The 107,472-nt window shown below is 44.2% G+C and overlaps 1 protein-coding gene across 2 annotated transcripts; it reads left to right on the top strand.

The window, feature by feature from the left end:
* The first annotated feature begins 15,589 nt into the window (after positions 1-15,589).
* Positions 15,590-85,621, top strand: LOC141134741 (uncharacterized). 2 transcript variants are annotated; one of them, XM_073624177.1, is made up of 11 exons: positions 15,590-15,694; positions 30,240-30,611; positions 48,015-48,341; positions 58,609-58,977; positions 65,821-65,976; positions 68,879-68,906; positions 69,924-69,958; positions 71,637-71,680; positions 72,623-72,691; positions 73,258-73,326; positions 84,000-85,621. In XM_073624177.1, exons 1-11 carry the CDS (start codon positions 15,658-15,660, stop codon positions 84,117-84,119), a joined length of 1,626 nt encoding a protein of 541 aa, XP_073480278.1. In that variant the 5' UTR covers positions 15,590-15,657; the 3' UTR covers positions 84,120-85,621. The 2 variants fall into 2 exon arrangements, with proteins under 2 accessions (XP_073480278.1, XP_073480279.1); XM_073624178.1 differs by lacking the exon at positions 73,258-73,326.
* Positions 85,622-107,472: the final 21,851 nt, after the last annotated feature.

Raw genomic sequence — 107,472 nt, 5'->3', positions numbered from 1 at the left:
AAACAGATGCTCCCTTAAATGAGAATGAATGAATTGGGAAGGAGTACCCATCTAGGAGTCAGCTCATAGATGTCTCAATGAGCCGTAATATCTGAGGAGAGCAAACAACAGGTAGGGTAACATGCCATATCCCAGCGTGTCTTTACAATAACAAGCTGAGAGATGTGGTGATATAGCATGGGTTGCATTTAGGCAGCATATCAATATTTACATGTCGGTCATTTATTCTGCCGCTCTTCCAGAGGGTCCGTGGCACTCCAGCCAGGTAATGACTTCCTCAGGATCTTCAAAGAAGAGCACCCGGTTGTCTCCTTCTACTCTGAGACGTGCAGGGAATAACATGGAATATTTAAGATGTTGGATTTGCAGTTGTCATTTACCCTCATGAAGCTCTGGCGAGGACACTGGACCTCTGCAGAAAAATACAGAAAGATGGCCACCTTGATATTTCCAAGAGGAATATTGCCTTTCTCCCTGACAAGTCTCAGGGCCGCATCCCGGTCTGTATAGTTAAAAAACTTGGCTATCAATGTGCGGGGCGGGGCCCCCTGAGGAGGGGGGCCTAGCAGGCATGTGGTGGGCTCTTTTTACTGCCAGGGTGGGAGAGAATGCCTCTCAGCCATAAGTGGTAATAAGAAGCTGCTCAAGGAACGTGGTCAGGTCCTTAACCTTCAGCACCTTCAGGGAGCCTGATAAAGGGGAGGTTACATCTCCTGAGCCTGTTCTCCATTTCGTCTTGTTTTTTCAGCAGCTGGTTAACTTGTAGTTGGATGGGATCAGACCCCGTCTGTAATGGCATCCTCCACATCACTCAGCCGAGTCTCAGCAGTTTTGACCCAAAAAAGGTGCAGCAGCAAACAGCAGTAAATCCACGTACCCCTTCAATGGGGTTGAACTGTGCAAGAAAAGCTCACTGGGAGCCAAGAGTATAGCTGCCCTGCAGATCCAGCTTTATTCTACAGGCACACACAGCTCAATAGCAAATTGATGCAGAATAAAGCTGGGTCTGCTGGACAGCTATACTCTTGGGTCCTGGTGAGATTTGTTTTACACAGTCCCCCCATTGATTTACTGCTGTTTGCTGCTGCACCTTCATTGATGCAAGACCCAGCTGAGATCTACCTCTGTCCACGTGTTTTATAACACAAGGCACATCTTTATTCATCTTCTGGTGAGTGCATTATATACTGGTGGAGAACCTACAGACCATATTTTGCTGGAATGTCCTTTGCATTAGATGCTATCTTCCAGCTGATGTCTAATACACACTGTGACTTTTTGTAGCTCTTTTTAATAGAGATACGCCAACAGACTTATTGATGTGTCATCACCATGCACTTTCACTAGTAATTGATGTTTTATGATTCACATGTTTTTTTATTTTTAGTTAAGCATTCACTTTGTATAGTTTTAATGCTGCACTTATTTTATTGTATATTGTTTGAGGATCGTATATTTACCTTTTCGTGCTAGCGGCTTTTTCATTGGTACACTGACTGCTCACTTTTTTCTGAATGTATTTACAAGGTATTTGTATGCTGTTCAACAACTGCTGTCAAGTTGTTCCTCCATGAGAAAAAAGTTATACTGGTTATAGTATAGATCTGTGAAGTCATCGTTTCTCCACGTCCATCTGAGTTTTATTCTGTGTTGAGCACTGATGAAGGGGTCTTGTCTCCCCCGAAATGTGTTGGCTGTTTTTATATGACTTTTTTGTATTAACAATTAAAATGATCTTGGATTCTTTCATCCAGTTTTGGTCTGGCGCTACTTTCTGTGTTTCTATAATTTGAGCTACAGTTGGGTGCCCATCGAGAGAAGCCTTATGCCCCGTACACACGGTCGGATTTTCCGGTGGACATTGTCCGATCGGAGCGTGTTGTCGGAAATTCCGACCGTGTGTGGGCGCCATCGGACATTTTCCATCGGATTTTCCGACACACAAAGTTGGACAGCAGGAGATAAAATTTTCCGACAACAAAATCCGATCGCGTCAATTCCGACCGTGTGTGGCCTGTTCCGACGCACAAAGTGCCACGCATGCGCAGAAGAAATTCCGACACGGGACAGCTCGTTCTGGTAAACTTAGCGTTCGCAATGGATACAGCACTTTCGTCACGCTGCAATGTTCAAAATGGTTTAATACAGCGCACTCTCTTCTTCTTTATAATGTGACAAGAATTAAGTAGTTTTGCTGCTCATATTCACACAGACTTCTCACAAACTTATTTCATTACTATTTATCGGGATTCCCTCAATATATTTAGATTTCTCACATCTGACAACAACATTTTTTGTTATTTTTGGACTTTAATGTAGATTCTTTTTTTGTGTTTCTCTTTTTTTTTTTTTTTGGTGATTTTGATTTGTACTCCCGAAAATGTTTGTGTGTGTTTTTGGTGACAAGTTCCCACAACTCCACTAATATGTTGTTCTATTTAATCTGTAGGAGATTATTTGGTGTTGTTGTCCCTTGCTAATTTCACATTGTACTTTAGAAATGTACCTGAATCGTCACCAACAAACTGTCCTTTTTGGATGAAAACACACACAGGAGAGTAGAATTTCCCTAAAAAAATTTTATTAAGGGGTCACAACTATAAATAAAGAGGGAGGCAACGCTGGAGAAACTGCAGAAATGGGTGAAGCCTTGGACCCCCAGGGCAGACATCAACTATTTAAAAGCAAAATTGGTGGCCTAAGGAGTCCTTATCTAAGGGAGTGCAGTCTGGTCCAGAAGTCCCAGAGATCCGGAAAGCAGCAGATGACATCTGTGTCCCCAGGCTGTGGTCATACAAGAGACTGCATCTTCTGTCAGACCAGACTGAACCCAGGGTCATCACTCTTTGGTCTTCTTTCCACGCCTCCTTCCAGCCTTTGGCTGTGGTGGTGTAGTTGTGGCAGCAGGAGGAGGAGTAGGAGGAGGATCGTCCCTCTCCATGACATCCGTCTTGTGTGTCAGTTCCCCACTCAACCCCTTACGTAGGACTTTATAAATCAGGTCCTCAGAGATCTTGCGTTGGCCCTCCTGCATGCCCTGCAATTTTGTGGCAGCCATGCAGGCAAAGGCCTCTTCAGGACTGGGGAAGGCTCGGAGGGACGCCGAAGCCTCCTGGATCAGCCTGTACGCTGAATCCTGCACGGGACTCGGAGTGGCCTTCCTGGCCCTTTTGTATGGAAGGCGGAGGGGAGGAACCTGAGACTCAGTCAGGCTGCGACTTGTCCCAGGCTTCTCTTGGCTGACACTTAGCCCCGCCTCCTCCTGACTGCCACTAATCCCCGCCTCCTCCTGACTGCCACATTCCACAGCCTCCTCCTGGCTGAGGTCTTCCTGTGTATGAAAAAGGGACATAGTTTTAGTTTTTTATTCATCAATCACACACAATTTTCACCTCCTGACTGCTGCAAATTGAATGTTAACAAATATAACAGACTATCCTTCTGAGCCCAGCAGTTTTCATTCTTGTCCCAATTTTGGGTGTCCACTACTGTCTATTGATATGTAAATCACTTTTTTTAATCAGCAATTAGTGATCAATAATAACATCTAATAAACATCATTTATTTATTGCCCAGAAATCTGTAGAGGAATGCTATACCTGACTCCACCTGGGCTCCTCCTGGCTGGAAGGCCCAGGTTGGACATCAGAAGCCTCAGTTGGTATGGAAGGAAGAGTGGAAGGAAGAGTAGAGAGGGATTCCCTGACTTCAGTGTGGTCTGACAGAAATCGCAGTCTCTCATAGTACCACAGCCTGGGGACATAAATGTCATCTGCTGCAGCTCCGGACCTCTGGGAATCTGTGACCTTCTTGCGCTCCCTAAGATACGTGCTCCTCAGGCCACCAATTTTAGCTTTTAAATAAGGGATGGTTGCTGTGGGGACCACCGGCTTCACCAACTCCAGCAGTTTCTCCAGCGCTGCCTGCCTCTTCTGTTTGTGGTTATAGTGGGGGTGTCTCACTTGCCACAGACAGGGCAGCTCCCTGTACTTGTCTATGAACAGGGGCAGGAAATTGTGGTCGTTGAACCCATCCATTTTCTCTGCAAGACACAAGACAAACCCTAATGTCAGGCCAAACTCCCCTAATCTTGTTACAATATAGGCTTCCATTTCGAAGCAGTATAGGCCCAAGTTTAGATCCTACCTTCGTTAGCACGATCGGCGTCTCCGATGCTCCTTCCTCCGCTCACAGATCGTACGTAAGACGCGCGCGTTACGATTTATACACACTGCGCATGCGTATAACTCCGCCCGCCCCTGACGTTCTTTCTAGTCTAGTCCCCGCCCCTTTTCGTTCGGCACAGTGGAGGAAGAGCACATGGCGGATAGACAGCAGGATCGTGCTAATTACAGCAACGAGGAGGAGGAGGAGGAAAGGCCGGAGCCTGAAACGTCCCGATCCAGAAGGAGATTAAAGGACTCAAATATGTCCTTTGGGGAGATGTTGGAGATGGTGGACATCCTGAAGAAGGCCGACTATGATGGAAAGTATGGGCCTTACCCCAACCCCATTGTCAGAAAGGCCAAGATCATGGCGAAAGTGGTCAGGAGTCTGCACCGGAAATTCGGGGTACGACGATCGAAAGATCAGCTCAGGAAGCGGTGGTCGGACCTGAAATTACGAGAACATGAGCAGTACAGAAAGATCTGGAGAGTGCTGCAAAAAAGTAAGTAGTTGTGCTGTGTTCCTATTCTTTTTGTGTTTATTACGTTCGTGCTGCTCCATGTGCTTTTAGGAACTGTTGTACAGTTTAAAATGGCAACTTTCATGTTCATGGGCACATTATTCGTTCGGATCACACATTGTTATTTCGGACGATAAAATACCATTGTTTAGGCCATATGCATTTGGCCACCATTTTGACGCCCTATACTTGGCTTCAAAGAATTGGGTTGTGAAGATGGCTTTGTTACTAGAATGAAATGCAAACTAGATTGTGTGTAAGGAGAGGACACTCAGCAGCTGTTTTCACATCTGGACACTGGAGCACTAGTGTGGGACCCCAGAACACCATTTTTATTAGGGGGGCCACACAGGTGCTCCAGTGTATACTATAGGGGGGTCTCCATCTGTGAAGCTTGTACAAAACAGGTAAAGTATTGCAGCTTGACAAAGGACACTAAAAAAGCTACATCTTGGAACTCGGCTAAAATAGACAATTGTACCCCACTTCCAAGCAATGTTTCCTATTTCTAGTTCTGCCATCAAATATCTGTGTGCTAAGTATACCATTTTTGTTTTACATAGGGGAGAAAAGACTCGGAGGACACCCCTCATCCGAGGAGACCAGAGCCCCTCCCCCTCTGGAAGAAGGGGAAATCCCCCCAACACAAGCTGAGCAGGAGGAAGAAGACGTGGTGGAAGTAGTCACCACAACAGGTGAGTGTCTGCAACCACAGGCTCAGATAAGAGATGGATGGCGGCATTTTTTTGCAAACCTAATTTATTTTGGGTTTCCTCTCTTTTTAGGTGATCGTGAGGTTGTGGATCCAGATCCTTTTACATCCGAAAGTGCCCAGATCCTGATCGGGGAAATCATGGGGTGTAATGTAGAATTGCAAAACATCCAGAAAAAAATAAATGATGTGATTCAAAAAAATAATAACATCATTGATGTTTTGGGGCGAGTTTAAACCCCTCCAAATCACTTTCTTCTTTTGTCTGCTACAATGTGCGAAATGTTTTTGTGATTTTTCCCAAAGCCAAATTTGGAGGATGCACACAGTGTGTCAACATGTGCTATCTACCATCACGGGAGATCAATGGACGTGTTTTGGGGGTGCAACCCCTTCCTCAATAATAAAGTAGCGTTGAGGAAGGGCTTTCTCCCCCAAAACACATCCCTTGATCCCCCCTGATGGCAGATAGCACATGTTGACATTGTGAAATTTGTGTGCATCTTCTAAATTTGGCTTTTCCAGGGGTGATTTCACCCCATCTGAACGCAATATCAAACACAGTTCCTAAATACTCATGTCTGATATTGCCTTCACGTTCTAACAAATGTGAACTTTGTAAGATCAAGATTTGTGTCTTTCTTGTGGGTTTTACACAGGCCTGTTTTCTATAAAATGCACATTTTGATTTTGGATAATGACACCACAAAAATTGTTATACAACAAACATGTTGGTTTGTCAGAAAAACCTTTGGTAAATGCACATGTGATTGTGCAGGTATTAAAAAGATTGTTCATCAAGAATGTGTGGATTATTGTCTCAATGCTACTACACTTTTGGGGTGATGTAATTGTTGTTTTATGAGAAAATGGGGGTAATTTCCTAAGTGCAAATCCACTTTCCACTACGAGTGCAGTTTCAGTGCAGTTGCAAGTGCACTTGTAGTGAAAAGTGTCTTTGCATTTAGTAAATAACAGCCAACAGTGTTTTGTATAAGGTTACACAATCACGCCATTTTCTGGACTCCACACATTTCTGTCAGGGTCAGCTCAAACAAACACAAGCAGTAAATGTCCACAAAGAAGAGCCAGGGGGGAGATGCCTGTCGAGAACTTGAGGTCCTGCAGGCTTCTCCCTGTGGCCAAATACCGCAAGGTAGCGACCAACCTCTGCTCCGGAGTGATGGCTTGCCTCATGCAGGTATCCTGCCTGCTAATATAGGGGGTCAGCGAAGCCAACAAATGGTGAAACACGGGGTCCGTCATCCTGAGAAAGTTCGTGAAATCATCAGGATTATTCTCACGGATCTCACGGAGCAAAAGCATATGAGAGAACTGGTCACACTGAAGCAACCAATTCTTTGTCCATGAACTCCTCCCACCCTGTTCATGGACTGGACTTGTGTCAAGGTCAGGACCCCAACACCAAGCCCCCGCAAAGCACGAACTGTACGAGGAGTACGCATATGAAACATGGCTAGAAAACGGTCGGCTGCTCAGAACGAAGTAACAGAACGCACTGAAGAACAGCAAGGCCTGTGAAGAGCGACCTGAAAAACAGCAACGAGCAGGCAAGATCACACAGAAAACTCCGATACGAACTGACTGCACGCACTGAAGAGCAGATACAAACCCACAAGCACAAACTGAACGTCAGAAAACGATCTGAAAGCCACGAGTCTGAAAAAGCGCAAATCGTCTCTCACCAAACTTTTACTAACACGAGATTAGCAAAAGGAGCCCAAAGGGTGCCGCGCTTGGTTCTGAACCGGCCTTTTCTAGTCTCGTCGTACGTGGTGTACGTCACCGCGTTGTTGGCGATCGGAAATTCCGACAACTTTGTGCGACCGTGTGTAGGCAAAACAAGTTTGAGCCAACATCCGTCGGAAAAAATCCTAGGATTTTGTTGTCGGAATGTCCGAACAAAGTCCGACCGTGTGTACGGGGCATTACTGTGTGAGAGCCTCCTTGCCAGAACTTTTGAGCTTGTTTGAAATTTTCCTTCATCTGACTAGGCATGCAAATCTAAAATTTCCCAGCATGTCTTTGAGTATGTTGTGCTGAAGTTCAAGTTATGTGTATGACATATAAAGAGGTCCAGCACACGTTTTTCACCAGGACTCTGGGTTAAAAGAATATCTAAACCCAATAACATGAATGTAATATATTGCAGTTTATCAGTCCATAGATATGGTGGCTGAAAACATTTTCAGTGTTCATGTCCTTGTAGTGTCCTGTGCACTAAACTGAAACCTCCATGTTTTTAACTTTTTTTTTGTGCTGCCATTCCGGCTTTAGAGAAGCTATCATTTTTACACAATACAGCAGCAAGCAGGACCAGATTTTTGCACAATTATATTTCATTCCAATAGTTTTTATTGACAAATTTTAACATTACAGAGGAAATGGCAATCTGTTATATAGATTAAAGTTACGTTCAATTATTACATTACAAAAGCATACATTGAATTGAGCAGCAGTAAAGAAAAATCTCCAAATCCAAAAAGAAAAGGAAAAATAACAGTCAACCTCCACAATGAAATTTACGTTAGCATCAGGGTCATGTACCTGAGATAAGATAGTAGCCTCAATAACCCATTACCCTAGTGAAAAGATTTCCCACTTATATGTGTGTTTCACCTGTCTGATAAGAGGACCAGCGCTGCTTATCACAGAGAAAATACCATCATTATATATAAAACCAAATAAAGAAACCTCAAATTCTTCCATTAATAAGGTTGAAACCCTTATCTTCAAAGTCTTTACCATGTGGAATATAGCTTATAAATGAGTAGCCAAGCATTCCGTTTTAGATAAAATGCTGGTAAAGACTAATTATGGTCCGCTAGATACTTCTCATAGGTGCACTGTACATGGACTCTTTGAGCAACTTCAGATACAGTAAATTTGGAGCCAACTGTTTCCATTTACTAGTTATAGTCAATCACGCTGCAATTAGTATATGTGATACAAAAGTAAATTATTGGATGAATAACTCAAAACTTTTAACATAAGATCTGTAAGGACAACTTTTCACCCTCAGTCTGTTGGTCTTTGACGGCACCCCGAAATTCACACTTCTTCCACCACTGCACTTCGGGACCTTTTCCATGGTAGGCCTCCCACCTTACCGCAGTGCAATCATTTCCGTATTCCAGCTAACCATCTACTGGAATACAGTAGATGGTTAGCTGGAATACGGAAATGATCATGGCTCATTGGTAGTATGTGCCCCGCAACACTTTCACTCATATGTTTCCTGACACCATCAAAGACCAATTAACACCGCCACAGCCCAAAAGGATAACACCTTAACCTTAAGGGTCCCTCCACACCCGCAGGGCCCACTGAATCCCGTCTTGGAGACCCAAGGCCCACAGGTTAATCCCAATAGCTGAGAGGTGAACCCCATCTCTCCTTAAATACATGCCAACATTGGATTCCAACTCGATCTGTTGGATAACCATGCCCGCATTCCTAGCAACAAATTGCCCCACCACTTTATTCACTGTAATCAGAGCCTTGTTGAGCCTTGCCATCGATCGTGCCATGCGCCAGGTCGTCTGAGTGAAACACAATGGGAAGATCGCATAACCATTTTTAGTACTTTATTCCATGTGTGGATTGAGAACTCCTCTTGTAGATCTTTTTCCCAAATGTGTAATTGTGAAGGTTTCAGTAAGGGCTTGCTACAGATTATATATCATTCATATATATATCTCATGAAAAAAGTATCCCTATTGCTTCTACATTTTCTGGACCCAAAGGACAGTCCAATGCTTCAGTGTACTAACACTTCTATCCCCGATCTAGGGAGTATAGGAATTCAAAAAGACTGATCAAAACTCCTTCCCGCCAAATATATCCCCATGAAAAAGGGATCATGCACCAAAAAACCTATCCTTATGAAACCAAAATATCCAACATGTTTTGCTCAACAATAGAGCTTCGTCTGGGGTGCAACAAATAAATCATATGAGCTCAAAGCATAAAGTGCTGTAACCACCTCATAACAAATACTTTTTCATGAGTGCCTTTGAATAGGGTTTTTTTTTCAGTGATTGCACAATTATGATACCCCCTCATATACTCCCTCTAAATTGCTGCAGTGCAGATAAAGACAAACGGACTGAGAGGATTTTTTTGAATGCACACCTCCCTATAAGTGAAAACACACATGTCCAACAAATCAACCTTATAAAGTCCTGACATTCTTTAGGCGTCGTCCCTAGGTTTTTTTTGGTGTGTGGGCATGCACACCTTGTTTGAATTTATTACTATTACCAATAGGAGGGACAAATAATTTAGATATAAGAGGCCATTGTTTAATTGACAGACTTAGCGTTATACAGATGGGATATAGACTGTTTCATTTGTTTAGCTTTTAGCTGATTCGCTAGTAGCTTCCCCACCTTATTACCCTGGGAATAGTAGGAGGCTTTTAGCCTATGCAGAATTTTTTTGTGTGCCTTAAGCATACGTAACCTTAGTTCCTGTCTGCACTTCGTCAACTTACTTTTGCCAAGTAAGGAATCGTTCAGCATATCTTGTGTTGGGTTTAAAGGGACTAAATCTGTGTCAGTAGAGTTGTGATAGCTTGCTGTTTGAAATTTTAATCCCATGCAGCCAATTGGAATAAGCCCGGGACACACATTTTGTGGGTGCACCATACTGTAGATACTTCTATATCCAATTTACAATTGTTAACAAAGAACTCCTTAAGCTGACTTAGTAGTCGTTCTCTGTGAGTGTTATGTAGGTGTTATTACGCCAAAGGCGAGTTGGGATGGACTTATGGTCCTACATTAAAAGTTACTGAGATGGGAGCATGGTCTGATCATGTAATGGACATTATTTCTGCAGATATGGCTTTGTGGATGAGGAGGGAATCAGTAAGTATAAAGTCTATTCTTGAGTATGAATTATGAAGCGCCAGATACTACGAGCCAAGTCCCAAGAACAAAATGACACGCACTCGATGTTCTGGGAAATGTCTGTATTTGATGAGCATCCTAGCGTCTTTATAGCAAATTACAAGTCACACAGAATATTCATAATAAGACATGTGCAGTAGATATTAATTTCATATGCAATTACAACTGGTTAAAACAAGTAGCCTTTATTCTTTGTTCTCTGGCTGTTGAATATGAGGGAATTTAAAGAATTTAGATAAGAAGCGTGTGAAACAGTTCATTTACAAGAATTCATCCTGATAAAGGCTTCTGGAAAGCTAAAGAGATACTCAAACTGTACATACTGTGTAAAATGGAAACTTATGAATATTAAGAGGGCTGACAGAACAAGATGGATGCTTAGCATAACCAGTAGGACCTCTACGTGAAGACCTGGTGGGGGAGTCTAAATGTGGGTTCACCACCAGATTAAAGTCTCCGGCTACTAACCATTGGCCTACGCACCTTCTCTATCTTTTGAGTAATTTGCGTAGAAATCTGGTTTGGCCTGAGTTTGGAGCATACAAGTTCACAATGGTATATTTTATATTGTTGATCTCACAGACTAGTATAATAAAAAGCCCCTTAGGGCCTGAAATAGGCTCACTCACAGAGAATACTACAGATGAATTGATAGCAATTAATACACAGTTTTTCTTTACCGGGCCTTTTGCAGTTTTGAGCTTTTTTGAGTGAAATTGAGTCTCCTGAATGCACAGCACCTTGGCATGAAGCTTGCTGGCCTCGTGCCACATCACCCTTATTTATGTGGACTGTTAAGCCCGTGGGCGTTAAGGGAAACAATCTTAATGGGCATGTGGAGCCATTAGCATATGATAATGAGAGGCATCTAATGTGCACATAAATACCGTACTTATCAGTAATGCTAGAGTCTATAAACTAACAATCAGGTACAGAAACAGTCATTTCTTAAGTGGTTCTCCAGGAAGGGTAATGGCAAGTAACGCTGTCCAATTTGTGGAGTAGAGTCTGTAATGTGAAGGAAGAAAAAAGATAAACAGAAAACAGCCAAAAACTGTTAAAAATAAATCAGTGTTCATGCAAATGATATAAGATTAGACTCACTGTTTCGCTCAATCCTGCTTTAAAGCGGATCCCGGGGGGAGTCCCCCTTCAGACAGGGATCCGCACACGAAAACATCCTTACTCCGGAGACCCGGTGGAGACTGGGGAGGAGTTGCCCCTATCCCCTACCTCCCACTCCTACCCCTACCCTCTATCTCATCCCTTTACCCCCTTCTTGCCTATGTCTACTCCCCCCTCCCTATCCATACCCCAACTGAACTGACAATGACAACCAACTACCCACTCCCATGACTACCCGAACTTTGATGTTTAATCCGCCACCCACTTGTCACATTTTAAAAACCGACGAGACTAACCTACCTCACAGACTGACCCTAAGTAACAAGACAGATACATTGTCACGTGTTCAGGGACAAACCTACGGACCCATAGATGATTACACTCGTACACCCCACATTTAACCCAAAACTCCTGACACCTTACTCTAGGTGATGCTCCTACCTAATACGGTTCCTGATCTCAGTTGATGTGGTAAACCTTGAGTTCGAGGCTTTCTTACTCTGTTATACGTCTGTATGACCTACAGTTGAATACATAAATGACTCATTATATAGTTGTGACATATGTCATGTTAATATGATTCATGTTGTCTACCCATCTACTGGTTGTAAAAACTGTGTAACTTCTTTTGTTCACAATAAAAACTTTAATGGAAAAAAAAAAAAAAGATTAGAAAGATTCCTTTAAAGGGAAGTAACAGTAGCTTCCGCTACGTTCTGGAATAGAGGGGATAACTAAAGATCCCTGGAAAAAGCCAGCCAGCAACCTTACTTCTCTCCAGCCGATTCACAGCTCCTAAACGTGGAGTGAGAAAACAAAAAGACTTGCAAACCAAGAACTTCATGGAGATGCGTGACTACAGACAGACTATGGGTAAACATCTTCAATGATCAGAGTGGTTGCATTCTCCTCTTGGATTTTTTGTTGTAGCTGGCGGATCAAATCTTTAGTATCACTATGGACATCCACTAATTCATTATGTGCCACAGCAAACTCTCCCATCTTTGATTCAACAGCATTGATTCTGTCCCCGAATTACTGACCTCAGCCTGCACTTTATGGACAAAGGAAAGCGTGTCTCTATGCAATGTTGGCCTGTAGTGGGGAATTGCTCAATGGGGTCAACATGGTCACTGATGTCTTCACCTGCACAGTAATTTTCCTCCTCTTCTGTCGCCCCAGACACTATAGTGTCTAGCCGAGTGCAAGACTTTTATGGGCTGGTGAAGGGACGAAGGAGGAGGACTAGTCTGACCTGTTCCTCACCTTTCTGCATCAGACGATGAGCCCGCACCCCGGCCAGAAGAGGTCCAAGCCGCAATGAAGAAGTCTGTGAGCTTCAGCTGACCTTCCTGGTCTTTGGGCTTCCCCATGACTGCCCTGTAGTTGGACTGCAGTGCTCACATCGTGGCCATCTCCCCCCCTGCACATATATTTATTTAGATTTCTTCATCACAGCCTCAAATGTTTTTACACCAGGCCCATGGAACGTGACTCAATTTTTCTCTGTAGAATATAATCTGTTCTGCAGCCTCACCTTTTTCTCCAAATAAAAGCATTACAATGAGAAGGATTTATTAAGGAGGAAAGTGTTCACTGTGCCAGGAGAGGCTGCTGTCCTAAACGTGTGGAGGGGAATTTTACAAAATTAGAATTCTTTTGTACATGATTAGATGATTAATGTGAAAGCAGGGGGGGGGATATCTGAATGATGCCTGTAGCTACAGGCATCATTTAAACATCATTCTTTTCTGATTCTGTGCACGATAAGCAGTGGCATCTCCAGCTTTCATATTTAGGGGGGGCACATGGGGGGACAGGGACAAAAGTAGGGGGGCATCTATAAAATGCAAATATATATATATATATATATATCTCCTGGGGCCCTTTACTACGACCCCACAATGGCCCTTTCACATGTTTTGCAGGCAGTAAGTTCCCTTCCTACTGTATTGGGGACCCCCAGGGTGGCAGAAAAGAAGAGATATATGTTACCAGCATACCAAGAAAATATAAGGATCCAAAGCAGTGGGAGAACTATCAGGGTTGCAAAGGTTGTCTTGCCACCGGGCCCTGGTGTTCTGCCACTGTGGGGTTCCTCAGCCTCCTCTTGCTGTCCTGCCCCTGCTATTGACAGCGCTGGTCTGAGAAATCAGTCTGTTTTTTCAGTAACTGAGAGTCCTGGTGGAGTCCTTCCTGCAAATCGCTCTTCTCCCTGCCAATGAGGATGCAAGGGAAGGAGCAGATCGGGCGGCCGTGGTTGTGTGAGCGCTCGCATTATGCAGTGTCAGCGAGCAGAGGGAGGGGGGAAGAATCACCCGCAGGAGCTGACTGGGGACTCTCTCCCTCTTAGACATTGATTTTTTGTAAAAAAAAATAAATTTTTTTTTTTTTTAAATTGGGGGGGGCACATGGTGGGGCACAGCACAATGTTGGGAGGGCCAGAGCCCCCTTTGGCCCCCCCTAGGGACGCCATTGACGATAAGAATGATCATAGTGGCAGTTCCGTCGCTTAATCATTCTTATAGGCGACGGGAGGGGACGCGCCCCCCTCTCGCCGCCATCCGGTGCTTCTCCGGGCTCTCCCTTGCCATCAGGGGGGGTCCGGAGAAAGAATCAGCCGGTGCCGGATGACTACGATATAGCTGACTGGTGACCAGATGGTCACCAGTCATCTCTATGACCGTCGGAGGCCCGGGCGTGATGTCATCGGATCCCGGATGTCAACAAAGCCACGATCGCGGCTGTCAGCATGAAGATCGGTGATTTTTTTTTTTCAAGATCTCATGCTTTCCAGCCTGGAGGAGAGATGTGGGGTCTTATTGACCCCGCATCTCTCCATAAAGAGGACCTGTCAAATAGATTCTTATAGATTAAGGGATGTTTACATTCCTTGTAATAGAAATAAAAGTGATCAAAAAAATAAAAATGTAAAAAATAAAAAAAAAAGAGTAAAAGTAAAAAAATTACGTAAAATAAAAAAAAAAAATTTAAAACGCCCCTGTCCCCGGTAGCTCGCGCTTAGATGCGAACGCACACGCAAGTCCCGCCCACATATGTAAACACCGTTCAAACCACACATGTGAGGTATCGCCGCGTGCATTAGAGCATGTGCAACAATTCTAGCACTAGACCTCCTCTGTAACTCTAAACTGGTAACCTGTAAAAATTTTCAAGCAAGAAAGAATAACCCCCTAAATGGGACTTTAACAGACCACCACCTCAATGATAAAAAATATATCTTTTAATAATATATAATATAAAAAACAAGCATCATTAACACATAACAATACATACAATGCATCACATGGAAGACATGAAAAAGTATGCAAAAATACAAATCATCCTAAGTACTCTCCAAGGGGTTGTGTGCCTTAAAGTCTGACGCATTTTCAGTATTTAACATTCAGATACCTTCATCAGGGACTGAGAGTTGGATGTATTTACAAAAATATTGATTCCACTGGAATGATTCCATGTTAAAGAAGCACTAGAGGTGAACAGATCCAATCAGGTATTGCGAGGGCGCCAAATTAGGTTGATGAAAGAATTTTTAAAGTGCAATGCATACACGGCATCTGTATAACGGAAAAAGGTATCTTGAGTGGCAAGAGAGGCAGCTCAGGATACCGAAAATGGAGGACAAGGAATATGGGACAAGCTGTCGTTGGAGCCTGGAAAAATTTTCAAAGCGTCACCTATGGAGATTTTTAAGTACCAAAGTTTGGCGCTATTCCATGAGTGTGCGCAATTTTAAAGCGTGACATGTTAGGTGTCCATTTACTCAGCGTAACATCATCTTTCACATTATACAAAAAAATTGGGCTAAGTTTACTGTTTTGTTATTTTTTAATTCATTAAACTGTTTTTTTTTTCCAAAATAAAATGCGTTTGAAAAATTATTGCGCAAATATCGTGCGAGATAAAAATTTGCAATGACTGCCATTTTATTCCCTAGGGTGTCTGCTAAAAAAAAAAAAAACATATATAATGTTTGGGGGTTCTGAGTAATTTTCTAGCAAAAAAAAGATGATTTTTACATGTAAGAGAGAAGTGCCAGAATAGGCCCGGTATTGAAGTTGTTAAAACAACTTCTGCTATTTCTTTATTTCCTCTTCCTATAAACTAAAATGCATTCAGACAATACATCAGTGACCGCGCATCCTCTGCCGTCCAGCTATCACGGCAGGCAAAAAGCAATGAGACTCTTCATCTTGATCAGTCTATCCTTTCTAGGTAAGTGCTAAAACTGGCTACATTTTACTATGGAAGCTATTCTCACTAGAAAATGATTGATCAGTCTGCACACCGGGGGGGGGGGGGGGGGGGGGGGGGGCGATTGGCAGAATGTTTGTAAAAAATAAACAGAAGCTGTAAACGGCACTTGTAATCTTCTCATCTTGCTCTGAGCATAAGCTGCGAAAAGTGCAATACAGACTCAAAACCGTCTTTTATCAAAGATAAATATTGCATATGTATAGTTTTAGTATTTTCTTTTTTAAAATAAATATTTCACTATAAAAAAGGAAATTATAAAGGTATAAATCACTCCTGCATGATCAAAGCACAGATTCACAAGGAAGCACAACTAGATTCACAGAAGATTACACTGAGAGAGAATACGTTTTTCTAGAGTACTGTATGTAAGATAGGAGTGGATTCATTTAACCAGTTCCCAACAGCCCTATAGCAGTTTTATTGCTACAGGGCGGCGGCCGCTGTGTACAGGATCACATACAGGGCTGGTGCAAGGATTTTTGACACCCTTGGCTTCACCCCTGACTCCACCCCCTTTTCCCTGCCCATGTAAACCCAATCTTTTTTAATGCAGCCCAGCAGCACCCATTAAAGGCAGCCTTACCAGCATCCTTCAAATGCAGCCTCACCAGCGCCCTTCAAATGCATCCTCACCAGCGCCCTTCAAATGCAGCCTCACCAGCGCCCTTCAAATGCAGCCTCACCAGCGCCCTTCAAATGCAGCCTCACCAGCGCCCTTCAAATGCAGCCTCATCAGCGCCCTTCAAATGCAGCCTCATCAGCGCCCATCAAATGCAGCCTCATCAGCGCCCATCAATGCAGCCAACCAGCGCCCATCAATGCGGCTTCACCAGCGCCCATCAAATGCAGCCTACCAGTGCCCATCAATGAATGTTTGCTTGCTTCCATTTATTCGAGAGTCAGGACACAGACAGTCCTTCCCCGCCGCTGCACCTCCGAAACTATGTGCGAATGGAGCGGCGGCTGCCTGTTGATACTGAGACTTAGTGGATTGCTGCAGAGAGAAGAAAGTAGGAACCCCAGTGGCCGGGCGCCCTAGTTTGCCTAGTGGTAGCACTGGCCCTGATCACATATATATACACGTGATCCTGCACTTCCAGGTCTGGGGCACGCATGTGCGATGCCGGCAACCCTCTATCGCTGTTTCATTTTACATAGTGGGAGTTAATCTGCGAGTACCACTGACTCGATGTCCACCGGCACCCGCCGATTCTTCAGTATACAGGCAGAACGACAATCTGCCTATGTAAACAAGGCTGATTGTCATTCTGTCAGTACAGAAGGCATGGATCCTGTGTTCCTGCAAGGCCCATGGAACCATGCCTTCCCCATGTAAAAGCATCTCTCACACTACACAAAATCACTAGCTAGGCACACATTTAACCCTTTATTGGGCCCTAATGATTAACCCCTTCCCAGCCAGTGTCATTAGTACAGTGACAGTGTATGTTTTAGCACTGATCACTGTATTAGTGTCACTGGTGCCCAAAAAGTTGTCAAAAGTGTCACGCTATAAGTCACTGATCATCACCATTACTAATAAAATATAAATAAAATCTATCCTGTAGTTTGTAGACGCTATGACTTTTGTGCAAACCAGTCAATATACGCCTTTTGGGATTTTTATTTTACCAAAAATATGTAGCAGAATGCATATTGGCCTAACCTAATGAAGAAATTTGATTTTTTTAAATTTTTTTATTGTATATGTTTTATAGCAGAAAGTAAAAAAGCGCAAAAAATAAAAACCGCAGACATGATCAAATGCCACCAAAAGCAAGCTCTATTTGTGTGGGGGGGGGGGGGGGGAGGACATACATTTTATTTGTGTACAGTGTTGCACGACTGCGCAATTGTCAGTTAAAGTAACGCAGTGTCGTATCGCAAAAAATGACCTGGTCATGAAGAAAGGTAAGTGTTTCGGAGCTGAAGAGGTTAAACACAGTTTCCATTTTTTTTTGCTCATGCTCTTATCCTATAAACTCTTTGGACTTTACATAGACATGAGTAAGATCACAGTTTTACTGCAGTGACTACAGCTAAACATGCCACTACGCGGTGCTTTAGCATAACTGCTTGTAGTCCAGCTCAGGAGGGAGCAAGAAAGGGTGACATTGTCACAGCTAAATATGGTAAGTCTGGTCTCCATGGAAAAGTAAGAACCTGGTAAGATGATAATGATGTCTGGTGAACCTCAAAAAGAAAATAGGGAGTCATACTGAACACAGTGCCACCTTAGTTCTTAAAAATTCACAAGTCAGAAATAAAGTCATCAGATTGAACATTCAACTTCAGAAACAAAGCAGGCCATCATAAATCACATTACAACATTCCAGTCACAGTATCTTTGGCAGGACAGGGGTTCAGGTCATTAAACTCATTAGTAGTGCAGCACCCTTTCTAGGTAGGTGCTAGAAGAGAGTATAGTTTTTGGTCTTTTTGCTTACCGGGTTGATGGTCAGGTAAAACTTAGAGAGTGTGCTCTGTCTACCAGAGAGCAGGATCTATTGGTTAGGTCTGCTCATTGTGCTCAGGTGCAGCTCAGCTTGTTCTGACTGTCCCCCATTGCTCCAATAGAGAGGCATATTGGACAGTGGGAAAGGGACCTGACAAGTGAGTGCATAGGCTTTGTTACATTCCTGGCAATTGGCAGAGGAAAAGTGCTGTGTTGCATGTTGAGATACTGTATAAAAGCCCAGGGCTCAGAGTTAGTTAAGCCAGGGTCCAGGATGGAGGAGGCGGTTGCACTGTCCTCCGCGGAGGAGGTCGTGCGGCCCTGGGTGGTCGACCCAGCGGCCTAGAGAGAGAGAAGCTGAACCCAGAGGTCCTGCAGAGCTGACTAGAAGGGAGACACCAGGAAGGATCTGATTTTGCCTATTGTGAGTACAGACCTGTGTCTTTGGGGCCTGTCGAGTGAGGGCCACCCCCTTCAGCTAGAAGAGTCAGTGGGTGGATGTCAGTAAAGGCATTACTCCCAACTGTCCCAGATTTCGAGGGACTGTCCCTGATTTGGAGCAATGTCCCTCTGTCCTTCTTTCCTCCTCATTTGTCCCTCATCTTGGTCTGATCTGTACAGTTGTATATAAAATGCACTTTTTATCTTTCAAAAAGTGTTTCCCAGTGCTAAACCTTTCATCCAAATTCTAAAATTGCTGCATTTGTCAATTTTAAAAGCCAATATAAAGGAATAGTAGTGGTAAAAAAAAGTCCTTATGGATTTAAATAAACTTTTTTGGTTAATTCTCCTTTAAGGGGGTGTGCCAGGGGGCATGTCTTATGCCTACATACGTTTGCAAGTAGGCATCCCTCTATCCCATCTCAAAATGTTGGGAGGTATGGTAAAGGGGATGCTAGAGAGCGTCCTGAAGATAATGTAGTGTATCAAGTCTGCTGCTAGTGAGAGCAAGAAGTTTTAATTCCTCCCTACATGTGGCTGTATGGTCAGTGTGACTGCTTCCACAAATAATCCTGTGAGGTCAAGTGAAAGTTGTCATTACACATTGTGAATAGTTACAGCTGGAGTATCCCACTAATCCCTTCTCCCATCCAAGTTCCAAAATAAAATACAAAAAAACACAAATACCCTGGACTGATCATTGAGTAACAACCAAGTGGGAGAAAGGTGGAAGGGTGAGACAAGTGGAAACCCCTAGGAACCAAGTGGGAACCCTCCGCAACCAAGTGCGAACTATTAGTACCCTGCTGCTGGTAACCAGAGAGAGGCCTAAGAAGTCAACAATCATGCAGTGGCGTAGCGTGGGGGGTGTGGAGGGGGCCGTGGCCCCGGGCGCAACATTTAGGGGGGCGCAATTCCGCGCCAGTGTGTGACTACTGGCTGCCTCCTCCTAAATTCACTGCCCTGTGTCCCCACGCTCTGGCCGCCATGTTCAGTCTCCGGCGCCCTGTGATTGGCCGTATGGGGTCATGTGCGGCGGCGCGGCTGGCCTGTCCATGATCACGGTACATCCTGGAGTCCCGCCTCTGCAAATGTTCAGTCTCCGGCACCCTGTGATTGGGTAAATGGGGTCATGTGCGGAGGCAGGACTCCAGGAGCAAGCGCGAGTGTTAACAGGCCAGCCCCGCCACCGCACATGACCCCATACACCCAATCACAAGGCGCCGGAGACTGAACATGGTGGAGCGCGGGGACACAAAAATTCAAGATTGTGAGCCGCCGCTGTCTCCTCCTCCTGCTCCCCTCCGGACCGATGGAAAACAAAGAAGAAAAGGTGAGACTCCCTCGTTATGAGAGTCGTGTTGGGGGGGACACAGTCTGGGAAGAGGGAGTGGCCAACCAGAGAGAGAGAGAGTGAGTAGAAGAGCAGCTAGAGTCATGCAGTGTAGTGGTCAGTATAGGAATACTGTAGGTAGGATAGTGTAGTGGACAGTAAAGTAGTCAGTGCAGTATAGTGGACAGTATAGTGTAGTGGTCAGTATAGTGTAGTGGACAGTATAGTGGATAGTAGAGTGTAGTGGACAGTATAGTGTAGTGGACAGTATAGCGGTCAGTGTAGTGGGCAGTATAGTGGACAGTATAGTGTAGTGGACAGTATAGTATAGTGGAAAATATAGTGGTCAGTATAGTGGATAGTATAGTGTAGTGGACAGTATAGAGGTCAGTATAGTGTAGTGGGCAGTATAGTGGACAGTATAGTGTAGTGGGCAGTATAGTGGTCAGTGTAGTGGACAGTATAGTGTAGTGGGCAGTATAGTGTAGTGGACAGTATAGTGGGCAGTATAGTGTAGTGGACAGTATAGTGGTCAGTATAGTGTAGTGGACAGTATAGTGTAGTGGTAAGTATAGCGGACAGTATAGTATAGTGGACAGTATAGTATAGTGGACAGTATAGTATAGTGGACAATATAGTGGTCAGTGCAGTGGACAGTGTAGTGGTCAGTATAGTGGATAGTGTAGTGGACAGTATAGAGGTCAGTATAGTGGACAGTATAGTGTAGTGGGTAGTGTAGTGGGCAGTATAGAGTAGTGGACAGTATAGTGGTCAGTGTAGTGGACAGTATAGTGTAGTGGTCAGTGTAGTGGACAGTATAGCGGTCAGTGTAGTGGACAGTATAGTGGTCAGTATAGTGTAGTGGACAGTATAGCGGTCAGTGTAGTATAGTGGTCAGTGTAGTGGACAATATAGTGGTCAGTATAGTGTAGTGGACAGTATAGCGGTCAGTGTAGTATAGCGATCAGTGTAGTATAGTGGTCAGTGTAGTGGACAGTATAGTGGTCAGTATAGTGTAGTGGACAGTATAGCGGTCAGTGTAGTATAGCGGTCAGTGTAGTGGACAGTATAGTGGTCAGTATAGTGTAGTGGACAGTATAGCGGTCAGTGTAGTATAGTGGTCAGTGTAGTGGACAGTATAGTAGTCAGTGTAGTATAGTGGTCAGTGTAGTGGACAGTAGAGTGTAGTGGTCAGTATAGGAATCAGGTTGGTTAGTACTATTGTGGGAAGGGACAGGACTCGGGGGTGCTAAAAGTCCACAGGTTAGGGGGCGCAAATTACTTGCCTTGCCCCGGGCGCTGACAACCCACGCTACGCCACTGCAATCATGACAGACTTTGCTGTCAAAGGAAGACCTCCAGTGCTACGGTCTTCTTTCTGGGCCTGCTCCATTCATCTGCTTGAATGGCCAGTATGCAGTGATGTCACTTACACGCATGTACACAGGAGTCACATTACCACGGCACAGAGCAGGGGCTGTAATGTACTCAGAGCTGTGTTTGCGTGGCTCAGTGTACATTACCACCGACAGGCAGGAGGGAGCATTTATGGCAGGAGATGCCTTCAGGATCTCTTCTGCCATAAAAACCCTGCCTGTAATGTTAAGTTTATTACCACTTTAAGTCGGGGTCGGTAAGCTGCCGATCGCAATCTACCAGTTGACCGTAGGCAGCTGACAGGTAGATCAGGAACACAGCCCTGCATTGCCTGTCCTTTCCGGTCCTTCTGTTCCTTCAGCCTCCTCACTGCAGAGTGGAGAACAGGACATATTATAGTATGGGAGCAGCAATAGTTAACTGTTCACATTAACCAGCAGGCGATTGGTTGCTAGGAAGCTGGACAGTACTAGCAACCAATCACCAGCTTCTTATTGTGAAAAGTTAGCTCTGGCAGCTCCTGCTCCCGCCTCCATCCAGTACTGTGACACCTCTCGCTCTGTCTGCTGCACAGTGTACACCAGTGTAAGGTAGGAGACTGCTACCTACACTGTGTGTGTGTGGGGGGGGGTGAAGGGGGCAGAGGGCACATGACACTGCTATGGGGGGCAAAGGACACTACAAAGAGGGGTGATGTGAAGGGAGAGAGGGCACAGGACACTGCTATGGGGGGGGGGGGGCAAAGGACACTACAAGGAGGGGGTGATGTGAAGGGGGGCAGAAGGCACAGGACACTACAGTGGGGGGGAATGTGATGTAAATGAGACAGAGGGGAAGAGGACACTACAGTTGAGGGGGTAATGGGGTGATATGAAGGAGGGCACAGGACACTGCTTTGGGGAAGCGCAGGACACTGCTATTGGGAGGGGGGGCAGATGACACTACATAAGGAATTGTAAAGGGGGGCAGAGGATCTGTCACGTACCTGGTAGGAGTCTGAAATTACGAGGTCAGCCTCTCTTGTATCTCCAATCCAAGCCCCACTGGAGATGGAACAGATGGTGGCAAGGATCAGGAGGAACACGAGTGCCTGTGAATGATGCGTGCAGAACTTGCCGGAAGTGTTGCAGACTGGGAAGTGCAGGCAGGGTTTCTGGTGAAGAGCTGGAACCAGCAAAGCTGAGAGGATGGACGGCCAGCAAAGGTACTCGGAAACAGCGTGGAGCCAAACAGGAGACAGGAGCGAGGTCATCAGGTAAGCCGGGTTCAGTAACGGGCGGGCAGCGAGGTACCAAGGTATAAACAGGAGCAAGGTCAAACAGGAGTAATCAGAGTCCAGAAACAGGGTCAGGAAGGCCAGGGTTTCAGCAACAGGAAGTCAAGTCAAACAAACAGGGTTTCAGAATCTCAGGACACAGCTGAAGATCAAGCAGCACCTGTCAGAAATCAGAGCAACCCTTAAATAGGCTGTCAGGTGCCAATTGTGGTCAGATGTGTGTACCTGCGCAAGGAAATCTGCCGATGCCCGTGAATGCGCGCATGCGCACGTGTGCATGCCGGGCGCATCCTGACAGTTCTCTTACAGGATCCTACGGGGGGTGATGGGCTTTGGGAGGGCACATGTCACTGTTATGGGGGCGGAGAGGACACTACAGTGGGGGTGATGTGAAGGGAGGCAGAGGACACTGCTATGGGGGCACAGGACACTACAGTGGGGGGAAGGGGATGTGAAGCGGGCAGAAGACAGTGCTTTAGGTTGAGCAGAAGACAATAGAGTGGGGTTTATGTGAAGGGGCAGGACACTGGGGGGGCAGGAGGCAGAGGACACTACTGTGGGGAGGATGATGTGAAGGGGAGCAGAGGAAGACACTACTGTGGGGAGGATGATGTGAAGGGGAGCAGAGGAGGACACTACTGTGGGTGGGAGGGGGGGAAACTATGCTGTGTTCATATTACGGACTTGAAAGTTTATTTTAAAAGCCCAGTGTGTGCTGGAAGTGAGTACAGGTAAACCATAGTTTAGCTCAGGGCTAAGCCTGAGCTATGGAATCTGGGTCAGTGGTTTACTAGAGTTCAGGGCTGGACGACTCATCCTGGCAGCTCTCTGGTGCCTCCCCCTGGCCTAGAAGGTTGTAGAATCTTCTAGAACTAGAGGGTGGAGTTTAGAAGAAGCTTGAATATTTATGGAGCCTCAGCCAATCCTCAGAGATAGGCTGGCAGGGGGCTGAGGCCACTTCACAAAGAGCCATGGGCCATGCCAGCAGGGACAATCAGGTGGAAGATGGAGAAGCAGTGGTAAGGAGGCTGTCGGTGGCCCTTAGGGGTGCCCCCTACTCCAGGAGGACTAGGGGGCTTATGTACTGAAAGGATCCTGCTTAAACACACAGGAGTAGTATTTCCTGGAGGCAAGAGAGACAGTGAGTAGAGCAACACTGTGGGGACTAACACCTGCCACGTGTAGCTAGTCTTTTCTAGTCTTTCTTGAAGATAGCAGTGTGCTTAAATCATCAGGCTTTCCCTGGACATCTCCTGAGAGTCAGCTATGTGGGCTGGTGAAGAGTCAGTTGGGAGGACTGGTGTGATTGTTAGCCTTGAGGGCTAGTGAAAGGGGCAGCTGCAGCCCAGTGGGTTAGCAGTGCCTGAAGAGGTGGTGCTGGGATCAGGGACCACAGAGGAAGTGGTTTCACTACATTTTTGCTACACAAGGAGCTACAAGCTTCTGCCTGAAAAGGGCTATTGCTAAAATCTGACCAGGAGCCTGTCAGATTATTCTACACTGATTCAACTGGAGCAAGCAAGTGTGTGCAGGAGGCAACTGGAGGAGACTGTATGTAGACTGTATATAGGGAAGATGTCCCTGAGGTTGTTGCTGAAGTTTTGCTAAAGTCAAGTAGGCATTCCATAACCTCCCATCCCTATTCAAGTTGCTAACCCACAATAAACAACAAAAACGAAGCCAGGGACAGTTCTGTCTCTGGGTGCTTGTGGAGATTTGGTGTGCTTAGATGTGCAAGAGTGAGGGATCCAAGTTCATCAGCAGTCCCTACGGGGGTGTGCTACATACCTTAATGCATTTTTTTAAAAATTAAGGTAAAAATGACTCCACTGCCTGCTTCCCCTCATCCCTAAACACTGATATGTCTCCTCCACCGATACAGCACTGTCCAGTCTGCAACATCACTGCTCTCTTTTCTTCGTCTCACTGGAGACACTGAGGGCAGTTATAAGTCATTGTCCCCTGCTGCTGTCAATCAAATCCTGTTAGGGGAGAGTGGGGGGCATGGCCGAGCAGTGCTATGTGTGTCTATGAATGCATACAGCTTGGCTCAGGTGCACACGCGTGCAGGTGTTGTCATAGCACACAGCTTGCTTTGGGGGCACTCGGAAGAAGGAGCGGAGAGTGCCAACCGGGACTCTAGAAGAGGAGGTAAGAGACCTCTCTCTGTGTAATAGCATTATTGGTATTGCATACTGTTAGCATCCCGTTGCACTGTCTGTTCTGCATATGACTCCCTCTAGCCCAGGAACAGTTCTTCCTTTTCCTGTCCACAGAGTCTTGGAAATTGCAGAATATGTCGTTCCAGTGCCAATCTGAAATACAGGCTCAGCCTGTCTGAGTACTGCATCCCCCACAAGCCCCGATTCCTTACATCAGTCTCTTGTCACTCCCAGGACTCACAGCAGTTCAGTTTCCTCTTTATGTGTGTTCCCCAGTTGGTGGACAAGCTTTCCTGTGGTTGCACACAGCCCTGCAGCATCTGCATTCTCTGTTTTTCTCTTCTCCCCTCACATAGCCGAGGAGAGGGAGAACAGCTGCAGCACAGGCTATGTGTGTGCAGCCGAAAAACAAAAAGAAAAACAAAAAACAAAAAAGAGAGGGCGCACCGGCCTTGTGCATTATCTTTAAAAAGGTATGTGTGTGCAGCTGCAGCACATGTGACACTGACACTGTGAGTGACAGCCTGGTCCATGCAGTTGTAGCCCAGAGAGTGCCTTGGGCTGGGGCTACCCAGAATAATAGAACCAGTCATAGGATTTTAGAAGTGCTCTGAATGGGCTGGAAACCATTTTATGAATCTGTGTGGACACACCAATCATCATAGCTCACAACTGTTCCTGATTTTGACATTTTGTAAATAAGTAATTTTTCTCCTTGATGGGCACTGATGGGCACTGATGAGGCGGCACTGATGAGGCAGCACTAATACAGCACTGATGGACACCGATATGCGGCACTGATGGGCACACTGATAGGTGGCACTGTTGAGAAGGCACTGATGGGCACTGACAGGCAGCACTGATGGGCAGTGAAAGGCAGCACTGATGGGTACTGGTTAGCATCAATGGGCACTGATTGGCATCACTGATGGGCACTGACAGGCATCACTGATGAGGCTGCACTGATAATCAATGCAGATGTCCCCACTGAGGAAAGCCGCTTATCGGCTCTCCTCTCTTCATGCAATGTCAGCGTGAGGAGAGGAATGCAGATAACTGTCATTTCCTATTTACCCTGTGATCAGCTGTGATTGGACACCGCTAATCACAGGGTAAAGCCCCTACGGCATAGGCTCTTTCCTGTGATCGGTCAATCGCTGCGCTGCACATCCCCGGGGGCGCACACAAGTGGCCCGCTCTGAAGGACGTCATATGACGTCCAGTCAGAATGGTAAAGCCCCCGCCCTTATGGCAGCACTCATGGGCACTAATAGACAGCATGATAGGCACTTGTAGGCAGCACTGATGTGCACTGATAGGCAGCACTGATTGGCACTGATAAGTGGCATGATAGGCACTGATAGGCAGCACTGATGAGGAGGCACTAATGGGCACTGACAAGCATCACTGATTGGCACTGATAGGCAGCACTGATGATGAGACACTGATGGGCACTGACAGGCATCACTGATGGGCACCGAAAGGCAGCACTAATGGGCACTGATTGGCATCACTAATGGGCACTGGTGGGTATCACTGGTGAGCACTGACAGGCATCACTGGTGGACACTGACAGGCATCACTGATGAGGCTGCATTGATAATCGGTGCAGATGTCCCCACTTAGGAAAGCTGCTTATCAGCTCTCCTTTCCTCGTGTGCTGCCAGCGTGAGAAGAGGAATGCTCTGTAATCAGCTGTGATTGGACACAGCTGATCACATGGTAAAGACATAGGCTCCTTACCATGGTTGCATGAGGAGGGACACACCACCAATCGCCCCCCAGGGGCACGCACGAGTGGCCCATTCTGAAGGAAGTCATATGATATCCAGTCAGAACAGTAAAGCTCCCGACTTCAAAATTACTAATTAAACGTACAAACTGGTGCTACCTTTTTAGCCATGTTTCATATCATTCATTTACCATCTTGTCTAGTCTCTAACTCAGTATTAGCGGGAGGTGTTGAAGCATGCACTACCATCTGTAAGGTGGGAAGTGAATCATTTACTTACAGGAAGTTCTCTGTACTCAATTTTTATTGTTTAATGAGAAATGGGTTGGGGACACTCTGATCTCCCTCCCCTCTACCCTGTGGCACCCACCATGCCAGTCCACCGATGGGTACATGAAGCCTGGGACATGTGGTGACCTGGGACTCGCGTGCGGGGGGGGGGGGGGAGCAATCCAGCAACTGCACAATCACCGAATTAAAAAACAAATAAAGTAGGCGCTATTTCTCCTCAATACTTCCCAGTGATCTGTATAACCAATAATATCTAGTTGGCGTGATTTACATGTGTTTCAACACCATACCATAAATCATAAATATCCATATTTGTGAAAAAATATATGATGGAAAAAACATACGATTCAATACCATGCATTAAATAATAAATCAATATCCATATTTGTGTAACAAAAAAACAAAAAAAATAAAAAAAACAGTCTTTGAAAATGTTCACACACAAACGACATGTTTTGCTTTTTGCTATAATAAATAATAAATATAATAAATATCCCCAAATATGTTTTTAAAAAACAATTTTTTTCATCAGTTTAGGCTGATATATATTCTTAGTAAAAAAAAAAAATCGCAATAAGCTTATATTGATTGGTTTGCGCAAAAGTTATCGCGTCTACAAACTATGGGATAGATTTATGGCATTTTTATGGCATTTCTTTTTATACTAGTAATCTGCAACATTGGGGTGGACAGATCGGACACTTTTGACAAATTTTTGGGACCATTGACATTTATACAGCTATCAGAGCTTTAAAAATGCACTGATTACTGTGTAAATGTCACTGGCAGGGAAGAGGTTAACACTAGAGGGCGATCAAGGGTTTAAGTGTGTGTTTCCTGCATGTGTTCTAATTGTATGGGGATTGGACTGACTGGGGGAGGAGACATATCATTGTTCCTACTTAGTAGGAACAAACAATGTGTCTCCTCCCCCCTGACAGAACAGGGACTGTGTGTTTACACACACAAATCCCCGTGCTGTCTCTCGTGCACGTGATCGCGGGTGGCCGGTGGGGATCGCACCCGCCGGCCACGTGCAATGGGTCCCCCCGCAGTGCAGTGGCTCTTAAAGTGAACAACGTCCCCTATACGTTGTTTTGCCCAGCCGTGCCATTGTGCCGATGTATATCGGCGTGAGCCGGTCGGCAAGCGGTTAACTTCGATACAAAAAGTGCTCCACCACCAGTGATGCTAATATTGCACTCACCAGAACCCTAAGGCCCTCTGGACCAGTCACGCGTTATTGTATACCCAAAGACAGCCTGATGACGCAAATCAGCTAAATGCATAGAGGTCGGATTGCTGCTGACTAACCGTGGACCGCGTATGACGTCACATCCGATTGCCAGTGGAACGCACGCAGAGGCTTGGTAAGAGGAACGGCGGTGCTGGTTGTACTACTTGGCGGATCTTGAGGATTTTAATCACATATACTAATCGAGCTGGTGTCGATCTGGGCACTCGAATGTGTAAGCATATAGATTGTGGTATGATTTTTAAAGGTTTTTTTTTAATAAAACTGTGTTGCACGATTACCTTGTCAGTTCCTTTTTGGGTGATTGATGCATATCCATTGAGAGGAGAACATACCTTTTGTATTAACCACTTGCTTACTGGGCACCTAAACCCCCCTCCTGTCCAGACCAAATTTCAGCTTTCAGCGCTGATGCACTTTGAATGACAATTGCGCGGTCATACAACACTGTACCCAAATGAAATTTTTAGCATTTTTTCCCCACAAATAGAGCTTTCTTTTGGTGATATTTGATCACCTCTGCTGTTTTTATTTGTTAAATTTTTTTCTAAAGACCGCATTTAAAAAAAAAAAAATTATATTTTTTTATATTTTGTTATAAAATTTTGCAAACAGGTAATTTTTCTCCTTCATTGATGTACGCTGATGAGGCTGCACTGATGGGCACCGATAGGTGGCAGTGATGGGCACTGATGGGCTGCACTGGTAGGCACCAATGCGCTGCATTGATGGGCACCAATAAGGCAGCACTGGTGGATACTGATAGGCGGCACTGGTGGATACTGATAGGCGGCACTGGTGGACACTGAGAGGTGGCACTGATGGGTGGCATTGAAGGGCATTGATAGGTGGCAATGGTGGGCACTAAGAAGTGGCACTAATAGGTGGCACTGATAGCTGGCAGTGATGGGCACTGATAGGTGGCAGTGATGGGCACTGATGGGTGGCAATAATGGGCACTGATCGGCACTTGTAGGTTACACTGATAGGCAGCACTGCTAGGTGGCACTGATTGGCACCACTGGTGGGCATTGATTAGTGGCACTTGTGGCAATGATAGATGGCACTCATGGGCATTGATATGTGGCACTGGTGGGCACTGTGGCACTGGCAGGTGGCACTGGCAGGCGGTAATTGTGGGCACAGATTAGGTAGATGTGCCTCCCTCTTCAGGACCGATGTCCCTTGCACATAAGCCAGTGACCGGCTTTTTTTTCTCCTCATGCTGTTAGCGTGAGGAGAAAAAAACGATTACTGAGCTTTTGTTTACATCATGTGATCAGCTGTCATTGGCTGACAGCTTATCATGTGGTAAGTGGTCGGGATTGGCCCCTTACTCAGATCTGTGATCACCCGAGTCTCAGGGACTCGGTGATCAAAGCACGCGCTCTGCAGGGGGCGCACGGGGAGGCCGTCATATGACGGCCTCCCGGAAATTCAGGTCCGCGCTGTGGCCATCATTTGGCTATAGCGCGGACGCCAAGTGGTTAAGAAACGCTGATTTGGAGTCTTCATCAGGCTGTCTTTGGGTATACAATAACGCGTGACTGGTCCAGAGGGCCTTAGGGCTCCGGTGAGTGCAATCGCTTTTTTGTTTCACAAATATGGATATTGATTCATTATTTAATGCATGGTATTGAATCGTATGTTTTTTTTCTTGAGATATTTTTTCACAAATGTGGATATTTATGATTTATGGTATGGTGTTGAAACAAATGTAAATCAGGCCAACTAGATATTGTTGGTAATACAGATCACTAGGGAGTATTGAGGAGGAATAGCATCTATTTTATTTAGTTTTTTATTGTTTAGTGTGTTTCACATTTAAAGGGGCAGCTGTCACATATCGAATTAATTTTAAACACAAATTATTTTAAGGGTGGCGCCATTTGTACTAGGATACAACAATCACCAGATTGCTTCCATCTGACAGCCAACTGTCGGCTTGTCTGATTTACACAGATTTACACCTCAGTTTTCCATAGACGTATGGCATTTGGCAGTTGCGATAGAAGGGTTAAAATAATAAATCAGCCACACAAGAAGTGCATTGTTTTAAGTGAGTTGGCCAGCCCATAGACTTGCATTGTTACTGTATATCCAAAAAAAAAAATCATTGACAGCAGCACAGTGTCCTTTTAACACATTGCTATTACATTTTGCCTTATCTGCCCTGTTCAGGGATCACAAGATGTTCAAGTTGTGTTTATCAGGTGAGAACCCGTACAGTACAAGCTGGAGGTTCTGTTACCATCCTGTGTTCATACTCCGTCCCTGAGAAACAGGGTGAAGATGTACAGATTGTTTGGGAGGAGACAGATGGAGAATTCTGCTCATCTAATAGGAAGATCTTTACCCCTTCTGGAAATGTTACAGAGAAATATAAGGGAAGACTTTACAGAGAGAAGGATCCGAACAGAAACTGGACAGAATATATCAAAATTACAGGACTGGAACCAACAGATGGACCTCGATTTTGCTGCCAACTATACGATAGTAAACATAATTCTCCAATCAGTTGGAATACATATGGGACCCTTCTGCGATTTCCAGGTAAATATTTATTAATTCATTTTTAATTTTTTCCTATTACCTTACTTTTTATTACTATTTTATAGACTGCCTGCCCCTGCCGGCATCATTAACCACTTCAGCCCCGGAAGATTTTACCCCCTTCCTGACCAGAGCACTTTTTGCGATTCGGCACTGCGTTGCTTTAACTGACAATTGCACGGTCGTGCGACGTTGTACCCAAACAAAATTGACGTCCTTATTTCCCCACAAATAGAGTTTTCTTTTGGTGGTATTTGATCACCTCTGCGGATTTTATATTTTGCGCTATAAACAAAAAAAGAGCAACAATTTTGAAAAAAAAAACACGTTTTACTTTTTGCTATTATAAATATCCCCCACAAATATATATAAAAACAATTTTTTCCTCAGTTTTGGCCGATACGTATTTTTCTACATATTTTTGGTTTAAAAAAAAAAATCGCAATAAGCATATATGGATTGGTTTGCGCAAAAGTTATAGCGTCTACAAAATAGGGGATAGTTTTAAGGCATTTTTATTAATATTTTTTTTTTTAATTAAAATGTATTAATTTTAGTAATGGCGGCGATCTTTTTATCGGGACTGCGACATTATGGCGGACAGATCGGACACTTTTGACACTATTTTGGGACCATTGTCATTTATACAGCGATCGGTGCTATAACAATGCACTGATTACTGTATAAATGACACTGGCATGGAAGGGGTTAAACACTAGGGGGCGATCAAGGGGTTACGTGTGTCCTAGGGAGTTATTCTAACTGTGGGGGGGATGGGCTGCCACTGACATGACAGCGATCACTGATCCCGATGACAGGGAGCGGTGATCTCTGTCATATCACTAGGCAGAACGGGGAAATGCCTTGTTTACGAAGGCATCTCCCCATTCTTCCGCTCCTTGACACATTTGCGGGCACCCGGTGGACATCGGTTCCGTGGGACTCGCGGTCACAGAGCACGCAGCGGGTGGGAAGGGGTTAACAACCACTGACAACAAGAAGCTATCAAGTGTAATAGCGGAAGTAATACCGCAATTATGCATGATATTCAGCTCCCACCAAATGGGTAAATCTTCAGGAGTTCCTCCGAATAGCCAAAGTTCACCCTAATAACTACATTTAAAGGGTATGTAAACCCTAACAACTGCTTCTCTTATTTACTCTCTTTTTGTATGTTAAATATATCAGGACCTAGGATGGTAACACTGCTTCACAGATACAGTCCAGCGAGTGAGCTTTGTCATCCTTGGACATGAAGTATATGAGTAGTATTTCTGACAGAATCACCAGGTGATAATAAAGAGAAAGAATTAAAAACAGAAAACAAATGCAGTCACCACATCTAAAGATTGTTAAACTGCAGGATATTTTTTTTTGTTTTTGCCTTTAGATCCATTATAACCATTTTATGACTAAGCCTATTTCTGACATTCGGTGTTTTACAAGTTAAAATCCATATTTTTTGCTAGAAAATTACTTAACCCCCAAACATTATATATTATTTTTTTTAGCAGAGAATCTAGAGAATAAAATGGCGATTCTTGCAATATTTTATGTCACATGGTATTTGTGCAGTGGTCTTTTAAATGCAACTTTTTGGGGAAAAAGACACTTATGAATTTTAAGAAAACTTAACAGTAAACTTAGCCCAATTTTTTTTGTATAATGTGAAAGATGATGTTACGCCGAGTAAATAGATACCAAACATTTCACACTTTAAAATTGCGCACATTTATTGAATGGCGACAAACTACGGTACCTAAAAATCTCCATAGGCAACGCTTTAAAAAAAAGAAAAACGTTACCAGTAGGGATGAGCTTCGAGTTCGAGTCGAACTTATGTTCGACTCGAACATCAGCTGTAAATCCGAAGACAAAAATCAGCAGAAAATCTAATAGTGTTTATGGGGTCTAAGGCCTTGTACACACAGTATGAAAATCAGAAGGGAAAAGTCTGAAAACGAGCTGTCTGTGGATTTTCGGATCGTTAGTACAGTGTGATATAAACAAGACCAAGGATAAATCCAAGGAAAGATCCATGCTTTACTCATGCCAGCCCAATGACAACCGAATCAACCTATCTAACAGTATGCGTTAAAACAGGAGTTTAGTCTGCACACATTTGCAAATACATGCGTAAGCCAGAGCCTCTTCACGGCACCCTGGTATTCAACAGACGACTTGACTTTTACATCAGACAAAAGCTGGATGTGCAGACTATAACATTTTTATCGGATGTGAACTCAACGTCTGATTTTCGGATGGTCAGTACAGAAATCCGTCACACAAGAGTTGAAATTACAAACACGCATGCTCGGAATCAAGGAACGACTGGGAAGGGTTTGGTCTTGTAAACTACTGTGCGCAATCTAGAATTAAGATTCTAGCATATAGGAAAGATATTTATGGGACTTTTAAAGGTGCAATAATACAAAAAAGTAGAAAAATATAAATTGAATAGATTAAAATTATGAATACAGAAGGTACAAAAATGATCTGATAATTCAAACAGAACGTGCAAACTGATTATATCTCTACATGTTTCGCCATTTTGATGGCTTCCTCAGGAGAATTTTATATCAGGCTCCTGCATATATTATCACTACAATAAAAGATAAAGAATTTTAGAAAATAACACACAAAAAATATTTTTCAAACAAATACATATTAATTTCAATTTCTCATATTGTCAGAAAATACACAGCAAAAAGGATTGTTTTTTTTCAGACCTGTATATTCAGTAGATAAATTCAAGATTTTCTTATATATGGCTCCAAAATATGGATGGATCAAGTTGGATCAACTGGTAATACCATAGAGAGGGATATTAAGGTAGAAAAAGATGCCCACTAATGGTCTATCTATTGGAAGGTCAAAATATATATATATATATATATATATATATATATATATATATATATATATATATATATATAATATATATATATATATATATCGTAAATTCAAAACATCTTAGGGATTATAGCATTGAAAAGCATCATAAGGCAGGGCTGACATGGAGCAATCGCCTACCTCAAGTGAACAATATTGATCCCAAATGACTCCAAAGAATATCACTACAGTCAAAACATAGACCGCCAAAGGAAGAGGGTAGAAGTGAGAGAAGATCTCCTCAGTTGGGACCCAGCTCCTAGATCACCACCCTTAAATCAGACAGATAATAAATTAGGCAAAAAAAGTCAGGGAATCCATCAGGAATAGCCCATTAATGGTTTCCAAAAGCCCTATTACCTGTTAGCGGGGAATCATCCTTGCAAACCTCTCCCAAATTGGACCATACTGCAATGAGTGGTATTGGCAATCTTTTATATCCCCCTCCACCTCGCTTGGCACCAAAATTGTGGCGCCAAAATGAGGTGAGGATGCCCAAGAATGCCAGTGCACAGCCGTAGTCGCGCTGGAAGTAACGTATGACAATAAAGAAACGCACTGGAAATGACGCACCGGCATCATTCGTGACACGGCAATTAATGAAATGTCAAAATTCTCATGTTCTTTAATGGGCTAATAATGAAGCTGCTTTGCTGGTGATACTGATGTAGCTATGCCAAACATATTTTAAAAGGCATTTGTTTTGTACGATCTGAAAATCGCAAATCAACGCTCACCAAACTTCTACTAACACAAAATTAGCAGAAGGGGCAAAAAGGGTCAAAACGACAAAATCCTGCACATGCCCTTTTGACAAAAATCAGATGCTTGGTCATCCAACAATCAAACCCTGTGTACGAGGCTTTAGACTTTCCAGTCCTATTTCAGGGTCCTGCAAAGGGGTAACCCCACTCTAGGTGCAATGCTACATCTCCACATGTATGGTCTTTCCAACTCCCTTGACCATCAACCTCCACCTGGTCCAGCCTCCTATCCTATATAAATATCCCCACTAAGGAAACTACCACAGGGCAAAAAGGGCAGATACACCACAGCACATTAAACCATTCATTACCAGACACTAACCCACAGGCACATGAAATTAACATTGCAGGTACCTGCCTACATTCCCCACCTCCTAAACTTGGTATGTCCCTGTACCATGAATTACAAGATCAGCACTAGTAATGGTTATTCTCAGAGTTCAATGGAACAGAAAATTAAAGTTACGCTTACCGGTAACGTCTTTTCCTGTAGTCTTTCAGGACAGCCACTATGAAAGATAGTCTCCTCCTCTTCCTCTAGGAAACACTCCGCCAGCCCATAAATGCTTAATTCCCCTGCCAGACCTCAGTTTTTTCAAGATCACCTCCGGCCAGCTGGGGAGACACAAGAACACATTAATAACATACTATCCAATATCATTATCCTGCTGCGTTCTGATCTTTTATAAGACCCCCCAAAGCTTCGGGTGGGTAACTAGGGCTGTCCTGAAAGACTACAGGAAAAGACGTTACCGGTAATCGTAACTTTAATTTTCCCTTTTCGTCTTTCAGGACAGCCACTATGAGTGGATAAGCGAGCACTTGCCAATTAGGGTCGGACTGCAGCTTGCAAAACCTTTCGCCCAAAGGCCTGCTCACCTGCCGACACCAGGTCCACTCTGTAATGCTTTATGAAAGTGGAGTAGCTGGACCATGTTGCTGCCCTGCATATTTGTTCTGGCTTTGCTCCAGCCTTCTCTGCGTGGGAAGTTGCCATGGCTCTGGTGGAGTGTGCCTTTATACCCATAGGAATCTCTTTCCCTGCTAATGCATATGCTTGGCCAATGGTTAATCTAAGCCATCTGGCAATTGTGCGTCGAGATGCTCTGAATCCCTTTCTGGCCCCAGAAAACAAAACAAATAAAGAGTCTGACTTTTTTACTGTTGGTCAGCTCTAGGTACTGTAGGATAGATCTCCTTACATCCAAAAAATGAAATTTCAATTCCTTCTCCTGAGGGGTTGGGACAAAATGAAAGTAAGACTACTTCCTGGCTTCTGTGAAATCCTTAGGCAAAAATGCTGGATCAGTCTTGAGAACTATCCTGTCTGGAAAAATAACGCAAAAAGGAGGTCTAATAATAATAAAGCCTCAATTTCGCTGACCCTCCTGGCAGTTGTCACTGCAACTAAAAATACTGTCTTCAAAGTCAGTTCTTTTATCAAACATGTGTCCAAAGGCTCAAAGGGGGTTCCTGTCAGGCTCTGCAAGACTAAAGATAGGTCCCACCTGGGAAAGGGTAGACCTCGGACTGGTCTCTGTCTAGACAGGGCTCTAAAGAATCTGACCACCCACGGGTTGGTGGCCAGAGACTTTTCTAAATAAGCACTAAGAGCTGACACCTGACTTTTAAGGGTACCTATGGATAAACCCTTGTCTGTCCCACAGTGCAGAAATTCCAATACCGCTAAGGAGCTTTCAACGCACCATTCATTGAAATGGAGCCAGACCTTTTTATAAATCCAGCGCGTCTCCTTTTTCCTACTATTGAGGAGGGTGGAGATTAATCTCTCTGAAAATCCCTTAGATTTTAATATACCCTCCTCAGTAGCCAGGCCGCTAATTTCCACTGGTGTACCTGTGGACAGAGGACTGGGCCCTGTGAGAGGAGATCCTCCTGAGGTGGAAGGAATAGGGGAGGCTCTGCTGCCAGTTGCTTAAGAACCCGAAAACCATGCCCTTTTTGGCCAATGTGGGGCCACTAGAATCAAAGGTGTTCTCTAGTTGAAACTTTCTCAGAACTGCCATTAATAATACCGCAGTAGGGAAGGCATAACATGTTTTGAAATTCCAGTTCTGGGTTAACGCATCCACCCCCATTGCTACTTCTCCTCCGTTTAAGGAGAAAAAACAGGGGGTTTTCGCGTTCTCTTGACGCAAAAAGGTCCACTTCTGGGGGTCCCCATTTTTCAGATATGAGATTGAAGACCTCCTGGTTGAGGACCCAATCTCCCTCTCAGTCACCTTCGGCTGAGAAAGACTGCTATCACGTTCCTCTCCCCTCAGCTTAGAATGTCTGTTGCTAGGGCCAGAAGGACTCCACTTCTCGTGCCACCCTGCTTGTTTATATAGGCCACGGCAGACAAGTTGTCCGACCTCACCTGGATGTGGTGGCCCTGGGTTTTTTTTTTTTGAAAAATCCGAGGGCTAGCACAACTGCTTTTAGCTCTTTCCAATTGGACAATCTTTTTAGTTTGTCGTTCTTCCAGGTGCCCTGTGCTAGAAGGGATCCCAGATGTGCCCCCCCTGTGCTAGAAGGGATCCCAGCAGGGGACGAAAGTGTAGTCCTGCCCACTGCATTGCTGGGAGGGTAGAGGTTAGAAGGCCTAGCGTTGACATTAGAAACCTTTTGGAAACCTGTTGATTGCACTGGAGAGAGGCTACTGCTCTGTCCAGTTTCAGAATTTTCTCAGTCGGGAGAATAACTTTCAACAGCGAGTCCAGTAGGTATCCTAGGTACGCAATACGCTGTGAAGGAATCAGGCTGGACTTATTCTAAGTTCCGCAGCCACCCCAGGCCTGATAAGACCCTCTTTGTTAGATCAAGATCTTTGACTAGTTGTTCTGGGGATACTGACAACTTAAGCAGGTCGTTCAGATACGCTATAACTGACACTCCCTGGAGTCACAGGAAAGCCATGGCCTCTGCCAAGACCTTGGTAAATATGCGGGGCGAGGAGGATAGCCCGAAAAGGAAGTGCTTGAAATTGTAGATGCACTATTACCCCGTCCAGGGCTATTGCTAATCGGAGAAACCTCTGAGAGGTTTCTGCGATAGGGACATGTAAATACACGTCCCTGAGGTCCAGAGAAACCATGAAGCAATTGTGTGGTAGAAGGGCTCTGATTGTGAAGATTCATGCGGAATCTCTTGTAGGCAATTGACCTGTTTAGGGGTTTTAAATTCAGAATCAATCTGAATTTCCCTGAAGGTTTTTTCACCACAAATGTGGGAATAAAACCCTTCTCCTTCCTTCCTTCCCTCTTTGTACTCCGTGAACTACCTTCTGATTTTCTAGTTCCCTTAGGGCCTCTAACAAGGCCTTGGCCTTTGCCCTGCAATTGGAAAAGATGCGCAACAAGGAACCTTTGTGGGGGGAGGTCTTGTGAACTCTAGGAGGTACCCCCTTCTTATGACCCCCAGGATGAACCGGTTGGGGGAGATTGTCTCCCACTGCGGAAGGAAGGCCCCCAGTCTTCCTCCCACTGTACCTGAAGAGTCATTGATCTTTACGGGCTTTTTCAGGAGGGTGAAAAAAAAAAAAAATCGCCCCTCCTCTGCCCTTGCTTCTTTGGCCCCAAGTTTTCTTTTTCCCCTCCAGCTTTGGAGCCTCCCTACGTTTTTGCAGACAAAACCCCTTCTTTGTTTGAGCTGGGGCTTTCTGTTTGAGTAGGAATGACTTCTTTTTGGCTGCCGTATGGTCTAAGACTGTATCTAACCCAGGACCGAAAAGAAGATCACCTGTCAAGGGTATCCCACACAACTTGACCTAGAGGCGCTGTCACCAGGCCACGTCTTCAGCCAGAGGGCTCTTACATTGGGGCACATGACATTAAGGCACAGCACATCGGGGCACAGAGGACATCAGGGCACAGAGGACATCAGGGCAAAGAGGACATCAGGGCACAGATCCCAGCACATCAGGGCATGGAGCACATCAGGGCACAGCACATCAGGGTACAGGGCACATCAGGGTACAGGGCACATAGCACATCAGGGCACGGGGCACATCAGGGCACGGGGGGCATATGGAACATTAGGGCACATAGCACATGATGGGGCACATCAGGGCACATTATGGGGCACATCAGGGCACATTATGGGGCACATCAGGGCACGTTATGAGGCACATGTCACGCTGCTCCTCGGCGGTCCCTCCTCTCTTATCGTCCATCTCAGATGATGTCACAAGCAAATAGGGATGGAAGAGAAGAGAGGATGGGCCACCGGGGAGTAGCGTGACATGAGAGCGAACCTATCACAGATGCTTCCTGCACCTCGATCTACCCGTCAGGCGCCAGCTGTCGGCAATTGACGGGTAGATCACCACGGACCTCCAATGCAGGACAGAAACTCCGCCTGATAGGGAATTGAGAGGCGGGGCAGATCTGGTCTCAGGCTTGTGCCAGGTGCAGGAGCGCACTCGGCACGTGTTGTCAATTATCTATTTAGCGCGGCCGGTTCACTGGCGCTTCTATTGCGCCCCTCTGCCTCCAGTAAATGGTCCCGCCCAGGGCATCTGCCCCTTCCACCCCCACCTTGTACCCGCCCTGCCACCATATCCTCAAATGCCAGGTCTATGTGTCTAGAGACCTCTGAGAAGGCTGCATCCAATCTGGGATTTTTGTTCCAAATGGACGCTGGATCCTCCGAAAATGGGAACCTTCTCTTTAGGGATCTAGAAAAAAAATGGTTTCCTATCGGGATCCTGCCACTCTTTTTTAACCAGTACTTAATGTACTGGAAAAACTTTTTTCTTTTGTTCCCCCAAGCCTTTGTACATTAGATCATGGAGTGACAGGGGTTTTTTATCTTCCTGTATACCGAGGGTTGTGTAAATTGCCCCTAGGAGGTCCTCTACCTCATCTAAGGATAATTTATATCTAGAGGTTTTCCTGGACTCGCCGTCCTGGTCCTCTCCCTCTGATCCCTCCTGTGAGTCAGAGGTACCACTGTCTGGTTGCCTTTGCTCCACCTCGGAAGGGCCTGAAGCTTCCTCTGCCATAACTGTAGTAGCAGGTTTGGCAGGTGCAGAGCCCTGAGCCTGTGGCGGGGTTGTATCCTGTGGAGTGGGATTAGAGGGAAGCTGAAACTTTTCAAAAAGTTTTAAAAGATGAAAAGGTGGATGAGAGCTCCTTTACAGAGGCTGCTAATCCAGACTGCTGTTCAGATTCCCTTTCCTAACCAGGGAGTCTATGCAGTCCTTACACAACACTTTTGTCCATGATTCCCCCAAATTGTCTCTACATGAGGCACACTTCCTTTTAGAGCTATGTGTTGATTTTGCCTTTTCTGTAGCTTTCTGAAATGCATGTACCAAAAATGCAGAAAAAAAATATTACTTTTAAACAAACAGTAAATAGTAAACAACCCTGGGAGTGCACTAGACCCACTTGCCCTAGGGATCTGAGCCTCCCTCCCCCCTGAACACCCAGGGGGTCTGCCATCCAAGATAGGAACTATGCATGGAGGGACATCCTGGATAGAGAGGACCCTTCCCCAGGGTGCTCTTACCTTAGGAAGGCTGGAGGTAGTGTCAGTGTAAGTCGTAGCGTCTGCCTCCGACATGACTGCAGGTGATTGCCTTTAGTGAGTCTCACGCTGCCTGTGCGTGTTCCTGACTGTCTCCAGCCTGTGCCTGGCCCCCTATCAGCTCCGCGACCCAGAACCGGAAGTCGCGGGTCAAAGGAGAACGTCCGCCCTCCGCCGGAAATGACGTCACCTGTCGTCCGACCCGCTGGTTCTACAAAATTGCAGCCTATACGCATAGTTGCCAACATTTAAAAAAAAATGTGGGACACTTTTTTGGCTGTAGGTGGAGCTGTACAATAATTAGGGGGCGGGGCATTCGTTTGTAGGCGTGGCTTAGCAAACAAATACATAAGTGCGGCGCGCTTTGCAGCGAAAAATGGGCGTGGCTCACGTGAAAGTGGGCGTGGCTCGAGTCTGAGATGAATGAGGGATGGAGAGGGAAAGGGGGAGAGGGAAAGGGGGAGAGGGAAAGGGGGGACAGCAGCCCCAGATCCTACACAATAGAAATATGTGTATTCTAGAAAGTTTAACAATCAGCAGATAAAGATACTCCAAACAACTGGTGTTAACGCTTCAATCATCCCGGCACCATGGTTGTTATGGTGTCAGGATGATTGAAGCGCATTATTCCTATCATTACATTGTAATATAAAATTAAATCATTCAACTCACCATAATGCCGAATCAGTGGGATCCCTGAGCGTGTCACTAGCCACGTCGCCTGCCACCAGCAGAGTCTGTCCTTGCATCAATGCCCCCGCCAGAGTCTGTCCTTGCATCAGGTGCCCCCGCCAGAGTCTGTCCTTGCATCAGGTGCCCCCGCCAGAGTCGGTCCTTGCATCAGGTGCCCCCGCCAGAGTCGATCCTTGCATCAGGTGCCCCCGCCAGAGTCGGTCCTTGCATCAGGTGCCCCCGCCAGAGTCGGTCCTTGCATCAGGTGCCCCCGCCAGAGTCGGTCCTTGCATCAGGTGCCCCCGCCAGAGTCGGTCCTTGCATCAGGTGCCCCCGCCAGAGTCGGTCCTTGCATCAGGTGCCCCCGCCAGAGTCTGTCCTTGCATCAGATGCCCCCGCCAGAGTCTGTCCTTGCATCAGGTGCCCCCGCCAGAGTCTGTCCTTGCATCAGGTGCCCCCGCCAGAGTCTGTATAGATCCCCTCCATCAGTGTAGACCCCCTCCATCAGTGCAGACCCCCCCTCTATTATTGCAGACCCCCCCTCTATTATTGCAGACCCCCCCTCTATTATTGCAGCCCCCCTCAGTGCAGCCCCCCCCCAGTTAATGCAGCCCCCCTCAGTGCAGCCCCCCTCAGTTAGTGCAGCCCCCCCTCGCTCAGTGCAGGAGCGGCCGGTGTTCTGCCGAGAAAGTTCCCCTCAGCAATGGAGGACCCCCTGTACTGCGCAGGCGCAGCGCTTGCGCAGTACAGGGCTGGGGAACTTTCAGCAAGACACGGCGCCGGCGCCGTGTCTTCTGCTTGTATCAGTGGAGAGGGGAGGGGCCATGCAGCTAAAGAAGCCGCTTCATTGGCTGCACGGATCGAGCCCCCTTCCCCTCTCCACTCAACACTAGAGGAAGATAGAGCGGCGGCGCCGGCCGCCATTTTGCTTGAGCCCGCTGCTCCAAAAAAAAAAAAACATTCCCGACTTTCCTTATGGAAAATCCCAATTCGGGACAGCCTCCAATCGGGACGAGGGTCCCAAAATCGGGATTGTCCCAGGAAAATCGGGACTGTTGGCAACTATGCTATACGTGTACAGGGGGAGTGGACTGTTTCCTTGCTGTGGCCCTGTGGACGTGATAGGGGTCCCCCGCAACCTGATGCTGCGCTCGACAAGGAAGGGGCAGCTTCTGCTGCTGGTATGTACCGCTCTTTTCTTTCCTGGAAGCCCCTGCTTTCCTAGGGTTTTTTTAAAACGGCCACAATCTCCCTGACTGCTTAAGCCAGATCCCATGCACAGTGTCTCCCCACTGGAGGAAACACTAATAACTGAGGTCCGGCAGGGGAAGTAAGAATTTATGGGCTGGCGCAGTGTTTCCTAGAGGAAGAGGAGGAGACTCTCTCTCATAGTGGCTGTCCTGAATGACGAAAAGGGAAATATCAGTAAGGTGCATTAAAAGCATGCCAAACATTAACAGGTGCAAAACATTAATATGTACATAACAGGTCATAACAGCAAAATCAGCCAGTAGGACATACATAAGGCAATAATATGCAATGAAACAGTACACAAATTAAATTGTATATGTTGCGTCGGGAAAACGTACCAAGTCCCCAGTGTCCAGATGCTTTCTCCTGATCTGAAGAATAATGGGGCTTACATTGGGGAGCACCAGCTCTACGCGGTCCATATAAATGTGCCGCCCCAGGCTCAGTTTTTGGTAGACCCTTGTCTCTGATGTTGTAGTGTCCCCTTTGAGGGTCCTGAAAGGCCGTCGGATGGCCACATGGTCCAGTTAAAGAAGTCCTGCCATTTCACTTCAAGTGCCTGAAAAAGGGATTCTGGCCCATATGGGAACTCGTACCCATCCTATGACTTAACCTGGTTCAAGTACTGCTGTTGCCAGGCAAGGTGGGCTAACTTTTTACCCCTGACCTCTTCTTGGGGCCAGATACTAGTCCAGAGCCCTTTGGAAATTATCCACGCTGGCATGGAGGGGCAGACACATTACAGCATATTAACCCATACATTATCAGACACTAACCCATGAGCACAAGTAATTAACAATGCAGGCACCTGCCTACAAGCGAGCAGTACCACTGACAAATGCAACCAATTCGAGTAAAATGGGGCCGTGCCCCACAACTAATGCCCCATTTAAATTCCGCCAGCAAAAGTCCAATGAGAGCTTTTGGTCGGAAATTGCGACCGTGTGTATGCTCCATCAGACTTTTGCTGGCAGAATTCCAGCCAGCAAAAGATTGCGAGCAGGTTCTCTATTTTTCGGTCAGAAAAAGTTCCTGTAAAAAGTTTGTCTGTATGCAATTTAGACGCGCAAAAAATCACGCATGCTCGGAAACAATTTGACGCATGCTCGGAAGCACTGAACATTTTCACTGATCGTCGTAGTGTTGTACGTCACCGCGTTCTTGACAGTCGAAAGTTCAGAGAACTTGTGTGACCATGTGTATGCAAGCCAAGCTTGAGCAGAATTCGGCGGAAAAACCATCCAAGATTTTTCAGACGGAAATTCCGCTCGTGTGTATGGGGCATAAGTGTAATACACACTGCTGGAGCTTGTTGGGGAACTTGTTGGTTCAGCATTATCTGCGTTAAAACAGGCAGTGAGGGGGTGACATATCTCCCTTTCATTGCCTGCCAAACACCTCTGAAAAGCAATTCACCATGGAATGCTTTTCAGAAATTAGGCAAGGGCTACCGCACGTATGAACAAGTCTTAAGAAGCCTTTTTTTTTTAACAATCTGGCCAGTAGAGTTTTACTTGGCCTTCAGTGCTTCTGTTACAGTCCACGTGACTTAAAATGAACCCTGTATGTCTAATGCAATCATAAATCCCAGTGGGTCTCCTCAGCTAAAACATAAGACAACAGTGGTTTGTTATGTCTAGAGGAAAGATGAAGAGGCTCTATCATTTACCATATATCTTAGTCTAGCCAGTTTCGACACTCTCCTCCTCCACCTGAAGCTCCGGTTTGTGGGCGGCATTGGCATCATCACATACAATACAGGGACAACCCTGTATAATAACCTGAGGAGGCTAGGGTGCAACTGGAACCAGTCACAACTTAAAAGGAAGACTGTGGAAGATTGGTAGGAGTGCTTGAGGAAGTAGGCTGGAGAGAAGAGCAAGGTAAGCATGTACTTTGCCCCTAGATTAAACCAGCATTAATACCTTCCACTCTGGGGGGGCCCCACTTTCACGGGTGGATTTTCTCATACATCTGGAGTTGGGTTGTACGTTGTAATTTCCAGACGCATTCACCTCTCGGGGCTAAGTTTATTTGGATTTTCTACTTTTATTGCTTAAAACATATGGGAGAGAGGGTAAAAGAGAAACAGGGAAACCCAAACGCAACTTCACAGCTTCTCAACGGCAACCTATCTGTACTACAGCCTCTGTGCCTTCCTAAATGTAATAATATCTTGGTAGCAGGCCCTATACCAACATGAGGCACCGTGATGTTTAGGCAGGGTTGCTCTTAAATTTATCTGATAGTTTAGTGATAGTTGCCTTGGCCAATTGCTAGGAGGTCAATTGATTTCACCCTAACTCTGGACTTGCTGCACTTTTCTCTTTTGTCGCTAGGTGGCATTAGATAAGACAAGGGCCTTGCAAGGACAGATTAGGAATGAATGGGGTGTCTCAGCCAATGAGCAGGGATTTTCCTGGGTCCCTTGGCCTGCTGGAAGAACCCATTTATTTGGGTCGAGTCTGGTGATCGGGGGTTCTGTGCCACCTAGACAGCTGTCTGGGTGGATGTGTGTCATGTTGCCCCGGGCTGCTAGGCCAGAGACCTGAGGCCTATCCTGGGGGCATCTGGATGCAAGGCTATCTGAGGGCCTATCCAGAAGAAAGAGAGCAGCGTAGGGTTGGGACTGCGGCTTGCAGTCCAACCAGAAGTGACGGTTCTGCTGGCCGGAAAACCTGTCGTGGTCGGAGGTAGAGGGGAAGCTGTTGCCACTAAGGGATCATCCACCTTGTTACCAGGGACCACTGTGAGTAGCTGAAGCAAGTACCTGAGCAGTATTCTCACCAACCGGGGACGGTGAAGAATTGGGAAACTTCAGCAGATGTCAAGCCAGGGACCCAGCCAATGGAGGTGACGCTTGCAGAGCATTATTGTGTGCCAAGCCAGGGACCGAGCAGGCCAGTGGGGTGAAGCTTGAAGAGTGTCTGAGTGCCAATCTAGGGACCCAGCAGGGGCGTGGGGGTGATGCTTGAGGAAGATACTCAGTGAGAAGATTGGAAGAGCTCAAGGGATCCAGTGGCAGTGGATCAGCGGCTTTAAGTGATAGACTGGGAACTTCGTTGAGTGAAGGTCTAAAAAGGAGATTGTGGAGAAAGTGAAAGAGTTCATTACAACTCTTGTTAGAAACTGTTCCATAGGAGACAGCGTTTCTACACATGCAGATGTCGTGTCTGGCTGGATGCCTTTCCCTGCATGGCTGTTTACCTATAGTCTAAAATCTCAGCGTCTGCAAATTAACTTTGCAACTACTAGGGTGTCCTGGAACCAGCCCTCTCTCCCACAGTTCTGTTTAAGAGAAAATAAATCTCTTTGCATTCAAGTAGTGTCTGGCACCTATTAATCTACTTTACATTGCACCCACCATGCCTCGTAACCCACTCTACACAGAAGGATGTCAGCTGTCTCTAACCCTGGAGGTCACCATTAGGCCTGAAGAGGCCTGGAACTTGGCTGCAAACACATAGGGGTCTATAAAAATGTGTTGTCTGAATGTCTCAGCATTCACAAAAAGTCACAAATTATTGTAATATGTATGAAATGTCAGTTTCCATTTGTTGCCCTCAGTGAATATAATATCACCTAGCTTTCGATCCTAAGTGAAAAAAGCCTAAAGACCAATTCGACCAATAGAGAAAATTGCCTAATATTATAGGCCAAGAATATCTGTCCAGAAGGAGAAACAATACGGGGAGGATCTCCGTTAAGTGTATGGAGATTCCTGAGCTCACCACCGACAGTGTAATGAATCAGCTGCTGTGGAGAGGGAACTGTTATACAGAAATTATACATGCAGAGGGACACCTGTGGACAGCATCGCTTCCCATCTACAGTGGACCGGTGGCTGTTCTGGATCCTCCAGCGACGCCTGCACTTCAGATTTGGGTAAGCCGTGGCGGAGTGTGACGGAGGTCAGACGCCATTCCCAGAGCCAGGATCCAGAGGGAGTTTCTGAAAGAGCCTTCATCATCACTAACATCACTGCCAGCAGCTTCTGTAACCTGGGTGGGCATTTGCCCATTTAGTTCTTTATGACACTGCGATTAGACATCACTTATTCCGCCCAGCTTTATGGTGCTACTGGAAGCCAGTTTATTCACTCCATTGAACACTATGTGCAGACATCTGTGCTTTATTTACATCCTTATCATTTGTAATCTTACTGCATACAAGCCATATAGGAAGAGTTTGAAGTAAGCAAAGATAAACCACAGATCAACTCAATTTGCTCTACCTTACCATTAAGGAACACATTATTCATAATACTTCAAAGCTAGCTGAAGATTTACTGGATTCCAAGGAGTAACACTCAAATCCCTTTTTATTCTCTCTTTTTTTGCTCAAGTAACTAAAGTTGTTTTATCACAAAGGATCTGCTCTCACTTGCTCTGGAACTCTATTTAAAGAAGCCAGCCACTATAAACATAATAGTTTGAATAGTGTTTGTCATGTTGTATTGATGTTAATGGCCTGTGGGTTGAGGAAACAGAGGGGAGTGAATCGGACATAGGAATTAGAGTGAATTGAATTTGGATCACTGTATACTTTGTATTTCTCCTTACTACTGAAGGGTCCTAAATGACCAAATAGCAAATCATAAAGTGTGTTATAGTGTTCAGATAAGAATACCTCTATGATTTACAGTGTTATGTTATGCATCTTTATGTGCTTTTTTGCAAACTTGAACTGTTTCACTGGTATTGTGCAAGTTTCTCGTTATTGGTGACAGTAAAATTACTGAACCCAGGGTGTCAGAGGACTTGCAGAGTCGAGGCAACCAGTGGGGCAAAGATTCTATCAGCGGCCCTCACGAGGGTAGCACTACATGAAATCTTGTTAAATTGCATTCCTTTTTTTGCATCTGGAGCTGTGATTTATAATACAAAATTATGGCTCTATTCCGATACCTAGATAAGCCACTACAGGAGAAAGGAATTGGGTATTATCTCATAGAATTGTGGAATGCAAGAGTTCAAACACTGAAGGGTTACCAAAAGGCAGTGCAATATCTATGTTGGGACCAAGCTTGCCAACTATTCCAGAATTGCTCACATTTGCCAGTTTTCACGGCAAACAAACCAAATATTTCCTTCTTCAGGGCAACTACAGGTAGATTCCTCTTGCTTCAGTAGACCTATTTCAATCCTCAATAGCTCAGCTACATCTGGGCAAAGCCCAGGGCAGCGTTGCACTAAATATTTATCATTTTCCCCAGCTTACACAACTGAGCCAACACCTCAATGATCGGCTATAGAGAATACATATTCATAACTCAGTCATCTAGACTAGTGGCAGAAGCAATTAAATCTGAGTTTAGGAATTATTTCAGCCCACAAATAGATAAGAGAAGTGCCCCAGCTGGCTACAGACTGGTTGTATCCAACAAACACAAAGCAAACTAGGGACACCGCTGCCTAAAGAGACCCTGTCACCAAAGTAAAATTGCAGGCAAAAGCTCAAAAAAAGTAAATATTTTAAAATTTTTATTTGCATTGTTTCTCTTTTTAGATATGATTTTTTTTATTGCATAGTGCCTCTATACTTGCTTGAAAATGGTTCTTTAAAATGAATAGCCTACCTTTAAGGTAGGGTCATAACCTTCTCTTTAAAAGTAAACATTTAAAGTGACATTAAAGACTTTTTTTCTTTTTTTGTAACAAACATGTCAAACTTACCTGCTCTGTGCAGTGGTTTTGCAGAGCATTCCCAATCCTCCTCTTCTTGGGTCCCCTGCCGGTGCTCCTGGCTTTTCCTCTTCAGCCAGTGTCCCCAATAGCAAGCCGCTTGCTCTAGGGGCACTGGTGTGCTTACTCGCTCCCTAGCCCCTCTCTATGCATCCATAAGACACATAGAGCCCCAGCTCAGCCCCGCTTCCCACTCTCTACTCATTGACTCACTGGCTGTGATTGACAGTAGCAGGAGCCAATGGCTCCCACTGCTGTCTCAGCCACTGAGGAATGAAAGTTCCAGAAGAAGCTCAAATCTCATGCACTTCGCTGAATTGAGAGGGAACCCGGGTGAGTAGGGTTCAAAAACAGAAGGGTTTTTTTTACCTTCAGGCATAGAATTCTTTTAAATCCACTTTAACACAGAGTAAATCCATGTTTCAGTATTCAGCTTTTCTGATGCAAGAAACCACCAACAAACTGTTTATTATTATTACAGCTAAACAGTGCAGATGGGAGTGGTTCTTGTTCATTTGTGTGTGTACATTTTAGAATGAGCTATTGAGCTCTGTCAACGTTATTTCTTTCTTTCTCCCCTTTAATCAGTTTTCTTTGTTTACATACAGAATACGTTACTCAGCTGGATGAAGTGATGGCTGTTTCAGGTGAAGAGGTCACTATCCCGTGTTATTACACCAAGGACACCTCAACGCTTCGATACGTCAGCTGGAATACTGTAGACAGTGCAGATAATGAATGTCCTTATTCACATCCCATACTTGTATTAAATCAAGCACGTCAACAGAGCCGGTACTCTCTGGTCAATTTCACTCAAGACATCTCACTGCGTATTCATCATATTGATATAAATGATCACCGAAGCTATTGCTGTGTTGTCTCTACAGCACTTACAACGCTGACAAGCAAACAATTTACAAGGCTGATTGTTGCAGGTAAACATAAAACACCTATGCTAGGAAACAGAAATGTAGAGAATGCTTCACTGACCACTCCATCACTCAGAAATTTCTAGTGGTCTTGCTGTTATGCTGAACCATTGGCTTCAGTATTTTCTGAGTGGAATTGATAATAAAGTTGGCAGTGCCTCCACCCAAGACAGAGCCTCTGAGAAGTGAAAGGGCTCCCTTCCTGGGAAATTATTCAGCATTTTAATCAAAGTAATTGGAAACAGAAGAACTATTGGTCTGTCAGCATGGACCAAAGGGTGAGTAAGCATTTGACACAGTTCCCCATAAACGTTTACTGTACAAAATAAGGTCCGTTGGCATGGACCATAGGGTGAGGAGTACATGGATTGAAAAATGGCTACAAGGGCGAGTTCAGAGGGTGGTGATAAATAGGGAGTACTCGGAATGGTCAGGGGTGGGTAGTGGGGTCCCCCAGGGTTCTGTGCTGGGACCAATCCTATTTAATTTGTTCATAAACGACCTGGAGGATGGGATAAACAGTTCAATCTCTGTATTTACGGACAATACTAAGCTAAGCAGGGCAATAACTTCTCTGCAGGATGTGGAAACCTTGCAAGAAGATCTAAACAAATGAATGGCGTGGGCACCTACATGGCAAATGAGGTTTAATGTTGAAAAATGTAAAATAATGCATTTGGGTGCAAAAAATATGAATGCAGTCTACTCACTAGGGGGAGAACCTCTGGGAGAATCTAGGATGGAAAAGGACCTGGGGGTCCTAGTAGATGATAGGCTCAGCAATGGCATGCAATGCCAAGCTGCTGCTAACAAAGCAAACAGAATACTGGCATACATTAAAAAGGGGATTAACTCCAGGGATAAAACAATAGTTCTACCACTCTACAAGACTCTGGTCCGGCCGCACCTGGAGTATGCTGTCCAGTTCTGGACACCAGTTCTCAGGAAGGATGTACTGGAACTGGAGAGAAGAGTCCAGTGAAGTGCAACAAAACTAATAAATGGACTGGAGGATCTTAGTTATGAGGAAAGGTTGCAAGCATTGAACTTATTCTCTCTGGAGAAGAGACGCTTGAGAGGGGATATGATTTCAATGTACAAATACCGTACTGGTGAGCCCACAATAGGGATAAAACTTTTCCGTGCAAGGGAATTTAATAAGACTCGTGGCCAATCACTAAAATTAGAAAAGAAGCAGTTTAACCTTAACCACTTAAGGACCGCCTCACGCCGATGTACGTCGGCAAGGCGGCACGGGCAGGCAAAATCACGTACATATACGTGATTTGCCTCCCGCGGGTGGGGGGTCCGATCGGACCCCCCCTCCGGTGCCCGAGGCGGTCCTGTTATGTCCCCCGGCGATCGGAGGTGAGGGGGAGGCCATCCGTTCGTGGCCCCCCCCTCGCGATCGCCGCCGGTCAATCAGATCATTTCCTTTGCTGCTGTATGCTAAACAGCAGCAAATGAAATGATGTCATCTCTCCTCGGCTCGGTGTTTTCCGTTCCGGCGCCGAGGGGAGAAGACAGGTATGTGAGTGAAAACACACACACAGTAGAACATGCCAGGCACACAAAACACCCCGATCGCCCCCCGATCCCCCCCCCTAACCCCCCCCCCCGTCACAAACTGACACCAGCAGTTTTTTTTTTTTTTCTGATTACTGCATGGTGTCAGTTTGTGACAGTTACAGTGTTAGGACAGGTACTGTTAGCCCCTTTTAGGTCTAGGGTACCCCCCTAACACCCCCTAATAAAGTTTTAACCCCTTGATCACCCCCTGTCACCAGTACCACTAAGCGATCATTTTTCTGATCGCTGTGTTAGTGTCGCTGGTGACGCTAGTTAGGGAGGTAAATATTTAGGTTCGCCGTCAGCGTTTTATAGCGTCAGGGACCCCCCTATACTATCTAATAAATGTTTTAACCCCTTGATTGCCCCCTAGTTAACCCTTTCACCACTGATCACCGTATAACCGTTACGGGTGACGCTGGTTAGTTCGTTTATTTTTTATAGTGTCAGGGCACCCGCCGTTTATTACCGAATAAAGGTTTAGCCCCCTGATCGCCCGGCGGTGATATGCGTCGCCCCAGGCAGCGTCAGGTTAGCGCCAGTACCGCTAACACCCACGCACGCAGCATACACCTCCCTTAGTGGTATAGTATCTGTACGGATCAATATCTGATCCAATCAGATCTATACTAGCGTCCCCAGCAGTTTAGGGTTCCCAAAAACGCAGTGTTAGCGGGATCAGCCCAGATACCTGCTAGCACCTGCGTTTTGCCACTCCGCCCGGCCCAGCCCAGCCCACCCAAGTGCAGTATCGATCGATCACTGTCACTTACAAAACACTAAACGCATAACTGCAGCGTTCGCAGAGTCAGGCCTGATCCCTGCGACCGCTAACAGTTTTTTTGGTAGCGTTTTGGTGAACTGGCAAGCACCAGTGGCCTAGTACACCCCGGTCGTAGTCAAACCAGCACTGCAGTAACACTTGGTGACGTGGCGAGTCCCATAAGTGCAATTCAAGCTGGTGAGGAGGCAAGCACAAGTAGTGTCCCGCTGCCACCAAAAAGACAAACACAGGCCCGTCGTGCCCATAGTGCCCTTCCTGCTGCATTCGCCAATCCTAATTGGGAACCCACCACTTCTGCAGCGCCCGTACTTCCCCCATTCACATCCCCAACCAAATGCAGTCGGCTGCATGAGAGGCATTTTCTTTATGTCCTCCCGAGTACCCCTACCCAGCGAACCCCCCAAAAAAGATGTCGTGTCTGCAGCAAGCGTGGATATAGGCGTGACACCCGCTATTATTGTCCCTCCTGTTCTGACAATCCTGGTCTTTGCATTGGTGAATGTTTTGAACGCTACCATTCACTAGTTGAGTATTAGCGTATCATACAGCATTGCACAGACTAGGCGCACTTTGACAGGGTCTCCCAAGATGCCATCGCATTTTGAGAGACCCGAACCTGGAACCGGTTACCGTTATAAAAGTTAGTTACAAAAAAAGTGTAAAAAAAAAAATATATATATAAAATAAAAAAAAATAGTTGTCGTTTTATTGTTCTCTCTCTCTCTATTCTCTCTCTCTATTGTTCTGCTCTTTTTTACTGTATTCTATTCTGCAATGTTTTATTGTTATTATGTTTTATCATGTTTGCTTTTCAGGTATGCAATTTTTTATACTTTACTGTTTATTGTGCTTTATTGTTAACCATTTTTTTGTCTTCAGGTACGCCATTCACGACTTTGAGTGGTTATACCAGAATGATGCCTGCAGGTTTAGGTATCATCTTGGTATCATTCTTTTCAGCCAGCGGTCGGCTTTCATGTAAAAGCAATCCTAGCGGCTAGTTAGCCTCTAGACTGCTTTTACAAGCCGTGGGAGGGAATGCCCCCCCACTGTCTTCCGTGTTTTTCTCTGGCTCTCCTGTCTCAACAGGGAACCTGAGAATGCAGCCGGTGATTCAGCCAGCTGACCATAGAGCTGATCAGAGACCAGAGTGGCTCCAAACATCTCTATGGCCTAAGAAACCGGAAGCTACAAGCATTTTATGACTTAGATTTCGCCGGATGTAAATAGCGCCATTGGGAAATTGGGGAAGCATTTTATCACACCGATCTTGATGTGGTCAGATGCTTTGAGGGCAGAGAGATCTAGGGTCTAATAGACCCCAATTTTTTCAAAAAAGAGTACCTGTCACTACCTATTATTATTATTATTATACAGTATTTATATAGCGCCAACAGTTTACGTAGCCTATTGCTATCATAGGGGATATTTACATTCCCCGAGATAACAATAAAAATGATTAAAAAAAAAATGAAAGGAACAGTTTAAAAAAAAAGATAAAAAAGCAAAAAAATATTAAAGAAAATAAAGCAAAAAAAAAAAAAGCACCCCTGTCGCCCCCTGCTCTCGCGCAAGCGGCGGTCTGTCGTCAAAAGTAAACAGCAATTGCACCATGCATGTGAGGTATCACCGCGAAGGTCAGATCGAGGGCAGTAATTTTAGCAGTAGACCTCCTCTGTAAATCTAAAGTGGTAACCTGTAAAGGCTTTTAAAGGCTTTTAAAAATGTATTTATTTTGTTGCCACTGCACGTTTGTGCGCAATTGTAAAGCATGTCATGTTTGGTATCCATGTACTCAGCCTAAGATCATCTTTTTTATTTCATCAAACATTTGGGCAATATAGTGTGTTTTAGTGCATTAAAATTTTAAAAAGTGTGTTTTTTCCCCAAAGAATGCGTTTGAAAAATCGCTGCGCAAATACTGTGTGAAAAAAAAAAATGAAACACCCACCATTTTAATCTGTAGGGAATTTGCTTTAAAAAAATATATAATGTTTGGGGGTTCAAAGTAATTTTCTTGCAAAAAAAATAACTTTTTCATGTAAACAATAAGTGTCAGAAAGGGCTTTGTCTTCAAGTGGTTAGAAGAGTGAGTGATGTGTGACATAAGCTTCTAAATGTTGTGCATAAAATGCCAGGACAGTTCAAAACCCCCCCAAATGACCCCATTTTGGAAAGTAGACACCCCAAGCTATTTGCTGAGAGGCATGTCGAGTCCATGGAATATTTTATATTGCGACACAAGTTGCGGGAAAGAGACAAATTTTTTTTTTTTTTTTTTTTGCCCAAAAAGTCCCACACATGTGGTATCCCCGTACTCAGGAGAAGCAGCTAAATGTATTTTGGGGTGCAATTCCACATATGCCCATGGCCTGTGTGAGCAATATATCATTTAGTGACAACTTTGTGCAAAAAAAAAAATGTGTCACTTTCCCGCAACTTGTGTCAAAATATAAAATATTCCATGGACTCAATATACCTCTCAGCAAATAGCTTGGGGTGTCTACTTTCCAAAATGGGGTCATTTGGGGGGGTTTTGTGCCACCTGGGCATTCCATGGCCTCCGAAACTGTGATAGGCAGTAAAGAGTGAAATCATAAATTTACACCCTTAGAAATCCTGAAGGCAGTGCTTGGTTTTCGGGGCCCCGTACGCGGCTAGGCTCCCAAAAAGTCCCACACATGTGGTATCCCCATACTCAGGAGAAGCAGCAGAATGGATTTTGGGGTGCAATTCCACATATGCCCATGGCCTTTGTGAGCAATATATCATTTAGTGACAACTTTTTGTAAATATATATATATATATATTTTTTGTCATTATTCAATCACTTGGGACAAAAAAAAATAAATATTCAATGGGTTCAACATGCCTCTCAGCAATTTCCTTGGGGTGTCTACTTTCCAAAATGGGGTCATTTGGGGGGGTTTTGTACTGCCCTGCCATTTTAGCACCTCAAGAAATGACATAGGCAGTCATAATCTAAAAGCTGTGTAAATTACAGAAAATGTACCCTAGTTTGTAGACGCTATAACTTTTGCGCAAACCAATAAATATACGCTTATTGACATTTTTTTTACCAAAGACATGTGGCCGAATACATTTTGGCCTAAATGTATGACTAAAATTGAGTTTATTGGATTTTTTTTATAACAAAAAGTGGAAAATATCATTTTTTTTCAAAATTTTCGGTCTTTTTCCGTTTATAGCGCAAAAAATAAAAACCGCAGAGGTGATCAAATACCATCAAAAGAAAGCTCTATTTGTGGGAAGAAAAGGACGCAAATTTCGTTTGGGTACAGCATTGCATGACCGCGCAATTAGCAGTTAAAGCGACGCAGTGCCAAATTGGAAAAAGACCTCTGGTCCTTAGGCAGCATAATGGTCCGGGGCTCAAGTGGTTAAACTGTGTAGAGAGTTCTTTATTGTAAGAGCAATGAAGATGTGGAATTCTCTTCCACAAGCATTGGTTTCAGCGGGGAGCATCGATAGTTTAAAAAAACTATTAGATGGGCACCTGAACGACCACAACATACAGGGATATACAATGTAATACTGATATATAATCACACACATAGGTTGGACTTGATGGTATTGTGTCTTTTTTCAACCTCACCATCTATGGCATCAACACATAACACCAACCATAAACATATAAATTGCACATTGGTTTGGAAATAATACAAGCTTCATATAAGAAAAAAAATATTAACAGTGCCTACATTCAATGTACAAACAGGTATTATCAGCAAAGGGCCCAACAGGAGTTCTGGTAGAATTATGCACATATACCTGCGAATACAGTATATACAGTTATTATAAGAGATACCTCCAGATGAATTTTGCAGCAAAGTCTCATTGCAGGAGCCCCTGAGGATGATGCAGCATCTGTTTTTGTGTCAGAGAACTGAAGGCAAGATCTGTGGTGATGGGGAGACCCTCCAGCTGTTACCCAACCAGCCTGGAATGCAGTCCTAGTTATCTGGCTCTGTGCATAAGAGATAGTAATAGGACAAGAGGTACTTTTTCAGGAGAATTCAACAATACACTCAAAAAGCTATGAGCAGCTGCAGTCAAACTATTAGAACATAGTAATGCATTGCACCAGCACTAGCGCATGTTCTGTGTAGTGTGCATTAATGATCCAAAATTGCTAGGAGCCAGGGAAAAAAGTTTTTGGGCAAAAATTATTTTGCATATATCTTTTTCTGCCAAAAAGTTCTAACTTTATTTGGGATAGTAATTGAACTTACATATTTATTGCTCCCTTAAAGTGGAGTTCCACCCAAAAGTGGAACTTCCACTCATCAGATTCCTCCCCCCCTCCGGTGACACAGTTGGCACCTTTCAGGGGGGAGGGGGGTACAGATACCTGTATATTACAGGTATCTGTACCCACTTCCGGCATAGATACCCGCAGAATCTGCGGGTATTTACGCCACTTCCTGCTCCCTCCCCGCTGCCTGCTGGGAAACACACGGGTCCCAGAGGCAGCAGGGACCATCCGGATTGCGCTGCGTGACTCGCGCATGCGCAGTAGGGAACCGGGAAGTGAAGCCGCACGGCTTCACTTCCTGATTCCCTTACCGAAGATGGAGGCGGCAGCACCCGAGGACGGAGAGACGCTTCGGCCTCGGGTGCCGACATCGCGGGCGCCCTGGACAGGTAAGTGTCCATGTTTTAAAAGTCAGCAGCTGCAGTATTTGTAGCTGCTGACTTTTAAAAAAGTTTTTTTCGGTGGCGCTCCGCTTTAAAACCATGTAAATGCAGAATGATCTGCTAGGAAAACTATAAGTAACTCTACTTTAAATTATGAGGATGAATCTCTTTACAGTGCCTGCCACTGCAGAGGCCACTTAAGGGTCTGGTTTTAAAGCACATTTACCATTTGTTAATACTTGTTAGAATATGAAAACATTTAAAATATTCACAGCCTGGCCACACTTCTATTTAAAGGGATAGGTTCACTTTTTGAAAAAAATTGCGCCAGTGATCACCAGATCGCTAATGCCATACAGTGATCAAGAAGATCTGCCAGTGTATCTGCTACCCTGTACATCCCGTAGGGGTAAGTTGATACTCCCTGACAGGAAGAATCAATGAACTACCACAGCGCAAAGGCTGCCAGACCTTGTAATTTTCCATTCACAGGAGACTGAGAATGAATGACACGGCCGGACGGCTATATCAGGAATCGTGGAGGTGCAGGGGATGGTACATTCGTAACTTGTTACATGTTATGCCCTGAGTATGGGTGTAACATGTAACATGTTACGAAACGTGAACTTATCTTTTAAAGCCCAATTGTAGTCTCCTCAAAACCTTACTGGCTATACTATTCACTTCAGTGTCAGCGTTATGTCAATGCTGATGGCCATGACTAACCATGTCTATGCACATATTAGAGGTGACAATGCAGAAGCACAATTGGTGGACAGTTGTAATGACAGGAAGTGCCCCAATTAGGACCTCTATGGCATGATTACTAGGTAATATCCTAATAAAAACTGCACACTCAAAAAGATTAAAAACGAATTATGAAAAAACGTTGTTCCATAATATAAAAGGTCCACATGCGGCGCTAATAAAAAGCAACAGTCTTTGAAGTATTGAAAGAGGAAAATATTATAATCCCTTCACCAGTTTTCAGTGTGTATAGGGAAGCACACATCGTGAGAATCAAATCTGCTTACCAGATATCAGCAAGTGATAGGCATTGATTAATAGCTTCCCAAGGGATCACATCTGAACTCGTCAATCACCAAGTAGACTAGTACTGTAGATGGTTGAATACCAAAGCTTGCATCCATTCACTTGTCCGAGGCAGGGCCATTTGAAGGAATTTGGGGGCCCCAAGCAAAATGGACATGGAGGCCCCCTAACCAACCCCCCCGCACACACACAAAGCCTACAGGAATCACAGCATAGCGATACAGTTTAAGTTCACCAACACTTTATATAATTAAAAAGGGTTTACAGTGCAAATACTGCTGTTGCATATAATGTGCATAAAATTTTAAAATTTTTAACAATTGAACATTTGGAAAAAAAACACCACTGTACCATGAAATCAAATATACATAAAAAAAGTGCACAATAACTAAATCCAACATACTTTAAACACACACACTCACATTAACATTTTTCAGTTCTCACAAACGTGCAAATTATCTAAAACTGCTGTTTGCGAGCCTTGTTTTCTGCAAAGGCAATCACAATGTCCTCCATGTCCAAAGACTGGCGAACATCACGCTCAATTGACGTAAGTGCCAGTCCTGTGAGCCTTTCTTGGCCCATGGTGGACCTCATGTAATTTTTTATCAGCTTCAAAGCTGAAAAGCTCCTCTCACCAGAGGCCACTGACACAGGTAGAGTCTGGAGTAGACGTTAAGCAATGCTTAAATTACTGTACAAATCCAGTAGCTTCTCACTGTATATGCTGAAGTAGCGCATTGCGGGCGGTATAGCCACGCTGTCTCATTGATTTCAATGGGCAGCAGCGGTGAAGCAGCGGTAAACACACCGCTCCTTCTCCTCTCCAAAGATGCGGCTAGCAGGACTATTTTACCGTCCTGCTAGCACAACGCTCCAGTGTGAAAGCCCTCGTGCTTTCACACTGGAGTGAATGTGACAGCGCTTTAAGGGCGGATTGCGCTATAGCGCCTGCAATACGCTCCAGTATGAAAGGGGTCTTACGTTACGTACACACCAACATGGAAGCTTTGTGGCAGTAAACAATGAGGTCTTAAAGCACGCATATGGCTGGGCATATAAATTATGCATAAGGGATAACATTTTGTACAGTGGACACAGTATATCTAACGATATCTAATGAGGAGAGCAAAAAAGAAAGATTTGCCATAGCTTTACCATAGAAACAATTACCATAACTGTCTCTCCATTTTCTTTCTTTACCATCCCATTTCCATCTTATTGCTTCTCTTTTGAATCAGGTAATATGTATTAAAGCTTTTTGCAAAAATTTACGAAGCAGAGAAAAGACTCTACGGTAGAGTGTACTGTAGAGTCTTTTCTCTGCTTTGTAAATTTTTGCAATAAGATGGAAATGGGATGGTAAAGAAAGAAGAAAATGACAAGAAAGCTATGGTAATTGTTTCTATTATGGTCAGCAAGTTACCATATTTGTATTACTAAATGGGTCTTGATGACTGCCTCCCCCCCTTACTACTCCCCCCCAATGTTCTTTTTAACCCCCCTCCCTACCGTGTACCACGTGGCAGGAGATTCAGTTTTCTGTTCCCGGCTGGCCGGACTGAAAGAGAGTGAGCACCCCGTGTGTGCACTTCCTGTCAGTCCGACCGGAAACAGGAAACTGTACCGCGTGGACTGCAGAAGCAAGATGAGCTCGGCCACGCTACAGGCTGCAGCTTATAGGAAGCGGCGGCTGGGGCCACAGGCCAGCTTGGGGCCCCAAGCAATTGCTTGTTTTGCCTGTCCTGCCGCAACGGGCCTGGTCCGAGGCAACAACAAAGCAGTAAACTTCCAGCAGTCAGTGGGCGTCTCACCCAATCATGGGGATATGATCACCAAATAGAAATAAAGCAGCATATAGTGAAGCCCGTCTCACTTGTGAAAGAATTTATTGTAGCAACTTACATGTACAGTCAATAAGAACGATTATCATAAAACAAAACAGCCATGGCATTCAGCATCCTTGTGTCTCATAACCAGCCTGACATGTTTCATTCGAGTGGATATCATCAGAGGCGGTTCCATAATAGCTTACATGATTAGTTGGGTTTAAATCTAATTTAAAAGTGCAGACACCCTGTTCTATTCTGTAATATATAGACACAAACAGCAAGGTATGAGTGCACAAGACCACACAGCAGTTATAGACTAGATCCCGTTACGTAAAACATATGTGGATTGGCTTTTTTCTTCCACTTGTTCTTCCAGATTACCAAGCGTCCTGGGATCAGCCAACTAAAGAAATCTCAGTACAAGAAAATCATTCAGTGATCCTTACCTGCTCCTACACCCTTCCTAGTGGTCGGTATACAGAGAGAGATGTTCTGCGGGTCAATGTATACTGGAGAGTGGGGAATATAACCGGACCGTACGCCTACCACCCCTACCAGGAAATGGTTCACTCTACATATAGACATCGGACATCCATAACAGGGATGACTAATCTAATGATAATGAATGTGACGAAGGCAGACAACACTTCATTTCACTGCTTTGTGGTGGTCAAACGGTGTGCAGGCAAATACCAATATGAACATGAAATTATGTATGGAGGAGGAACCAGACTAATCATCAATGGTAAAGTTAAGGGGCTCCTAGCTCCATATTTATAATTTCATTGTATGTCTTGTGCCAGGCCTTAGGATCACCGTACAAAGCATTTCCTTTTGATATTACCTTTTAGTATTTATGCACGCCAGGCAAAAAAAAATGCCACTTTTACAGGCATCTTTAAAGTGGTTGTAAACCTAAAAAAAATTGATCCTGTTCTTTTAAAGCATGAATAACAGTACAGTACTTGTGCTGTCTAATTTGGTTCTATCGTCTAAAATACCTGGTTAATCCTGCCTGGTTCTGCCCTTCCCTCTGAAAACTGACCACTGTTTATCATGGCTGCTGAGCCCTGACACCGTGGTCAGTTTACATGCCTCCATCATCCGCAGCTCTCCTCTGTCTCCTCTCTCCCATCCTCTTCCCCCTCCCTGTCTGTCTGCTCCCCTCCACTCCTGCTGCTATCGTAACTAAGTCTTATTGCCACAATCTTCTTTGTTATAGTAAATTATGTGCCCAGTGTATGTGTTTATTAAAAAATAAGCCGCTGTATACCTTATTTCATAGCGCCTCTCTGCGCTCACGTGACTGCTCTCCTCCTCTCCTCCCCTCCTCCTGGCTGACGTCAGTGGGAGATTCTCAGCCCCCCCCCCCCCCCCCTGTACTTATCAGACCAGGAGAGGAGAGCGGCGAGCTGTCACCTGAGCACCGACAGCGATATGAAATAAGGTATGCAGTGGCTAACTTATTTCACTTTAAGGTGGAACTTTAGTATGAAAATTAAGTCCTGTTAGATCACTTCAGGCTAGCCCCTTTTGCAGGTATAGCTGCGTAAAATGTTAAAAATGAGTGCCTATACTGTTTAAAATCTGGTAACATAGCGGGGTTGATTTACTAAACTGAAGAGTGCAATATCTGGTGCATCTCTGCATAGAAACCAATCAGCTTCCAGGAGTTTTTGTCAAAGCCTAATTGCACAAGCTGACGTTAGAAGCTGATTGGTTACCATGCACAGCTGCACCAGATTTTGCACTCTCCAGTTTTAGTAAATCAGCCCCAATGTCTCTCTCTGCTCTGCACATGCTCAGTTGATCCATATTTTTTGGTACTACGCTGAAAATGAAAGCCACCAGAGGCCAATCTGCTGATAGCCTATAGGTTTACTGCTTTTCAGGGGCTCTGGACTTCACGAGGAGGATTTTGATTTTGTGGGAATCTCAGAGACTTGGTTTGACAGCTCACATTATTGGCTGGCAACCATTCAGGGGTATTCCCTATATCGCAGAGATAGGGAGGGTAAAAAGGGTGAGGGGTATGCCTCTATATATCATGAATGATGTGGAAATGAATGTGAGGGACGATATCAGTAATGGAGCTATGGAGGAGGTGGAATCCTTATGGGTAAAGCTTCAAAGGGAGGAAACTAAGGGGAAGTAAAATTGAGTGTATGCTTTAGGCCCCCTAACCAGAGGGAGGAAGGGGAGTCAGACCTATCACAGCTTGGAATGGCGGCAAGGATGGGAAATGTCATTATAATGGTGGATTTTAATTATCCAGATATAGACTGGACAGAAGAAACCACGCATTTGTCTAAGACTCACCATTTCCTAAATGTCTTGCAGGACAATTTCATGGGTCAGATGGTGAATGTACCAACAAGAAATAATGCGTTACTAGACCTACTGATTACTAACAATACAGACCTGATCGTGGATGTAAAAATACAGGGCAACTTAGGAAACAGCGGCCACAGATCAACGAGTTTCAGTAAAAATCACAGAAATAGGAAGCACAAGGGTAATACAAACACACAGAATTTCAAAAGACCCAAGTTCCCTAAATTGTGCTCTTTGCTAGATGATGTTGAATAGGATAATATTCTAGGAACAAAGAATGCAGAGGAAAAATGGGAGTGCTTTAACCTCCCTGGCGGTATGATTATGTCAGATTTTTGTTGCTGAAAGCAGTACATTGTTTTGCATGGAAATTTGGCGTTTTATATTGTAGGCCTGTAATTCTTAGAAATAACTCACTTAATATAATAATAATAATAAAAATTATTCAATAATGTAATCAAAAACACTGAAATTTGCTCAGTTGCAGAATTGTCGCTGTCGTTACTTTCAGTGTTTGACGAATTTTCCCCACAAATCACCATCGCTCAATTGATTCTAATTTATTATCGCTGTTTTCTAGCTGGTCTAAAAGCACTTTTTATGTAAAATGGACACTTTTTGGTTGCTATGCACAATCTCCAGTTTCCAGGCAGAAAGAACAGTATTGATAATATAAAATTGGATGCAGGGCACTAGACAAACCACTAGGGACAAGGGGATGTGAAACTATTTGATACAGTACTGTAATCTGTAAGATTACAGTGTACTGTATGTATACTGTGTTTTTCACTTTTTGAATTTGGAGCCGAGCTCCGTCCCCCTGCGTCGCGACGCTCACAGGGAACGGAGCTCGGCACTGTGAATCGAGCGGAGACGCAGCTCGCAGACACAGCGGGGAGACATCACAGGATCCAGGGGACAAGGCAAGTAAGAGCTGTACATGGCTTACCGCTTTTGGTACTGAAAATTCACCCCAAGCCACACTCAGGATTACCGCTAAGGAGGTTAAGAGCATACTAAATAAAAGGTATTGGCCAGTGCATTTGACAAATGGGAAACAAAGTTTAAAAAAACTAAAATAAATCCTGGATTGCTGAACTCCAATGTAAAAATGCATATAAGAGCAAAAGAACAGGCCTTCAAAAAAATACAAGACTGAAGGGGCATTGTCAGCAATTCAACACTACAAAGAATGCAATAAGAGAGAGTAAAAAAAACAAAACAAAAAACAAGAAATTCTTAGTATATAGATAGTAAGAAAGTGAAGCCAGAACATATTTGCCCCATAAAGGATGATTAGGGGAATTCGGCTACAAAAGACAGAGAGAAGGCAAAGGTTTTGAATGTATTCTTCTCCTCAGTCTTCACAAGGGAAACGGGATAGAGTAACCAAGACTAATGTTAATAACCTGTCACAGGAAGCACCCTCATGGCTAACAGAAGACAGAATCAGAAATAGACTTAAAAAACCTAACATAAATAAGTCACCGGGACCAGATGGCTTACACCCGAGGGTCCTTAAAGTGTAAGTAAACCCCTCTATTGTTTTCAGCCAAGAAATCTGCCATCTTTGCCTCTGTTTAATCTACAACTGCCATGATGCTGCACATGTGATCAGTTTAGACACCAGCCATTGGATGGTTTGACAGTTTGATTGAGAACACAACCAATGGGAAGTATTACATTTCCGGCACGCGTCGGAAATGAAACGGTTTTCTGGATGGGGTTACTTCCGCTTTAAGGAACTCAGTCAGGCGATAGCTAAACCACTGTTCCTAATATTTGTGGACAGTTTACTGACTGGAATGGTACCAGCTGATTGGAGAAGAGCCAACGTGGCACCAGAATTTCAAAAAGGGCTGAGATATATCTCTGGGAACTACAGGCCAGTTAGCTTAACATCAATAGTCTGAAAGGTATTGGAGGGTATGATAAGGGACTATATACAAGACTTTGGTAATGAAAACGGTGTCATTAGTAGTAATCAGCATGGATTCATGAAGAATCGTTCTTGCCAGACCAATCTATTAACCTTCTATGAAGAAGTGAGCTGCCATCTAGATAAAGGAAGCCCCGTAGACGTGGTGCATCTGGATCTTGCAAAGGCATTTGATACAGTTCCCTATAAACGTTTACTGTACAAACTAAGGTATGTCGGCATGGACCATAGGGCGAGTACCTGGATTAAAAACTGGCTACAAGGGCGAGTCCAAAGGGTGGTAATAAATAGCGAGTACTCGGAATGGTCTGGTGTGGAAAGTGGGGTCCCCCAGGGATCTGTCCTTGGGCCAATTCTGTTTAATGTATTCATAAATGATCTAGAAGATGGGATAAACGGCTTAATCTCGGTATTTGCAGACAATACTAAGCTAAGCAGGGCAATAACTTCTAAACAGGATGTGGAAACCTTACAAGAAGATCTAAATAAAATAATGGGGTGGGCAACTACATGGCAAATGAGGTTTAATGTTGAAAAATGTAAGGTAATGCATTTGGGTGCCAAAAATACGAATGCAAGTTACTCACGGGGGGAAGAACCTCTGGGGGAATCTGGGTTGGAAAAGGACCTGGGGGTTCGAGTAAATGATAGGCTCAGCAATGGCATGCAATGCCAGGCTGCTGCAAGCAAAGCCTACAAAATATTAGCATGCATCAAAAAAGGGATTCATGCCAGAGATAAAATGAAAATTCTACCACTCTACAAGACTCTGGTCTGGCCACACCTGGAGTAATGTATGTCGTCCAGTTCTGGGCACCAGTCCTCAGGAGGGATGTGGTGGAGAGGGTCCAGAAAAGGGCAACAAAGCTAATAAAAGGGACTAGAGGACCTCAGCCCTGGGGAAAGACTATAAGCATTGAACTTATTCTCTCTGGAGAGGAGACACTTGAGAGGGGATATGATATCAATGTACAAATACCATACTGGCGAAAGGGAAAGGGAATTTAAAAAGAGAAGCGGTTTAATTTCTTCATCAATTTAGGCCAATTTGTATTCTGCTATGTATTTTTGGTAAAAGAAATCCCAATAAGCATATATTAATTGGTTTGCGCAAAAGCTATAGTGTCTACAAACTATGGGTTAGATTTATTGATGTTACATAGTTACATAGTAGGTGAGGTTGAAAAAAGACACAAGTCCATCAAGTCCAACCTATGTGTGTGATTATCGGTCAGTATTACATTGTATATCCCTATATGTTGTGGTCGTTTAGGTTCTTATCTAGTTTTTTAAACCATCGATGCCCCCCCCGCTGAGACCACCGCCTGAGGAAGGGAATTCCACATCCTTGCCGCCCATCTTTTAATGGTTTTTACTAGTAATGGCGATGATCAGTGATTTTTTTTTTGTGGGAATGCGACATTGCGGCGGACAAATCTGACCCCAAGTGACACTTTTTGGGGACCGGTGACACCAGTACAGTGACCAGTGCTAAAAAAAAATGCACTGTCACCGTATAAATGACACTGGCAGGTAAGGGGTTAACATCAGGGGTGATCAACAGGTTAGATGTGTTCCCACAGTGTGTTTCTAACTGTGTGGGGGAAGTGCTGATAGGAACAACAGAGATCACTGTTCCTGATCACTAGGAACAGCAGATCTCCATGTTGTCCCCTGTCAGAGCGGGGATCTGCCCTGTTTACTTTGGGTACAGTGTTGCATGACTGCATAATTGTCATTCAAAGTGCGACAGCGCTGAAAGCTGACAATTGTCCAGGGCAGGAAGGGGGGAAAGTGCCTGGTATTGAAGGGGTTAAGCAGTTTAAAAAAAAAATGCATTTCGTTACCTTGTTTTGGAGCGCCGCTCGGCACTCACATGACCGGCCGCCTCTCTCTACCTCTCCTCCTCTCCTCCCGACTGACGTCTGTGGGTGGATTCTCAGCCCTTCCCGCTGTATTTGTTGGATTGAGAGAGGAGAGAGACGGCCGGTCACGTGAGTGCTCTGAAATAAGGTATATAGCAGCATTTTTTTTTTATAAATAACATGCACTGGGGCACCTATCATTATCGACCAGAGAGGATTGTATGAATGTAGCGCAGTGGCTTAACAACCACTTTAACTATTGCTTATAACAGTGATCATCACTGTTAAAGCAAAAATAGTCTAAATAAAATTCCTGATCATTCCCCTAGAGCAGTGGTCATCAACCCTGTCCTCAGGGCCCACTAACAGGCCAGGTTTGAAAGATAACTGAAATACATCACAGGTGATATCATTTGCTGCTCAGTGATTACAGTATTCTAGTCTCCATCTCCACAAGGTAATACATAAAACCTGGCCTGTTAGTGGGCCCTGAGGACAGGGTTGATGACCACTGAACTGGAGTACTACAATGTCATTATGGGGACACTGAACTACTCTGATGACAGGATGCAGTGGTGGCTGGTAGGTTCTTCTTTTGGGGGGGTGACAAACAAACACCTAACCCCCCCCCCATGCGACGTGGCACCCTCCCCAACCTGCAAATGTTACTCAACTGCAGCAGAAAAATCAGGTCTCCTGAGCCACCAGACAGGGCTGTGCTGTGTGACAGAGCTGTGTAAATCTCAAAACTGGTTGGACAGTAATACAAATCTTTTGGCAGGTAAACAACTCACGTATATGCATTCCATTTGTGTACAGTATTTAGCTGTTTTCTTGGAGTTCAGCTTTAGGAAACTTATTTTAAAGTGATACTAAAGGTTCGGATTTTATTTTTTAAAAATAACAAACATGTCATACTTACCTCCACTGTGCAGCTCGTTTTGCACAGAGTGGCCCCGATCGGCGTCCTCTGGGGTCCCCCGGCGTCTCTCTCGGCTCCTCCCCGCCTCAGATAACCCCCTCTGGGAAGCGCTCTCCTAAAGGGGTTAGCCTGTGGGCGCGCTCCCGAATCCTGCATGTGGCGTCCATAGCCGCCAAGTGCAGGACTCGGCCCGCCCCCCCGGCGCCCGCGTCATTGGATTTGATTGACAGCAGCGCGAGCCAATGGCTGCGCTGCTATCAATCTATCCAATGAAGAGCTGAGAAGCCCAGGCAAAGATCCAGCGCATTCGCGACGCGGGACTTTCCAGGGCTCAGGTAAGTAAAACGGGGGGCTGAGGGGGGGGGGGGTAATCATCAGATGTTTTTTCACCTTAATGCATAGGATGCATTAAGGTGAAAAAACATGAACCTTTACAGTCCCTTTAAGTTTGTTGGTCACTTGATTTTTCGATTAATTTTAAGCCACAAACAGGTTAACTTTTTGTTTTGTCTTTTTTTTCTTTGTCAGATACATCTACCATAGAAACACAGAGGACTAATAATGGAAATGGTTCTGATGAAAAAAAAAATCTCACCTTCCATGACCTCATGATCATTATTGTTGTCTCTTCGGTGACTTTGCTGGTTACTCTCATAGTGATCTTTATCATTTTAAAGATAAAAGGTGGGAACGCTCCATATTATGTTTCAAGAAAATTTCGACTTTTCAAAATTAAGCCTGTTGACCTTGCAGCCTATATTTATATATTATTTTGCCAAACCTAAACCACACACACCCATACAGTGTCTAGTGCAAAACTTGGTGACCCATTTTTTGGTTGCTGGCAAGTAATTACACTGGGGGGAGATTTACTAAAACTGGACAGTGCAGTGCATAGAAATCAATCAGGGCACTGCTTGTCTGGTTTTGTTTTTTTAATAACCCAAACTGGCCTCCTTGAAAGTCAAAAGCAGATAACAAAGAATATGCCAAGAAGATACAATTATGCTTTACTGTGTACAGAACAAAATATATTTAAACCTAGGAAATAAGAGATTCTCTCCCATGGTAGTTCCCAGCTACTGGGATTGTGATTTTTTATAAATAAAAACCTTTATATTTGCCTTGAAAAAGACTAAAATATAGCAACATTCAGCTCCTAGACTTTTAATGAGGTTCAGCACTATATTTGGTGCAAACTTTCAGATGTGTTCAGAGAACATATAGAAAACCAAACTTTGCTAGGTTCACTCATCACTAAGGCTGGGTACGCACTAGTGAGAATTGGATGTGGATTTTACGCCATCCAATTTGCATGACAGGAGATTGTGACAGTCTTTTCTTTTCTCTGAGGTGGCTCAGGGTGGATTTCACAGGAGTCCTGTGCATCTTTGGCTCAGTTTCAGGGCCGATTTCAGACAAAAATTCAGCCCTGATTCATCCCTGAAACGGAGAACAGGGACACAGCGGACCCCTGCTGTGCCCCTGTGTGAACCCAGCTTAAGTGTGACCATGGTGAGGTGCTGAGTATTGACTAGTAGGTGATGATGGGTACAGGCTGATAGTTACAAGATCTGACACTAAAACTACCCCCCCCCCCCCCTAGACTTGAAGAGGAAGTTGTACCTATATAGCCTGGTGGTTCCCCAAAGCAATATTCACACCATGTGATGATGAACATGCATTGTGTCATTAGTGGGTGGTTGTAAAAACCATGAATAGACATCCTCAACCCTTGATGACCATAGTGTTTCCGCAGCTTCCTGGGACCCGTAATGTGGGTATCCCAGGAGGCAGTAGGCACACTGTTCATGTCATTCTGGCCTAAGTCAGAAATGTGGAATCAGATGCCCTCAAAAAAGGATATTTCTGACCCTCCATGTACCTTTTCCCAGAATCTTCAGCGCTCCAGAAGTGTCTAAACCTGGATCACCCTGATATACAAATCTTGAACATTGTGGAGAAACAACTCCCCAACACTTACTGTAGAACAAGGGAGTGCAATTATCCATTATTTGCAAAACTAAGTTGCAGCAGGTGGAAGAGGTTTGAATGGCCATTATAATTCTTCAAAACTTGAGTTTTGCACCTTCAGAGGACCTCAAAGTAATGAAGATGCAAGGCAATGTACTAAATGAGTTATTTTATATACTTGGTATGATTTGCCAAGGTTTGTGACAAGATACCATTAAACTCAGACCCTTGAAGATCAAAAGGAGCACAGCTTCATACTACAAAATTACAATTTATGGAGATACACAGAGATAGGTAGAGAGGGAGGTGTTCTGCAATTCTGGTATACTTTCTGCCCCAATGTGACAACATTGTTTCTCCATAATACAGAGAGTTGTCACCGTAGGACAAGGAGTGTGTTACTGGCAGGATGACCAGGTAAAAATCAAGGAAAACAGTCTGACAAAGGAAACGAATGCCCCCATCACATTTGGGGTGGGGTTATAGACACTTTAAACACTTCAGCCCCGGAGGATTTGACTGCCAAATGACCGGGCCACTTTTTGCGATTGGGCACTGCGTCGCTTTAACTGACAATTGCGCGGTCGTGCGATGTGGCTCCCAAACAAAATTGACATCCTTTTTTTCCCACAAATAGAGCTTTCTTTTGGTGGTATTTGATCACCTTTGCGGTTTTTATTTTTTGCGCTATAAACAAAAATAGAGCGACAATTTTGAAAAAAAAAAGCAATATTTTTTACTTTTTGTTATAATAAATTTTTTTTAAAAAAAGCTAATTTTTTCTCAGTTTAAGCCGATATCTATTCTACATATTTTTGTTAAAAAAAAAAAAAAAATCGCAATAAGCGTGTATTGGTTGGTTTGCGCAAAAGTGATAGCGTCTACAAAATAGGGGATAGTTTTATGGCATTTTAATTTTTTTACTAGTAATGGCGGCGATCAGCGATTTTTATGGTGACTGCGACATTATGGCAGACACATCGGACACTTTTGACGCTATTTTGGGACCATTCACATTTATACAGCGATCAGTGCTATAAAAATGCATTGATTACTGTAAAAATGTGACTGGCAGGGAAGGGATTAACCACTAGGGGGCTAGGAATGGGTTAAGTGTGCCCTAGGGAGTGATTCTAACTGTGTGGGGGCTTACTGTGACATGACACTGCTCCCGATGAGAGGGAGCAGACGATCAGTGTCCTGTCGCTAGGCAGAAGAGAGAGATGCCTTGTTTACACAGGCCTCTTCCCGTTCTGCCACTCTATGACGCAATCGTGGGACACCAGCGGACATTGAGTCCGTGGGTCCCAGACTCGATGTCCGCTGTTACTTTGTGCAGCCGTGCTATTCTGCCGACGTAAATGTACAGGACACGGTCAGCAAGCGGTTAATTAAAACCTTTCACGTTTTTTGTCAAAATTTAATTGAACAAGTTGAAGTTAGAAGCTGATTGGCTACCATGCACAGCTGCACCAGATTTTGCACTCTCCAGTTTTATTTAATCAACCCCACACTGTCAATAATGCATCTTATATGATATAGGTGGAAGATATGTAATTGACCATGGTGAGTGAATAAAAAAAATAATAATTTGTTCCTTCATTGATTGCAGGTGTTATTTGTAAAAAGAAAAAACATGTGTAAGTATGCATCTATGCCAATAACGCTACATTGCCTTTTTCTGCTCTCACAATAATGGGCCACCTGTTCTTTAATGACTTAAAGTGGAAAGACAGTTAACACCATTTCTTTAAAAAGAACAGTTTAGAACCTATTTTGCCTAAAAGCTGAGGCTGGAAATAGCAATGCCTTTTTAAGTTCCAACAGGTTTTTATCCAGAAAGTACAACTCCCTGTAACAAACTTATACTGTACCCTCAATCTCCCCAAGTGTACCTCTTTGAGCCTGTAGCAGGTGGAATCTTCTTGGCTTGTAGAAACAAATAATTAGCCCAGAATTGTAGTGCAGTGTTTCAGGGGTTAAGGTTGGATTGGGTCATGTCTTCCCCCATGCCCAACCTAAAGCAGACTGATGTAAGCAATATCAAGTTATATATGAAGCTAGGAAGGCAGGAAGAAAACGTATGAAGTTTTCATAGAGGTGCTTTGTACCCATAAGGATATCTGATGCCACCCTAAAGCTCTTCCTGAACATTAGTGCTACCAAAGCCTTTCAACAGATGTAAGCATTATTTAAAAACCCAACCCAAGTTTTAGTTTAAATCGGCTAAATACATTAAAGGTGCATCCAAACAAATTCCAGTTGCAATTCCAATAACATTTGCAACCAAATGGAAAAACATAAATATAGTGTGGTGGAGATCTCTTGCCAAGAATGGTCCTAGTCCAGGTTGAATCTGGATTTAAGTGTTTTTTTTTTAACTGCTAACCACTATTGCAGTGCAATATGGAAGATGTTTACATTTTCAAGATTTTCTGTGGTTTTCCTATTGCAATTTAATTTGATTTTTTAAAAAAGATTATATTATTTATATATATATATATATATTTATGACTATATAAAAATTGCAAAATTGATGCTTATGCACGTGGCCAGATCAATATTCAGTTAATTTTTTTTAAATTCTGAATGATTTAAATAAATATTCTGCGGTCTTTTCTGCAGAATCTTACTTATCATGTTTTCTTTCTTCCTAGTTCTGAACAGCAGATGAACACCATTCTAGCTGCAGGTAAGGGTACAGTTGTTATATACCCAAAAGTCATAATTTAATGAGTTAAATATATTGCTGAGTACAAGCAGCCATATATAAAGATGGGTAAATAGAAAACCACCCCATTATTTGCTCTGATGGATGAATATTGGATTTTGCCTGGCAGTGTTCGTAAATTGGTCCAAAGTACCACTACCAAATCTAGTATTTACAAAGCAAAATGTAGAGAGCAGACTCCCCAACTTTTGGGTTATCTGTGGCCAGAAGATAGGCTTCAAATGTTAATTTGAGGCTGAACAGGGTCATCCAGCAAGAATCCCTTTCTCTTTAATGTATTAATTCTAATAAGAAAACATTATGCTATATTATGAAGCACTTTGGGGTTGATTTACTAAAACTGGAGAGTGCAAAATCTGGTGCAGCTCTGCATAGAAACCAATCAGCTTCTAGGTTTTTTTGATTGGCAAAGCTTAATCGAACAAGCTGAAGGTAGAATCTGATTGGCTACCATTATCAGATTTTGCGCTCTCCAGTTTTAGTAAATCAACCCCTTTCTATTAGGGCTATGTTATCAGACATGAACATCCCTGCTGGGAAGCAATACAGTTTGGGAACCTCTTTACCCCCCGCCTCAAATCAGACAATGAAGGAGCATCATCAAGATGAGGTTATGACTTGAATCTACACCTCACTTAAGTCAATGGGAGCAAAATATTAGAAACCAGTAATGGCCATTTTCTATGCCAGGAGGCAAGGGATTGTCAAAAATATGGCATAAGAGGGAGCTAGACACCAGTGGAGGCTGGTGTTTTCTTTTTTTGGGGGGAGGGGGCGCTGTTTTCCGGTCGGTCCAGCACTTACCCTATCATGGCGAGTGGCAGGCAGCTTGGTGCAGCTGCTCGGCTCTGAGGCCTCTCCTCCATGGCAGCTTCAAGGCTCCTCCCCTCCTCTTCCTAGGCATCAAATAGGATCGCCTGGGAGGTTCAGCCAATTGGGTGACCGGTATCAAAACCCGCTTCCCGATTGGCCGGGTGGAGGATCCATGTTACAACAGCGAATATTCAATATTAATTTGCTGTTGTAACACACCTGGGTGTGATCGGAGCGCACTCTCTGCAACACGAGCCCACCCTATATTGAAGCCTATTAGAGCCTCTGGCTCTAAGCGGTACTTCAAAAAATTAGAATCCATGCGCAGGTGTCCTGAAAGGGGCCGGACACATGCATAGGGGAGGCTGTGATGGTTGGGGGTTGGCACCCGTGCACCCTTAATGGATGGGCCACCCTGCTAGACACTGCCCTGGGGTCATATACCAAAGCATTAAAAAAAAAAAAAATTAGTTTGGCTGGGAGCAGTGATTTTAATGCTTAAAGTGAAACATTAAAAATACAAAGTTCCTTTAAATCAATGCCTGGAGGATGCCCTTAACCTGCCTGTGAAATGGCAATTTTCAAAGAAAAAAAAATCCATTTAAATTGCTGGTAAATGACATTTCCCGACTTCTTCCTGTTTTGAAAAAGGTGGCTGGATTTTTATCTATATCAGATCCTTAGTTAACGGTCTGGAATAGATGTTAATGGGGGTTTATATCTTCTCAGGGTTCAATTTTAAATATTTCAAAAAGAATGTCAAGTAATAAAAGAATTGGCAATTTAGTGAATACAATTTATGGGGCTTATTTCTGATTATTTACAGATGTGACAGGTGAGGAGGCACCATACTGTGAAATAAGCACAAAGGTGAGTACCGGTAACATTCTTAAAGAACAATTTGCAAAAAACACAAATTGTAAAGGCGAAGACAGACTGACAGGATCATATGATCTTGACCATAATCAGGAGCTAAGGGGAGCTTTCCTGACCACCTATTCATATGATTTAACCCAACTTGGCTGCCACTCATCTTTGGGTGACTGTGGCCCCATCATGACACCGGCTACTCCTAAATTAGTGGAGGACATGATAACTTTTTCACCACAGTTAATGAGTAGTAAGTGATTCAGTCTGCCTTGTGTGCATCATGTGACATGACTAAGAAAACTGTATCTCCCTAATATAAATCTGTCAAATATACACCCTTTTTTGGTATCAGTGGGAGCAATAGTGCTCCATCATTGCTGTCAATCAAGGAATGTTACACTATCATTGGTGTCAGTGGAAGAAGAGTGCCTCATTGTTGGTGTCAGTGGGAGGAATAGTGCCCCATCATTGGTGTCAGTGAAAAGAATAGTACCCCATCGTTGGAGACAGTGGGATGAACAGTGTCCCGTGGGAGGAATAGTGCCCCATCATTGGTTTCAGTGGAAGGAATATTGCTCTATCGTTGCCCCATTGCTGGTCTGAGCGGGAAGATTAGTGCCCCAATAAAAGGCAAGTACAGAATTGCACCTTTGCACCTGCCCAATGGGGTGCAGTTTGTGGAGCACTGCTCTAATGTATCAAATATGTGTTTATTTTAGCATACGGAAGACCAAATGAGCCTTTTGATGTCAAGGCATGCACAATTAATACAACGTAAAAGAGACTACACAAGATGATTGAAAATTGATATTTGTAAATGTGTCTATTGGCATAATCATACAATGTATTTCCTTTGTAAATTTCTTTGTTGCTATAAGTATAGTTGATTTTAAGAATTCTCAGATAAAGGAAGTATATGATTTGGATGTTGGGTGATTTCAGAAACCAGAGGAGATGTCAGTTAATGGCACTGATGAAGCGGCAAGTAACGAGATGGAAAATGGAGAAGATGTAAGTGCCAAATATGGATGGGAATGGGGGAAATTACTATCATCTCAGTTATAATTGCTTTTGTTTCCAATGTCATGGGAATTTATTATGGTTTTGTGTCTATATTTATTTATTTTACATTTAGAAATTTTTTAACTGACATTATAATATATAATCTTTGTTTTACAAATAAAGATATAGTAGTCAGTTCATAAATTCAATTAGAAAAATGCATGAATGTGGGGTAAAGGTTTTGTGAATCTTGGGTGAGAACATAAATAGATGGGTTTCCCATTCTCTTTTTATCTCTGCAAAACCACAAATAAATGTTAATCCTGCCAGTGAATTCCACCTAAAACAGTTTCCTTTGAAAAAAACAATGCTGCATTGCCCCTAAATTTAGAGTAGCCTTGGCACTCCTAATTATTCTGTCTCTGTTTGGACTCAAGTGAGATGAGAAGATATTAACGGGGTATGGTTATTAGGATTGTCACTGCTGATTCACAAGCCTATAGCTAGTCAGTCTATAGGATTTTAAGAATTCTCAGATAAAGGAAGTATATGATTTGGATGTTGGGTGATTTCAGAAACCAGAGGAGATGTCAGTTAATGGCACTGATGAAGCGGCAAGTAACGAGATGGAAAATGGAGAAGATGTAAGTGCCAAATATGGATGGGAATGGGGGAAATTACTATCATCTCAGTTATAATTGCTTTTGTTTCCAATGTCATGGGAATTTATTATGGTTTTGTGTCTATATTTATTTATTTTACATTTAGAAATTTTTTAACTGACATTATAATATATAATCTTTGTTTTACAAATAAAGATATAGTAGTCAGTTCATAAATTCAATTAGAAAAATGCATGAATGTGGCGTAAAGGTTTTGTGAATCTTGGGTGAGAACATAAATAGATGGGTTTCCCATTCTCTTTTTATCTCTGCAAAACCACAAATAAATGTTAATCCTGCCAGTGAATTCCACCTAAAACAGTTTCCTTTGAAAAAAACAATGCTGCATTGCCCCTAAATATAGAGTAGCCTTGGCACTCCTAATTATTCTGCCTCTGTTTGGACTCAAGTGAGATGAGAAGATATTAAGGGGGTATGGTTATTAGGATTGTCACTGCTGATTCACAAGCCTATAGCTGGTCAGTCAGCAGCTACCCACACCTATCCCCACCCACTGCATTCTGGAGTGACAACACTGCCTCTGCTGCTAAAATCTTCCCATGGCGAGCTGCAGGGTCTGCGGTGGGAAATATGTAAAGTACAATGGAAGGAAAATTTGGTTCACTTAGGTGAGATAAAGGAAGTAGGTTCTCCATTTATGAGCCTTTTGTCTGACATAGTAACTGGATTTGCAACTTGTTTAGGCTGTCATACAAGACCTTTTAGTTGTGTTTTAATACAAACTGCACCCTTGATACATGATTCCCCCAGAACTACGGGGTTTCCAAAGAGAGAACAGCAGTAATTGCTACCTTTCAGACTCTGCTTACAGACTGAGGAGGAGGGGCCACTGATCTGATTCATTAACTTCTAAATTTCAGCTTGAGCTATTAGGCTCTGTAATTTCCAAGCATTTTTCCTTTAGCAAAAGCAGATCAATTTGGCCTGGAAAACACGTGAAATAGGGACCCTGAGCTCTACCTGCTGGCCACAGAAATATTTCATATTTGCTCTGTGAAGGTTCTCCTTTATCTTTGTCATGGTAAACCTAGAATTCACATACTTCTGTTTTTATTTTGTAATGTTAAAGATGTCTCATAGCTTATAGAAGTGCTTCTTCAGTTCTTCAGTTCTAGTTCAAGTTTCTTCTTCAGAAACATACCCCAGTATTTGTATCCACATAGGTGGTACAGACACCTAATTCAACCAGATGTATGGAGAGCTGGAATTGACCATACACAAGCGCTTTTGACTGCTTTTACAGTAATTAAGTGGTCCACCTGTTGGGGTAAGGGTCAGAGTGAACTTCACTTTTGGCGACGTGAGTTGTCATATTCTTAATATCTTAGACTATTAAGAGAGCACAAGAACTGCATTCATGTTATATTACCTTAATTCAATCACCACGGAAAGACAGATGTTGAATGTACAAGGATTTTAGGATGTCTTCATAGATGGTAGTCCTTCAGTTTATATGGCAGAAGGTGTGGATTTGTCGAAACATTGGGAAGAGATGTTAAAATGGTACTATATGTAGAATATAGAAGGTGTTGAAAGCTACCACCCTTGTTCAGTGATGATTGTTCTAGTCTGACATACATGGCCTCTTTCTACGCCTCTTACGAACCAGTTTTCCGCTCTGTCCAAAATGTGCACATCACTGTCCTAAAAAATGTCCCTTATCCTCAAGGTGCAGGAAAACTTCTAAGGCTGGGTTCACATATGTGCGAATGGGATGTGGACATGACATGCAAGTGTGACTGGCTCTCAATGGAGTCGGTTCGCACAGGGTGGCTGCTGTCCGCATTCCAAAAGGGTCCTGTGCGTGTTTGGGTCCGGTTCAGGTGCAAATTCAGACAAAAATATGGACCTGATTCGCACCTGAATCAGTGAACAGGAACGCACGGACCCCATGCTGGGAACCGCAGCCGCATATATGTGAACCGTGCCCAAGTCTTGAACTGTAGAATTACCCCTCCTATGTTGGGCTATCCATTATTTAACAGGTTGCTTTTGCCCTGTACACACGATCAGACATTGATCGGACATTCCGACAACAAAATCCATGGATTTTTTCCGAGGGATGTTGGCTCAAACTTGTCTTGCATACACAGGGTCGCACAAAGTTGTCAGAAAATCCGATCGGTCTGAGCGCGGTGACGTAAAACACGTACATCTGGATTATAAATGGGGCAGTAGCCAATAGCTTTCGTCTCTTTATTTATTCTGAGCATGCGTGGCACTTTGTGTACACACGATCAGAATTTAACCGATCGGATTTTGTGTCATAAAATTTTATAGCCTACTCTCAAACTGTGTGTCGGAAATTCTTACGGAAAAAGTCCGATGGAGCCCACACACGATCGGAATCTCCGACAACACAATCCGATCCCACTTTTTCCGTCGGAAAATCCGACCGTGTGTACAGGGCATTCATCTTCCCAGTGTACAGGTCTTTGTATTCCTGACTACACTGCACTACATATACCAAGTTGCTTTGCTTATGTTTGGGTTTATTGGATGCATAAGTGTAGCCGATGGTTGCTACTAGTTACTAACATCCACCATGTTCACCCCGCTGCCAGACCTTAATACATCACTCTCCAGGAGACAATGAACAGTCATTTGCTTTTGTTTTGTTTTTGTTTATTTGGGGGATATGACTTGGCTGGGGAAGGGGTATGGGATCCCCAAAGAATAGATCACTTTGCCATTCTTACTAAAGAATTGCTGAATCAATTGCACTCTGAACAATGATGGACTCTAACATTTACAGTCACTCCTCTGCACCTACTCCTGCAGACCGTTACTCCTCTGCACGAACTCCTGCAGACTGTTACTCCTAGGACTCTTCTCCTCCTGCACAAGCTTCACTGTACAATGTTAGTCTCTCCGCCCCATCATCTTTATACTGCACCAGGGATCACTCTGAATACTCCTTGATGGATGCTGAACTTTGATGACTTTTATTAGGCCAGGGGCCTGCAGTACCCCATCTTGGCAGCCCAGTTGTTTAGCAGCATTGAATAGTTGGTGGACTGATCCCGGCTAGCCTGACTTGCAAATCCTGTGCCCGCAGGCCTCATCGATTTGACACAAAACCCCACAGTCTCTCCTCTGGCCTTGCACCCAGCTCCTCTGACATGCCTCTTTCAGATATCCACTTTGCTGCACTCACCGACCTTCTCCTGCCCTGAGTCCTTGGTGAAGTATTTTCCCGGAAATGCGTACCGACTGCCTCTCCAGCTCCTCTGTTCCAAAACACCTCCTCAATGTAAAGAGAGAGGCTTCCTCCAAGCTCCTGTGCTCCTCCGCCGAGGCCTGCACCCCCCCCCCCCCACCCAGATGGGGATGGGCCTCTTGCTAACACTCCATTCTTCACTTCACCCAGCCAACAATTCCCCTCCAGTGGGCTGGACCTGAGCTTAAGTAGGAGGTCTGCCCCATGCCAATTCCAATTGGGGGGTTGGTCAGTTCTCCTCACATGAGCTCCCTGTCCCTCCAATTCCCAGCCCTGCCCCTCTTCCAGAAGATTCTCCCTGGAAGCAGGGGAGGCGCCCAAGAACTGAAAGACAGGTGGTCACACCCACTGCTACACTAACCACTCCCTAACATGCAGCATTGGCCTGCCTAAATTTACCTGCCTGACAGCTACCACAAAAATCCTTACCTCTAACACCTACCTATGGTAGAGGGTGCTACATCAGCTTCTGTCTCAGTGTATTGCTAGGCTTGAAAGGCACAGTTATGATATGTTTGTTAAAGATCCTTTTGAGCTCTTCTAAAACTCCAGATATGTAAACTGAAGGACTAACATCTACAGTATGTAGACTTCTTGACAACTAGGATGGGATGATGTAACTAGAACAGGATGGTTCCATTAACATTTGCTTTGACACATTCCATGGTGATGAAATTGAGGTGTCTGTGCTACCTGGGTGCTTATAAATGCCGGGGTATGTTCCTGACTCATTAGAACAGAAAAAGTAGCTTGGATATACTATAAAACGTCTTCAACATTACAGAAGAAAGCCAGCTGAATATGACTCACTAGCTACTACTAGTCATTAATATTTACTTCACTAAAAAAATTATTTGGTAATCCTTACCAAAAAAAAGCAACGTGGTGGGGGAGCAGGACAGAGGACTACTACTAACCTAAGAGGAATCAGCACAAGGGATACATCCTTCTGACTAGGGATGAGCCGAACACCCCCCCGGTTCTGTTCGCATCAGAACCTGCGAACGGACCGAAAATTTGCACGAACGTTAGAACCCCATTGACGTCTATGGGACTCGAACGTTCGAAATCAAAAGTGCTCATTTTAAAGGCTAATTTCCATGGTATTGTCCTAAAAAGGGTTTGGGGACTCGGGTCCTGCCCCAGGGGACATGTATCAATGCAAAAAAAACTTTTAAAAACGGCCGTTTTTTCGGGAGCAGTGATTTTAATGATGCTCAAAGTAAAAAAAAAGTGAAATATTCCTTTAAATATCGTACCTGGGGGGTGTCTATAGTATGCCTGTGAAGTGGCGCGTGTTTCCCGTGCTTAGAACAGTCCCTGCACAAAATGTCATTTTTAAAGGAAAATAAGTCATTTAAAACTGCTTGCGGCTTTAAAGTAATGTCGGGTCATGGCAATATGGATGAAAATCAGTGAGACAAACGGCATGGGTACCCCCAGTCCATTACCAGGCCCTTTGGGTCTTGTATGGATATTAAGGGGAACCCCTCACCCAAATTAAAATAAGGAAAGGTGTGGGGCCACCAGGCCCTATATACTCTGAACAGCAGTATACAGGCGGTGCAAACAAGACAGGGACTGTAGGTTTGTTAAGTAGAATCTGTTTGTAATTTTGAACGGGTACATTTTTAACGTGTTTAGCTCCAGCCAAAAAATCTTTTTTAAGCTTTTTGGAAAACATAGGGAAGGGTTATCACCCCTGTGACATTTGTTTTGCTGTCTGTCCTCTTCAGAAGATTTCACCTCACTTTTTGTCCCAAAGACAGATGTTTTTTGAAAATTTGGGTTTTTTTGTGGAACAAGGATTGGAAAGCATCAGTGGAAAGGAGAAATGTTTTTCCCATATTAACTCTTACAGGAGAGAATTTCCCTTCCTAGGGGTAGATTTCATCTCACTTCCTGTTGTCTCCTTCCGTTTGCAAGTAGGAGTCATTTGTAAGTTAGATGTTTGAAAGTAGGGGCCTGCCCTATATACTCAGCAGAAATTTGGGCCTTAGGTGTTGTTGTGGCCAGAACACTGTAAGCCCTCATAGGGCCCTGCTATGAAATATTAGATCAAGAATTGTAATTGCATGCCCCTGTTGAACAAGGGCAGAAAAATTGGGCCTTTGGTGGTGGTGCTGGTGCCACAACACTGTAAGTCCTCACTCGCTCTTGGTGGGTGCAGAAATGGGCCCTGCTGTGAAATATTAGATCAAGAATTGTAATTACATGCCCCTGTTGAACCAAGCCAGAAAAATTGGGCCTTTGGTGGTGGTGGTGGTGCTGGTACCACAACACTAAGTTCTCACTCGCTCTTGGTGGGTGCAGAAATGGGCCCTGCTGTGAAATATTAGATCAAGAATTGTAATTACATGCCCCTGTTGAACAGGGGCTGAAAAATTAGGCTTTAGGCACTGGTGCTGGTGCCACAACACTGCAACCCTTCACAGATACTCTAGTTGGAATGCAGAAACGAGCCCTGCTGCAAAGTATTGCATCAAAAATTGTAATTACACGCTCCTGTTAAACAGGGGCTGAAAAATTGGGCCTTAGGCACTGGTGGTGACGCCCAGAACCAAAAATGTTCTTACAAGCTATCAGCGTGATCATTGAGGAGGAAGAGGATAATTACTCAGGGATAGTCACTCAGCATCAGCATAGGCAGCCTTTGAAGGGATCTGAGATTTCAAAAAAAAATATTCGGTTACATCAGCATCAGGTGCTTGGTAGCTGGTGGTGATCCAAGACTGATTCATTTTTATGAAGGTCAGTCGATCGACCGAGTCGGTGGACAGACGCACCCTGTGATCGGTTACAAAGCCTCCAGCAGCACTGAATGGGCGTTCCGAAAGAACGCTGGATGCAGGACAGGCCAGTAGCTCAATTGCATACTGTGCAAGCTCTGGCCAGTGATCCATCCTCAAGACCCAGTAACCCAGAGGATTTTCGGTGGGAAAGGTGTTCAAGTCAGATCTTGCCCCTAGGTATTCCTGCACCATGTAAAACAGACGCTGGCAATGGTTGCTGGAACCGATCAAACCTTGGGGCTGCGGACCAAAAAAATTGTCTGAACGCATCGGTCAGACGGCCACCTTCTCCACCGCTCCTTCTTTGACTGACCGAAGCCTCAGCAACACGTTGTCCAGAAACAGGAGTTTGTAACCTCCCAGTCTCTGGGAACGCGTTGCACAGACCTTTCTGCAAGGCCTCCCGAAGATGTTTCATCCTCTGCTCCCTCTGCGATGGCAAGATAAGGTCCGCAACCTTACCCTTGTAATGTGGATCAAGGAGGGTTGCCAGCCAGTATTGGTCCTTCTCCTTGATACCACGAATACGAGGATCCTCCTCTTCCTGTGTGATCGGCGGGCACGCAGGAACACTGTCTGGATAAAGGGGGCCTTGAGAGCTAAGGAAGTCCTCCTCTTCCTGCCTCTGTTCTGCCTCAAGTGCCCTGTCTATTATTCCACGCAGCGTGTGCTTCAACAGGTGGACAAGGGGGACAGTGTCACTGATGCATGCACTGTCACTGCTCACCATCCTCGTGGCCTCCTCAAATGGTGACAGGACAGTGCATGCATCCCTGATCATGGCCCACTGGAGTGGGGAAAGAAAACAAGCTCCCCTGACCCTGTCCTGGTGCCATAGTCGCACAGGTACTCATTGATGGCCCTCTGCTGCGTGTGCAGCCGCTGCAGCATGGCCAACATTGAGTTCCACCTGGTGGGCATGTCACAGATTAGGCGGTTCTTGGGCAGGTTAAACTCCTTTTGGAGGTCCGCCAGCCGAGCACTGGCATTATATGACCGGCGGAAATGCACACAGACTTTCCTGGCCTGACTCAGGACATCCTGTAAGCCCGGGTACCTGCCCAAGAACCGCTGCACCACCAAGTTAAGGACGTGAGCCAAACAGGGCACATGGGTCATTTGTCCCTGTCGGAGGGCAGAGAGGAGGTTGGGGCCATTGTCGCAAACCACCATTCCTGCCTTAAGTTGGTGTGGCATCAACCACCTCTGAACCTGCCCCTGCAGAGCTGACAGAACCTCTGCCCCAGTGTGGCTCCTGTCCCCCAAGCACACCAGCTCAAGCACCGCATGGCATCTTTTGGCCTGCGTACTTGTGTAGCCCCTTGAACGGCTATGGAGCACCGCTGGTTCCGAGGACAAAGCACAGGAAGAGGCCATGGAGGAAGAAGAAGAGGAGGGGGTGGAGGAGAGAGGTGTGTCAATCATTAGTAGTGGCATTTTGGAGGCATGGTGGCGGAGCAACCTCCAACACTACTGCACCTTGTCCTGCATCCTTCCCAGCTGCCAGCAGAGTCACCCAATGCGCCGTGAAACTTAGGTAACGTCCCTGTCCATGCCTGCTGGTAATTTGCACCGCTGACCGCCCTGTCCAGCGAGGCATGGACATTGCCTTCCACATGCCATTAGAGAGCCGGAATCGCCTTCCGTGAGAAAAAGTGACGTTTGGGTACCTGCCACTGAGGAACCGCACATTCCACAAACTCACGGAAGGGGGCAGAGTCTACCAACTGAAAAGGCAGCAGTTGAAGTGCTAGCAATTTTGCCAAGCTAGCATTCAACCGCTGGGCATGTGGATGGCTGGGAGCAAACTTCTTTCGGCGGTGCAGCAACTGGGGCAGGGAAATTTGCCTGGTACAATCTGATGTCGGTGAACCGAAAGCAGATTGCCCACAAGTACTTGGCTGTGACACACCTAATTCTACACCTTCATTCCTCTCAGTGCAGGTCTCAGAGAGGACTGAAGGTATAGTGGGGTTGGAGATCACAGCTGATGAGGAGCAAGGAGAGGTCCTCTTTGTTCTTTGGTGTGGGTCTTTTAGATACGCTTGCCAACGAACTGCATGGCAGGTCAACATATGTCTGGTCAAGCATGTGGTACCCAAGCGGGAGATGTTTTGGCCACGCAAGATACGCTTGAGACATATGTTGCAAATAGCAGCGGTGCGATCTGATGCACTCATCTCAAAAAAGGCCCACACCAAAGAACTTTTTGAATAACGCGCAGAGACTGCAGCGCCCTGCACATGCGGAGCTTTGGGGTGTGATGCAGTCAGTGTGCTGCCCTTAGGCTGGCCCCTGGAGGGCATCCTGCCTCGTTTGTGATGTGCCGCCTCCTCCTCCTCCTCCTCTCTCCTATCAGGCACCCACGTTGAGTCAGTGACCTCATCATCCTCTCCCTCCTCATCACTGGAGTAAACCTGGCAGTATGCTGCAGCAGGGGGAGCATGACTGCCAGATTGCTGTCCTTCTTGGGCACCCCCTCTGTCCGTGCTCACGTTACTGCCTTCAGTATCATCATCAGAGCCTTCCAAACGCTGGGCATCCTCCTGGAGCATGTACCCAACACTGTGGTCAAACAGTTCGAGGGACTCCTCAACTCCTCAGGAGGACATGGTGGGGCTAGGGAAGGAGTCACTGATGACATTGAGCCGAGGGAAGAGGCCGCTGCTTTGCCAGACAAAGTACCCTGAGCATGGGTGAGAGAGGATGAGGAGGATGAGAACCGCTTGGTCATCCACTCGACCAAGTCTTCCGCATGTTGCGGCTCAACACGGGCAGCTGCCAAAAAAAGGCCAAGCGTGTCCCACGGCCACATGCTGATGAGGATGCACCGTCTCCACGACCACGACCCTCTTTTATTGGCTTGTGATTGTCTGCCTCTCCTTCTTGGCCTTCCAGACATACTAATGGCCTGTAGCTGCACTAAGCTGGGATATATGTGTACTGATACTGCATCTAGCAAAATCAACTGCCTGCCTGTAGTATGAGAACATCACCAACCTTCTACAGGTAGCTTTAGCTGGACACTGTGCAGAGCTCGCAAAAAAATAACTTGTAGGTTTAGCTGAACACTGTGAGGAGGACGCACCACACTAACTTGTAGTTTTAGCTGAACACTGTGAGCAGGACGCACTGCACTAACTTGTAGCTTTAGATGAACACTGTGCAGAGGTCTCACTACACCAACTTGTAGTTTTAGCTGAACACTGTGAGCAGGACGCACTACACTAACTTGTCACTTTAGATGAACACTGTGCAGAGCTCGCAAAAAAATAACTTGTAGGTTTAGCTGAACACTGTGAGGAGGACGCACCACACTAACTTGTAGTTTTAGCTGAACACTGTGAGCAGAACACACTGCACTAACTTGTAGCTTTAGATGAACACTGTGCAGAGGTCTCACTACACTAACTTGTAGTTTTAGCTGAACACTGTGAGCAGGACGCAGTACACTAACTGTAAATAGTCTAGCTGCCTGACTGTGGTACTAATAGGATCAAAAGGACACCAGCAATTTTCTTCAGGTAGCTGTAAATACTGTAACAAGACAAGCCTGCCTGTCAGTAGGAAGATAACAGGAACGGATCTAGCTAAACTGAATACAGTGTATATATATATATATATATATATATATATATATATATATATGCAACACCTGGGATGCATATACTGTATATACACAATACACTGTAAGTGCAGCTAACTCACTGATTGTCCTGCCTAATCTAACTCAAATGAAATGACACTGTCTCTCTGTCTATCTATGTATCTCAACGCCGGAACACACACTACACAGGGCCGCCGTGCAGGCGGCCTTATATAGTGTGGGGCGTGTTCTAAACCCCCTGAGCCATAATTGGCCAAAGCCACCCTGGCTTTGGCCAATTACAGCTCTCTCTACCGATGGCGCTGTGATTGGCCAAGCATGCGGGTCATAGTGCATGCTTGGCCAATCATCAGCCAGCAATGCACTGCGATGCCGCAGTGAATTATGGGCCGTGACGCACCACACGAATTTGGCGTGAACGGCCCATAACGTTCGGAATTCGGCGAACGACCGAACAGCCAATGTTCGAGTCGAACATGGGTTCGACTCGAACATGAAGCTCATCTCTACTTCTGACTATAATCTCGGGGTCAATGAAAAAAGTGAGCTCCCATCTATGTGTTCATGAGTGGTTGTGACATTGGAAGAGGTGTAACTTTCATGCTTGCAAAATAGCAGCTCTGAACATCTTTTGATTGGCGTGTCCCAAGGAAATTTGAGATTTATTGAAAGGTGTTATGAACTGACACAGGACTTGTGAACATTTTTTATTTACTGCACAGCAAGAGCACTAATGGAGGTTTTAGAATTAATTTTGAATTTGATCACAGTTTGTGTTTGATGTTTATATTTATTGCATAATAATTTATTTTCAATTAATTTATAATTATATATTTAGTATTTGGGTACCAGGGCAGGGAAGTGTTGCAGTTATTTATTTATTTATTTTTTAATTGTTTTTGTGAAACAAAAATTTGTGCTGGCTAGATCTTATATGAACTTTTTTTTTTTTTGCTGCGCAGGGATATTTTATATTTACTTGTATGGAACTTATGTTCTCTTAATTTTTTCTCAGGGTAACCTTCTATATGCAAAACTAAACAAAACCAAACTCAAGGAGAAACGTCGAGCTGAGAATCCAAAGCAGGATGAAGAGGTCGTCTACGCTGCTGTGGTCAAAACAACCTCTGAATAGGGTTTATGTCATGTCAAAGTCATCTTTAAAGTGCATCTAAACCCAGGACCAATAATATTATATAAATATTATAATAGCACCTTACCAATAATTAAAGCTGATGATTGCAATTATGTTCATTTGTGACAGGCTACGGCCGCGACTGCCACTTTCGTGTGCACTGGCCGTTGCAGAATTTGTCCATCCGTTTCCCAATGGACTTGTCACTCGCCCCTAGGAGTCCCAGGGTCAGAACCAGCCATGCATTACATTTGGCTTAAAAGCGCCAATCATGGAACCTGTGATTTTTGGTGCCTTACTGGCACAACATCCTTCCGTTCATCCCTCTGCATGGGCATTAGATTTGATCTACATTACAGCCTTCTGTCTGTGAAGTTTCCTAATAAAGTGTTTACTGCCTTGAACTCTAAAAGTTTGTCTCTGCCGCAACTCTTTGGAACAGCGCCCCCTATTGAACAATTTTTGGTCTTATGAGTTGGGGAGCAGGGGTGTGGGTAGAATCTTTCCTTTACATACCACTTTGGATATGCCTTTATGCCTGGCTTCTTGTTTAAAGTTTTTTTTTTGGTCCTCCTCTTCTCTGTATTTATTATAAATAAGTAAATGAATTATAGAGAGAGGGTAGGTGTATTTACCTATGGATATGTGAATGTGTGTTAGTGTTAAATATGTGTTGAATATAAATATTTGTATATGTATGTGTTAAAGTCAATGTGTGAAATGATATATGTGGGTGGATGTGTGTATCAGTATTAGAAGAAAAGTGAAGGAGAGGAAGAGTGGAAAAAATCCTCAGTTACCTGTATAGATAGGTTGAATTTAGAAAGTCTGTTCCTCATGTGAGGTCAGGCTCCCTACTTTTCTCATCTCCCCCCTTCCCTCCACTTTCTTCTCTTTTCTTCACTTTAACCTCTGTATCTTCTTTGTTACACAGATTTTATCAATTGCCAACCCTGCATCCAGCATGCATTATTTTTTATATATATATATATATATATATATATATATATATATATATATATATATATATATATATATATATATATATATATATATAATCTACCTACCTAGTGACCGTTGACCTGTGACTGTGTCCTCCCTGGACTTTATCTGGCTATTCCCCGCCTCAGTCCCCGGTGGGATTACTTTTACCAGACCCCCATTCAATCCCACCCCTGGAGCTGTTCTCCATCTATGGACTTCGTAAGTAATAAAGCAACTACCCTTATTTTTCATCCTCAGGGCAAAATACCTAGATAAGCATTAAAATGATCCAATATTTCATTATTTCATAGTATAACGCACGCAACCAACTCCTGACGATTAGCAAACGGTCATGAAACGCGTTAAGTGTTCATCCAGGGGTGCCAAGCCACGCTCGCTCCAACAATCCAAACCATTCTTGTTCTTTGTCTGTACTAATCATGCTAATTATATATACATTATATATGTTTGAATTGTATATATTTATTTTTTGCCATAAATTTTACCTTTTGTCACAATTCATGTTTTAGTGATTAATTCTTTATTAATAAATGTATTATGATTATATCAACTTATGTTGAATTTTTATGACTGTATTTTTACATCATAAATGTCTCATTATATTTCTCAATTATGTTTACTAAGATCACTACCATGTACTATCCCTAGGAGTCTGTGACACTCAGGTTACCTTCATGAGTATACATACATATATATATATATATATATATATATATATATATTTATTTACATACTCCCACAGGCCTCACTTAAAGTCCCAACACTACCCCCTTTTTCGGGTTCCTATATATATATATATATATATATATATATATATATATATATATATATATATATATATATATATATATATATATATATATATATATATATATATATATATATATATATATATATATATATATATATATATATATATATATATATATATATATAAATGAAAGCCATTTATTGTGTACAACTGTTATGATACTGGGGCCAGCCTGGTACACTGATCTGTCATCCGCTGTGTTCAATCGTCACAGCCGGTGACAGACCAAACCACAGAGCAGTTGCTAGAGCATGCAGGAGGCGAGCGACTGGGAGGCCGTCATATGAGGAAGCTCCCACCTAGCCCTCATATTACTATAGGTTGGGCATGAGGAGATTAACCTCCCTGGCGGTACGATTATGTCAGATTTTTGCATCTCAAAGCGGTACAATTGTTTTGCATGGAAATTTGGCGTTTTATATTGTAGGCCTGTAATTCTTAGCAATAACACACTTAAGTCTGTCCAAACAAGAGTCTAGTAGAAATCCCGGGTATGATAAAGTTTGAAACACAAAATCATCAATTATAATATAATAAAGAACTATAAATAATTATAACAAATAATATAATAAAACATTTTATTCAATAATGTAATCAAATCAAAAACACTGACATTTTCTCAGTTGCAGAATTTTCGCTGTTGTCACTTTTCAGTGTTTGATGACGAATTTCCCCACAAATCACTATCGCTCAATTCTGCAAATGATTCTAATTTACTATCGCTGTTTTCTAGTTGGTCTAAAACCACTTTTGATATAAAGTGACACTTTTTGGTTGCTATGGACAATCTCAAGTTTCCAGGCAGAAAGAACAGTATCTATAATATAAAAGTGCATACAGGGCACTGGACAAAGCACTGGGGACAAAAGCGAGGTGAAATGATTTGATACAGTACACTAATCTTACAGATTACATTACTGTATGTGTTTTGTATTTTTCACTTTTTGAATTTACCGCCCCCCTATGCTCGCAGAGAATGGTAATGAATCCGACGGGTGATCCGGAGGAGTACACAGCAGGGGGACATTGCAGGATCTTGGGGACAAGGTAAATATGCTGTACAAGGATACTGCGATGCAATCCCGAGCGTGGGTTGGGGTTACCGCTTTTGATTAATGAAAATTCACCCAGGCCACACTCGGGATTACCACTAGTAGTGAGGTTAATAGAGAACTTGATTTTTTGTAGACATATAAATACATAAATATCCATCAATACATGTGGCAAATACATTTTTAATAAATATATACAATAAATTACTCCCGTTACTAGGCATATAGACCTTCATCATAAATTCAACAATTCCGTAGTTTCCTCCTTTGTGTTGGAGGTAATTCTTCCCAACCCTAGAGGAGGCGACTGGGATAATTCAATTTTAAGATCTCAAACACTATGGATTGAACAATTATCAGCTCCAAGTCCCCCTGGAATCAATTAAAGTGGGGTTCCCATTTAAAAAAAAAATAAAATAAAAGTCAGCAGCTACAAATACTGCAGCTGCTGACTTTTAATCGGACACTTACCTTTCCCAGGGTTCAGCGATGCGGGGGATCAAAGCCCCGCTCGTCCCCCCCTCCGCTTGGCGGCGTCGCCATTTTAACTGTGGGCGCAGGCTGTGGCTTCACAGCCGGGCACCCACTGCGCATGCGCGAGCCGCGCTGCGCACCGTCACTGGCCCCGCAATCATCTGGGACCGGTCACGTGTCCCAGATGATTGACAAGAGGGAGGGGAGAGAGGCGATCTCCCTTCCTGCGCCGAGGGAAGTGACGTCAGGAGCCCAGGCACCGAAGGAGGCAGACTACGAGGGACCCCCTAGCAACAGGCATTTAGAGGTGAGGAAAAAAAAAAAATTCTCCAAATGTTTTTTTTTTTTTTTTTTTCTTATGCACATTACTAACTTTTTTTGGGGGGGGTGGAACTCCACTTTAAATTAATTCATACAAACCTTTCTTGTAGCTATTTGTTCACCAATTATCACCTTTGTGATTCCTTTTGAATAGTCCGGTTCATTAATGAATTTCTCCTCTGCGTTTTTTTCCCCCCTTTTTGTGTAGGTATTTCCCTCATGTCCTTTGGGTTCTGTTCTGGCCCTCTTCTGGTTTTGTGTCCGTTGTTTTTTTTTGGCTTAGACGATCCAATTTAGTTTTCACAAAGGCATATATAGTATTTGGCCTTTGTAGCTCCTCTTATTCGGTTACCAACTGGTAAGCAGTTTCTTAATGATTAAATACCGATAGTCAACATATTATGATAGTAATTATTGTTCTACTCATGATTTTTGTGGGATATGTGCCTGGGACTAACATGTGTCTAATTTTCCTTTTGTAAGCCACCCTGTGATTTTCAGGCTGTCCTTTAGATGGGGCTGCTCCTACCGACCCAGCCCACAAAGGCCGCCAGTGACATTTCCTGTGGCTGCCGGCTTGTTCAAAGGGTAATGTGCCGGCGCGGGATGCATTCCGGTCGCCATGACACCAGTGTGCGATGGTGAGCCTATGACGCGGGGCACCGCTATGGAGTTGCTGGTGCGGTCAGGCACAATCGTATGATGCTGGGATGCATCCTTTTCCCTCTGGCATCCCTGGTGTCTCGACCGGTGTTCTGTCAATTTCTCCAATCCATCAGAAACTCCAACCACATCACTTCCGGTTTATTTAAACCCTTAGTAATTGGATATTTTGATGAATTGGTGGTTGGAAACAACACCGACAACGGAATAGAGTCCGGTACAGGAAGATTGTGCTGTTTTTGACAGCACAGCGGCTAATGAGGACAAAGTTGTCGCTGCCTCAGAGCCCATTTTATTGGCTAGTATCAGAGCGGAGTAAGAATCTCCGCTCATAATATCCTGCACCGGACTATTCGGTTGCGGGTGTGTTGTCCAACCACCAATTTGTCAAAAACTCTAATTACTGCTGGTTTAAAGAAACCGAACGTTACGTAGTTAGGGTTTCTGATGGGTTGGAGAATTTGACAGAACACTGCTATGGCTGCGTGGCTTGGGGGGCATTACCATCACCCCTCTTTATACCCACTTTGCAGGGACCTCATCTCCTCCCTAGCCTTTTTAAAGAGGATGGATCTGGGCAGCTCAGTGCAAGCCGCCCTCTAGAGCATTCACTTCTAATGAATGAGTACTTCTGATAAGGTAACTTCTTTGGTTGCATAGATAAAAGGGGATTTTGCGAGCCACAATGGTATATTGCCTCAAATGTGGAAATCACCTAGCTGCCCGCGCAGAACACGTTTCATATGCTGTGCAATACAATGTATACAAAATATACGCTGCGCTAAGATGAAAATATCAATATGGAAATTATTAATGCATATGAGGTATACTAAAAATACCGCATAAGCTGCTTATCCAGCCACAGCAAGGCACAAGGGATATATATATATATATATATATATATATATATATATATATATATATATATATATATATATATATATATATATATATATATATATATATAAAACAAGTGATTTTAAAGTGCAATATGTAAATAATATACTAGATGTATACCATTAGAATGAGAGTAGCGATTACTGAACTACTACCTGTATATATAATGGATGAAAAAATAATTTATATAGTCTGAAATTTACCGTGAAGAAAAAAAAAAAAAAATTTATAAATAAATTTATCAGAGTGATAAGTGCAAAATACAACAAAGTGGCAAGTGCCACACAATGAGTGTGAATATCAAATCCAAGATGTGGTATGTGATTAGTAAAGTCCAATATATGAAAGAAATGCACATAAAATCCATAAAAACAGTTCATAAAAAAATCCAACGTGCGTGCATTAATCTTAGTGCTCAAAATTCCATGCTCAAGTGCCATCCAGTGACCCCCCGGGGACAGCTGCTCACCTCAGAGCGTGCGACTCAGCTGTGAGACTGAGTCTAAACACGCTTATGAGCCATCCCACGGCTCAGTGATGGATTCCAGATACACAGTTTTCAGCAGCAACTCCCCAGTTAGGAATAAAAGAAAAGAAAAACTGGATAGTGTGATATCATTTATAAATATTTATTAGGATAAAAGCTCCCCACATTAGGGTACTCACATTTGCAAGGTGCGTGAGTGCACCAATCTGATAACAGTCTCCAAAGTTTTCCTCAAAGTTTGCCTGTCAGGAGGGATAAACTGTGCATCGCATCTCAGTGGAGTGAAAGGCTCCGTGCTCCGTCCTGGCCCTTCCCCTACGCGCGTTCGACACAGGGTCACGTGTCTTCATCAGGGGGATGCACTTTAAAATCACTTGTTTTATATATATATATATCCCTTGTGCCTTGCTGTGGCTGGATAAGCCGCTTATGCGGTATTTTCAGTATACTTCATATGCATTAATAATTTCCAGATTGATATTTTCACCTTAACGCAGCGTATCTTTTGTATATATTCTTTGGTTGCATGCTTGCAACCATTGAATCTTAATTATACCATTTATTCTTACCAGCTCATTTTTCTTTTCTTCATCTTTTCGCCTACAGGCTATGTATTTCCATTTGATATCACCTGATTATATATAGCAGAGATCTTATTGACTCATCTACCGTACTTTTTTTTTTTTTTAAACAATAGTGTTTATTCAGTTTTTAGGTTTACAGAAAATAAAATAAACAACCAGTAACATTATTTAGCATATTCTTACAGATATCATTGACTGTGGTGAGAGGTAAGGATCGTAAACAAAAAGATGGAGGGAAGAAAAAGGAGGGGGGAAGGGGGGGGAACAAAATTATAGGGGAGAGTAACCGCTTTCAGGTTAGTGTTTTAACTTACAGTTACCTCGTTCCGGCCTGGTTCATGGGATTCTTACCTTGTGCAGATGGCACAGCATTCCCTCACCCGCCACCCCCCTGGGACCTTGCTGTGGCTAGGCAAGGGTACAGTCTCCTCAACACAATATTTATTTATTGGCTTCTAACTTTTATTCCTTCATCAGCTAAACTCCCAAACCAGACCGGGGAAATAAGAGTGTACATGTACATCACCAGTGTAAGGATTTTTATCACTGTAATGGACTAGGTTGTTGGCTTATTGTGTTGTTGTAGCCTGTGTGCTACCCGTCATAGAAACATTTCACACCACTATATATGATGAACACAAACGGGTCATCAACCCATTAAAACATAATAATGTTATCGAGAACCTGGAAAGAGAGAAAGAAAAGAGAAGTAGAAAGAAAAAGAACAAGTAAGAGAGGGAGTGGGAGGGGGGAGGGAGGGGGGAGATGGTAGGGGTGCGCTCCTGCCACGCCGTAGGTGCCTCAATCATTCGGCAACCTACGTGTTGGTGAGGTATTTTATCCAGGGATCCCAAGTTTTATTGAATCCGGTCATTTTATCCTTTAGGATTGCCGTAAGGCGTTCATTTACCATTATCCATGATATTTTGGCTTTTAGTAAGTAAAAGGGGACTGTGGGAGACTTCCAGGACTTAGCTATTGAAATCCTGGCCGCCACAAATATAAATGTGATTAGTCTGCGCATTGCCTTTGATGTCCCCTCCACTGGGCGTCCCAACAGCGCGTGCAGAGGTGATTTAACTAGATTCGCTTGTGTGAGGGAGTATATTAGGTTGTACGTGCGTATCCAGAATCTCCTCACTTTGGGGCACGTCCACCAAGTGTGGAAAAAAGTGCCATTTACTTTACATCCTCTGAAGCACCGGGGGGACGCCCCTGGAACAAAAGTTGCTATCCTCTCTGGGACCATATACCATCGCATCATTACTTTATAATTTGCCTCTATCAGGGAGGTATTAACAAGCGACTTAGATGCATTCAATATTATCTTGCTCCATGCTTCCATATCTAAATCCATATCCATGTCTTGTTCCCATTTATGCATATAATACAGTTTCGAGGTAGATGAAGTCAAAATATTATATATCTGTGATATATGACCAGTGTGCCTATCAAAATTCTTACAGAGGTTTTCCATTGGGATGAATGTGGTAATATCAGAAGTGCGATTCAATGTCGCTAAAAAATGCCTTATCTGGGTATAACGGAAAAGTTCTGAATTTGGAAATTCATATTTCTCCTGTAGAGTTGATTTTGATAGAGCACCTCTGTGGTCACAAAAATCTGCAATGCGCATTAAACCTTTGTTGGTTCACCACAAGAAATTCCGGGGTTGAAGACCCGGAGTGAACAGTGTATTGCCGAGTAGAGGGGCCAATGGGGTGTGTTGGGACCTGAACCCATGTGCTGTCGACAGTCTGTCCCACAAATTTAGGGAGAAAGACAGGCTCGGGCACGTCATGGCCGGTCTGTCCCTCGCCCTCAACCACATTAATTGACTAATCTCTCTGTCAAAGTACAGTGAGGATTCAATTGACATCCAGAGCGGTCTGGGCTGCCTAGTGTGGAATTTGATCAATTGGGACAATTGTGCTGCTTGGAAATATTTGAGTAAGTCTGGCATTCCCAGGCCCCCTCTCAGCTTTGGTGTGTAAAGTGTTCTCCTGTTCACTCTAGGTCTCCTGTGTCCCCACACATGATCTAAAAATTTCCTCTGGAATATCTGTAAATCTTTCCTTACAACTGCTATTGGGAGGGTCCTAAACAGATATAGCACCTTCGGTAAGACCGTCATTTTGATTGAGCACAGCCTTCCAAACCATGACGGAGGGTTATTCGACCATTTTTTGAGATCGTCAAGTATTTTCCTAAATAGTGGGGGGTAATTATGTTTATACAGTGTAGTGAGGGTGGGAGTAAGGAAGATGCCCAAATATGGCATTGTCTCCTTTTGCCATTTAAAGGGGTAGGATTGTTGTAATGCTTGAATTATATGCGTTTGTAAGGAAACGCTAAGCGCCTGAGTTTTAGAGTGATTCACTTTTAGTCCCGAAAATTCCGTGAAGTGTCTCAGTACTAACTGTAGGCTGGGTAAGGAGGTGACCAGAGAGGATCGGAGCAGTAAGATGTCATCCGCAAACATTGCGCATTTGTGCTCCCGCCGCATCGCACCCCCAGTATATCCTGATGTTCTCGGATTTTAATGGCCAGGGGCTCTAGGGCTAAAATGAATAATAGGGGGGACAAGGGACATCCCTGTCTAGTTCCTCTTAGTATCTTTATGTTTTGGGATTTATATCCTTTGACTACTAGATTGGCTGTGGGGTAACTGTAAATTGTTTTAAGTGTGGTCAGAAAGTGAGGTCCAAACCCATATTTTCCTAAAATAAATAGAAGGTAGTCCCAGGATAGGGAATCGAACGCTTTATGTAGGTCTAATGAGACCAACAGTGCTCCTCTCCGGCCTCCTCCATCCCAACCTGAGTTCAAGGCAGAGATTATGTCTATTATGCGTCTAGTTTGGTCAGGTGCTTGTCTATTGGGGACAAATCCCGTCTGGTCAGGGTGGATATATTTTGAAATGAACGAGTTCATGCGAGTGGTTAATATCTTAGTCAGTATTTTGAGGTCTACATTGATCAACGATATGGGGCGGTAGTTCGCACAATCCCCGTGGTCTTTATTCGGTTTGGGTATAACATGTATGAAGGCCTTGTTTTCATGAAGTGGAATCGGAAGCCCCTTTCTTAGTGAATTATAAAAAGCGCAAAGGCGAGGAGACAGAATTTCCGTGTATTTGCGGTAATAGTGGCCTGAAAAGACATCTGGACCCGGGGACTTCGACGGGTTCAGGGATTTAATAGCCACCGCTACTTCATTCGTCGTAAACTCTGCCTCCATCATCTCAGCATGGTCACTAGACAAAGTCGGGAGTGGTAAGTCCTTCAGGAATTCTTCAGCTTTGTTTACGTTAAAGTCCTTTGGGGAGTCGTATAGTTTAGAGTAAAATGTATAGAATTCCTGGAGTATGAGTTGGGGATTTTGTGTCACTTGTCCAGACTGCAGTCTCAGTTTGGGGAGCGACGGGTTGTAAGGTCTTGGGTTTAGTTTTCTAGCTAGTAATCTATTTGATTTGTCCCCCATTGTGTAATAGCGGTGTTTAGCCCATCTAACGTATTTTTCTGCTTTAGTAGTGAAACTCAAATTTAATGCTGTTCTTTCTATGTCAATCTGGCTTCTAAGGTCCATTTGCGGATTGGATTTTTGTTCATGTGTTAGTCTACATAATTCTCTTTCTTGTTGTTGAATTGTTTGAGTTCGTTCCCTCTTGACCTTGGTAGCTAGTTGTATTAATATACCCCGTAGGGTGGCCTTATGGGCTGCCCATACTATCTCTGGAGAAGAGGACGGGAGGGTATTTTCCTGAAAATATTGTTGTATGGCTTTCTCAACTTTCTTGGCGATTATAGGATCGCTCAGTAGGGATTCGTTCAATCGCCAAGAAGGCTGTCTTGATTTTGACCACAGATCTGATAGTACCACCAGGACTGCGGAGTGGTCCGACCATGCTGTTGGCACTATTTTTGTCGATGAGATATATGGTAGTAATGGGGACAGCGTGAACAAGTGATCAATGCGCGCGTATGTTTTGTGTACGTGCGAGTAGAACGTGCAGTCCCGTTCTGTGGGGTGGGCATCCCTCTAGAGGTCTATCAGGTCGTGATTGTGGAGACGTGCTAGGGTGCTGCTTTGTTTAGGGGTATGCTTTAGGGTCGTCTTTCGGGGGTCCGACTTGTCTAGAATTTGATCAAGGGAGGTGTTACTGTCTCCTCCTAGCATCACATGACCCGCTAAATGGGGTGATATGGCCTCCAGCATTGTATTAAAAAAGTTTATCTGTCCAACGTTAGTAGCGTAATAAGAAAGAAAGGTGACCACACTGTCATTGATCCTACCAGCGACCATAATATAGCGACCCTCCCTATCCCTTATCACAGTGGTGGGGGTGAAGGGGACCCTTTTAGCGATGCATATAGCTACTCCTCTCTTTTTATCTAGACCGTTAGACAGATAGACCGCCGGGTATTTTGCGTTCAGATATTTTGGGGCTGACGTACGTGAGAAATGCGTCTCCTGTAAAAAAAGGATGTCCGCCCCCAATTTATGGTATTGCTGAAAAGCCTTGGTCCGTTTAGTTGGGGAGTTAAGACCCTGTGTATTGTGTGTCAATATCGTGTAGGTGGGTTGGTTTCTACTGGACATGGTTGTTTGCATAGGCGTGCGCACAGGGTGTGCTAGGTGTGCCTGGGCACACCCTAATCATGCTGTGTTGCACAGATTCCCCCTGCTGTTTGGCTGCAGAAGAAGGGACTGGGGAATTTCTGTCTTAAAAGTGAGATATCAGGGGTCTGTTTAGACCTCTGATATCAAACCAAAGCCCCCCAATGGAGCTCCTAAAAAATTGTATAATAATAATAATATATTATTAAATAAAATTGTAAAAAATACAAAAATTGTAAAAATATTTATGATAAAAAAATAATATAAAAATAATATAAAAAATAAAAAATATAAATAAAATAAATGAATAAAATATTTTTTTATAAAATATATATATATATATACACATACACACGTGTGTTTGAGCTTTGGGTGCACACCCTAATGCCATGGTCTGCGCATGCCTATGGTTGTTTGGAAGGCTGTACTCACATTTTAGGCGTTTCAGTGGGATTATTCGGAAGTCTTTTGGATCCTCCTCTCGGGTTCTTGCGTGGAGCAGGAGCGCATTCAGGGGATAGAAGTGGGATAAGGGAGGGAAAAAAGATAGGATTAGAGAAATAGAAACACATATAGTGTAGTACTTTTTTTGTTGCAACATTAAGCAAAACCTGTTAATTATAACTAGAACAACAAAGGAATTTTCAGAAGAGACAAAAAGGAGCAATAGAAAAAAATAAAAATAATAAAAAAAAGGAGAGGTGCCAAAAAGGCACCTGCACACTGCATTGCAGTGTGGTTGCAGGGGTGGCTGGCCCCTGGGTTTTTGTCGTGAAGTTGTCTCTCCGCTTGCGGTGGAGACAGGTTCACTTGTGGTGGCATGCGGTTCACCTCCGGCACTATTTACTAGCTTCATATGGGGGTGAGCGGGGTCCACCCGCAAATTGATTGGGAAGTTTTGTTACTGAAATCAAACACAATAGTGGAGGGGTGGGGGGAGGCGAAAAAATATGGAGGCAATTGCTGATAAAGCAGATTTCCCTCTCGGGGTACTTGAGAGGACATAACTTATAACCTGATATAAAGTCAACTTTTAAGTCTGTATTAAACAGGAACAGCGTCAACGGATATGGCGTCTTCGGGAACAGTCAGACGCTTGTAGCAGGGTCTTCCAAAGAAGGTCTTGGACCAATGCTAGAGAACTCGGTCACAAATACCAAGATTGTGATCTACTTCTTGGATAGGGTTCAGGTGACTGGCGGGAATTTTCTGGCTCTAGGACCTTTCTGCGAAGACCACAGGGGGGAAATCGGTCGGCTCTCGTCAAGTAGGGCGTTAGATCCCTGTGGTTCCGTAGACAGAAGGCCCAGATCTTGGAGAAGGGCCTCGCCCAACTGGAAGGTAGTAAATGAATGGGACTTGCCTTTGTAAAAGAATGACAGTCGGAATGGGAACGACCATCTGTATTTGATCTGTCAGGTGATGAGTTGGTTGAGCAGCGGTTTCAAAGCTCTCCTTTTCTGGATTGTTACTTGGGCTATATCCGCAAAAATCTGTATTGGGTAACCTGAGATGGTTATGTCTCCATGGTTTCATGCTTCCATCATGATCTTTTCTTTAATGCGGTAGAAATGGGGCTTAACTATCACATCGCGTGGCAGTCCGTCTTGTCTTGGGGCTGTCAGGGCCCGATGCACCCTGTCTAGTTCCAGTTGGTGAGGGGAAATGTCCGGTATCAATTGTTTCATTAGGTCATGGATCGAATCTTCTAGGTCTAGTTCTGATTCTGGGAGGCCACGTACGCGGAAGTTATACCTCCTAGACCTGTTTTCCAAGTCTTCAATTTTTACGTTTGCTTGGTCTAGTTGGTCCTGCAGGGATGTGATCATTTTGGAGTTTTGGTTCACCCGTTTTACTGTCCCATCCATTTTGGACTTGATCGTGTCCAATCTCTCCCCTATATTTTGGAAGTCATCCTTCATGCCCGTAGTGATAATATTACAAGCTTTAGTCAGTTCCTGTTGCAGAAGTGCTGAGAATCTGGCTAGAAGAACTGTGTCACCTGAGTACCCTGCAGCAAGGGCAGGTGGCTGTGAGGAAGGCCCACTGTTTTGACTCATGGCTAATTCAGCAATTTCAGCCATTTGCCTGTCTGTGGAGGAGGCTGGGGAGTCAGTGAATAATAATGGTCTGTCCGAGGAGCCCGATAATGGGGACATCTGTGGGTGATCGCTCTGTGGGGAGCAAGGTCCCTCCTGGGACTGGGAGGAGAAGGGGTCTCTGTGCACCTCAGCAAGGAAAGTAATTGCTGGGTGGAGCGGTTCACTCTGCTGTGCCTGGCTTCCCTCATGTGGGTGATCTCCCCTGGCGGGCGCCATCTTGGGCTGGGAGGGCCGCAACTGTGTCTGGGGACTAACCTTCTCCGGTGCTGTGGACTTTGGTTGCTGTGGCGGTTGCTGGGTCACCCAGTTCTGGTGCTGGGCTTGAGTTGTGTGGCCCTCGGTGTGCTCTCCTCCCTGTTGTGTGGAGGGCTGCGGGGTCCGTCGCTGTGCTAAGGCTCCGCCACATGTGGAGTCTCCCTTCCCAGGCGCCATCTTGGGAGAGGGAGACTGCTGGGCCTTAGAAGCGCGGGTGTTCCTGAGGTGCTGTGGGGGGTTTCGGTTGTGTCCCGACCCTCTCCGCTGCATCGTCCGTTCCCAGGCTCCGAGATGTCAGTCTGGTGGAGTTTCGCTCGTTCCCCTCTTGCTGATTTATGCTGATCTGGCCGGAGGTGTGCGGAGCGGAGTCAGTTCATGTCCGACCTCGGCGCCGCGCGCATGTGCACTCGACTCATCTACTTTTTGAGCTGTTCTTATATCTTTTTGATGAGACTATTTCAAGTAAGTTTTTCATTTATTATGTAATAAGGTCCAACTCGAGTTACCATATTAGCCAGATTATTTAGCTCAGCTGATACTCATAAATTCCTATGCATTCTAGGTACACAATTGAAATCACTGTTCTAATATCCCAGTGCTCTGGAAAGTAGCTAATCTAGCTTGCCACACTTTGAAGGCCCAGGTGGGTACTAATACAGATTGTATTAAATAATTATTTCATTACAAGCCAGATTATTGACTATGTTGTTTTGTACTGACAGATTTCCTTGGTCCATGACCCACGGTGTGGTTCTATCTTTTTGGAGTGAGTCTGCCCCTTGTGGGTAGCCAGAGTTAGGGCCTACTGCTCCCCACTCCTTTGGACTTCTGGTGTCTCATGGCGGCAATTTTCCTTGTTTTTAAAACACTGCGGCTATTGAGGATATGAATCTATATCCATATGGTCAGTAAATACCGATAAAATGAAATTGTGCCATGTTAAAGATGTTTGTGCAAATTTCTAATTGTATTCCCCTCTTCCCCTAATCTTTCTACTGTAGATACTATTGTGTATACATAACCACTTACCCCCGAAGAAGAAGAATTACACGATCTTTTTCAAAGATACCATTCTGATCTTGGTTGTACCATTGACAGACATCTGTGGTTATTCAATTTTTCACATATTATGTATTTACTATAACCACATCAAAATGTTTATGTTTTAAATTTGCATCAATAATTTTAACCACTTAAGGACCGGAAGGATTTGCCCTTTAATGACCAGGCCATTTTTTGAGATACAGCACTGCGTCACTTTAACTGACAATTGCGCGGTCGAGTCGTGTGACGCTGTACCCAAACAAAATTTATGTCCTTTTTTTCCCACAAATAGAGCTTTCTTTTGGGGGTATTTGATCACTTCGGCGGTTTTTATTTTTTGCGCTATAAACAAAAAAAGGCCGACAATTTTGAAAAAAAATCTATATTTTTTACTTTTTGCTATAATAAATATCCCAAAAAAAACCCACAAAAACACAAATTTCTTCCTCAGTTTAGGCCAATATGTATTCTTCTACATATTTTTGGTAAACAAAATCGCAATAAGTGTATACTGATTGATTTGTGCAAAGTTTCTACAAAATAGGGGATATATCTATGACATTTTTATTATATATATATTTTTACTAGTAATGCTGGTGATCTGCGATTTTTAGTGGGACTGCGATATAGCCGCGGACAGATCGGGCACTTTTTTGGGACCATTGACATTTATACAGCAATCAAGGCTAAAAATAGCCACTGATTACTGTATAAAGTGTCATTGGCAGGGATGGGGTTAACACTACTGGGCGATCAAGGGGTTAAATGTGTTCCCTAGGGAGGTGTTTCTAGCTGTGGGGACTGCCTGGAGGAGGAGACATATCAGTGTTCATAACCACTATGAACAGGAGATCTGTCTCCTCTCTCCTGACAGAACAGGGATCTGTCTGTTTACACTGACAGATCTCCATTCTGTCTCTCTCAGGAGCGATAGCAGGTACCCAGCGAACATGCGCATCGGCTTCATCGTCGCGCCGCAGGCGCGCGCGTGCCCCCTAGTGGTCTTAAAGCAGCCGACGTACAGCTACGGCGATTTGCCCAGTGGAGCCAACCTGCTGCAGAGTATAACTGCCGCAGCTGGTCCTTAAGTGGTTAATATTTATACCTTTTTAAAATTTTTCTATTTCCTTTGGAGTCTATGCCCATTAAAAGTCCCATTAGAGGGTTTTTCGGTCAAGATGACAGGAATTAAAGCAGAACTCCGGGCCCCTCATCATTTTCCATTCCCAACTCCTATGTGGATGGACAGCCAAGTGCTGCAGAGTTTGTAGTCATCCACAGAAGTGAGCAGTGACATTACTTGTCACCATTCCCTTCAGTAAACTGCATGGTGGAGATTAAGTCCACTATCAAGTTAATGCTTGAGAGGCATTTCTCCATAGTGAGAGAACAGCGATGCAATAATACAGAAAGAATAGGGAGCATATTAAGAAAGGGAAGAAAACATGGAGGAACAAACTTGAAACGGAAAAGACCAGTGTTTTTGCAGAAGGTAAAGAAGAGCCTTTATAATGATAATCTTGTATTCCTGACTGGAGTTCAGATTTAAGGGTCACTGTATTGCTTGATTACCCCATCAACACAGTCAGTGGGGGAATCCCTCCCACAGAGAACACTATTGCATGTAAAATCCAGTAGGCTGTCTGTACACAAGTTGATTGATCGATCAATATGGGTACATGCAGCCTGCCCAAACATTGTTCAAATTTCGGCCAGTTCCTGCGGAACCATCCAAGATTCAAACTGTCTAGGGCCAGCTTTACAACTTTGAATTTATCAGCTAGAGGTATTGATGTCTGTGAACAGCAGGATTTTTCATCAAAGCAGATAAGTAGAGTCTGGAAAGCATAAAAAAAACTTTATCTCCACCTGCTGGCTAAAAATGAGAATGAGATATATTCACATGCAATATTTTATAGTCATTTTGCCTTTTTTAAACCCAAACTATAGTAAGCAAGGTTAGAAAATATATAAACTACTATACACTCCTTTGTTATGGGGCGTACACACGGTCGGACTTTTCGGCTACAAAAGTCCGCCGGACGCCGACGGACCAAATCCGGCGGACAATCCGATCATGTGTGGGCTTCCCTGGACTTTCAGCGGACTTTTCCTGTTGCAAATCTGACGGACTTTAGATTTGGAACTTGCTTCAAATCTTTACGTCGTAACTCCGCCGGACCCAGAAATCCGCTCGTCTGTATGCTAGTCCGACGGACAAAAACCCATGCTAGGGCAGCTATTGGCTACTGGCTATCAACTTCCTTATTTTAGTCCGGTGTACGTCATCACGTACGAATCCGTCGGATTTTTGTGTGATCATATGTAGTCAAGTCCGTTCGTTAGAAAGTCCGCCGCAAGTCCGCCAAAAGTCCGTCGAAAGTTTGCCAGACGGGCTGTCGGACTTTTGTAGCTGAAAAGTCAGACCGTGTGTACGCCCCATAAGGGTTGATCCAACCAAAACCGATACTTCAGTTTTTAGTAGATGCCAGATAACAGAACAAAGGAGTCTTCTCAACATTTTTCAAAATGTATCCATCTGCATTGGCTATTATGAGAGTCTCAAATTCCCTAGCAGATTTCTAATTGATTCTGTTGTTAAAGCTGTATTAAACCCAAAAGCAAACATGAATTATATTGCAGCTTACCAATTCTTAGATGGTTGTCAAGCCCAGGATTAGGGTGTGCCCAGGCACACCTGGCACACCCTGTGCGCACGCCATTGATGCTGACAAAATCCTCCTCCTCCTCCTCCTTGTCCTCTTCCTGTGTGATCGGCGGGCACGCAGGAAACACTGTATGGATAAAGGGGACCTTGAGAGTTAAGGAAGTCCTCCTCTTCCTGCCTCTGTTCTGCCTCAAGTGCCCTGTCCATTATTCCACGCAGCGTGTGCTCCAACAGGTGGACAAGGGGAACAGTGTCACTGATGCGTGTACTGTTGCTGCTCACCATCGTCGTGGCCTCCTCAAATGGTGACATCCCTGACCATGGCCCACTGGCGTGGGGAAAAAAAAACAAGCTCCCCTGACGCTGTCCTGGTGCCATAGTCGCACAGGTACTCATTGATGGCCCTCTGCTGCGCGTGCAGCCGCTGCAGCATGGCCAATGTTGAGTTCCACCTGGTGGGCATGTCACAGATTAGGCAGTTCTTGGGCAGGTTAAATTCCTTTTGAAGGTCAGCCAGCCGAGCACTGGCATTATCTGACTGGCGGAAATGCACACAGACTTTCCTGGCCTGCCTCAGGACATCCTGTAAGCCTGGGTACCTGCCCAAGAACCGCTGCACCACCAAGTTAAGGACGTGAGCCAAACAGGGCACATGGGTCAGTTGTCCCTGTCAGGGAGCGGAGAGAAGGTTGGTGCCATTGTTGCAAACCACCATTCCTGGCTGAAGCTGGCGTGGCGTCAACCACCTCTGAGCCTGCCCCTGCAGAGCTGACAGAATCTCTGCCCCAGTGTGGCTCCTGTCCCCCAAGCACACCAGCTCAAGCACCGCATGGTATCTTTTGGCCTGCGTACTTGCGTAGCCCCTTGAATGCCTACAGAGCACCGCTGGCTCCGAGGACAAAGCACAGGAAGAGGCCATGGAGGAAGAAAAAGAGGAGGGGGGTGGAGGAGAGAGGTGTGTCAGAATTACCAGTAGTAGCATTTTGGAGGCATGGTGGTGGAACAACCTCCAACACTACTGCACCTTGTCCTGCATCCTTCCCAGCTGCCAGAAGAGTCACCCAATGCACCGTGAAAGATAGGTAACGTCCCTGTCCATGCCTGCTGGACCATGAGTCAGCGGTAATATGCACCTTACCTCTGACCGCCCTGTCCAGCGAGGCCAAGACATTGTCTTCCACATGCCAGTAGAGAGCCAGAATCGCCTTCCGTGAGAAAAAGTGGCTTTTGGGAACCTGCCACTGAGGAACCACACATTCCACAAACTCACGGAAGGGGGCAGAGTCTACCAACTGAAAAGGCAGCAGTTGAAGTGCTAGCAATTTAGCCAAGCTAGCATTCAACCGCTGGGCATGTGGATGGCTGGGAGTGAACTTCTTTCAGCGGTGCAGCAGCTGGGGCAGGGAAATTTGCCTGGTACAATCTGACGTCGGTGTACCGATAGCAGATTGCCCGCAAGTACTTGGCTGTGACACACCTAATTCTACACCTTCATTCCTCTCAGTGCAGGTCTCAGAGAGGACTGAAGGTATAGTGGGGTTGGAGATCCCAGCTGATGAGGAGCAAGGAGAGGTCCTCTTTGTTCTTTGATGTGGGTCTTTTAGGTACGCTTGCCAACGAACTGCATGGCAGGTCAACATATGTCTGGTCAAGCATGTGGTGCCCAAGCGGGTGATGTTTTGGCCACGCGATATACGCTTGAGACATATGTTTCAAATAGCAGCAGTGGGATCTGATGCACTTGTCTCAAAAAAGGCCCACACCAAAGAACTTTTGGAATAACACGCAGAGACAGCAGCGCCCTGCACATGCGGAGCTCTGTGGTGTGATGCAGTCGGTGTGCTGCCCTTAAGTTGGCCCCTGGAGGGCATCCTGCCTCGTTGGTGATGTGCCTCCTCCTCCTCTCTCCTATCAGGCACCCACGTGGAGTCAGTGACCTCATCATCCCCTCCCTCCTCATCACTGGAGCAAAGCTGGCAGTATGCTTCAGCTGGGGGAACATGACTGCCAGATTGCTGTTCTTCTTGGGCACCCCCTCTGTCTGGGCTCACGTTACTGCCTTCCTCTAGCTGAGTAGCATAATCAGAGCCTTCAAAACGCTGGGCATCCTCCTGGAGCATGTACCCAACACTGTGTTCAAACAGTTCGGGGGACTCCTCAGGAAGACATGGTGGGGATAGGGAAGGAGTGACTGATACCATTGAGCCGAGGGAAGAGGCCGCGTTGGCAGCTGCTTTGCCAGACAACATACCCTGAGCCTGAGTGAGAGAGGATGAGGAGGATGAGGACAGCTTGGTCATCCACTCTACCAAGTCTTCCGCATGTTGCGGCTCAACACGGCCAGCTGCCGAAAAAAAGGACAAGCGTGTCCCACGGCCACGTGCTGATGAGGATGCACCGTGTCCATGACCAGCACTGTTGCCTCTAGGCACAGAGCCTGCTTGCCCTCTTTTATTGGCTTGTGACTGTCTGCCTCTCCTTGTTGGCCTTCCAGACATACTAATGGTCTGCACTGCAGTGAGATGTAGCTGCACAAAACTGGGATGTATATATATATATACTGATTATACAGCAGCTAGCAGAATGCCTGCCTGTGATATTAATAGGATCAGAAGAAGTACACCAGCACTTGTCTTCAGGTAGCTATAGGTACAACTGTGCAGGGTACACAGTACACTAACTATAAATACTTCAAAAGCCTGCCTGTGCTATTAATAGGATCAGAAGAAGCACACAAGCACTTGTCTTCAGGTAGCTATAGGTGCAACTGTGCAGGGTACACAGTACACTAACTGTAAATACTTCAAGAGCCTGCCTGTGCTATTAATAGGATCAGAAGAAGAACACAAGCACTTGTCTTCAGGTAGCTATACTGTAGGTGCAACTGTGCGGGGTACACAGTACACTAACTGTAAATACTTCAAGAGCCTGCCTGTGCTATTAATAGGATCAGAAGAAGAACACAAGCACTTGTCTTCAGGTAGCTATAGGTGCAACTGTGCAGGGTACACAGTACACTAACTGTAAATACTGCAAAAGCCTGCCTGTGCTATTAATAGGATCAGAAGAACACAAGCACTTGTCTTCAGGTAGCTATACTGTAGGTGCAACTGTGCAGGATACACAGTACACGAACTGTAAATACTGTAAAAACACCTGCCTGCCTGTCAGTATATTAGGAAGAGAATAACAGGAACGGATCTGAATACAGTGTGTATATATATATATATATATATATATATATATATATATATATATATATATATATATATATATACACACACACACACACACGCACACACACACATATACATATATACATATACAGTGTGTATATATACATATATACATATACATACACATACATACACACACACAACACCTGGGATGCATATATACACAATACACTGCAAGTGCAGCTAACTGACTCGACCTGCCTACTCTATCTAACTTAAATCAAATGACACTGTCTCTCTGTCTATCTATCTCTCTCCGCCGCAACACACTACACAAGGCCGCCACGCAGGCGGCCTTATATAGTATGGGGCGTGTACTAAACCCCCTGAGCCATAATTGGACAAAGCCACCCTGGCTTTGGCCAATTACGGCTCTCTGTTAAGGCGGCGCTGTGATTGGCCAAGCATGCGGGTCATAGTGCATGCATGGCCAATCATCAGCCAGAAATGCACTGCGATGCCGCAGTGAATTATGGGCCGTGACGCAACACTCGAGTTTGGCGCGAATGGCCCATATCGTTCGCAATTCACCGAACGGTCGAACAGGGCGATGTTCGAGTCGAACATGGGTTTGACTCGAACTCGAAGCTCATCCCTAATGTTGGTTATAACCCTCATAGTTTTTCCTATAGTTCTACTTTCGGTCTAATCATCCCTAAATATCTAATTCCTTGCCTCACCCCATTAGCCATTGCTTCTCAGTCTATTCATATATAAGCTTTTGTTGTTTTCATATTTTTCAATCATGTGCAGTAAAAAAAAAAAAAAAAAAACACAGAATTTTTAAATGTTAAGCTGACCATACACTAGGTAAACTTAGTTTGAAAATTTTGTTTTGAGAACATTTGTTAAATTTTTCGAATCATTAGTGGGATCAAACCGATTCAAAGGATCAGAATGGAAAATTTTTCTTCATAAACTCTAAAATCAAATGTTAAAAGCTAATAAGTGGTTTCAAATGACATTCATCAAATCATCGAATGTACTGATGAGAATTTTCATATGAATTTTCAAATGTTCATTCGAAAATCTACTTCTGTTTGGCCAGCTTAAGAAAATGTAACATGTATTTTTTATTGCAGTTTATCAGTTCTTAGATGTGATGAATTAAATATTTTTCTTTTTTCAGGCAAAGGACAGTTTCTGCAAGTAAAGAAAATTCCTGTCTTTATTCAACCCTTTCCTAGACCAATGCATACCTCCCAACTTTTTGAGATTGGAATGAGGGACACCTATTAGCAAAAGTATGCAGGCATAGGACACACCCCTTGCCACGCCCCCTTAAAGGAGAACTGTACAAAAAAACAAGATTGGTTAAACCCACAAGTGCTTTTTTTTACCACTCCTGCTCCTTTATATTGGCTTTTGGAATTTACAAATGCAGCAATTTAGAAATCAGATGAAAGGTTTAGCACTGGGAAACACTTTTTGATAGATAAAAAGTGCATTTTATATACAGCTATATAGATCAGACCAAAATGAGGGACAAATGAGGAGGAATGAGGGACAGAGGGACATTGTTCCAAATCAGGAACAGTTAGGAGCTATGCCAATGGGAAATGTTTCTTTAATAATCTATTTATACAAATAACACTCTTTTGTTTACCAAATGTAATTAATAGTACTAACAAAAAAATAAATTAAAAAAATGCAGTTTTAGAAAAATGCTTTTAGTCTTAAAACTTACTATTATTAGAGCTAACTAGTATTAAAGCTTACTTTTATTTATTTGTATTTATTTCCTCTATTTTAATTTTTTATTTGTTTTATTACAGGAGTGTAGCGAGTGCCCCACTCTGTCACCTGCAACCTCTCCAAGCTGGTCGTCGTGAGTACACAGGCTTTCCAAAGAGGGGAGAGCTGCCTGTGAGTCCCTGCATGGGCTTTTTGCCCCCCTCCCTCTTCTCACTGACTCACACAGTGCTGTTCACTCTGCAGCCTCCCCTGTGTCCCTATTGGCAGGAGGAGGAGAGCCAATTGTAGGAGCAATTACAGGAGCCAATTAAAGGGACTTTAACAAGCAGCAGCAGCTGAAAAGGACTATGGGACATGAAGTCTCATCACCAGATGGTCCCATTTGCTGGTAAAGGGACAGAACTACAAATCCCAGCCTGCACAGCAGAAAGAGAGGGCAATGATGGGAGAGACTATAAAATGATCTGCAGACCAAGCCCAAGGCCTCTTGTTTCCAGGATCCCATCGTTAGAGCACCATCCTGTTGCTGTGTGAGGGGACTGCGGCCTACCGAGGGGCACACAGCCTGCAGCTCCAGCCCAGAGGGTCAGAACGCCACCTGCTTCCAGAAGCTCTGCAGCAACGCTGAACGTCACGCAGTTGGCCAGTTCACCGGGTCAGCAGACTGAAAGCCATTGCGACACATCTGCAGCCAGGAGAATCATTTGATCGCTCTTTGGAGGGCTACTGAATGCATACAGGATTGGTGAGGGGGCTTTGCCCAGGAATCCTATTGCCTTCCATAAATACCACACTTGAATACTGTGCACAGACACCTGTTATCCAGACCACATAGAGGAGTGCTATATCACAGCACCAGCTATTTTACATTGCTCCTCATCACTCTGTTACATTGAGGGACCCTTGTTCCTAGAACTCCAATGTACCGGTGAAGATATAGCAAGACCTTGCTTTCAGAACATTATTGTTGTCATTCCTAAAGGGGACACTCTACTGATACCCATTGAGGGACCCTTGTTCCTAGAGCTCCAACGTACCAGTGAAGATATAGAAAGACCTTGCTTTCAGAACATTATTGTTGTTATTCCTAAAGGGGACACTCTACTGATACCTATAGTATTTTATTCCCAATAAACCTTGAGGTATTATAGGCTGGCCTGGGGTTCCCCCTTAGTAATATTAATATCTACAATTATCATTAGCTTCCTTAAAGATGTGTTTATTATTGTTTAACACTGTACACACTGGTGTTACTTTTGTTGTTGCTAATTGCCATTTATTGATTTAATAGAAATTGTTTCAACCAAGTCTTGGCTACTTATACAGGACTTGGGTGACTAATATCATTTTAAACCTCTTCTCTTGACCAAGTAAACTTGAGAGAGCTGAACTGTGTCTGTGTGCCATTACTCTACTATCCTATTTACCATATTGCTAGG

Source organism: Aquarana catesbeiana, linkage group LG03 (assembly GCF_042186555.1).
Source record: "Aquarana catesbeiana isolate 2022-GZ linkage group LG03, ASM4218655v1, whole genome shotgun sequence".
Taxonomy (NCBI): Eukaryota; Metazoa; Chordata; class Amphibia; order Anura; family Ranidae; genus Aquarana; species Aquarana catesbeiana.
This window is presented reverse-complemented; position numbering and strand designations above follow the sequence as displayed.

Bases quoted from the DNA above. Each gene is read 5' to 3' on its own strand.
- LOC141134741 (XM_073624177.1), top strand. From the start codon at position 15,658: ATGAGACTCTTCATCTTGATCAGTCTATCCTTTCTAG. The intron at 15,695-30,239 runs GTAAGTGCTAAA...TGCCCTGTTCAG, and splicing joins GATCAGTCTATCCTTTCTAG to GGATCACAAGATGTTCAAGT. The intron at 30,612-48,014 runs GTAAATATTTAT...GTTTACATACAG, and splicing joins GACCCTTCTGCGATTTCCAG to AATACGTTACTCAGCTGGAT.